Below are 144,179 nucleotides of genomic sequence, written 5' to 3' on the forward strand. Positions count from 1 at the left end.
TCAAATCGTTCTGTTCTTACTGCTTAGAAGACTACGGATAGAAGGAAAGATGTGTGGTCGGGCCACATGCTGTATAAAGGCTGGGCTGGCTGCAACAACACAACTAGGCGCGATAGGTTCGAGTCAAAAACATATACAAAAAACTCACATTGCTTCGGCACACAGGCTTCGACCTGCGTCACGTCCTAGCTTCAACACCCACAGGTTGGACCGGGTCAGGTCTTAATTTTCAGGCCCGTTGAGAACTCTAGTACGAATGAAGCAGCTTAGAAACTGCTCAAATGGGCGATCATGAGCTTTGGGAGGTTTTGTTCATTCACTAGACCTTGCAGAAAATAGAAATAGACCAGGCTTCTATTTGCGACTCGGCCTTTTACTGTATATTCATGCACCGAGGGCAATTTAGATCTACCCAGTGTGCATGTCTTTCTAACATTCCAGTAACCTGCAAATGTCGAGGGACAGAGCTGGTGGTTGCAGCACACACGCATGTGGTGGAAGCTTGGAGGTCAGTGGTGCAGTTGCCTCACACACAACAGAGGTGGTGCATTCTTGAAATAAGGCTATACTGTGGTAGGTTGAAGTCTAATATCCTGCAGTCAGACAAAATACCACAGAAAAAATAACTAAAGGTATGAATAATTTAAAGGTATAGCATGTAGGAATTCCCCCCATCTAGCTGTACAGTTGCATATCGGAACGTATTCTTGATGTTGCATTCACATGAAATGGGGCAGACGTCAGACAGACAACAGACGCTGCATGTAACAGGATAAACAAGCCTCTATGTAAACAAGTGGTCCACCAGCACGAGGCAAAACAATACAGGCGTGACAATATGTTGTCATGGTGATGTGGTATTGTTTACCTGACCCACGTTTTACCGTCTTTCTCTGGTGGAGTAAAATGACATCCGGTTGGTTTGCCAACGGCCGTCTGCCTGACTGCACCTGAATGCAACACCAGTGCCTCCGTCCTTCCTCACACTACACAGTGGTGACAGTTTTAACAGGCCGAGCCGACAGCTCCGCTGAGTTTCCGTGGTTACCTACGGTCACGCTTCCACTCAACGTAAAAAATGGCGATGCAACATGGCCGCCTCGGTTCGGTGCGTCGCCCACTTATGTATTTGTAACGACTTGTAACAACTCATTCTAAGGTACCAGAAAACTTTCATTTGTATGCGGGTGTGATTCCACTTCAGTGAAATACGTATTTATGAAAGACATATTTGATTTTTGCTAATAAAAAGCCAAATAAGTTACATACTGGGGCTTTAAGGATTAATTTAATTAAAATATTGTAGCCGTCACCGATTCGATCCACAGGAACAAAAAGACAAGTCTGAGAAGAGTGAAGTGTTGGGATAGTTGACAGTCCGCTCAGAGAACTTGACCGCAGTAACTGACTGAGGACATGAAACTGGATTACACTGTAAAGAGGTGAGAATTCCACATGGATGTTCATATCCTGAGGAAGTTCACATCACAAAGGACTGATTTCAGGGGCAAAGGACAGAACTACTCAGTATTAGTATGGTGTTCTGATATATAATAAATTGCTCAGTGCATCATCAGCTTCTACATCAACCATCCATTTCCCTTGAGAAGACAGAAGATTGCATTTGGGGAGGTGTCACATTGAGCTTCACTGTCTACAAACCGATCTCCCCCCCTCTCTGACCAGCCACAGTGAATGACCCAGGTGTTTTTTTTTTTTTTTGGGGGGGGGGGATCCCACCTGTCCCCGAACAGAGGACAAGACATAGCGATCTGACCCTCACACTCATTTCCCCCAAGGCCACAAATGTGTGTATCGTGTGTGTGTCTGTATGTTTGCGTTCTCGAGGGTAATCAGGCTGTGCGTTCAAAAGAATACAGGCTCTCGGGGGGTCAGAGGGGGGGCCCACCTGACGACCGCATTTATCATCAGCCGAGAAGTGGAGAGGAAAGGTCGTATGTAACCATCTCTGAGGTTGTTCAGAATCAATCACAGAGTCGGCTGCACACCGCCGACCAAAATAGAGACTGATTATTTGGTTTTGTTGTGCAGCTGTGTGTCATTCTGTGTATGACCGTTGATTTGTTTCACCATGAGATTGATATCTGAGAGCACTTTAGTGTGGCTGTGTAGTGGGAAATGCTATGTGGGTCAAAGTTTTAAATTTCTGGTTCAAAGCTCCATCAAGTTAATAGGCCCCCAAATAGGGATTTTAAAATAGTTACAAACCTGCAAGGAAAAGAGATTGAGTCCCAGTCACTCAAGCAAAAACAAACCAAAGAGAAGCAAAAGAAAAAAGAAAAAAAACTTTTTCCTGCCATTTCCTGTTGCAGGATCCTGTTCTTTAAATGCATCTTTACTAATCCTAATCTACTGGTATGAAAACATCTCTTCAATGCACAAAACAACACAAATAATTCCCAGTGTAATATTAATATGAAAACAGGGTTAATGTCCAAATGACACACTCTTGGTAACATTACATCTCATATAGTCTGACTTTTATTTTGTGGTGTGGTGTCTTAAATTTAATTCTTTAAAGTGAAAAATTAAGATGTAGTCACTGCATCATCAGATCATAATGACATCTTTCAATAGCATTTCAATCAGGTCAGACCATTTACGACAAGAGAGCCAGGTTTGAAGATGAAATTACATTTATTGTGCACAAAATAAACTTTGGCGCTTAGACCACGGGGTGTAGACCAGCTGAGTAAACTGATCTGGGGATGAGAAACTTGCATCTGAAGTAGTTATATCCCCCCCAGGCCTAGACACTGGTGGTGGTAGGGAAGCTTGAAGTCGCCTGATGAGGGAACTTCTCGGTTGAAGGTCCAGATTAAGACAGTGTGTATCTTGATGGAGGTGGTGCCAGGGTGGAGGTGGGCTGAGACTTTGCTGAAATGACGGCTGGAGAACTTTTAAATTTGACGCTAATGACTGATTGGTGGAAGGGAAAGAGGATGGCAGACTGTGATTGGCTGAATTATGAGAATAAGGGTGGAGCGAGAGGATAGCGGGAAAACAGGGAAAGGGCTTTGAGGCGTGCTTAAAGTCTTCCTGTCTGAACTTTCGCTAAGCTTCATTAAGTACATACATGATAATCAGCAACACATTTCATGGCACTCACCTGACTGATTAACATTTAGCTCCACAATTCTTCCACACCTTTTAAAGAAGCTACATTTAAGTCTTTTTTTTTTTTAAAGTTTTTTTATTGCTCCATAGCTCACTTTACTATTACAAGTTGTATATTTATCCAGAGAGAGTGCTGCAGGTTCAGAATCAAGCCATAATCTGATGTCTCTACTGGTAAAAGCTACGCCAATGTAGACTCTTGGGTATCTTCTAATTGCATCCTTGATTTTAACCCTAATCTAACATACTAACATCCCTATCTAACAAGCTATATATTATAAAATGGGGAAAAAAAAACAAAAAACATGTCAACACCTTAACACCTTACAGGTGTAATGATCCTTCACATGACTTGAACTGATAACAAATACTTTGACTGCATCAAAAGTTTGTGAGAATTTATTTTCCACCGGTGCTGATGTGTTTTCTGAAAGACATGGTGTCTTTGATGGTGGACTCTCTTAAGGGCTCCAATCAGTCAATTAGTGCTCCTGTGATCTGGCCTCCTGTACAGGCTGAGCCTCTTCACTGAGACCTCTGAAATAACCAGCTGTGTAATCTCATTTAGCTGCGCCTGGGCCACAGCAGGGCTGAGATGAAGTCATTATAGGTGCTCCTTCACCATGGCCAGAATATGCAAATTCAGAGATATATCAGCCTGCACCTGAAAATACTGTGTCTCAGGTAGAGCTGTACAGAAACTCCATGTAAGTGTATACATGTTTGAACAATTGATGATGATTTGATTAGATGAGAGTGAAAGAAAAAATGCATATGAGACATACAGTAAGAGTCTTACCTAAGTTATAATGACACACATAGGACTATGAGATGCAGATCGAAAAGCTATGTTTTTATATATTGTATATATATATATATATATATATATATATGTATGTATGTACACATATACACACTGTTGCCCATAAAGTTGGAATAATTTTGTTTTCAAAACCATTCTTCTTTGTATTCCTATTTATATACATTACTAATCACCATTGACCAAATGCAATGATTGCATGTATACTGCACTGCATTATATACCAGTTTTGAGAAGATATACAGTTTATCTATCTGTGTATGTATAGTTAAGATGTACTTTTGCCTATACAGTTGGAAAAAAAGATTTATTGTCCTTTGACATTAGTTGTTATGCATGGGACGTTCAAACTGATCATCCTATGCTTGCTGCTTGACTGCTGTATGCTAATTATCTAAATAGCATCTGTGTATGAATGTGTTGGTCTTAAAGCTGCAGATGACTGCATTGTGATCACTCCAGTCAGTTTCCTCTGTGCTAAAGATTTACTCCAACCCCATCAACGGAGAGATAATCAACACAGTGGCTCTTTCCCTCCTAAATATCCAATATGCATGTGGAGCATGCACCAAGCCTGTTTTTCACCAAAGTCATAAAAAATCCTGCAGATGGACTGCCAGGCTCACCACCATGCTGCACTGTTGTCTGCTGGGGAGGGAATTAGTGCTTAGACTCATGTCAGCGCCATTCATCCCGATGGCTCATCCGTCACTGGAAGCTAATGCTAACAGCAGGCAGGTCACTGTGCCCATCGTCCTCTAAATAACAGAGACGGCTGCACCCCGGTCATTAAAGTGATAGATTTGCTCTCTCCACCTCTCGTGGCTTTATTTCTCTCTCCTTTTTTTCTTTTTTTTACGCCCTCATCTGTCAATCTGTTGCACTCTGAGGAGACTGACAGATCCCCTCTCCCTTGCCATCCCTCTTTTCCACACGGTCTTCCGCAGCCGGCCGACCAGCCCCTCCTCTATGTGTCCTCCTGTCATTCTTCCTTTCACTATACGTCTTTGTTGGTGTCTTGTTTATGAGCTGGAGTAGCAGACAGCCAATGGCATTCCATCCTAATTATCTATCAGCTGGGATGAAGGCATTTATCATATGTATAATTGAAGCAAACAGAGCAGTGAGGCTTATCTGAGGTCCCGTGGGAGCCAAAGGTGACATCATTAGCCCACGTTCAGAGACCCGAGCCGGGGCGCGGAGGAGGGAGGGGGTGTCTCTAGTTGGACAGAGTCATTAAACTGGGCCTTCATTCATTATGAATGAGCTGTAAGGCCTCTCTTTGAAGTGGAAGAAAGGAGACAGAGTGAGATTAAAGACAGGGGGAGCCTGACAACTGGAGAAAGGAAAGAGAGAAAGAGATGAGGTATGAACCAGACTCAGACACCTTCTACCTCTTCTACAGACACCCTCCCCTCTCTCAGACTTATTGTGGTTCCTTGGTCTTTCAATCTTCCTCCTCTTCTCCTCAGCTTTTGTTATCCATACTCTCTGGATGGCATCATTAGTCAGTTGGCCCATTGCAATAGCCCAAATGTCAGACCAATTGTCAAAAACTGCTGTGCAGAGGAACTGTATTTCAGTCCCCTGTTCCTCTTTGAGAAACAGGATTACTTCCATGGGAAAGTTTGTGGCCTCCTGGGAATCTTCTGGTTTGTGGAAACACCCTAATAGTCACTTGCAAGTCCTTGAAGTTACAAAAGTAGTGGAACTGCTTGCACACATGGCCAATCAAAGGAAGTGGTTCAGTATTTACAAGATTAAAAGCTCAAACATGTTTGTTTTCCACAGCCGCGCTCTCTGTGGATTTTCTGACTCTGGAGCAGATTCATCTAAAAAGGGCAAATTTAAATAGCCCCCTTAAAGTGGGCACAAGCTCGTCTCGCCCCCTTTTCACCAACTTGTCGCCATAACGTCATTAAAGGGTATTTGCCATAATGGACGTGGCTGATATCAAAGTGGCTGCTCTCTAATGGAAGGATTACATCTCCGAGATGCATTCAGCGTTGCTTACCGTCATCTTGTGCAATAACAGAGGCCTGTTTAAATGTCTGCTTCTGTGGATGTGCTGTAAATACCTTTAATGCAGCAATTTTGAAACCATATTTTTTTATTGTGAAGCACTCTGTGTTGCTTTTCCTTTTTCTCTCTTCTCTCACTTTTCTTTTTCATTTTCCTCCCTTCATCTTTCCTGATTTTCCTTTTCCACTCATGGCGTCATGTTTTCAGGTTGTCATCTTTCCGTCCCATTCTAGTGAATGCAACATCTCAGTAATGTCTTCAAGGATTTCCTTCAGATTTGGTACAAACATCCATTAAGAATGAATGAACTGGTCGAGGTAACCTCACCGAATGAGGTTTTTTTTTCCCTGTGAACGCAATATTTCAGGAACTCCTCATGGGAGTCCCTTCAGATTGGACACAAGTGTCCCATGTGACTCAAGGGTAGAGTCATTGAATTTCCATGGTCAGAGTAAAAGCACAAACATTCATTTGGTGCTGCAAATTATGTACAAGGTTTTTGGTTTTAGTTTGGCAAAAGCTGAGGACATTCTTACACAACACAGAACATGTCAGGAAATACCCAAGCTCAAAGGTTTTTTTAAAAAATGTTTTTAAAAGTAAAAGGCTGGCTGCTTGTGATCTTCCAGTTTCAGTGGTGAAGATGGGACCATGTTGCAGCTGCTTAAAGGGATAGTTCAACATTTTGGTAAATTGGCCCATTGCCATAATCCCTATAGTCATAGCAGTAGGTTAATTACCTTTATTTGTCTGTGCAAGCTATTTTTAGAATGGCGGAGCAGAGCCATGAGCTGCTCAGAGCTACGCTACGGAGGCAAATGGGATTTCTTGGAAATTCATGCAAAACAGCTGATGCGCGTTGCCTTCAGGAGCAGTTTTTCAGCAAGCAGTCTCTGTATTTCCCTCTAAAACAACTCTGTCTGGTAACGTTCTGTTATTATCTCATAGCGTGGTGAATGTGCAGGTCACAACGTGTCCACCAGAGCGTTTTGGAGTTGTTGGATTGTGTATTTGATGAGGGAAACCAAGAAATCCCATGAGCCTCCGTAGTGTAGCTCTGAGCAGCTCACGGCTCTGCTCCACCGTTCTAAAAATAGCTTGCACAGACAATTAAAGGTAACGAACCTACTGCTATGACTATAGGGATTATGGCAATGGGCCAATTTGCCAAAATGTTGAACTAACAGCCAAACATCAGCCTCCCACCTCCGCTGATTATATTCAGGCTTAAAAATGAAAAGTTTGTGAAGATGATAATGTTGAACAAAACCTGTCTGCTGTCTGATCCAAAAAGACAATGGATTCTTTGGGGGGAGGGAACCAAGGTTAGCCCAGAAACATTTAAAAATCATCTCTGATGTACTCACAACACATGTTTTCAGCCATAATTCACAAATCCAGTCACTGATTATAGCACAAGTGAATATAAATATTTAGCTGGATGAAATAATGCAGTGATGACATTTTATTATCTGAGATCTGCTTCGTAAAAACAATGCATCAAAGCCAAGGCCACAGAGGGCGTCCGACCACAGGCTGGGGGTCGTAGTTTCTCTTTTGCTTTGTGTCATCGTGTCAGAGCGAGGGAAGGTGCTGAGGGAATTTCCCAGGTCCTAGAAACTAACACCAGCTTTGAATTACGGACACATCTTCTCACTTTAGAAAAGTTCATTGTGCACAGTGAATAAGGCTGGTGTACATTACACACAAATAAGAAAACAATGACAATCATTTATTTGTCCACACACACACACACACACACACACACACACACACACAATGCACAATATTAACCAGCATACCATTGTACCTTACCTTTTGACCTACGTACTGTGGATTTCAGTCCTTTTCCTTAATGAATACATGTGTTGCCAGTAAACAGTGAAAACAAGAATAATCCCATGAAACATGTTTTTCTCTGATGCAAAAATGTAATTAACAGAATTTAATTTAAACAAAGTCTTCAAAAGGTCTTCATTTCACTCTTTTTAGGTCTTTTATTTGAGGTGTTCATCCATACAGTATTTGTCTCTCAGGCTTCTCTGTAGAGCTTTCGTAATGAGGGGTCTGTGAGCCAATCAGAAGAGAGGAGGCCCTGAGCCTTAATTCTGATTGAATGTTGTGTGAGTGACCAATAAGTATAACAGATTTCAGGTGAACAGTCACAGGTGTTGGATTGGATGGTAATACTGTAATATAAAAGTTATAGAACTTTATTGTTAATAATATTGTTGATTGCTGTACAACTGAATGTCGGCACTGATGCGTTGTGGTACTGTTATTGTCTGTCTTGTTTCTATGTGTGATGCACTTTAAGGTTGTGCTGTTGTACAGTGACAAATAAACTCTGATTCTGATTCTGATATTTTATGTAATGCTCTAAAATCCAAGGATAATAATAGTAAATGCTGTTCATGTCTCTACCTTCCTTTCATCAATCTTTGTCTTTTTTCACCCTGTCTTTTCTGTGCTGGGACAAGCACAAAATAAATAAATAAATGCCAAAAAAAGAAGAAGAAAAAAACAGCCAACATGCCAGATGAGATGAACATAGAGGCAAAAAGAGGCGATCTCCATTAGGAGATGACACCATTTAAAGCCCAACACGCACATGGAACACCCAAATCTATCTGCTCTAATGAACCGACGGAGCGCTCCCAGCCCGAGCTTGCAATTATTCTCACTTTCCTCCTCTCATTAACGCTTTCCCTATATTTGCCTTTGTTTTGCACCACATTCAGCTGTTTGCTACCCATCTTCCTATTATCCAGCATAACCCCTGACCCCCTCTCCATGCTATGTGTTAACAAAACATGATTTATGCATTGTGGCATGCGGTTCAGAATAGAATGAGCTTTTGGATTCGGATTTCACAAGCGTTCACTATACCAGGAGGCTAATTATTGCAAATATGAAATGCTATGTCTTGGGTGATGCTGGCATATGCTCATATCTGACTTTTTGACTTTTCATTTAGTGAGCTGAGATTATAAAACTGCAGCCTCCCTGTGATGAACACAGAAGTTATCATAGCTTTCTACACTTGGTGAGCCATCACTGTGAGTGGGCTGTCTCACCTTCCTTTAATGTCTGTTTTCATATAATGGTGTGGTGTACACAAATGCTCATCCCAATGATAAGAAGGATTTCTCCTACTAAAATCCCCTAAATGAGCTTTCCTTACCTCCCTAGCTTCAGATTTTAGATACAATTCATTCTCAATATGCTCAACACACATCAACAGTATCTTGATATATGTGTCGCTCATTTCCTGTGTTTTTGTATTCGTTAAACTGGACATAAGTCAAGTCAAGTAAAGATGTAATTGACAGTATTGACCACAGTGCTGGGTACAGAGTGAATCTGATCTGATCTGCGCTGATCAGTTTATCAAAGTTGAATTTGAACATGACATAAAAGGAATTGATGGTCCAACCAGAGACCTAACACCTGGACTTCTGAACACAATGTCAGAACCCAGAGCTGTATACTTCCATAGTGTGTGATATTAGATAAAGTAGTACACTTGAAGCCTAGAATAACATATGACGCTTGCACTAATCAAAATGAACCGTGGTACAGCTCTTACAGGCTGACATTGTTGGTGAATACAAAGTGTACTGTCTTCTGTCAGATTATTGGATTGATAATGACAAATAGCTCACTCTCATTTCCCATCATCTGTATGGGAACTTATTTTGACCTATAGATCATTTATTCTCAAATTGATTTTTTATGAACTTTTTATGTAATCACTTCAGCTATCCACATTTTCCGAACGTCAAAAACGTAAGCCGGTTTTGCTCCTCTGGTGGAATTTTAGTTTACGTTTCCATGGTTTCGGTAGTCACGTTTTTTTTTTTTTTCAATGAAAATCTGTAAAGCGCATGGATCATCACACCAGCTTTTAATAATGGATATCACACAAATTGACATCCGTGTTAAAAGCCAGCGTTAATAGATCCATCCGTTTACCGCAAATATGACAACGACTGAAAATGACTCCAAAAACGTGAACGTACAATTCCACTGGAAATGGAAAAACCGGCCTACGGTTTTGACCATAGACGATGTTCAGAAACTTGTGGATACATGATCCTCAAGTAAAACAGAGCTTCCATAAGTCCAGTGATAGTACGTTCATATACGATGTAGACAATGTACTAACTGTGTGGGTTTGAGTTTATGTGAGTGTATTCCTTGTGTGCGTGCGTGTGTTCTTTCGACCTTGTCCTACACAATGAGCAGAGCCAACACTTCCTTCAGGATCAGGATGTTCCAGTCTGTTGGTCCATTCTGATGCGGCAAATCAATCCCAAACCCAACATCCGGCAAAGTGAATCGAATTGTTCCAAAGGTATGGGAACGTTCACTGTGAGCGACGCAGCTTTTCCTGTGATCGCGCACTGAGATCTCCGAACCCGTCTTTGAAAGGCTTCCCTCCGACAGATCTCTTTCCATCAGATTTACAGATTACCCATATCCTGGTTCAAACCTCTTGGCACCATCAACACGTGCTACCAAGGAACAGCTGTGGATAACTAGATTAGTGGCATCTGCCTGTTTATCGTGACAGTGTGGCTTTCATTTACTACAAGCTTTACACTGTTGCTCTCTTTAGTATTGTTTGTCACGCATCCTTACAGTGTCTGGGAGGGGGAAAAAAAGAAAAGAAAGATCATTGTTGGAGAGCTGACCATGTCTTACTTTAAAGTTGTTGTACACTTATACATATACACATATACCATTGTATGTGTATACAGTACAATGGTATATTTACTGGCGACTGGGCATGTTCGTTAACACTTAAAATTTATCCAATCAGGAACAAGTGCAGAATCACCTGACTGACACTATACAAGCTCAGATGTGTGACAGACACAAATTTGTCATGAAAATAATATGTTGTGGTTAGAAAGCAGTTTTTAATTATTATTTTTTTTAACATGTCACATGATACTAGTTAGTGTGACCCTTTGAATGGCATGTCATAACTGTTACAACCATATCTGGTCTCCTCAACTGTAACAAACAAATGTTATATCATAGACAGTCTTCTTTTGGCATAAACATACAGACTGTGTCATTACATCAGGTAGACATTAGTGAGAGTTTTCCTGCAGCCTTGGTGAACTTGGCTTAGCAGAACATGGGATGTTCTCCACCCAAATTAGAGCAAGAAGCCCTGGTACAAGGCAGTGGACAGACACTGGCATGGAAGTTAGCAGGGACTATGTAGTCAGCAAGCAACTGGACCTTCAAATCAAAATACTCTGAATAAAGAACAAAGGTGTCTGAATATAAAATATGTTAGTGAGATTAGTTGTGACACAATTTGTTAAAGGTATAATGTGTAGGAATTCCCCCCATCTAGCGGTGCGGTTGCATATCGGAATGTATTCTTGATGTTGCATTCACGTGAAATCGGGCAGACGTCAGACAGACAGACAGACAGTGCGTTTGGTGCGTCGCCCACTTATGTATTTGTAACGACTTGTAACAACTCATTCTAAGGTACGAGAAAGCTTTCATTTGTATGAGGGTGTGAATAGACTTCAGTGAAATACGTATTTATGAAAGCAATATTTGATTTCTGCTAATAAAAAGCCAAATAAGTTACATGATGGGGCTTTAACAGAAGACAGCATTGTTTGTGAAAAATAAGCCCATGTGAAGCATTCAAGTGGCAGACAAATACAGTGCTACAGTGCTAAATAAAAGCAGAAACATGGTGTTCAATGGTTGAGCGGTTAGAGGTTAAAATATGTCAAGTGAAGGTCAGTTCCCCGAAAATTCCCTGGTGCATGATGTCAATCTCTTTGGTTGATGTAGCTTTGGTCATGGATGATGTACAACAATGTATTTGCATTATTATTCAATATTCAATTGAATGCAATCTACTGTAATGATCATAATACACATTATCTAAAGGTACTTTACAGGTCAAGGTCATAGCCAACAGTTCTTTTTTCACATATACATTCATTATAGGATCTTTTTACCAAACCTGACTCTGAAACACATTAAGGCTTTGAGCAACATCTGCAAGGGCTCAGTTCAACACATATCCTCCCTCTCCATCTCTCTCTCTCTCTCTCTCTCTCACTCACACACACACAAACACATGCATGCATTAAATGTATTTATTTTGTCTCTGAAATGGACCTTTAATTGGAAGGGCACGGGGTGGTGATGCTCAATTAGCCTGGTTGGCGTGCATGTCAGGGTGAATTGAGTGATGAGCCACGGTGACCAGATCTCATCAGCGGAGTGATAAGTCATACAGCATCAATAGGAGCATGACCCTCAACCCCCCCACCTACCACCTGTCTCCCACCACATCACTGAGCTCTGGTCTGATACTCACATGCTCCAATGGGCCTCAGTTTGCAGCGGTGGCACAGGAAGAGATGACATTGGATATATTGCACATTGGCCAGCCTGAGAGTCTGTCAGCATAACTAAACCTAACCTAAATCATTATCTCCTTTAATTATACCAATTGGTGCTGTATTTTGTATTGTTGGAAGACCTGATCAGTCACCTTTACAATGGGGTACAACTTATAGGGATCATGCATCTGTGGAATGAGCAAAACAGCTAAATGAGTTGGTAGCGCCCAAAAATACCAAAATTTTCTCCAATATTCTCCTGTTGGTATTCACTCTTGTCCAACAGTTATGTGGGTGGAAACAAACAAACAAACAAACAAAAATATATTTTTACACTTTACACTGTGATGCTGGTCACCAGCCTGGTCACATTTTGCTGTGGGATGGCAACCCATTCCTCAACCGGGAGTTGTTGAAGATCAACCAGCGTGGTTTCGTTGGTCACTCTAGCACAGTGGTTCTCAAACTTTTTTCGTCATTCCCCACTTTGAACAAGTGGGGATTTTCAAGCCCCACTTCCCCCCGTCGCCCCAACAAAAATCTTGACAAATTACTCCAAATTTATTGAACTTACTAGCACCAAGTAGCCTATCAGTCATATTTCATAATGAGTCAAAATCAAAAACATGAAATAACACAAAGTTCAAAAAGAGAAAATAAAAGTGCAGATCAAAAACGAAAAGTAAAAGTAGTCAAATAATGAAACAGTGTTTCATTTGCAATCTGTGCAAAAAACAAAAACATAAACAAGTGGACTGTCCCTGTATTAGTGGCTGCAATGTGCCTGTTTTGCACTGCACATCCTCTCAAAACGGGGTTGCAGGCTTGAAACTGCCACTCTCAAGTCATGCTCAATGTTGAGCTGAGAAGTGTGTGTGTGTGTGTGTTTTCATCTCTCTCAAGTCTGACAAATATAAGCTATAAAACGCACACAAATATGATCGCATTTGTCAATCGCTGTATTTTATTTTGAAAAGTGCTTTATTTTGATAATTGACCGGATTCTCTCGTTTCATGTGTGACTTCCTGCCAAGATTGACGCGATTGCTCGCGTGTCGCTTCTGGTCTTTTTACAGTCTATGGTCTGAACTACACAACCGGTAGGCTACTTGAGCACAGAAGGGAAGCGGTCTCCGTTCTGCGCTATTCGCGGCCGGCAGCCTGCTACCAGAGCCAGTCTCTATAAGAAATTCTCAGCTGCGGCTACCTTGTTGGCCCGCTGCAATTAACATCCCAACGTCAATCATTGTTTTTGCACTTAAGTTCCAGGTTTGTTTCTCCCGGTCTCCTAATGCTTTTTAATAATTTTAGCTATCCATTATTACTTTGTTTGTGTGTGGGTGTTTTGTTTAGAGTGAATTATCTTTATTGTCAATAGCATTTACAGTAAGATAGGCATGAAATTGAAAATTTCCTCCCGTTTGTCGCGCCCCACCTGTCATGTCTCCGTTCCCCACCAGTGGGGCGCGCCCCACACTTTGAGAAGCACTGCTCTAGCAGGTACATCATGCCCAAGCTGATCCCACTAGTGTTCAGATGGGTTGAGGTCTGGACTCATGCCAGATTACTCCATCCACTCCACTCCCAGATTGTGAAAGGTACTCTGTGATGATCCTGGCTCTGTGGGGGAAAGTGTTGGCATCCTGGCAGATCCTGGAGATATCACTGACTCCAGAATCTCATTCTGATATCTCACTGCATTGTGATTGACTTCAGTGATGAGAAGTTCTGTTTTGGGGATTTTGGCACATTTGTTGGGGCACTATGTGTTGCTCATTCCATGAATGCACAATCCTTACAAGTTGTACCCCCTTGTAAAGGTGACTAATGAGGTTTTCCAACAATATAAAATATGACACCAAATGGGAGGAATGACTGACTGAAAAAAAATGATTACAATTTTTACGACAACATGCAGGAATGGTTATGTGATAATTAATTGCAAATATCTTAATGTTCTTGATGAACTCTTGTTTTAAAAATTCCCATTAGCTTTTGATATCCATACAAAGCTAGCCTTGTGGTTAGCTTTCAGAGGGTTTACTCAAGCCCCAAGAGCAGTGTTGAGCTGTGGGTTAGTTTGGTACTAGACACATTATGTATTCTGGTTGTTTTATATACATGACATGTACATTATACAAGGAGCACTTTGGCCCAAAAACATTTATGGTTTCCGTTTGCTTGTTATCCAGGTACATACTCCCAATGGAATAATGTTTATGTCTACAGGCCCAAAACTGAGCAATCAAAGGCAAACTCAGAGTCTTTTACAGCATGAGTCCAATGATGCTGTAATAAATCAGCATAGCTACTTATAAATAGGAAGCAAGCTAACCAAACCAGATGCCTATTCAACAGAGCACATCTTTTTGTATATCGTCTGAAGCTTAAACAGTCACCCCTGCAAAGAAAGAGCAACAGAAGAAGAAGGGAAAATAATACACAATGGTGTTTTTTTCAGGTTTGCCTTTCAGAGTGTACACCACTTTATTAATCCTTACCAAGTGTGCTGACACTGAAATCAGCCAATCCCAAAATCCACATTCAGGAAAATAAAAGAAAGCCTATGAACTCACCACAGGGTCCAGGGGCAGTATCTCTGTGTCTACATCCCTGAGAGGCCTAAACAAGCAACACCTGATGTTTACGAGAAGCTGGTCTGGCTTACTGTCCTTACATCCATTATCCATATCCTTTATCCATATTGGGTCACAGGTTTAGCTGGAGCCAATCCCAGCTGACATCGGGCACAGCCAGCCAGTGGGGTCAAACCCCCATAAGCTTTGTACTGTGAGGCGAAGCAGTGCTAACCTGAATAATGTTTGTTTTCACTCCTCTGCAATCATCATATTAGAGACAACAACCACAAGTTTCATTGTAACCGTTAACAGCTGACTGCTGAGAAGCTGCTACCTGGGAGTGTTCCACCTTTCTCTCTGATAATAAACAGAATGGAGTGGAGGGGAGATAAATGCTTCGATGGGAGAGCCATTAGTTTCAGAGTTTAATACATACAGGAGTGCTGCCAACTGGGAACTAGATCCAAAATGGAGCCAGCTTTGCTTGTTACCTGTGTGTGATTGGAGGCTCCTCCACTCAGAGCCCAATAAAGCCCTATAGCAGGTCAACAGTGGTAACGGTGCAGAGCATGAGCTGGTAATTCTCTGTTTCTAATTGAATTGATTGAAGTTCAGATGAGGATCTGGCAGCTCAAATAAAGGAGTCAGACAGACAGGCTATTAGCTCTCTCATTAACATTCATTTATCTGGCTCTTCTCAGTGTCTTGCGCTTTTGCCTTCAATGACACACACATGCAGAGCTGGGTGTGAGGGCCGTACGCATGCTTGTATATTTGCAGGTGTCATGCGGTATCATCATGATTTAGCATCGCACAACATTACATATGTATGAGAGCAGGGTTTTCCAATCACTTTTGTGTGTCTTTTAAATTACTTCTCTGTTATCACTGCGGATTACAACCCCGCTCTTCTTACTACAGTGTGGAATGAATTCAATTCTCTCGTGCTCAAGATATTACCTGCCTATTGTCAGCGGATGTCAATGTGCCTGGGGTTTTCTCTGATTTACAGTAGGTGTGTGTTGCCTTTCAAGTACAGCCACTGGCTGAGCTGCTGAATAAAATGGAATACAATTTTCCAAGATAACTAAGCCACATCTAGATCTGTACAGAGCTTCCATTCAAAGACTCAGGAGAAGTACGGTTCAATACACAGAAATAACATTAATAGTATGTTGAATCTATTGTTGTTGCTATAATCATTCTTTCTTTTCATACCAAATCCCTTTTCACAATGGTTCCATGTTTCACATGGAGGACAAAGTCAAGAATCCTCATTCTGTTCCACAAGATACAGGTGAAGCTGGAGTATAATAAGCTTTCAGTAACCTGAGTTAGCCAGTGGGTATTGTTACTGCACAATCTGAGCTTAGGTTGTGTTCTGGCAACACATCTACACATGAACACCAAAGTGTTCTTCTGTCACACCCATGGATCAACCTACATCCCTGGAAGATGAAATACCAACGACTGTTCCTCTAATGACCACTAGGTTCCAACAGTGGAGTCATCATGAGTTCCCCATAGAACGAATCGCCTTGTTGTTTTCACCTACTTCCGGGTAGAAAACCAGCATGAGAACAATTACAGATGAGAGTTTTGATATATCTAATTTGTCATGTCACTGTATCGCCGTTTAGACTGATCTGATGTTTGTAAAGTCTATAAAACCAATGATTGGACAAACAATATGTGTGCACATTTTTGTAATTAGTCATGGTTATCATAGATTAGCTGTTTAACTTTAATAACTCAGTGACTCAATAAACTGTCCATGAAAAAATATTTTCCAGCGGATATCTACAATATGACTGAGCTAACTGGAGTAGTTTCATGTCGTGTCCGACAACGGGAGGGTTTTAACAGCTGACGTCCTGATGTTAGCTTAGCTACTGCCGTTAGCTTAGCTACCGCCGTTAGCTGTCCCTGTCAGCTGAGCCACTGATGCTTTCTAGACACTTTGATTCCCCCAAACTGAATAAATACAACACATATATGTAGCAACACAAAACACACACACAGAAGTAGTAATGTTTCTTCAATCATTTCAGATTTGTCTAAATGGTGATAGGGCGTGAGAAATATGATATATATCTGAACTCTCGTTTGTTACTACTGTTCTCATTCAAATTACGTGCTGGTTTTCTACCCGGAAGTAGTTGTAAACAACAATGCGATTCGGTCTATACAGTATAACCCCCCTCCCAAAAAAACAACAACAACAACAAAATACAGCTAATTTTCCTCGTAGATTTGACAATTGTACACCAATTTACATTTGGGGTTATGCATAATTATGGCTGCCACTCTGTGTAGCTGCCTTTTGGATGATTTTTAAGACTGTGTGGTTGATTGTCAGAAAGTTGTTGATGTTGTTGTTGTTTACTTGAGTCAAACTCATATATTCGGCCTAATTTGTAGGTTTCAGTATTTGTACTCATCAGAACTTCCCCAATCAGCTTACCTGGTTTACTACCTAATTGACCAAATGAATTAGTTTAGGGGTAGCCAAGAGGCTAAGCTTAACAGGACCAAGGTCCCAGCTCCACACATGGCCTGACCTCTGTCCCCACTGTTGGATTAGTCAGAGGACACTCCTTAAAAACCTGTGGATGATGTCAGGGAGTCTATGTACATCTTTATTGATCATCTGTGGCAGATATTAGAAGAATAAACTCAGCACTTAAGCAGTTTGGTTACAACAGTTGCCGGCAGTGGCTCAGGTGGTAGAGCGGGTCGTCCAATGATCAGAAGGTTGGCGGTTTGAATCCTGCTCTGTCCCAGTTGCTGCCGTAGTGTCCTTGGGCAAGACACCTTAGCCACCTTGCTCCTGATGGGTCGTGGTTCGCGCCTTGCATGGCAGCTTCCGCCATCAGTGTGTGAATGTGTGTGTGAATGGGTGAATGTGATGTACTGTAAAGCGCTTTGGGTATCGTTCAGATGGAAAAGCGCTATATAAATACAGACCATTTACCATTACAATTTAACAATATCAGTAGAGTGACTATGCATGAACCGATATAAACATAAAACCCCTGGAAGGATTTTCTCATATTCTCAGCGCTAACGGATACGGCTCCTTCCCCCATGCGGGTCATTCCGTGGTTGAACTGATCATGGATCAGATAAATGTTACAAGCGCATTCAGAATGACTGTAATTTACGAGTTAAGATCCCTGGAGCAAAATTCTTGCTGTCACTTTAGATGTGACGGTAAGAAAAACTGCAATTTCAGTGTAATTTCAGCTGCTCTTACTACAGGGGACAGAACATGGAAGTAGTTATTTCCACTCTGATGTCTTTAGACTTGGGAAAAAGTGAAAATTTTGAGACAGATACATTTACTGCTCCTCAAGATCTGACTAGACTGTGCCTTAATCTCACTTGATTGCTTCTCGGTTGCATTTGTAGTTGGCCTTTAAGACACTGGACAGTTATTCTATTTGTCTAAGACTATTTAGTGGGCAAGTATACATGGAGGATTTAATATTTATTTGATTCCCATGTGGTCTGGTTGCACTATGATAGACTTCATATGGCTGGGAAGTACATGTGGCATTAAAGCTGAATGTGAATGTCACTCTGTGAGCATGCTTGAGAAACATAAACAACAAAAACAACACATAAACAGATGTATGCTGTCTAGACTTGTTGTGTCATTGTTTCGTCAATGCAGAACAAAGACTGGCTGATCACAATCACTATTGTGAACTGAACTGATTCAAGTGAATAGAAAGAGCATCTAGATATGAAAGGTGTGTGTGCGCCTAATGCCATGTTGTGTGTGAGCTTCAGCCTGAGTGTGGTTGTGTGTGTGTGTGTGTGTGTGCGTGTGCTGGTTCATGTCTTGCCTCCCTCGCTGTGTTTAATCAGCCATTTAATCAAACTGCAAGGTCAAACAGCAGAACGCACTGGAGGAAGCTGAGTGGCATCACTGGCTGAGGTTCAAGAGTCACTTTACTGGGTCTGTCACACATCAGTGGCATGTGGAGAGGGAGGGGGGGCACAATTACATCGATATGTGTGTCATAAGTGAAACTTCTGCTCTAGACACACACAAATAAGTTACAAATATGGTCATAATCACAATTTGTTCTTCCTGAGTACAACATTGAATAGTAGCCTGAAGTGTTTTTTTATGATGTCACAGTAAAGTTGATGTTTGATGACTTAGATTTTTTTTTTTAAGTATTCACATCATCATTTTGTCATTTTTATAATCATAAATAGTATATAAATTCACAAATTATGGCAAAAGCATATTTTATGGCCATGACTATGACCTTTGACCCCCCCAATTCTAATCATATCTGCAATTGGCCGTTTGTGCCTGATCACATTCAGGAGGTCACTTTATGTTTGTGAGGTTACAGTGAGCAGGACCTTTGAGAATATATTAAGGCCCTCCCCTGAACAGTACTCAATGTATTGTGATTGTGAAGCCAAAACTGTGTTTAGTCAAGTCACAGTTACTGTACCTTAAACTTTGACCTTTGAACACTGTATTCTAAGTGGTTCTTCCTTCCAAAAGTCAATGTTTGGGACAAATTAGAAGAAATGTCCTTGATTATGTTTTAAAGAAAATATTGATTGATGAACAACCGCTAAAATCACATGTAGCCATCCAATATCTGTCCTCAGTCTCTCTCTGAATCACCAGGCTTCTCCTTCACCGCCCCCTCCAGCTCTTTCAGAGGGGGGATCCCCAGGCCTGAAAGGAAGATTACATTATCCCATTTCTATGTAATCTTCCTCTTGGATTGTGGCTCTGCCCTGTGGTCTCTTCTCGTTTTCATTTGCTTTGAATAGCTGTACACAGAGGTTTCCAAGAGGCATCCTAATCCAATGGCAGAGCCACCTCACAGGGGCGGGCAACACTCTGCTAAAGGCTGTATGTAAAGGCATTACTTCATATTGGTTTTGATCCAGTCTAATACCAGGGCGGCTTAACAAAGCAGTTTAGTTGGATGTGGATGGATGGATTCTAGGTAAATTAACTCATTGAATCCAAAGCTTTAATCCTGGTGCCAGCAATTTAGACTATTGTTGACGATTTTTGTAGAGCCATAGTGTATTCTATATTATATGGACACATAGCTACTATGACTTGTTTCAAAGGTGAAACTTTCTGCTTCCAATGGGGACAATTTATTTCTACATGCCTCCGTTTCTGAGCAATCCCAAGCTCAACAGTGGCCAGTTTTCATCAAAACTCTGCTTGGTTTCTAGAAATAGAGCTGCAGTGTCTTTTATGAAATATGCACTGTTTGTGCCTGTCGCTGTACATTTCTGGGTCAAAGGACTTGTGTAAGATAAATATTGTTGTTCTATTCACAAAACCACCATGGGGGGTGCTACAAAACAACAATAACACATTTCTACTGTTAGGCGAGAGAAACACTGTCGTGCCACAGCCTCCCGTGGCAGAGTGTGATGGTCTGTCGGGCGAGGCAGGCTGTTTTATTCAGCAATGTTTGGTTGCGTGGAGGATTTCATGCACTACTGATTTGACCCAATGGGACAACATCAAAATTAAAGATATAATATGTAGGAATTCCCCCCATCTAGCTGTACGGTTGCATATCGGAACGTATTCTTGATGTTGCATTCACATGAAATCGGGCAGACGTCAGACAGACAACAGACGCTGCATGTAACAGGATAAACAAGCCTCTATGTAAACAAGTGGTCCGCCAGCACAAGGCAAAACAAAACAGGCGTGACGATATGTTGTCATGGTGATGTGGTATTGTTTACCTGACCCACGTTTTACCGTCTTTCTCTGGTGGAGTAAAATGACATCCGGTTGGTTTGCCGACGGCCGTCTACCTGACTGCACCTGAATGCAACACCAGTGCCTCCGTCCTTCCTCACACTACACAGTGGTGACAGTTTTAACAGGCCGAGCCGACAACTCCGCTGAGTGAGGTGTGACGATTGCATGTATAGTAATGTTTTTTAATTTTTCTACACCTACTGCAAACAAATTGCCCAAGCTGGGACAAATAAAATTACTTGACTTGACTTGACTTGACTTTCCATGGTTACCTACGGTCACGCTGCCACTCAACGTAAAAAATGGCTTACTTATGTATTTGTATAACGACTTGTAACAACTCATTCTAAGGTAGGAGAAAGCTTTCATTTGTATGCGGGTGTGATTCAGTGAAATACGTATTTATGAAAGACATATTTGATTTTTGCTAATAAAAAGCCAAATAAGTTACATACTGGGGTTATACGACTGCCCTCTTCATGACTATGTCAGCATGCCACATATTTCCCTGTTTTGTTGTTGCCTGATGTCACAGGTCAGAGCAGGTGTCAATGATTACCTTATTGCCATGGTAACAATGGTGTTCAACCTTAATTTACCGGGGGGTAAGTTATCCAATGTTTTGGGCTTAAAGCCAAGCCAGCTGCACAGAAACTAACCCTGACCCTAACAGCATGGACCACACTGACATATTTTTATGAAACCATCTTGATCTACTCACCATTCAAGATATATTTTCAGCAGAGATGAAAATAATTTGATTGTTTCCACAGTGTTACAGGTCATGTCCATGATCTACCATATCAAACACCAGGAAGAGGCCTTTCCACAGCCATGGTTGGTGATATTATGTCATGTTCCACCCACCCACTCCCAGGCGTGATAATCTCATTGGTGATAAATAGTCTCATAGCAGCAGCAGCAGCAGCAGCAACAGACACCCATAAAATACCTCCAATGTATTCAGCATGCATTCACCCATATCAAAGCAGATACAATGATTTTATGGTGTGGGCTTAAGAATGAAATCCACATTAGCCAAGAAGATTGACACACATGTGGTTTGTGCAGAGTAGCTTACAGGTTATTTCATGGTCTGTGCATGAACAAGTGCAACACTGATATCTTTGTTAGTGTTGCGATACAAATCAAATAAACAAATCATATACACACATTTTTTGTGACATGGAGAATTATCCTGCTGCATGGGAGCAGTAATACACGGTCAGCAGCAATACTCACAATGGCCTAAAACCATTTGTAAAATATATTATTATAAACTTGTGCAAAGAAAATTAAGAAAGTTAAATGATTGATATAGTCCATACAATTTAAAAATAAATAAATAGGAAAAGCTGCATAGCAGATGGATGGATGTCAAACATTTATGAAAGCTTTTCGATAGAAGCAGGTTTTATAAAGAGTTTTAACACTCCTGATGCAGTCTGTCTGGTCCAGTCACCTTGAGGCCTGGCAGTGATTAATAATGTAGATTTCTGGATGAAAATGTCAGAGGAAAAACAAAGGCCAAATTACATTTCATTACTGCCATTTACTTTAACAATTTTAATTTTTGAGTAAATCAGTTGCTGGTGTTATTTTATTCTCTGATTGACTATGAACCTAAAACAAATGAAAGTTGTTCAGTGAAATGTATGTATATTTCTTATTATTTAACTGACTCATTATTTTCAATATGTACAGGAATGAGGGTGTTTGACAACAACAAGGTGCTTATTATTATTTATTTGGGTATTTACCCACTTAGGTTATTTGTTGCTCTTCAGTTTGTCTTTGTATCTGTGTTTGTATATGTCTTATATGACTATATATTCGAGATATAAAGATTAGTGATAATATGTTAGAATAAATCTGTATATGCTTACATATTAGAGAGATAAGGATTAGTGACAATATATTAGAATAAATCCAGCGAGATAAACTCATTGTATAGATTATAATGACAAGAAAGCTTGATAGCTAATTTATGAATAAGGGGTGGGAGTAAATACGTTTTACTTCTTCCCACTCCTTCTCGGATATGAAAAAAAATCAATCAAACAAACAAACAAAAAAAAATCTATTTTCAATTTTTTTTTCATGTGTTGTCTTTGCAAAGTACTTATTTGTTATGTCTGTCCATTACTGTATCATGTTTTATTTATTTTAACATGTCCGAAATAAACTAAAACTAACTAACTAACTAACTAACTAACTAACTAACTAACTAACTAACTAACTAACTAACTAACATGGATGAATACTATGACACATCCTCAGTCCAATTCAGAAAATAAAGAAAGTCTCTGAGCAAAGCCTCATGTAGACTGTACAATTCTATCTTTATGTTATAACTAAACTGAGTATGAACTTGTGAGCAGCTGGTGCACTGAGCTCCAGCTCTACGTGATGTCAAATTAGATCACATCAACTCCAGAAGGACCAGGTGTCTCTCCACTTTTAGCCAGATCTCATCTTATCTCTATGAGGCGATGATCTACACAAATAAAGGTCAAAACAAATTATTATGTGGCTGCCATGTCTCTCATGTTGGACATGTGCTTCTCACTGTCGACAGGTAGCTACCATTTATATGATTGAAGAGAGTCATGACAACACTTGGCTGTAGCCAGATGTAAACACATCTGTCTTCTTGCAAACCAGAAATTATAAGGTGACACGTTAATGCGAGCTGACAGCCGTGGATCAAAGCCTGGGTTGCTTTTGATTGCATTTGTGTCCCCGACCACAATGTCCTATATACGCTGCTGGTCAGCTGATTTAGACCACACAAATTAAAAACAGAAGAAGCCAGACAAGGAAAGCTCAAATATCACAGTCACATTTAACATTACAAGGAACCAGCAGGAGTGAATGAATTGCTTAAATGAATCTGTGTAATGTGCTGCCAGGAAAAAATGGTGATGTAACAGATGCAAATACTTCCTGCTGACTTCAAAAAGCATCAAAGATCCATGACGTATTAGAAATAAACACTGCCAAAGGAGCGGCAGAGAGAGAAGTCGTGAGAGACATGGAGATGCATTTAAAGAGGACATTTAACAGAGAGCAAAGCCAAGAAGCCGTCTTACAAAGAAGAATGAAGATAACTAAGGCTGACACGCACTTGGAGGACAGAGGTGCTGCTGCTATACATGCATGCAAGACAAAAAGAAAAAAAAGAAAAGAAACGCAAGAATGTCCGCATCACACATATTAAATCTGTGAGCCGTTCCCTGCCTGCACCACATTCTTCAAGCAAACACATTTTCTCCTCAACCTTAAACTTCCTGCCGTCACGGTTGTGTCATGCATTGGTCAAATCAATAATGAAAATTTAAAAAAAAAACAGCAGAGCTGTGTACAGAAGAATCAGTATCTTGAGGGAGCAGGAAGTCAAACACAACACACATACATGCACACAGGTGGAATTACCGTAAATTCTCAAATAGAAGCCCAGGCTTCAACTGCTGAACTGATCCGGCTTATATAGAGACAGGTATCTATGGGACAGGCCTTTATTTAATTTTGAACAAATCTTATGGTCAGCAAAGATGGAAAACTCTGTTCTTACTGTTAAGAGTAAGAACAGAAGGAAAGAGCCGGATCCGAAGCACACATTATATAGAAGTTGGCACCAATTAAACTTCTTATAGATAAATGCCAAATATATATACAGCATATATATATATATATATATATATATATATATATATATATATAACTGTACATGCTTTTTCAGGTCATAAACATATACAAAACATATACAATAAAGCCGTTTTCCCACTAAAATTAGCGGGTCGACGCAGATTTTTTAAACGCGGGTCGACCCGCTAACAATCGGCATTTGGCCCCTTTCCCATTGACCAAAATAAGCCGAGTCTGACCCCCCGCGGGGGGATCAGACAGAGCAACCATGTTGCCCCGCTCTCATCCGCGGTGCGAGTCATGCCACAGCCGCCTGCCGCGGAGGTCTGTCGGCCGAGGCAGACGAGGCGTCTGGCCGACCTGCGGAGCACCAGGACCGCGGAGGACAGAGAGTCTGCCGCGGCCATATGACGGTTCGTCCGCGGCACAACACGTCAGTTAAACACACTGTCGTTTCTTTTCTTTTCTTTTTTTCAATCGTTTTCGGTCAGTGTTCTTTGATGTTTTGATCCCAGTCTCGAATGAGAGCGGAGCGGAGCAGAGCTTTGTTTTGGTACGTGATATGAGACCATAGACTGTAAGTATAAGACGCGACCTGCGCGATGATGTGGCGTCACGTAACGTTCAGTGTCATCACGTAAATTAGCGGGTTGACGCGGGTCTGGCGTTCCCACTGCAAGCCGATCAGAGCCGAGCCGATTAAAGGCGATTTTAACCCGCGTCGCTTGCCGAGTCGTTTGACCGCGTCGACGCAGCTCATTGCGCCTTTCCCACTGCCACCAAAAGCCGATTGTTAGCGGGTTTAAATGGGTTTTTTGGCCAGTGGGAAAGGGGTATAACTTCCTTTTTTTCCCCTTTTTTTTCTTTTTGGCTGAATTAATGCTCTTGAGTCTGGCTGCTTTGGGTCCGAGCTTTGAATTTTCAAGCCAGTTGAGAAACTGATCAAAAGGGCGATGATGGGCTTTGGGGGTTTCTTTTTTGAACTTGCAGAAAATAGAAATACTTCTGACTTCTAACTCAGACCTGGCCAGTACAGGACACCAGCGTCTATTTCAGACTCAGCTTTTATTTGAGAATTTTCATTACACACATTCAGTTCATTCAATAAATCATAACACTGTTGGTAATTGGTACCAAGGGTCCTCTACAACGTGGCCCTCTATGAAGGGTTAACGTGTCTTTATCATTTATTGTCAAACTGCAGTGATCTAGCTCTAGTGCGAACTGTCTAGGAGTGTCTGTCATCTAAGGTAACGTTAGTAGAGAGGAGCTGTTGTAGTTGACAGTCAAGCCTCTCTAACAGAGACACTCTGTATATATAAGAGCCAGATTATGCATGCAGTGCAATGCATGTAGCTGAGGTAGCATTATCTGAAGGGCTTCTTTTCATAGGCTAAGCTATCAGTGAAACAACCTCGACCTAACAAAGACAATTTCAAGGTGCAAGTTACAATTTAAAAATGAAAGAAATCGAAGAAAATATAAAAAAATATACACACAATCATGGGTGAATGAACAGCATGTGTTCTTTTAGTGCTGTTTGTTCTGTTAACGTTTATGTGCTCTTAGTGATTTAGTATCATTTTGAATGCACAGCTTTTGCCTGTATATCTTTTTGTGAAAATGTAAGGCACTCCAAAGTGACAACAATAACAGCTCCACACATTTACAGTCATTGATCAATGAATGGTAAATATGCTACACTTAAAGAGCATTTCTGTTCTTAATTACAACTCAAAGCACTTTACTGCCAGGCACATTAACCCATTCATGCAGTTCTTTTATATGACGATGCATCAGGGACAATTTGGTGGATATGAGAGCAAGGACGAATATGAAATAAAGGGAGATGACAGAGAGATGCTATCATTGTACAAAGGTAGAATTTGGTGTCTCTTGGTTATAAAGGAGGCCAAGTACAAGTTTCAAAGACTCAGTTCACAGACAGATGCACACAACCTGTATTCAGAAAAGTATTCAGGCTTAAATATCATTTTTATTTGATCACTTAGAGGCCAGCCAATCAGAGGAGAGGAGGCTGTCTCCCTCTCTTCTGTTTTTGGTTATTCAAGCCACAAATACAATGGATCAACGTCCCAAATAAAACACAGGGGAGGTTTGAAGTGAGGAATCTTTAAAAGTCATCCTAAAGTCAGTCCAGATTTTGTAACAACACAAAAATAAAGTGTGATGAATGATTTGAAACATTTCAAAATGTTTCAAAATGAGACACTAAGAAAAAAGCCAAAAAAAGAAGATAAAATCAATGAATATATCATACACTCTCTAAGATACAGAGATACTACACAAACCCATCATACAGTATTTGCACACAATAGTCTTTAAAGAAAATAATATTTCCAAGGACAAGATAAAACTATCCCAATAATAAATCCCAGTCACTGTGTCAACTTTGCTCTTCCTGATTCATATCCTAATAAGCCCCTTTTCTGCTCACAGCAGAGTACCTGGCAACATTTTAAGTCAAGGTCTTGTCCAGCTTTATTGAATAGGCTGTCGCATAAGAGAGGCTGCTCTGCCGTAGTGCTGAGCTTTAGGATATTAAAACCACATAAAGCCCGAGCCGCTTCAGGGCTATAGCAACCAGTCAGATACCCTTGTCTGGTTCTGTTTATGTCCGGTTTGCTTTAATGCTGAACATGTTCCCTGGTGTGTCTTTACCTCAGCAGCCTGCTCCCCATTAAAAAATTCATTTAGGTAATGCAGAACAGCTCTAATAGATTAAATGAATTTAATAATCGTCATGCCCTGCCAAAATCCCAGCACAACAGGTTCATCTTTCAAAGCAGAAGCCTTTGAAACCTAAGGGGGAAAAAGAAATGCTGGCCATTTTTCTTTGTATATTAATTTCATTGAATTTTGGAGCCACTCCCACCCTAAACTCATCAATTAAACATGGAGTTTCAGAGGGATAAAGAATTTTGGTGTACAACTTTAATACAGACCCGGAAGCATGAAATACTGTATTACTTCCACTGATTTATCTAATACAAACTGTAGCACTCTGTTCAGAGTAATTAGATCCTATCGTTATGCACCAAACCTGACAAGCAGTGACATCAGGAAGTTTCAGCTGTCTCTCCATGATTAAAACATCTCTTATTTAAATCCCTTTCAATAAATAATGGAGTGTTAAGCCTATCTGCTGTGACTCTTAGCGTCTCAGAGCCTCTTATATCCAATTGCCAAAAGCTCTCTTGGATGAAGAAGTCATGGGTCTCGACGCTAAGCCTTAAAATCACACTTGGTCACAGACTGTGAGAAAGTGTCACTGGTTCCATACCTCAAAAGCCTGCGCCCCAACAAAACATCTGCGCCACACTCGCACATTACCATGGCGACCGAGGTGAGAAAACACCACCTCCGACAGTACGCCGAGGCGCGCTGCTGCCGCTGCGGCTGCGGCTCATCAATACTGAATATGAAACCATAACACTCAGGCAAACACCAAGCCGAGGTGTCAATGGATTGGTGACCCATTTGTTTTCAGCAGGCTGAAGTGGCAAAATCATCATCTTTAAGAAGTCTGAGCTAAGAGGATAGGTAGAGCAGAGCTAACAATAGCTCGGTGACAAAAGCAGCCGGACCCAGCGGAGACCTCAGTGTCCGTCTGTGATTCTTTCACATATAATCATCTCAATGCAAACACAGGGGAACAAGTCTGAGTATGTGGCTGAATTTAATTAAGTTAGGTATGGAGCCACAGTATCTTAAATCCTTTGTAACCTGGGTTACATATCTTCTGATTATAGGGGTACTATAGCTACAGTATAGATTGCAAACCATTGCTTGCTTCACAGTGTGTGTAAATATAATTACTGTCCATAGGCTACATACATGCATTTCAACGTTTTCCAGGCCAAGGACCCCGAACCTATGGAGGGATGAAGCAGGGACCCCCTACTTTATATTATTATAAAATTGTGTATTAAATTAAACTGTGCCTAATACCATGTATAAACATACCCTATACTAAGCTATTCAAACAATACACAGGTTCATATCATGTTTTTTTTATTTTAAAGGTACAGTAGGGTATACCCGTACCACTGTCATTTATAAACATACCCTCTTCAACAATGTCTGTCACTTGCATGCTAATCATGCATACAAGCTATTCTAATTTATGTTTTCATTTAAGCAGAAATGTGGAAACAAAATTGTATAATCAACAAAAATGTCATGACCCCTCTGCAGTACCTCTGCGGACCCCCTAGGGGTCACGGACCCCCTGTCGAAGACCTCTGGTTTAGGACAATGTGTGTCTTCGTTTTTGAAATGATACATTTTCAAAAAAAATGATGTCCATTTTATTCTAGTCAAAAGGACCCTTCATTATCATTATGTTGAACCCACTGCCATCTGGTAAGCGGTACAGAAGGATCCTCTGACTGAGTGACTGAGTGATAGTTCAGTGGTCAGGTTACACCAATACTTGTCTGGCCCACTGTTGGAATTTCTCTCTTTGCTACTCTTTTCTTTCAGTTTATAATAGGCAGTTTTTACAGCCTCAAGGGTTGAGGTTTTTTTCTTTTTTTATCAAAATATGTCAGCACCAATAGGACGAGAGAAGATAAGATAAGCTTTCATTCATCCTTAAGTGGGGGAAGTTCCAAGATAAAGATCTGAAATGACACAATGACATCAGTTGTTTACAGTGGTTCATTGGTCATATCCGTCATTCTGTCCCACGGTGTCCACATGTCCAGGCATGAACTGGGTTTTTAAGATGGTTAACTTCATCTGAGACCAGGCTAACCTGACCTTTTTTTTTCTTTTTCTTTTTTTTTTTTTGGTGAGTTGCACAAACCACAATACCACATCTTTAACTGAGTTATTCAATTTTGTGCTACATGAGAATTAAACTGAATGTTGCATCTCAATCTTATCTCATCATACTGACTGACTGATGTGACACTGAACTGTTAATAATCCAAAGCACTGATTGGCTCCCTTGATTACATCTAATTGATCAGAAAGGAATATACAGTATATTGATCTATTGACATATTTCTCTGACTCATGATTCTAATTTTCCAGTGATTGATGATAATGACTCCACGTCATTTTATATTAGCATTATTCTTTCTGTGATTACTTTTGTTCATAGATCAATTTACCAGTTGTTAATTATTTAGATTAATTGATCAATTGCTTGGTGCCGATCTGTTAATTGGGCTTTTACACGGTTGTTCCGCGGATCATATATCATGCATACTGTATTGAGTAAATACATATTTTGTTTTGAGCTTCGTTGTGTGTGCTTATATTTAATTGAATTCATGTGAATTCCCTAAAGATGTTGTTTTGACTGCTTCTTTATCCACATTTAATCGTCAATAGAGATCCCCAGTCTGCTGTTGTGTACTGTGATCCCATTTGCTGTGTTCTCAAACAAAAAATCCATGAGGCTCCTGAGCTCAGCACCTCAGCCACGCTCCACTGTCTGTGTGAGTCCCTGGAACAGATGAAGTATCACCTCTGTTATCTGATGCCCTCGGAGGACACACTCACTTTTTCTAATGACCTAACATGTGGTGGATGTCATACAGCTTGTGGTGAAGGGGCAAGGCTCATTACTTTGCAATTACTTAACAGTGATAGAACAGGAGAAGTCATAGGTTGATGTGTCTGTCTGTGGCCAAAGGCAGAAGGGCTGAAAGGAGGAGAATACTACAACCACAGCCTTCATCGCTTCATGTAATTCACCTCTCTCCTGCATTTATATTAACAGTCTTTAAAATGCTGAAATCCTCACAACTTGTCTTTGGAAGTCCTGACACATGTCCATCCTGTCCCGTCTGTGGTATGGTTAAGTGTGCCAGAACAATAAATCAAATGCACTTTTCACAGATGCTGTTTGAAAAGTAATGATATGTACTCACTGATCATCACATACAATTTCTCTGAGCTGCTGTCTATCATGACACATCACAAGTTATTCTGCTGTACATTTTACTCATCAGGAGGTTTTGCAACAAACCTCTGCCTGTTAAACCCCTTAACACTCCAGCATGGATCACAACAATGGGCACTTCAGAAGCAATTCTGAATGGCTTAGAAGCAAATAATTATGGGACTACATGTTGACGTAACACACACCTTGGAATATGATAGGATTATAGAAAGATAAAAAAACTATATACGGAGTAAAGTGTATATGCATGGATTCTGGTGATTCAAACATTTGACGTATGTAAAACGAAATCCTGCCAAAACTGGTTAAGAAAGGGGTAACTCCTCAGAATGCAGTTCTGAGAAAAATGAGTTTAAAGTATTTTTGTTGTCCAGTCAACTGTATTGAACTTAGGATTCTGAAAATTGGTCAAATCCTTGCTTTTGCAAGTAACCTAGTAGTCTAAAAATATTTCAGAGTTACCTCTGTCTGTGCATTGAGGCAAAATCTAAGCTGGCCATACAACGCAAGAAAGGGGTTACTCCCATTGGTTTGTACAATGGTAGTAGTCTAGGGCGTGTTGTGCATTCTATACACAGACAGAATAAGGTAACTGATGTTACGGTGTCCTGTGAAAACCACCCACTAATGTAGTATATCCCAAATAAGATAACGTTGAGTCACGATATTTATCCACATGATTCAGCAGACCTTTAATGCCCCAAAATTGACAAAATCAATTTTTTGACAAAAAATGAATTACCCCCTTCTTGTGTTGTAGGGCAGAATTGTAGTTGGACATGTTTGTCTAACCTGCATGCCTCCACCAGCCATTTAAATTGCAATAAATATGGTCACAATGGCAATAAAGTTGTCAGCTCCAAATACTGTACATCAGTTCACACCTGGACTTCAAATGGGTCCAAGTCTTGTGATCAGATGTCACTTCCCTACTTTATATGCAAGTAAACAGGTCATGTGTTTTTGTTTTGAGCCAATCGGTGATCAGATGATGTTACAGTAATACTGGGTCTGAACAGGACTTTATCTCTGAAGATCATCATGATGTCATATTGACCTTTGACCTGTTGGACATAAAACATCATTCCCTTATTATTCCATCTAGTTAGACATGTCATATGTTGTCCCAAGTACCGTTACGTATGAACATTTTTGAGTTATGACCAAAACATGACCTTTGACCTTTGACCAATAAATTCTTCAGTGAGTCCAAGTGAATGTTTGTGCTAGATGTGATCAAATCCACTTGGGGGTCATTTCATGTTTTATTCTCCAGAGTGAGACGGAGGCAGACACATCTCATGCATGCATCCTCCTGCATGTGTCTATATGAACCTGAAAACCCCTGCACAGCAGATGCAGAGTTTTCTTCTCCACTTGTTATTCGCGACGTGCACTTCTCTGCATTGCACTGGATGCATGCCTGCGTCATGTTCAGACCCTTTCAACTGGCGTCTGTGTGAATTTGCATCCTTGAAAGAGTGGAGAAACAGTGCGGCTCCCTGCAGTGAGGCTGTCACCTCATTCTCGGGGTGTCAGGGGGGGGGATGACGCCGACATAAATAAGTGATGGGGATATTTTTAACCCCCCTCGTGAAATCAGAGATAAATTGATTTTATTTCTGCAAGGCCCGTCAGCGATGCACATCTTCCTTTGATTCAGGCTGGCAGCCGGTGAAGGTGATATGAATTTTTCATTGTTTCAAAAATGAAGCCCCACCCTATACCCCACCCCTCCCGGTTTGCCTCCTCTCCGTCTCCGTCTCCGTCTCTGTCTCTCTCTGCTCTCAGATCCTTTATGTCTGTTGTCGTATACCTCTCACACATTTTGTGCCTCTCACATCTTTGTTTCCTCCCTACCTGTTCCTTTCACTTACCCTGATACTATTGCTGCTTCACCTTTTTTTTTATTCCCCGGCATAATGGCATCTCATTGACTCTGACTTCTCCAAGCAGCTCAGAGTTAATGCTGATGCGTGTGAATGCCTCTCAAGTGCTTGTTTCCATAACATTGTAAACTCTTTGTCGCCATGGTTATCTTGTGGAGTTAAGTCGATGCGACTGGCAGTTTCAAGGAGAGCAGAGTCTACTTGTTGTCACATTGCTCCGTCACAAATAGAAAGCTAATCTTTTTTTTTTTTTTTTTCATTTCATGAAGAATGGGAAGTTGTTGAGTGTTGTTGTTTACAGGTTTATTATTTGGAATCCCCCCCCTTCAGAGACAAGAATGTCCATTGTGGTGTGAAAGACCAGGGTTTCCCCCAGAAAACTTGTTAAGCCCGGTGCTAGGGTGACATCGGTGGCCCATCGGTGGCCCATCGGTGGCCCATCGGTGGCCCATCGGCGGGCCACCGGTGCACAAGCGTGTTTTTTTGTGACAGGGGCCTGACCCTGACCATAACTGATGGCAGGGCCCTGTAGGTAACAGATTCATTAATGGAGCAGTAGCATTTAGAAGGGTTGATTCCATAAGGCCTTAAGATCAATGTCAAAAGTTGACTAGAAATTTGAAAATATTATCATAAACATCTGTTATTATAAGAATTTATGTAACATATGTGACCTGATCCAGCAAAATGAGTCGCAGTGACCCAAATTTCAAAATTGAGATTTTGGTATCAATGGAAAGAGGAGAAAATAAGCTTTAAAATGATACCCTAGTCAAAGTCATACATTGGATAGTTTTTAAGATATGGCGATTTTAATGATGGTCTTCCACTCACTGCTTTCGATTGAAAACCTGAGAAAAATGCGTTCAAACTATTTAGAACGTCTCTGGTTTAAAGCCCTCCGTGAATCTGGCGTCTGTTCCTTACCATGTGATTACACGTACCTTGTAGAGGCACCGTTCAATGACCCTCGGAAAGCAGAATGTATCTATTCAGATGCTGTTTACAGCTCGTCTCTATCATAAACGGTTCAGAAGATATTTCATGTTTAGTAAAACATCTGCAAGCGTTAGCATGCTACGTTCGGTTTAGCATCGATGCTAACGCTCGGTTTAGCATCGATGCTAACGCTCGGTTTAGCATCGCTGCTACCGCTCAGCTGAGCATCTGGCCCCGTACTACGTGATTTCACGTGGCTACCCTTGTTGTCATAAATGCACCATTCAAGGCCCCTCGGAAAGCGGAGAATCTGACGATTCAGATGCAGTTTACAGCTCGTCCCTATCAGGTTCAGAAGTTATTTAGCCTCATGTTGTGCTCCTCTCTAGAGGGTTAAAAGTTGTAAGTCAACTTTAATCGTCATTTACGTGCCTTTCCTCAATTATCTGGACTATGAAACTTTGGGAGATTGTTTTTGAATGTCATTTCTTTGAAATTAGCAAAAAAAAATTTTTTTGAGTTTTTATTGATTTTCCACGTTATCAGCTGATTATCTAAAAATAGAACGTTGCGACTTCCGACTCATTTCGCCAGAGCGGGTCACATATAAACACCAGGTATAGCTGAGTCTTACAGAAAGGCACTCTTGAAATACTGTTCAATCAACCACAAAAAATAATAATAGGCTAATTATAATTATAACAAAAATATTTAAATAAATAACATCAACTGTTTGCATTAAAGACTAAAAAACAACTGCCTGGTGTCTCCATTGTTGAAGTGTAGCGTTATTTCTCAGACCTTTTTTTTTTTCTCCGAGATTTTTTACATCTGGAGTCACGTTACATATGCTCTTTTTCCGGTCAGTCGACATTGAAACGTGACACTCACGGATCGACTGTTTGGACCAGAGAAGATCATGTGTGATCGCAAACTTTACGAGCTGAAAAATGAAACAATGGATCATTTCCACATCAGTCAAAGCCCCGCGGCTCACAGGAGTCCGGAGCTCTGACGCTGCTGGGGACGACGTGCTAACGGCTAACAGCTAACGTTGCCAGCTAACAGCCAACAGCAGCTGACTACCTCTAGAGCCGTGGCTCGGTTCACATTAACATGGACTCGGTGCGTTCCTCTCAGTCAGCTGGTGAAGCAGCGGTCTGAGGAGCATGATGTCCGTGACGTGTCCCGTTATGCGCGACGAAGTTGTGACGTTGTCAGGTGATGAAAAAGACACCTGATCACGTGTTTATGGAGTATAAAAACTGATTTTAAAAAATTAATAAACGATGCCTAGCCTGTCAAGTAAAGCCTGGCGGCCCGCCAGGCTTATAATACACTGGGGGAAACCCTGAAAGACACATATGGCTGTGACCCTGAGACTGTGAGTGTGATTCCAGCAGATTCCGGGAACTACATCTGAGATCTCCAGTCCTATAGCAACAGCTCAGACCCAGAAGCTCCAAGGACCCATAACAAGTAAATTATATTAATGGCCTAATTTATTGTAAGTATGGAATATAATTTCCATAAATACTCACAGCACATGTCAGCTTCTTAGACTGGCATCTTGGGCATCGCTGCTTCTGTAAATAATAAAAAAGCCCTTTCCATTTTTTTTCCAACCGCGTTCTGTGACTCACAGTTGGAACGCTTCAGTCTGTAAGATTAACAGCTGCATTAAAAAAGAAGCCCGTGGACATAGATTTCCAGGTAATGGCTTACAACTCCCAAGACGCATTTCAACCCGAATCATTCCATAAGCAAGCTTGAAATTCTGTTATATGCCCCTCTAATGGTGAGCGGGGGTGAAAGATGATGCTGAGAGAAGTGATTTGATGATCTATTCTACAGCGTAAATGAGCTGAGCATGGATTTCTGGGTCAGTTTTGAATGAATTCAGAAAATGAGGAGCTGGAATTTGTTTACAACTGTTACAGCAGCAAACAGACTGTGAATGTGTTACAGCTCTTACTACAACATGTCTAATCAGCTACTTCATATTAAAAGGCACCAAGGCTCATGGGTATTGTAGTATAAACTGGTAGCTTTTATAACATTCTATTATGAATGACGAACACAAACTAGGATCTTGATTTTCTGAATGGTGGCACCAAAGTTCTACATAAAAAATCTGCACTTGCTCCTGCACTCATGGAAGTTCTGAACTTTAAAGCCCCAGTATGTAACTTATTTGGATTTTTATTAGGAAAAATCAAATATTACTTTCATAAATATGTATTTAACTGAAGTCGAATCACACCCGCATACAAATGAATGCTTTCTCGTACCTTGGAATGAGTTAGTTAGCAGATGGATGGAGGCACTGATGTTGCATTCAGGTTCAGTCAGGCAGACGGCCGTCAGCAAACCAACCGGATGTCATTTTACTCGAGGAGAGAAAGACGGTAAAACGTGAGTCAGGTAAACAATACGACATCACCATGACAACATATTGTCACGCCTGTATTGTTTTGCCTCGTGCTGACGGACCACTTGTTTACATAGACGCTTGTTTATCCTGTTACATGCAGCGTCTGTTGTCTGTCTGACGTCTGCCCCATTTCACGTGAATGCAACATCAAGAATACGTTCAGATATGCAACCGCACTGCTAGATGGGGGGAATTCCTACACATTATACCTTTAAGCAACATCTGAACTCACCCTTGTTTATCACAAATAAATAAGAATAAGAACTAGAAAAAGCATTTCCAAAAATGGAAATGGTGTGAATGCTGAAAGCCATTGCTGAACCATGCTGAATTAGCAGAATAAATTGACAAAGACATGCGGAATGGCATACAAGAAACATGTCCAAGGAAGGAATTGAACCCACAACCTTCAGTACCTCAGCCCACTGATCTAACCACTTCACCATGTTACATTCAATGAGAGAAGAGTAAAAGAAATCCCTATATAAGAGGCTCACTGACTTCTGAAGAGAGGTTGAGACTTTGATGAATGTGAGATTTTTCAATGATGCTTAAAAAAAAGAAAGAAAAGAGTATAAATGAGCCATTAGAAGTTTCTCTACATATCAGAATTTGAATGAAGACTCTTGCAGAAAGTACAACATGAATGAGGCAGGATTCGAACCCATGACCTCATGATCAATAAACCTTTACTCTGCCACTTCGCCACAGAGAGCACACACATAAGCATGTTGTCATTGATTGTAATGTGATGATGTGCTGCAAACTGTGGCATTAGGAATGAATGAGTCTCTTAAGGAACACCTGTAACCAATTGAGGGTGGGGGAGGGGAGCAGAATTCAACATAACATAACAAGAGTGCTTCCCTTGGATTCGATCCAGTGACTTTGGGGTTGGCAAGCGGCCACCTTACCCCCTACACTACAGTGGAGTTGTGGAGAAGAGAGGTTGAGACTTTGATGAATGTGAGATTTTTCAATGATGCTTAAAAAAAAAGAAAAGAGTAGAAATGAGCCACAACAAGTAAGTAGAGGACCTTTTTCTGACTTGTGACTATTTTTTGATGAAATCAAACAAAGTATAATGCCCATTCCAGCGAATTAAAGGAGCTTGAGGCAAGATCAAGGAATAAAACTCATTAGCGATACAACGGCCGTAGCGCCCGTCAGGGTTACTGCAGCCATCAGCCAAGCTGGTGCGGGAGCGCGCATCAACTCTCCACAGCAGTGCAGCTGATGATGTGACAGTGACACTGTGGCTGAATTGGAAACGGCGTAACGTTACTATACCAGTGTTTTCCATTAATCAGCCGCCACAGTTTTGTTTGGGTCCGCCGCAGCAGTCTCTCACAGAAAAAAAGAACAGCTTTCACTATCTCTCATCTCTGCTAGTCAGCCCCTCTACCTGCTGTCTCTCTCACGACACACACACACACACACACGCATACTGGTTTTTGCCCTTCAGGAGGTCCACCAACTTTTTGCTCCTTTATGGGGTCCACCCTTTCCAGTGGTTCTACAATGCTGTAAAAAATCAGGTAAGCTAAAAAAAAATTCTCAATCACAATAATCACTTCAATTTAACAAAATTCTAAAGTTTTGTCAAAAAAGTTTTTTGGTCACTTGTGGGGTCCGTTTCTAACTTCCGTCTACTTGTGAGGTCCAGTGTTACACACACACACTTCTCTTGTTTTTGTATCTTTGCAGGGTATTAGGTTACTATCTGGGGCCCATTGACCACTTGCTAACCACTGTTAAATGTTTCCTGCACCAACAATAAATATCATTAAAAACATATGAAAATGTAAACATGTAAACATATGAGAAGGCTAGACACAAATAGGACACACGCTGGACTTTGGTTGAGTTCACTACTTCCTTCATTCCATCACTTTATCCTTTACACCTGCAAATCCACATGCCTTGTTAGCTCATTAACTAGACTACCTGCTATCATCTTGACAAAAGATCATCAATAGGAAGACAGGGTAGTAGCATGATAATCAAATAATGATCCTCAGAACCAGCAATTGACCATTTAAAATGAATGAACCCAAGATCTAATTTTGAGTCAACACTGTTTTTTTTTCTTCTTTTTATTCCACCCTGGAGTTAACTGTAAGCACTCTTCACGTTGCATAAAGTTAGCTGAATAGTGTTACCGGCGCCAGAGCTAGGGGTCTCTGGTCCGGCAGCATGAGCCACTCAGGCGGCGGGCACTGAGCGGCTGAGCTACGGTGTGGCTAACAACTGTGGATCCAAACACAAACATGACTGTTGTTAGCTCATGCTACTGCTGCTCAGCAGGTTTATTCTCTGCACATGCTCGTAATATTCACATTTCAGAATACAGAACACAGTAAATACCGTACCAGTTACTTCCAGAAAAGTCTTGATAAACAACAACTCTCAGTAATGTTTATGGTGTTAAATGGTGTTAAATGGTGTTTAATGGTACTGGTGTTAACTCATTGAGTGCCGCGCTCCTTTCCAAAGTTTTAGTCAAGTGTACCGGCAAATTAGACCATATTTGACTTTTTATTTTAGAGCCATAGTGTATTCTATATTATTGCCACCAACACATACTGTAGCTCATTTGAAAGGTTTAACTTTATCCTTCAAATGGCCACAAACCGTTTGTTTCTACGTGCCTCCGTTCCTGAGAAAAGTCAAGCTAAACATGGCTGGGTTTCACCAAAATCCCTCCTTTTTTTCTAGAAAAGGAGATAGAGCGTCTTTTATGAAAGGTGCTCTGTTTGTGTCTGTCGCTCTTCAGACACTCGCATTTCTGGATCAAAGGGCTCGTATAAGATAAATATACACAACAATTGTTGTTCTATTCACAAATCCACCATCGGGGGCGGGGGGGGCGCCACTAAACAGCAATAACACAGACGCACCGTGCCGTGTCACAGCCTCTCGCCGCGGAACGTGAGGCTCTGCCGGCCACAGCGGCTCGCGAACACCGGTCCCGCCGGTGGTCGCGGTCCGTCTGTGGTACGGGTCGGTGGTGCCGGTCTGCTTTGGCCCAGAGACCATCAGATTTTACCGCGGGAGGACTTTGGGGAGGACACGGTGTTGCTCCAGATGAAGACCGGGCGGGACAGTGGGCTGAGAGCTTCCTGGTTCAGCTCCCAGCTGCTGCAGCCTCGCGGGTGAGAGCGGAGCAGCAGCGGAGCAGCTGCACTGCATCTGCATGCAGAACTCCGTTTGCAGAAGCTGAGTTAATGATAAAAACTTCCAGATCATGAGCTGTCATGTGACTTTGATCGTCATCTATTTCAGTTCTCCTCGTCGTAGAGTCCCCAAATTTACATATAATGTGTATTAAAGTGTCTATTTTCATAATTTAAAAAAAAAGCAAAAAACGAAAAATTTCGTTTTTGGCACTCAACGCATGGGAACGAAAAACGAGAAATTACGTGGTTGGCACTCAATGAGTTAAAAGTTCACGTTAAAATGAAAAAGAGGGGGTGTCTGTTAACATCACTATATGTGGCTATTCCAGACCCACTACACTAGCATAATTGTCTATGTCTTATTTTGGCAAAATTGTGAAATCAAATCAGTGCTGATTCACCGTGCATTACAATGCAAATAAACAAACAACAAGAAGATATCCTGAAGGCCCATGTATTTATTTATCAAAACATGTCAGTGAACAGACTACATATTACACGTTGATAATGCGAGTACATGACACACAGTGTACTACATTAAAGATAACTTATAGTGTGTTATTTGGAAACTATAGTTTTAACATAAGTTTATAAACTTATGTTAAAACCCATTCACTTGAATCACAATTTTGAATCTAATTGAATAATCCTGACTGTACTAGCAATTTGGATCTTTGTCATGTAGCTACAGTATCTAGCTGGCTTCATGTTAACCATGGCAGCTCTGTGCAATGGCTGAAGTTGCCAGTCTGTCGGTACAGTCAGTATACCATTGGGTATACCCAATCATTTTACAGCTGCTATTTTAAAGGGATAGTTCACCCAAAATTCAAATTGCACTCATTATCTGCTCACCCTCATGTCAACTAAGGGCTGGCAGAAATGTCAGAGTTATCTGTGGCTTCTCTGAGTTAAAGGTGGTCTCAGTGCAGCAGTGTATGTCCATATAACAATTGCAAATGGATCCCACTTTTTTCATAACAAAAAGACACACGAAAAAACATCCAAATACCTCCATACAGCTCATATGTAATGTCCGTCTTGTATTGAAACCCTGAAACGAGAAATTCCGTTAAAAAAATTATGTAAAAAAATTAATAGGTCTATATTTCAAGCTCGTTTGTAGTGGAAGCTCCCAGCACTTCTCTTCCTGGTCCGTCCAAATCTCGTGAACCGACATCAGTGCAAATTATGCGCACATCTCGAAAGATTTGGACAGACCAGGAAGTGCTGGGAACTTCCACTACAAACAAGCTTGAAATATAGACTAGAAAAAATCTCATTTTGGGGCTTCAATAAGACGGACATTACATACGAGTAACATGGAGGTATTTGGATGGACATGCACTGCTACACCGAGACCCCCTGTAACTCAGAGAAGCCACGGATAACTCTGAAACTTCTCCCATCTCTTAGTGGACATGAGAGTGAGTAGATGAGTGCAATTTGAATTTTGGGTGAACTATCCCTTAAGGTGAATAGTTGGTTACCTAATCCCTTACTGGAAATGTTTAATTTGCAACATAATTTGCATTAGGAATATCAACTTTTATCTGACAACAGTATAACTGAGGTAAAGCATGTATTTGTTTAATGTGTTGTCAACTGCTAGAACCACAGCAGCTACTTCAACTTACAGCCTATTTCCGCTTTGAACAAAGAAGTGTTGGCATTAAACTTATGCCAAAAGAAAAGGAAAGTCAGCCAACTTACAATAAAACTAATGAATCAATTTTTCATTGAATTGAATTTTTCATTTTGAGTGATTTAGCCAAGACTTTGTAAACAGGCTGACAAGTCATATTTATGTGACATGAGTTGATATTACTGTACAACTCTGTTTTGAATTGGGCTTGTATGAAGATTCCTCCATAGAAGACAGACAGAGAGGGAAACGGAGGTGTCCATACTTCTGATCAGTCCACTGCTTTCATTCTAATTTTCTTCTCATGGCAGTTATTCTATTTTTGAGGAAATATTTGACTGCTTTCCAGTCTCTTTGTTGCAGCGCTTTAGGTTCTGCAGAAATGCAGCGCTCACAGTCGGCTTTACCTGGAACTTCTTGCCTCACCAAAAACCTCTTCAGGTGTTTTTCTACAGCAGAAATTTCCTCGGGTGTCCAACGTTTTACAGCAGCTTTTTTACCTAAGAAGGCAGAAAAAGATTACATTTTGATTAAACTGACAATTTCATAGCAGGAGCCCTGACTGCATAGCACATTACAGGACTCCCTGAACTGATAAACAGATAATCGATCCATCATTAAGTTCATGATTCAACCCTGAGCTTCACATTCATTCTGTAATTACTGGAGAATGCTGCATTCATGGACCACAGTACGTATGAAAAAATATTAAAATGTAAGAAAGTGATGTTATTTCTCTACTCGCTGCTCATATAACCAAGTAGTATTCGCTGCAAGACATCCACCCACAGCCGCTGGTAGCAAGCGGTGGAAAGCCAAGCCGTCGAGGACGTGTCATGCATGCAGTGTAATTTGACGTCTTTGACGAAATTTGGACCCAGAATTGCAGCGCATTTTGCAGCACACAGCCTGTTCAAGGCAACAGAGAGATATGCTAGATGGCTCATTCTTTTTGGTTTTGAATGCTTCATGTCCCATTATTATTAGAAAACTTAAAATGCATTTCTATTTTTTCATAAATCTTGCCTCATGATCCTTTACCCTGGCTAGATCACCATGGTAATTTATGCTTAGGTTATGTCTAGAGTTTCATCCTAAAATCGGCTGTAAAAGTGCAGCTGTTCCACTATTTAACTCATTTACAGCTGGCATCACGTTTACTTTGAAAGTCCAGTGATGTGATGCTGAACTTCGCCAGACTAGAGCCATAGACTGTTAGGTAGGCCTAAAAGAAGTAGGTGATCGTTGCAGCGCAGTTCAGTTCATGGTGGAAGATCAGACCTACAAACATACACAGACAGCGTGTATGACCTGCACCTAACAAGTAATAATGACTGCATCAAAGCAAAGTGGACATTGGCCCATTTTGGTGACAGAACAGCATCACATGCTAGTCACCACAGATTAGTTGTGATGACTGTCTACAATGTCGTCTTTTTTTTTTACCTGTGTGTTAGTCTCATCTGGCTTTGATTCCTCGTGGAACATCTGGGTTACAGGACAGGTCTCTGTCTCTACTGCTGCTGCAGGAGTCTGAGGGTCCACCACCTGAAATTTAGATGCCAGACAAGAAGACACTTAGAGCTGAATGAAGTCATAGCTGTATGTGGAGACATTCACAGCTAACAATGTTACCTAAAAGTAAAACAGATTCTCAAACAGCACAGAACTATAAGACTGAGGTCACAGCATCGTTTTTCTGAGATATCAGCAACTCTTATGAGCCATTACAAAGATTTGCAGTGCCTCACATTTGAAATATCACTTTAAAACACGCAAGAGCTCACACAGTGTACAATTATGACTGTTAAAATCAACGTTGAGATAATGCCAGTTGTTGTCACAGGAACATAAAAACACCAACAGTGAGAACCAAACGGAGGGGCCCCATATGGGTGAGACTAGAAACATACAAGTGTGTTAAGTTCCCCTCGCCCATCAAGAGTGTTTGTGACATGAAATGACCCCACAAGGACATGACTTGAAATGTGTGACATTAGCTGGCTGTTATCATACCATCCAATGAGTAATAACGACTATTTTAAAGCAATATGAACATTGATGGCCCATTTTGGCTTAGTCTTTCTGACTACAGCATCGTTTTTCTGAGGTATCAGCAACTCTTATGAGCCATTACAAAGATTTGCAGTGCCTCACATTTGAAATATAACTTTAAGACACGCAACAGCTCACACAGTGTACAATTATGACTGTTAAAATCAAACTTAAGATAATGCCAGGTGTTGTCACAGGAACATAAAAACACCAACAGTGAGAACCAAACGGAGGGGCCCCATATGGGTGAGACTAGAAACATACAAGTGTGTTAAGTTCCCCTCCCCCATCAAGAGTGTTTGTGACATGAAATGACCCCACAAGGACATGACTTGAAATGTGTGACATTAGCTGGCTGTTATCATACCACCTAACAAGTAATAATGACTGCATCAAAGCAAAGTTGACATTGGCCCATTTTGGTGACAGAACAGCATCACATGCTAGTCACCACAGATTAGTTGTGATGACTGTCTACAATGTCTTTTTTTTTTTTTTACCTGTGTGTTAGTCTCATCTGGCTTTGATTCCTCGTGGAACATCTGGGTTACAGGACAGGTCTCTGTCTCTACTGCTGCTGCAGGAGTCTGAGGGTCCACCACCTGAAATTTAGATGCCAGACAAGAAGACACTTAGAGCTGAATGAAGTCATAGCTGTATGTGGAGACATTCACAGCTAACAATGTTACCTAAAAGTAAAACAGATTCTCAAACAGCACAGAACTATAAGACTGAGGTCACAGCATCGTTTTTCTGAGATATCAGCAACTCTTATGAGCCATTACAAAGATTTGCAGTGCCTCACATTTGAAATATCACTTTAAAACACGCAAGAGCTCACACAGTGTACAATTATGACTGTTAAAATCAAACTTAAGATAATGCCAGTTGTTGTCACAGGAACATAAAAACACCAACAGTGAGAACCAAACGGAGGGGCCCCATATGGGTGAGACTAGAAACATACAAGTGTGTTAAGTTCCTCTCGCCCATCAAGAGTGTTTGTGACATGAAATGACCCCACAAGGACATGACTTGAAATGTGTGACATTAGCTGGCTGTTATCATACCATCCAATGAGTAATAACGACTACTTTAAAGCAATATGAACATTGATGGCCCATTTTGGCTTAGTCTTTCTGACTACAGCATCGTTTTTCTGAGGTATCAGCAACTCTTATGAGCCATTACAAAGATTTGCAGTGCCTCACATTTGAAATATAACTTTAAGACACGCAACAGCTCACACAGTGTACAATTATGACTGTTAAAATCAAACTTAAGATAATGCCAGGTGTTGTCACAGGAACATAAAAACACCAACAGTGAGAACCAAACGGAGGGGCCCCATATGGGTGAGACTAGAAACATACAAGTGTGTTAAGTTCCCCTCCCCCATCAAGAGTGTTTGTGACATGAAATGACCCCACAAGGACATGACTTGAAATGTGTGACATTAGCTGGCTGTTATCATACCACCTAACAAGTAATAATGACTGCATCAAAGCAAAGTTGACATTGGCCCATTTTGGTGACAGAACAGCATCACATGCTAGTCACCACAGATTAGTTGTGATGACTGTCTACAATGTCTTTTTTTTTTTTTTACCTGTGTGTTAGTCTCATCTGGCTTTGATTCCTCGTGGAACATCTGGGTTACAGGACAGGTCTCTGTCTCTACTGCTGCTGCAGGAGTCTGAGGGTCCACCACCTGAAATTTAGATGCCAGACAAGAAGACACTTAGAGCTGAATGAAGTCATAGCTGTATGTGGAGACATTCACAGCTAACAATGTTACCTAAAAGTAAAACAGATTCTCAAACAGCACAGAACTATAAGACTGAGGTCACAGCATCGTTTTTCTGAGATATCAGCAACTCTTATGAGCCATTACAAAGATTTGCAGTGCCTCACATTTGAAATATCACTTTAAAACACGCAAGAGCTCACACAGTGTACAATTATGACTGTTAAAATCAAACTTAAGATAATGCCAGTTGTTGTCACAGGAACATAAAAACACCAACAGTGAGAACCAAACGGAGGGGCCCCATATGGGTGAGACTAGAAACATACAAGTGTGTTAAGTTCCTCTCGCCCATCAAGAGTGTTTGTGACATGAAATGACCCCACAAGGACATGACTTGAAATGTGTGACATTAGCTGGCTGTTATCATACCATCCAATGAGTAATAACGACTACTTTAAAGCAATATGAACATTGATGGCCCATTTTGGCTTAGTCTTTCTGACTACAGCATCGTTTTTCTGAGGTATCAGCAACTCTTATGAGCCATTACAAAGATTTGCAGTGCCTCACATTTGAAATATAACTTTAAGACACGCAACAGCTCACACAGTGTACAATTATGACAGTTAAAATCAAACTTAAGATAATGCCAGGTGTTGTCACAGGAACATAAAAACACCAACAGTGAGAACCAAACGGAGGGGCCCCATATGGGTGAGACTAGAAACATACAAGTGTGTTAAGTTCCCCTCGCCCATCAAGAGTGTTTGTGACATGAAATGACCCCACAAGGACATGACTTGAAATGTGTGACATTAGCTGGCTGTTATCATACCACCTAACAAGTAATAATGACTGCATCAAAGCAAAGTGGACATTGGCCCATTTTGGTGACAGAACAGCATCACATGCTAGTCACCACAGATTAGTTGTGATGACTGTCTACAATGTATTTTTTACCTGTGTGTTAGTCTCATCTGGCTTTGATTCCTCGTGGAACATCTGGGTTACAGGACAGGTCTCTGTCTCTACTGCTGCTGCAGGAGTCTGAGGGTCGGCCACCTAAAATTCAATTAAACAATTAGTCATGTTAAACCACATCACACATATCAAACATCACATGCATTTCCTTAGATACACTCAGAATAATACTGGAAACATGATTAATATTGGAGAAATACGAACATTTTTTACACTTAAATATGTCTGCAAAAAGAGGGCTGCCGCTTCACCCGGCTGGTTCTTAGCTAAGGTGCTGGAGACATAAACAATGTCAAAAATGAAAAAGAGACTCTCCACACACTTAGATCGATGCAGTTTCACTTTATTAAAAGCTAAGCTTTCGGTCTCACATGACCTTCATCAGAGCATACACTGAGACAATGGGCAGGCAGGTAGAAAAAGACACACACTCCTAATTTCATCAGTGATACACCTGCGTGCACCCTGGTGGTGGAAGCTCCACCTCTTGGGAAATGTAGTTCTGGGGCATACAAATGGCAGCCATCTCATAGGGTCAAAGCACAGGGTGAAGCACAGTCAATTTGTTACTTTGAACAATCAAAGAGAAACACAAATACAATCATGAAACATCTCCTGATTAAATAACACACTCAAAACAGGAAAAATTGGCTCTGGGAGGTAAAGGTAAAGGTAAAGGTACTTTATTGGTCACATATACAGCTAGTACAGTGAAATTCTTTCTCTGCATTTAACCCATCCCTGAGGAGCAGTGGGCAGCCGCGGTGCAGCGCCCGGGGACCAACTCCAGATTATGAGCCAGTGCCTTTGGTCAGGGGCACTGGCTTGACCTTCATCAACAGAGATACCCAAATAGAAAAGAAGAGAGAAAACCAGTACATTAAATTGAATGAAGAGCTATGAATGGGTATCAGGCAAAAAACCATCATAAACCATAGTCTCTATATTCTAAATGAATGTCTAGGATTATAACAAAACATGCATATCGAAATCCTCATTCAGGCCCATTGGTTGAAGTGTGTCTAGAGTATCTATCAGAATAGCTCCCGTTGGCATAATCTTCTGTCCACATCTCCTCCTCTTGATAATACAATGTGCAATGGGCATTTTAATAAATAGATCACATTTTCTGTACTGCATGTGATAAAGCCTCTTACAGGAAAACTTTTGTGATCTATTTATTAAAATGCCCCTGTGATAAGACCTACATAGGTAAAACTACACGCAGTCTAAAACAGAGGATCAGCGAGCACAAGAGCTCCATCAGACGCAATGATGTGAACTACCCTGTAGCTCGCCACATTAGTGAATTCTTACATCCTATCTCCTCTCTGCAATTTCAGGGCATTGAGTACATTGTATTGTCAATAGGAGGAGATGTTGACAGAAGATTATGCCAACGGGAGCTATTCTGATAGATACTCTAGACACACTTCAACCAATGGGCCTGAATGAGGATTTCGATATGCATGTTTTGTTATAATCCTAGACATTCATTTAGAATATAGAGACTATGGTTTATGATGGTTTTTTGCCTGATACCCATTCATAGCTCTTCATTCAATTTAATGTACTGGTTTTCTCTCTTCTTTTCTATTTGGGTATCTCTGTTGATGAAGGTCAACACCTCCCAGAGCCAATTTGCCAATTGTTTTGAGTGTGTTATTTAATTAGGAGATGTTTCATGATTGTATTTGTGTTTCTCTTTGATTGTTCAAAGTAACAAATTGACTGTGCTTCACCCTGTGCTTTGACCCTATGAGATGGCTGCCATTTGTATGCCCCAGAACTACATTTCCCAAGAGGTGGAGCTTCCACCACCAGGGTGCACACAGGTGTATCACTGATGAAATTAGGAGTGTGTGTCTTTTTCTACCTGCCTGCCCATTGTCTCAGTGTATGCTCTGATGAAGGTCATGTGAGACCGAAAGCTTAGCTTTTAATAAAGTGAAACTGCATCGATCTAAGTGTGTGGAGAGTCTCTTTTTCATTTTTGACACTTAAATATGTCTTTAAAAAAAAAAAAGAGGGACGGTGCGTCCACATATCAGTACACAGACATTTGTGGGAGAACCAGCAAATATTACTACATGGTGAACATGAGTCTTGTGTGCACAGTACATTCACTTAACATGATGCTACACAGATGTGATAAGTTTAGCAGTACGGTTACTGAACGTGAATCAAGTCTTCTGGTCTGTGCATGCAGCTTGCTAGGCAGTGAGGGACACAGCGCCACATTCAGCACAGTACGTGAACCTGAATCACTCACATCTGGCCAATTTTTGTGACAGAACAGCATCACAAGCTAGTCACCACAGAGTAGTTGTGATGACTGTCTACAATGTATTTTTTACCTGTGTGTTAGTCTCATCTGGCTTTGATTCCTCGTGGAACATCTGGGTTACAGGACAGGTCTCTGTCTCTACTGCTGCTGCAGGAGTCTGAGGGTCCGCCACCTGAAATTTAGATGCCAGACAAGAAGACACTTAGAGCTGAATGAAGTCATAGCTGTATGTGGAGACATTCACAGCTAACAATGTTACCTAAAAGTAAAATAGATTCTCAAACATAAGGACATGACTGGAAACCTGTGTGACATTAACTGGCTATCACACCATTCATGACTGCATTAAAACAAAGTGAACATTGGCCCATGTTGGTAACAGAACTATATCATATACTAGTCACCGTAGTGATGGGATCAGCAGTTCGTTTGACTGTACTGAATCAGTAGAATCAGTCCATTAAAATGAGTCGTTCAAAAGATTTGTTCACTGAATCACTCTGTGCTTATGGAGCCCTGACTGCAAAGAGCATTATTCTCTAACTTCCTGAACTGATACACCGACAAACAATCCATCACTAGGTCATGATTCAGCCCTGAGGTTCAGATACACTCTGTAACACGTTCACTGCACTTAATGAGGGACATGATTGCAAAAAAAGAGAAAAAAAAGAGGGACGGTGCGTCCACATATCAGTACACAGACATTTGTGGGAGAACCAGCAAATATTACTACATGGTGAACATGAGTCTTGTGTGCACAGTACATTCACTTAACATGATGCTACACAGATGTGATAAGTTTAGCAGTACGGTTACTGAACGTGAATCAAGTCTTCTGGTCTGTGCATGCAGCTTGCTAGGCAGTGAGGGACACAGCGCCACATTCAGCACAGTACGTGAACCTGAATCACTCACATCTGGCCAATTTTTGTGACAGAGCAGCATCACAAGCTAGTCACCACAGAGTAGTTGTGATGACTGTCTACAATGTATTTTTTACCTGTGTGTTAGTCTCATCTGGCTTTGATTCCTCGTGGAACATCTGGGTTACAGGACAGGTCTCTGTCTCTACTGCTGCTGCAGGAGTCTGAGGGTCCGCCACCTGAAATTTAGATGCCAGACAAGAAGACACTTAGAGCTGAATGAAGTCATAGCTGTATGTGGAGACATTCACAGCTAACAATGTTACCTAAAAGTAAAATAGATTCTCAAACATAAGGACATGACTGGAAACCTGTGTGACATTAACTGGCTATCACACCATTCATGACTGCATTAAAACAAAGTGAACATTGGCCCATGTTGGTAACAGAACTATATCATATACTAGTCACCGTAGTGATGGGATCAGCAGTTCGTTTGACTGTACTGAATCAGTAGAATCAGTCCATTAAAATGAGTCGTTCAAAAGATTTGTTCACTGAATCACTCTGTGCTTATGGAGCCCTGACTGCAAAGAGCATTATTCTCTAACTTCCTGAACTGATACACCGACAAACAATCCATCACTAGGTCATGATTCAGCCCTGAGGTTCAGATACACTCTGTAACACGTTCACTGCACTTAATGAGGGACATGATTGCAAAAAAAGAGAAAAAAAAGAGGGACGGTGCGTCCACATATCAGTACACAGACATTTGTGGGAGAACCAGCAAATATTACTACATGGTGAACATGAGTCTTGTGTGCACAGTACATTCACTTAACATGATGCTACACAGATGTGATAAGTTTAGCAGTACGGTTACTGAACGTGAATCAAGTCTTCTGGTCTGTGCATGCAGCTTGCTAGGCAGTGAGGGACACAGCGCCACATTCAGCACAGTACGTGAACCTGAATCACTCACATCTGGCCAATTTTTGTGACAGAACAGCATCACATGCTAGTCACCACAGAGTAGTTGTGATGACTGTCTACAATGTATTTTTTACCTGTGTGTTAGTCTCATCTGGCTTTGATTCCTCGTGGAACATCTGGGTTACAGGACAGGTCTCTGTCTCTACTGCTGCTGCAGGAGTCTGAGGGTCCGCCACCTGAAATTCAATTTAACAATAAGTGATGTTAAATTACATCACACAGGTCAAACATCACATGCATTTCCTTATATACTCAGAATAATACTGAAAACATGATTAATATCGGAGAAATACACACATTTTTTACACTTAAATATTTAAAAAAAAAGCTCCATGCTTAATCCAACCAACTCACCTTGCTGCGCCATGGCCATTTTGAATCACCATAGTTGTACTCAATTTCAGATCCTATTTCTATTTTCTTCATCGCGAATAGGCACAAATGTGGCTTGTTGTTAACTATGATTTTTTTCATGACACAGTTTGGATTTTTGTGACTGTCATTGACTAATCTTCCAAGAGATTCATCTTCTTCAGATGCATCAAGGCTGAAAAGTATAAGAAAGATCATAGTAGTGTTTTAATCTTAAATAGTTTCATTGGAAGAAATATGTTTTAATGAATTTTCCAAGAGTATTTGCACTTTAGTTCATTCATCATCTATTAAAAGTTTGTTCTAGGGTTCATTTATCTAGCGGCTATACATCTATACAAAACATCTATCTTTACATGCTTACCAAAAGTGACAGTTCTGCCACTCAAAGTCAAAGAGGAATGTGCTTTCAGTGTCCGAGTAACATCGTGACTGGCATTCTTCCTGTGTGAGGAGTTTTCCCCTGTACTCCAAGACAAAGTCCCCTGGTTCAATGGGGTTCGTGGCAAACACTCCTCTTCCTACAAGAATATAATAAAGTAAAGGCATGTTACAGTTTGTTGTGAAGTGGGTTTGTGTGCTGTGTAGTCAATGTGCCTGCAGACAATGCTCAGCACTTCCCCAGTTTGATGGCGACAGCAATAAGAGTTATTTTAGTTTCTTAAAAGAGGTCCCTATTGTATGCATTGATATGCAAGTACAGTGAATATCACAGTCAGTCACATATAACCTACACTGAGTTGGCAACCAAGGAAATGTCACTTCCGGTCAGAGCCGTTACACAGTTGGGTAAGCTCAGAGCCGTTCAGATATAGAAGTTCAGGTTGTGGTTTTTCAACTTGGTAAACAACAATTCAGGCAATGTCTCAAAGTATCTAGAGCCGGCCGGCGAATGTTTAATGTTTACTTCACAGGACACTTCAGTAGAATATTTTAACAAAGCACACTGTCTTGCCTGGACTGTAAAATATCACACTAATTTCTATCAGTCTGTCTGATTGAAATTCTCTGTCAAAAGCAAAAAAGCCACATATGTATAACCTGAACCCTAAACTGTCCTTTGTATGCACTTTATGGGTTTGCTTTTGAAATGCATAAGTTGTGTCAAGGAAACTACTGCCACTTACCTTTGTCACTGTTGATAGGCTATGTCTTGCTAAAAGGCCAGGCTTGTCAGTGCCAGACAGGATATGTGTTTTTGCATCATCTGCAGGCCTGATCCTTCTTCTCCTGGACATGATGGCCCTGGGAAAACATTTTTTAATCGTTACTCCACATTCACCATAAGAGAATTGTTCAGTAAGCTATTGTTGACAGACAAAAAAAATACATCTGCACAAAATGATCAGAGATAAGTTAATATTGTGCATGTTCAGACTAGTTCAAGACCAGCTGCAAAATACTACCAGCAACAGCAGGTCAGACTAAACTAAGCAGCCACTGAGACAGTTTGCAGTTTATGTAGTCTAATAAAATAAAAGCCTGATATAAAATCGGCCCAGTACGTGATATAAAGCTGCCGCTTCAAGTGGAGATTTTTTTCCCCACATATAGCCCGTTCATTCATCATCCTCTGAATCAAACAGGTGGGGGACCTGAGAAATCCGCAGTACCTGTAGTTTGCTATCATTCTTTTATCACCGTGTCTCGTGCGGGAGACGAGATGAGGCGGCTCGAGCCAGCTTTGTGTTCATGTCAACAAAACCTGAAGCCCCGGTCCGGTTTCCTCCTGACGAGGCGAATGCAGCAATAACAACAACAACAGCAGCAACATCAACAGCTGATTCCGTCAGGTGAAGATGCTCAGAGAGAGAGAGAGAGAAAAGTAAGCTGCTCAGCGTGATCCCTCCGTAAACGCTGCGCTCTGATCCAACTCCACTGGACTTTCACCCCCACATGCACACACCCCAGCCCGGCTAACCCGGCCAGCCAGACTAGCAGTGATCACACCTGTACTGCGAAGGAGGCTAGAGCCAGCGTTGTGTTCATGTCAACAAAACCTGAAGCCCCGGTCCGGTTTCCTCCTGACGAGGCGAATGCAGCAATAACAACAACAACAGCAGCAACATCAACAGCTGATTCCGTCAGGTGAAGATGCTCAGAGAGAGAGAGAGAGAGAGAGAGAGAGAGAGAGAGAGAGAAAAGTAAGCTGCTCAGCGTGATCCCTCCGTATAAACGCTGCGCTCTGATCCAACTCCACTGACTTTCACCCCCACATGCACACACCCCAGCCCGGCTAACCCGGCCTGCCAGACTAGCAGTGATCACACCTGTACTGCGAAGGAGGCTAGAGCCAGCGTTGTTTCATTCATGTCAACAAAACCTGAAGCCCCGGTCCGAGTTAACACTACGACGCTGGTTGTCGACTCGGTTTATTTCCTCCTGACGCGAGTCGGATCAACAACAACAATCCCCCCGTACAAACGCTCCGCTATGACCCAGCTCCACTGACTTTCACCCCCCCACACACCCCACACCCCGGACGGCTAACCCGGCCAGCCTGTGAAAACACCTACCTTCGGTTAAAGAGCCAGACCGGCCGCCGCCTCCTCCTCTCCCCATACGGTTGTTTGGCGTTAGCAGCTACTGGGTTAATTAACCCTACCTGCCTTTTCTGCACTGTCTCGCTGCCACATTCACTTTCTAGGGTGGTTTTAAATAAAGAGTATCTTGCTTACGTTACACGGAATGCCGTTAAAGTGTTATTGAAGCTTGTTAATTGAATAGAGTGGAAGGTCGCGACCGGAAAGGGAGATCAAGTTACCTGCAGGCTTTAAAATCAACATCCTGTTTCAAACTAAGGTTAATGGTAATCTCCGTATAGTGGGGGTTTTAATTTGGAGGATATCCGGGAAGAAGTTCATTAATTCAGTACACTTTGTGCTATGAAATCCCAAACTTTGAATATTGACAGCTCTCCAACACTGCCGACTCCAGTTTTAATGACCCGGCTTCACAAACAATTAGCTGCATCACTCCCCCGTTACCCTCTCTCTCTCGTCCAGGTGACGTACTGCCAGCAGAGCAGCTGCGGTAACGTAGGTCTAGGTTAAAGTAATGGCCTTTTAGCCCGCAGGTAGCATTAGAGCTAACCACAAGTAGCTAAGTAGCCTAGCTAAAGTTAGTAGCTAATTGTTATTGTAATAAAGTAGCCTAATTTACGTCTCTAATATAAACGATACTATAAACCAAAAAACCATGCATATATCATTTTGCCACGGTAAATGTGGTTCAATATTTACAGATTCAACTTAACACTCAGCTTACCATCACATATAAGTCTTTTTCTTCTTCTTCTTCCTCTTCTTCTCTTGGATTCGCGGCAAATCCTACTCCCGGCCCCAAACCGGAAGTACGTCACCACCAAAGTACTTAAGTGTGTGCACACACTTCCGGTGTGTGTGGGGGTGCTACGCCACCTTACGGGCTCCAGGGGCGCTAGTGAGCAAAAAGCTCGCACACACTTGGACACACATTTCAAGTTTTTGTGACCATGTGGGACATGCAATAAAAAAGCAAGAGGGGCATCAGGGGGAGCTCCTGAGGCCCTTTTGATTGAAATCGATCTGGGGCCCGCGTTTTAGGGCCCCGCGTCGGTCTTGGGCCCCCCACTGTTGGTGGGCTCCCACCGCTCAGACCCCCTGAAGTGGTATTTACAAGTGCACACACACACACACACACACACACACGTCGCGCTTGGCTGTTAATAAACAGTAAATGCGCCATGCCGCGCTCATTGTACAGTGCTCAATTTACCGCGACACCGGGAGGTTGACCGCCCAGGCATCAGGTCAGCACACCGGCCGCCGCCGCCTCTGTGAGCCGCTGGTGCCGCTCGGCTGCTCTAGTGGCTCTGCACTCCTCCGAACACGTCGGACAATTTCCTTACAGGCGTTGTTTGGATAAACTGACCACGGATGAAACAATCGGCTCATTGTAAAACTATTTATTTATTTATTGAAGTAGCCTAAATATGGTGATTTTTGTACGTACAGAGCCCCAAGGCTGCGCTGCTCACACACACCTGAAGCTTCACTTTTCATTCAAATGAACTAATGCGACTGCGGCTGCCACAGTGCCACTGTTAGATTTCATCAATGAGACCAGCATTTATCTCCTAAAAACAATTCAACCAACCGGCAGAAAACCTCTAAAAACCTGTGGGGAAGTTACTCAGCTCGTTTTCTTTCCTGGGAGGAGGACAAAGTTTGCCCGGCCGATGAGCTCAGCTCCCCGGCTGCAGCCTCTGTGACGAGCCGCTGCTGCTGCTGCTGCGTGTGTGTCTCTGCACTCCTCCGAAAAATGTCGGAGCAAATCTAGTACTTATAGACGTTATTTGGATAAACTGACAACAGATTGGGAATCTAAACTGTCACTTTCTCGCATGAAAAAATATTAAAATTTAAGAAAGTGACGTTATTTCTCTACTCGCTGCTCACATAACTGTTCAGGCTGCAAGACATCCGCCGACTGCTGGTCACAAGCGGTGGAAAGCCGAAGCTGTCGAGGACGCGCATGCAGCGTCATTTGACGTCACATCCGCGGACAGCGCGGGAAATTCGGACCCAGAATTGCAGCGCATTATGCAGCACACAGCCTGTTCAAGGCAACGGAGATATAAGCAAGTGGGCTCATTCTTTTTGGTTTTGAACGCTTCATCGCCCATTAGCAGTAAAAAACTTAAAACGCATGTGCATTTCTTGCCTCATGAACCTTTAAAAAGTTGAGCTCCTGCTACTCTGCTGTGAAAAAAATTGCATTGGGCTGAATGGCAGAGAGAGAGCACCCAGGCTGCATTTAAAAAATATTTTAAATTATTCTCTGAGTCTCTGTGCATTTTTGACGGCATTGTGAGACAGAAGACCAGCGTGGCTACAAACTGCTTCCAAAATCATGAGTGTAGAGTGTCATTTGTAGCTTTGCTGACAGTTTCAGAAGAAAAGTTCCAGTCGCTTTTTTGGATCTCCTGCACTCTACGATGACGTCACCCACTCTGACCCAACCCCATACACACTCATTGAAAAGTGTGAAATTTGTCAGAAATCCTCATGTGCTTTTAAAGGATTTATCTCAAAAACGGTACAAGCTATGAAAAAGTTGTACACACAGGATGAATACATTAGAAGTTTGTCTACAGCTCAGAATTTGAATGAAGTCTCTAGCAGAAAGTATGGTGAAGCTTTAGTGGCTGAAAGAAGTAAGAAGATTTGAAGAGTTTGAAGACTGTTCCAATGCATTCTCTCTGGGGAAAAAAAAAATCAGAAAAAGTTAAATATTTGAAAAAGTATAAAAGGTATGAAAAATGTACATACATCCGATAAAGTCCAGAAAAAGCTGCACTTTTGATATATGAATTGTTGAAATAGCACAAAGTATGAAGGACTAGAAGAAGACCGTAAAAAGGCGGAAGAAAATGGCCGAACAGAAGAACAATAGTGTGAATGCTGAAAGCATTCACACTAATAATTATAAGAATAAGAATATGAATATGAATAATTATAAGAATACAAGTAAGAATACATATAATGCAGCCTAGCCAGTCTCTGTGACTGTGTTGTCAGCTGCTGCTCTGTCCATACAAGCATGTGAACATCATGTCCAGGTAGAACAACTGTTAAAGACCTGTAGCTGTAACAATCCACTGGATTTCAGAGAGAAAAGTAACACTGGCTCGACATGAGAACACACACAACTCCAGATAAAGATGTGTGTCACATCACTCAGTTATAACACAATCCACCCCCACCTCGACTCTGACACAGCATTATATGATATCAAGAACTGCCTTTGCCTCTAACAGTTTACCAGGCCATCATATGCAATTGCATTAGTCCTCAGCTCTTCTACAGAGGCCCTTTCCTGTTACGTGATCAGTACCAGTTTGTAAGAATATAAACATAATGAGGCTGTAAAGATGGACTGGTGAGAGGATCTGTCTTCATGTTCACTGTGATGATGTTTAAAGACCCTGACAACCTCTGTAGTCTCCTCATTTAGTGGGTTCTTAGCAACAGGCCTTAAATAAATCAGGAGTGGGCTGTTTACTGATGTATTTTCTGTGGAAGAATAAAACATGGAGTTGTTTAGTAGTCAGGCTAACACAAAAACACAGCTAAGTTTAGACTATTTACAGACTTGATTTTAACAGCACCAGCCAGCCTGCTGATAAATCACATGGCCCCCTTTTTCATACATTTGGCTTGAACCTTTTTTATTTTAATAGAAACTGTCCATGCAAATGCATTTCTATCCCTCATTTGAAAATCATTGAGTATCTTTAAAGGGATAGCTCGACATTTTGGCAAATTGGCCCATTGCCATAATCCCTATAGTCATAGCAGTAGGTTTGTTACCTGTCGGTGCAAGCTATTTTTAGAACGGCCGAACAGAGCTGCTGAGAGCTACGCTACAGAGGCTAATGAGATTTCTTGGTTTCTCTCATCAAACTCATCAAATACACAATCCAACAACTCCAAAACGCTCTGGTGGACAAGTTGTGACCTGCACATTCACCACGCTATGAGATAATAACGGAACGTTACGAAAAGGAGTTGTTTTCGAGTTAAATACAGAGACTGCTTGCTGAAAAACTGTCCCTCCAAAACTTGTCCACCAGAGCGTTTTAGAGTTGTTGAATTGTGTATTTGATGAGTTTGATGAGGGAAAACCAAGAAATCCCATTAGCCTCCGTAGCGTAGCTCTGAGCAGCTCGCCGCTCTGCTCCGCCGTTCTAAAAATAGCTTGCGCGACAATAAAAGGTAACGAACCTACTGCTATGACTATAGCGATTATGGCAATGGGCCAATTTGCCAAAATGCTGAACTATCCCTTTAAATGCATTAATGTAAATATAACTACTTGATCGGTTTTAATGTAGGTACTGATTCACTACATAAGACTTGAATTTATTTCTTAAGCAGGGGAATAAAAGACATTGAAGTAACACAAAGCTCAGGCTGAGACAGCTGATGAGCCCTGGATGATTTTCCTGTTGGACTTGGACTCTGTAGGTTTTCCAGTCTGATATTCAAACTTTCATGTGCAAAGGTACACACAGGAACTGAGTCATATCAGAAAGTACAGTCCCAAGATGTATGTGGATGCATATATCCATCTGTTTGGCACAAAATGGAATGTGGCCACAGTTGACATTGTTGAAGGTGTTTTATCTGGATGCAAACGGGTTATGTGAATGTTGTTCAGAGGATGGTTGCTATTGTCTGAGTTGTCACACAGTGTAGTGGTTGTGCTAACGCTATAGCTGTTGCTCTCTGTACCAACAGTGTTTTGGGTTTGTTTAGCCTTGCTGTCACAGGTTTATAGGGTTGATTTGTTGGGTGTGTGGTTTATGAAACCCTGAATCTGTTTGTTTTATGAGCCTGTCACTGGTTCACTGCAGTTCAAGGTAGAAACAGAATACAATAGATTATTTCACTTATCATTTGTCTTGTATTATCTGAAAAAAACAAAAAAACAAAAAAAAAACTATAATATGGACATTAACAAGGTTAAAAGTCTTGTTTTTCATCTGGGATGTTCTTTAAATTGAATATAATCCATTTAATTTAGTATTTGGGAAACTCGTAGGTTCAATTACAACCTGACAGCTTCTTGGCCGTCTCTCGGACCTCTAAACAAACACAGGCTCTTTAGTGCTAAACCAGACCCGGTTGCTCTGTTCTCTTCCTTGTGTCTGTTGTTCTCCATTAAACACAACAGCAGCCCCCAAAACAGTATAAAACTGATTTGTGGTGAGACTATTTGTAGTTAATGCTCATACCACACGCCTAATAATCAGCTAAACCCTGTATCACAACAATAAAAAAAGAAAAAAAAGAAAAACCATTAGCATCTTAATGGGCAGGTTTAATAGACAGGGGATACCGAGATGCTTCATCATGTTCTCATTACCTTTTATTATATCTGCGGTTTCTTCAAATGCTGCCATCTCTCTCGACACATTCAGTGGGCCAGTGAAAGGTGCGGGCCGTGAAAAAAAAAGCACCACTTGTATCTTATTAGCTGGAAATGGCAACATAATGAGACTCTCAGTAGCGTACAGAAACAGTGAGGGGAAGCACTTGCAAAAGGCCCAAGATGGTTTGCATTGTCATCATTCAGTCGGCTGCAAACAGCAGATAGTTCAATAAATACCCCCTGTCCTTGTTTATATCTACTTCTTGTTCTCACATTTGTTCCATGTGTATGAGTTATATAGAGAGGGCTTAGAGGGAGGAGAGGAAGACCAGCAGAGAGGAGGGCAGGGGAGCAGAAGGGCGGGCAACAGGGTGGGCAAACAGATGACATGATGAAAGGCAGCACAAGGAGAGAGAGGGGCAGGAAAAAAGAGCAGATGAGAGACGAGAGGGGCACGTGCTGAGAGAGCAAACATGCATCGAGGACAAGGTGAACACATCCCTGATGGTTTGGGGAGGAGGAGGGCTGGGGGGGCGTCCAGGACCAGGGCCTAGTGAGGTCTCCTGAGAGGAGCTGACAGATGGACAGCCAGGGAGGAGCCGGTGACTTTCAGGAGAAGGAGATAATGGGGAAGGAGGAGATACCCAAGCACAGGGAGGGATGTAGAGAGAGACCACGAGGTGATTAGCTAATCCTACAAACCAACACAAAAGCTGTGTTCGAAATCATCCACTCACTCCCTATCCCCATGTACTGTTTATGATCTAGTGCACTGCACAATGTAGGGAACGACGGGAGGAGAATTCGGACACAACACAGTCATTTTCTGAACGTGGTTGCGTCAGCAGATGCGCCAGGTGTTGCTGCAACGTCGTGCTTGTTTCTCTATTTCTCATTTGTGATGTTTTATTCTTGGAAAGGGGGGTTATGATAGCATCATAGCCTACCATTAGTTGTGGTTTTAATTGCAGTTATATAAGCAAAATGTTGTCTGGGAGAGGGGTACTTATATTAAATTTGGGGTACTCAAGCCAAACAAATATGGTGTCTATTGTATGATTATAAATATTTCTTAGATAGAAAATCGGTATCGGAAAAAACGGTTTTGGCAGGTCAGACCTCCTTAAAAACCGGAAATCGGTATCGGCCAAGAATTTTGCAATCGGTGCATCTCTAGTCAAATACTGTTGTGTGTCCCGACTGTGGACTGTAACAGTTCGCGTGTGAACTCTGGCTATTAGCTTATATTAGCTTGTAAACTACTTTATTAGATTGATTTAATGCTGCCTGTTATTGTTCGGATGCTGCTGCCCAACTCCTGCTCCTCGGGCAAACGTAGCGAAGGCAAATACGTCTGAGGAGTTTATTGGTAAATAACCTAAAGAAATCCTAGCTATCATGCTAATTATCTTGCTCTTCTTCTCTGGCAACTGCATTGCATTGTGGGATACGGGAGTGGAAAGTCGTGTGCACGCTATGCACTACATCTGCGATAGGGGGCGATTTCTAACACAGCTAAAGTGTCAAAGGCAACTTTACTTCCAGTTCTTGCTTCTGACAAGTTATTTCTCTCACATGAATTAGCCTACCAAAGAGGCTAAGATGGGCTTTTAGCTTGAAGATGTACAATCAATGAACACACATTCACATTTCATTATGTCTCGGCTGTTATTTTAAATTCTTTAACATCCATTGTCCCCTCATCAGTCTACTCTCAATACCCCATAATGACAAAGTAAAAGCACAGCTTTTGAAATGTTTGCATTTTCAAGAAAATCAAATTCCACATTGTATTTCAACACTTCACTCACTGAAGAACCTTTGTCAGTGAATATAGCCTTTTTTGGGGTTTAACACAAAGGTTAACACATCTGGATTTCTTGGGTCTTCTCAGAAGATCCAATAATGCTCTGTCACTTTTTTTTTCACTTAATGCACTTTGTTTTTAGTCACTCTGTAGCACCTTTCTAACCACCAGTATCAGCCTTAGCATTTAGATGTACTTTAGAGGTTTATCTATTTATTCTGTGAATTTGTTGCTATCTATCTATTGTTGTGTCGTTTAGAGTTAGATGTAGACGGTTGGGTAAATTCTCTCATACCCACAGTTCTTCTTGGGGAACCTTGAATGCAATCACATCTCCGAATTCTGGCAGCTCTTACCTGCTCATGGTTTCTGTTCTGATCTTCACCGTTCCCTTGGACAGGTAATAGTCCACTGAATAGACCGGTGAGTGGCCAGGTCCATAGTCAGACAACATTGTCTGGACTATGAAAGATGTTACAGCAGGAAAAAACCCATGTGCCGTGTTTGCATCAATGCCGATCGGAGCTGAGCCAATAAAAACCAACGTCTCCAGCAGTCATTGTCATTTGACCTGCGTATGAATGATGATTGAATCTTTCTCATAATCCCAAATGTTAGCAGGCCTGAACTTTGGGAAATTGCCTTTACTCCTCTGTACCATAGGGATGTCCAAAATTATACAAAAAACACATCACCTAAATAAAACTACATCTTGCCTCCATTAATGTTTACTGGAGCACAAAATAACAGACAGTCTCCAGTAAACTCACTATTTCCCTCTAACTGAGTCAGGTTTTCTAACAGAAAAATAAGGTCAAATAATGATCTTTTTTTAATAGATTTACTTCTTCAGTATAGGATTCAATGGGCTTCGAGCCACATACAAGACAACAAGACAGGGAAATCCAAATAACTCAGAGACCAGCTAGATGAAGACACAGACAATATCAGAAAGATCTCGGCAGGAGGAGGCCCCATCTGAGGTAAAGTGTTTCCTTTGTTTATAATAAAACATTCCATAAAGTAGTTAGAGGGATATTGCTTTACATCAGGGGACGACATTGAATCCAGTATAATCAGCTTTTAAGAAAACTGACAAAACCTTAACATCTTTAGCTGAAGCGGGTGAGATCGATGGGAGCTGCCCTGCCAATTTATTCACAGCGAGAGAGAATTTCTTACTCTCCCCTTGGGGACTGCTTAGAAACTTGGAGTACTTACTTATCTTTTCACTTCAAGTTTAGTGTTTGCTGTGATTGAAACTTGTGTGGATGTGTTCCTCCAGACATATCCAGAGGAAGAGAAGAGAGAGGTGGGAATTCTTGGCGAGGAGGGAACAAAGGTGAGGTTAAATCGTCCAATTCCCAGCTGACCTATCCCACTTCCCCCTTTGCCCCTCTATTAATAAACCAATCCTTTGCTGAGCAAGGAGAAGAGATATGCTTGGGTCCCTGGTTCCCCTTTTCCTTCCACCCACTCCTTCCTGTCTCCATCCGCCTGAGAGAGAGTTAGCTGGTGATGTCAGCATTGGCTGAGAGGTGATATGTCTAATCGGGTAATTATGCAGTTGCCTGGGTCAATGTTTCATGTCAGTGTGCTGTTTTAGGAAGAGGGAGGCTCAGTCTGAAATGCTTATACATTTTGTGAGTGTGATTTTTACATCATGTGTTATGAATTTGCCATGCTACATTAAAGTCAAGGTACGAAGGACGATACATCATGGCAAATGAATGAATGAATTAAAAGTCTAATTGTTGCTCTGGTGACACAAGTGTTGCCACCTTGAACTGACCTTTACAGCCAGAGATTTATACCTCACACACACAGGAGAGCTAGGATTAGCACAAAAGCTAACACTGTCCCAGTCACTGAGCTGGCAAAAAACTGATATCTCAAGTCACCAACTAAGCTAACTAGCTAGTTAGTGTTAGCTTATTGTAAACCTGAGGGCAGTGAAATCATGATGTCCATAAGCAACAGGACACAATAAGCAAGATAAGATAGTAAACTAATAAAAAAAAAAACAGTTAAAGGGACATTGTGTAGGAATTCCTTCCATGTAGCATTGTGGTTGTATAGCGCAAGCAACTCAATCGTATTTTTCATGCTGCATTCACGTGGAATTGGGCAGTAATGGCATAACGTAACGTAACGGCATAAACAAGCCTCTATGTAAACAAGTGGTCCGTCAGCACGAGGCAAAACAATACACGTGACAATATGTTGTCATGGCGATGTGGTATTGTTTTCCTGACCCACGTTTTACCGGCTTTCTCTCGACTTCTGTGACTAAAATGACATCTGGTTTGTTACCGACGGCCGTCTGCCCGACTGCAGGTGAATGCAGCATCAGTGTAACGCTCCATTCCTCCTCACTGCGTTACCGCGGTGACTTTTCACAGACGCCACCTCCACCTGAGCCGACAGCTCCGGTGTCTCCGCTGAGTTTCCGTGGTTTCCTACCGTCATGCTGCCACTGAACGTAAAAACATGGAGACACCACATGGCAGCCAGCACCGAGCTTACCCGCTCCATGTAGATATGAATGATATGAACGGCTAATTCAGAGCTGAAAGGAACACTTCACTTTGTTGATGGGGGGGATTACTGATTAATGAAAAACAGACTTTTGAATGAAATAATCGATATTCGTGAGTACATAATGTTAGGGTGAAAACTGTCTTAACACTGAATATTTACTTTTACTAACTGAAGTTGATATTGTGCCTTACTGATTAATAAATAAAACAGAACACCAATGTTTTACTGACTGCTGAACCTGTGTCTCTACACTGGAGATTGCCAAGCTGCACACACTTACCTTATCACCAGAACTAACACTGAGCATATTCTCCACTTTGACCTTACTGATCAACACTGAATATATCTCACTGATGATTGTTTTAGTAGATTGAGCACTTACTCATTTTACCCAATTAAAGTTAATCCTGCGTGGTGTGAAACATTTGCCTTTATGTATCTGTTTATGCATTCACTTCAAGTAGTAGTAAAGTTTAGTCTCATGTTTTAACTAACCTATTGTGTCTTATATTTTTGACTAACCCATTGAGTTATAATATAATGCAATGAGTACCAGTAACCTGTTTGATCATTCAGAGGCAAAGTTGAGAGCACACAGAGCCACAGTGAAAGCAAAACATCTCCAAGGCCGAAGGGAGGGGAGGATGAGAGGCCTGTGGCCCGCTGAATGAAGCATTGTGAGGAAGAGTTTTAATGGTCTGTATTATCTGCCCTGACCCCTCAGACACCTGGGATGGAGAGTTATGTCAGTGTAGGGAGGGTTTGTTGTGTTTCAGGCCCAGAGGTTCGTGTGCTGGGAAGATGGAACCAACCTGTGCCAGCCAGAGGGCACCAACGAAGGGAGGGCTAAGTCTAAACCACAGCCACTCCCCACCTGTTTTTGACCAATAAGAGTTAATTACACACACATAGTGCGAAATATTAAAAACCAATGTTACGCCTTTGTCTTGGCCAGATGCAAATTGCAGATGACAGAGAATTCTGGCTCTCTTGGGATGGTGGTTGCAGATAACTGCTTGCAGACTGCGATTCCTTTGATGATCCAATTTAATAAATAGTTAACCGGAACGTCGTTGTTTGTCCTCTCTTGGAATAAACGAACACGAATGTCAGCTTTCCTGTTTTTTCGTCCTGACAATAACAGGATAAGTTACACAATGTCCCTTTAAAGATCAGTAAATTTTCACGCGGTTATACAGTTTGTAAAGGTGTAATAAGACTAGACTATTATTAGCCTACTTTGTGAAATATGATGTGGCATTTCACTAAAACCAAGGAGTGGACACTTAGTCAGTACTGTCAGTAATAATATACTAAAGTAAATGGTAAATTGACGTGCAGTTATAGGCTACAGTATATCAGTGTCTTGCCCAAGGACACGTCGGCCTGCGGACCGGAGAAGCCAGGAATTGAACCACCGACCTTCGGGTTAATGGACGACCTGCAGCAGCGAGTCAAAGAGCCAACCTTGCACTAGCAACACGCGCAGCACAGGATGTCACAGGCGCTCTGACAGTGGACTCCACAGTTCACATCCTTCATCAGTGTGAACTGCCTCCCAGCTCTTTCTATTTGTTACCTGATGTCAGCCCGTCCTCTACGCCTCAGTGGTGACCTGAAGAGTTTGTGCCATATGATAAATCTATGCTGTTTGAATCTGTGATGTCCTCTATGATGTCAACACCATACTTTTTTTTTTTTTTTCAAATAAGAAACATCACAGATAATATTTTGTTTGTCATGCCATCATGAGCTCTTGTCCACAACAGTACCATCAGCACTAACACAGGTAGCGGTCACTCTTCACCAAGTTTAGTCAATATCCTCTGTCTGAGCGGATGCACTGATATCCATCAGGTGAAATGGATGGTGTTTGTCCCTCTTTATTCTCTGCAGCAAGCTTCACATTACAGGATGTTTCTCTTTCTTTTTTTCATCATATCCAAACCCTTTGGTCCAGACCTCCAGACCGACAATTAATTCACCATTATTTTTCCATTGCATGTAGTACTTAGAGGAACTACATGTGTACTATATAGAATAGAATAGAATAGAATAGAGAATACTTTATTCATCCCTAGCAGGGAAATTCACGTTAGTCCCGTAGCTCACACAACAATGACAAAAAAGATGAACACAAAAATACATTTTAACAAGTGTTATATAAAACGATTGCAGCAGGAACAAATGATCTCTTAAATCTTTCTGTTCTGCAGGTCAGGGAGATGAGCCTTTTGCTTCGGCTGCTCCTCTGACCTGAGAGGGTTTTGTGTAGAGGGTGTTGGGGGTCACCCAGGATGGTCTTCAACTTACACCCCATCCTCCACTTAACCACAGCCTCTACCAGCTCCGCTCCCTCCCCCATCACACAGCTACATTTTTTGATGAGCCTGTCTAGTCTGTTCCTGTCCCTGACCTTGATGTTGTTACCCCAGCAGACAATAGCAAAGAATGTAACACTTGCAATGACAGACTGATAAAACATACGCAGCATTACATTACATACATCAAAAGACCTGAGTCTTCTTAAAAAGAAGAGCCTGCTTTGTGTCTTTTTGTACACATCATTTGTGTGTACGGACCAGTCCAGCCTGTCATCAAGGTGTACTCCAAGGTACTTGTATGACTGAACCCTCTCAATGTCCACCCCATCCACAGTCACAGGCCGTAAGGATCTCTTGGACCTGCCAAAGTCAATAATCATTTCTTTGGTCTTTGATGTATTAAGCAACAAGTTGTTCTTGTTGCACCAGACTGTGAACGCCCCCACCAGGTCCCTGTATTCATCTTCCTGTCCCTTCTTCACACATGCCACTATGGCCGTGTCGTCAGAGTACTTCTGAACATGGCAAGATTCAGATGTGGATGTGAAATCTGCAGTGAAAAGTGTGAAGAGGTAAGGTGAGAGCACAGTACCTTGAGGTACTCCTACACTGCTCACCACTGTGTCTGACATGCAATTCCCCAGCCTCACATACTGTGGCCGCTCTGTAAGATAGTTATAGACCCACAAGATGATGGTTGGATCTACACCCATCTTCTCCAGCTTTCCTCTCAGAATACTAGGTTGAATTGTGTCAAAGGCACTGGAAAAGTCTAGAAACAGCAGTCTCACATATCGCCCAGGTTCATCCAGGTAAGAGTAAATCCGATGCAACATGTAGATGATTGCATCGTCCACCCCAATGTTCCCCGGTATGCAAACTGCAAGGGGTCCACAGAATGCTGTACTTGAGGTCGAAGGTGGCGAAGTAATAGTCTCTCCAGAGTCTTCATAATATGAGAAGTCAGGGCTACTGGTCTGTAGTCACTGATTCCTGCTGGCCTCGCCACTTTGGGAACCGGCACCAGGCACGAGGTCTTCCAGAGAAGAGGGATCCTACATGACTGCAGGCTCAGGTTGAAGATGGTACGGAGAGGCACAGCCAGCTGGGCAGCACAGTCCTTAAGGAGTCTAGCTGAAACACCATCAGGGCCAGCCGACTTGCCAGGACGCAGTCTCCTCAGTTCTGCCGACACTTCCTCCAGGGAGAGTAGAGTGTCACCGCCATATGGAGCAGGACCGCCAGGTGGAGCAGGACCGCCAGGAGGAGCAGGACCACCGGAAGCAGGACCGCCGGATGGAGCAGGACCGACAGGAGGAGCAGGACCGCCGGAAGCAGGACCGCCGGAAGCAGGACTGCCAGGTGGAGCAGGACCGCTGGCTGGAGCAGGACCACCGGATGGAGCAGGACCGCCAGGAGGAGCAGGACCACCGGAAGCAGGACCGCCAGGTAGAGCAGGACCGCCGGCTGGAGAAGGACCACCGGATGGAGCAGGACCGCCGGAAACAGGACCGCCAGGAGGAGCAGGACCGCCGACTGGAGCAGGACCACCGGATGGAGCAGGACCGCTGGAAGCAGGACCGCCGGAAACAGGACCGCCAGGAGGAGCAGGACCGCCGACTGGAGCAGGACCACCGGATGGAGCAGGACCTCCAGGAGGAGCAGGACCGCCGGCTGGAGAAGGACCACCGGATGGAGCAGGACCGCTGGAAGCAGGACCGCTGGAAACAGGACCGCCAGGAGGAGCAGGACCGCCGACTGGAGCAGGACCGCCAGGAGGAGCAGGACCGCCGACTGGAGCAGGACCACCGGATGGAGCAGGACCACCAGGAGGAGCAGGACCGCCGGATGGAGCAGGACCGCCAGGAGGAGCAGGACCGCCGGAAGCAGGACCGCCAGGAGGAGCAGGACCGCCAGGTAGAGCAGGACCGCCAGGTAGAGCAGGACCGCCAGGTAGAGCAGGACCGCCAGGTAGAGCAGGACCGCCAGGAGGAGCAGGACCGCCAGGAGGAGCAGAACCACCAGGTAGAGCAGGACCGCCAGGAGGAGCAGGACCGCCGGAAGCAGGACCGCCAGGAGGAGCAGGACTGCTGGAAGCAGGACCGCCAGGAGGAACAGGACCGCCGGAAGCAGGACCGCCTGATGGAGCAGGACCGCCAGGAGGAGCAGGACCGCCGGAAGCAGGACCGCCGGATGGAGCAGGACCGCCAGGTAGAGCAGGACCGCCGGAAACAGGACCGCCAGATGGAGCAGGACCGCCAAGTGGTGATGGTGAGGGAGAAGAGGCTATGTTAAACCTGTTGTTAAACTGGTTAAACTCATTTGCCAGGTCAACATCTCCCTCAGGCTGCCTATTTCTCTCCTTGTATCCAGTGATGGTCCTCATTCCTCTCCAGACCTCCCTGATGTTATTATTTTGTTATTTATAGCTATATATATGTTTATAATGTACCTTGGAGATAAATGCTACTAAGCAGAACTCATTGTTGTCTGGTTTAAATGCCAATAACAACCATCATGTCTGGTTTTAGTATAGACACCCAACTTTATGGAATTGCAGCCATCTTCTTAGAGACATGAGCGATAAATGTTTCCATTTAACTGTGATTTAGGCTGTTTTCGAAACTGCATACTACCGTACGGCCTACTGTACTGCGTTAGTATACTGTATACTGCATACTGACACCGTTCACACCGCAGTATACGGTATACAAGTTTCCCAGAATGCATTTTGCAGCAACCGGCAGTGGTAGCTGTAAAACAGGTGAAAAGCTGTTTTATTTCCTGCTTTAGCGCTGTTATTATGTCACTTCATTAAACCAACACTAAGGAACTTTTCAACCTTCATATAATATTTTCATAACTTTTGTGATGGTACATCGACTTACAACAGGTTGAATGACACCTCTGTCATGGCCTGAGGGGGTCTGTATCATTATGGTCTGTATCGCCTTCACTGGCACTAAGCAGCTTTGAGGAACATGGCAGGAACCCGGCTCTCACTTAAGTTTCACTTTCACTTTTGCGAGTCACGACGAGTATGTATGTGTGTTTACTGTGAAATGATCCACTGGTAACAGAAACTTAGTTTGGACGTCTTCTGTTAATTTCCATGCACCGGGAGATCAGGATGTTTACGGCGGTACGTGCTGGTGCTCATGGGAAATGGAGTCTTCCTTCAGGCAAAACACTACCGCTTTAGGCCACTGGCACCGCCAAACTCAACCAAAGTTGAAAGTTCTTAAGTACTGCTTTAAGTTTTAATATTTTTTCATGCGAGAAAGTAACTGTTTAGATCCCAAATATACAGCCAGTTTATCCAAATGACGGCTGTTTAGAAGTTTGCTCCGATGTTTTTACTTCACTACTCTAAACCGTCTTTGGTTACGGTTAGACGTCAGGAACACATTGCATTGTGGGATACAGTACGCAATGTAGACTGGTCAGATGCATACTGGAGATATTTTCCGAATCAGTACGACATCCGGTAATTTTACGCATACTGTAGATTTTGCTTTTGTTTGCATACTGCATACTGCATTTTAGCCACATCAGTACGTACTAGCAGTATAGTATGCAGTTTCAAATACAGTCTTAGTTGAGGTGAAATTTCACTGTACTGCAGATTCCTCTTTTTTCAGATACTTCCTGCAGTGACTCAGATCATCATCCATGATGGCCTAAAACTGACAAAGTGGTTAAATAATCAAGTGAGGTCTCTTTTTTTTGTCTAGATTTATATATTAATTTAATTAATCTGAAGAGAGCCTCTGAGCTTAATGAAAAAATCGAATTAGATCCAAACTTCGGAGACAGATAGAGTTGATGTTAGCCGCCAGCATACACAAAGCTTATTTGAAGATATAAAGTTGAACAATAAAAAAAGAAAAAGCAGGGGAAGTAACGGAGACAACAGTGCAGCGTGTCCTCCTGTGTGTTCCTGAACGCAGCTCTGAGGCTGAGCTGTTTGATTTGCTGTGCCTCTCCGGGCCTATCAGCAGCTCTCCTGCTCCTCGCCACAGGCGCCCAGCAGATGCTATGGAGAGGCGATAGTCAAGGTGCCGGATGTTGCCGTAAGAACCGATAATAACTGTTTAACTGCAATGTGCTATAGCTTAAGTTGAAAAGTTTGTGGTTCTGCTCTTGCTGAGCTCAGTAACATTCACACTGCAGTATCCAGTCTCCGTTAAAAGTTTGACGGGTCAGTGAATTCATGGGACTTGGAACTGACTCCATCAATGCTGCTATGAAAGTGATGCATTGCACAGGAACACAGGAAGCAGTGTATCCAGTGCCGGCCGTGTTTTATTAACCTTTACACCAAACAGAAGTAATAATTTATGAATGGGTAATGTGAGGTTATTATATAAATATGCAAATGCTAACAATAAAGAAATAAACTATCTCTCTCTTGAGCAGCTTTAAATCGAAACTCACACCACATACAGGAAATCATCAGGTGTTTCTCAACAATTTATTGGCTGTCCACTCATCAACATCACAGGTTTACAGGGCAAAGCTCATTTTCAGGTTGGCTTCATGGGGATTTTACAGGAACAAAATGGCATTTATTTTATGTTATTTCTTCTGCTCAGTGGAATTATAGCATTATATGATAAGGTCATAAACAGGTAGGTCTGGATCTGAACCCAGAGGCTGTTCTACCCAGACACAACCAGCATAACCAATACATTACTGTTGTTACAGTTGTTTTATTTATATATTTCTCTGTTTTGACTCTACAGGTAATGTGATGCTACTCAGCTAACAGTCAAAGAGATGGGAACACAGGATCCTGAGGTGATGAGTGTGGGAACCAGGATAGAAGATGGGAAGATGACTTGGACGCAAAGCAAGCCACTATCACTTCCTGGACTTCTTCAATAGAGACAATTAAGAACTTTTTGTGTCCCCAAACTGATCTCTAGTGTCTTGTATGTATGTGTGTGTTTCTCTGTTCTTTTTTTTTTACAACAACTTTTTTTTTCTTTTCTTTATTTTACTTTTTTCCTAATTATTACTCATTTACTATAATTAATGTTATTGTTACACTGTCCAATAGTCTGATGTTCTGAGCCTGTCCTGATGTGTCCTTGCTGCCTGGGGTGGGGTGGGAAATGGGATGTCTTTTTTTTTTTTGTCTTGTGCTTGTTTTGTTTTTTTTGCCTTTGCCGTTTTCTAATGAAAACTAATAAAAAGTTGAAGAGAAAAAAAAAGGAAGATAACTTGGAGCTGTTCAGAGACTCAATACTAAAGGTTGAGACTATGTACATACAGTATATGAATAATCTATTGATTTATGAGAGAAAAAATACTCTGATACTCTGATTACTTCCACTGATCTGAGGCATGTTTCAGAAAACAAAGTTGTTTTCAACAGGTGTCACAGGTGTGTCTGTCTAGCCGTCCTCTCAGCAGTCTAAGCAAACACCGCTCACTGACCCTCCACTTCTCCACTTTCACAAGGAACACTTTCCTGCGACATGAGTCACGCTTGCCTGACCGACTCCCTCGTCTCCATGCCCCCCCATCCCCAACCCCCTCCCCGTCTTGTGTTATTGGTCTGCAATGGAGCATGGCAGCAGATGAGGTCCTTTGACAAACAGACAGAAATACAAGAGGATCTGGCACAGATGAAAAACATTCCTTTGCTCTGGGCCTCTTTAACAACACTATCTTGCAGCGCGGGGCGCTCACAGATGAGTGTATGCACACGAGCACGCAGCTTTTTCCCCGGTCCGCCTATCTCGTGTCTGACCTGATATTTCTTCTTCCTTTTTTTTTTTTTTCTTTTTTCTTTTTTGTCCCCGGCTGCAGACTATAGTGTCTGAGCTCTCGGTAATGTGATCCAAAGCTCCACTCTTTGTGGTGCTAATGTATTTGAGCCCCCCCCCCCACCCCCCCCACCCTTGGGGCAGCAATTATTTTTTATCAGCCTGTGAAAGTTAGTTAAGTGCTACAGAGTGAGGGTGAACAGGGTAACGCAGGAGGGGATGTCGGAGTCACCCGCCCCTCCCTCTGCATGAAGCCATACACAGCAAACATCACATCAAGGAAGTAAGCACAATTATTTCTCAAATATTTTCCCAGAGTTAGAGAGCAACTGGGGTGGGGTGGGGTGGGGTGGGGGGGATTGGAAACAAATTAAGTCATAATGGAAAAGAGGGACAGGTGGGGAGGAGGAACAGGAAAGGGAAGAAGGGGTAATTGGGGGAGACACGATGATAAGATAACAGACATAGCTTCTTTATTTAATTAGCTGTTCTCTGAACTAGCACACGTAGCCACCCCCCCTGCTGTTTGCAACGTCTGGTGCGGTCGCTGCGAGCACATATGGCTGCGTGTCAGTAAACGCTTGATCAGTCATCCCCATTCACATATTTTAATAAGCTAATTGATCTAATGTATGCAGTTGTAAACACATTAAGCTAATTAATGTAACATTGGTTGGTTGAGCTGTCATAATATAAGGACCTTTGCACGTTCAAGTAAAACAAATGTGTCTATATATTATAATTATACTTAGATATAGATAACACTGAACAAAGGTGTTTAATTATATTAGTGTTCACATTTGGCAGCTTGACACAAAGATCAAGAAGTCACCAAAACTTATACAATATAAAAAATAACTGATTGTATGTATGTTATTATTCTGAAGTGCATTAACACATCTTATTTCCCTAGGGATATAGAGCTAATTTACATAGATGATGGTTATAAAGAAAAGAACAAATGTGAACAAAATGAACAAATACATAGGTCACCGATCATAAAGCAGGTCGAGATTTGTATATTAATACTGTAAGTATCAAAGACTCAGTCCACATAGAAATTCACACTCAGAATTGTATTCAGAGACTTACAGTAAAGGGATATTTCAACATTTCCACATTTTGGCAAATTAGCATATTGCCATAATCCCAATAGTTTCATTTCAGAGTGTAGTCAATGTGCAGGTCACACCTTGTCCACAAGTGCTTGGAGTTGTTGGATTGTGTATTTGATGAGTTTGATGAAAGGCAAAAGTGTCACATAGAGCTCACTTCTCTTAGCCTGATGCATCAGCCGCTTATTTCATTACATTTCATATAGCGTCTGAACACCAGCCATAGGGATTTGTTTGCTTCCGGGAGGCGGTTGCTTACATTTGCTTCAACTAATCGCTGCTGCTTGGTGGTCACGTTTGCTATACACCGGTTAACCCTTTGATGCACACCCCCTCTAATGCGCAACATGGGTCTAAAATGACCCGCATTCATTTTCCATGTGAATTCATGCTGGGTGAGTGTTTTTTTGTGGTATCTTTTAAAATCAATAAATTTTATGATTGAATCCTCCAAGTATCATTTGAATATCTTGTTTTTAATTAGTACAGGGTGTTATTTCCATTTTTACTTTCTTATTTTATGAACAAATAGACAAAAAGTCTCAGAGAGTGGACCAGTTAGCTAGCTAGCAGTTGACATTTCTACATTCTACTGTATTAGTTAACTACAGTAGAACATGTCAACAGCTAGCTAGGTAGGTAGCTGTTGACATGTTCTATCTAGCTGGTGTCTACAATAGAATATTATTCTATTGTTGTCACCAGCTAGAACATGTCATCATGTTAACAGTTAGCTAACTTGCTAATATTAAGGTATTTCCCTTTATGACAAGTAATGTAGCTACTTATTCAAGGTAACTAAAACCTTATCAATTATGCACAGTTATCTTTAATGAGTCATCAAATGTTTCTTTAGGTAAATTGGAATAATTGTAAAACAAGTAAATATGATTATATGTGCTTAAAAAAGAATATTTACTTAAGAAAATGATAAATACTGTGCAGTGATTTCAAAGATATAACATTGAAATAGCCAACTGAGATAGAATAAACTATGGCTAGCTGTTGACCACAGTAGAATATGTCAACAGAGCTATTAATGGGGGAAAAAGGACAAGTAATGACTAGTCATTATTGTAATCAAGGAAACAATTGTCTGTTGTTGGTATAGATAGTGAGGGAATACTAAAATTAAAGTATTCTTGCTATACTTGTTTTTTCAACTGGTCCACTCACTGAGACATTTTTGTTCATTTTTGTTCACAAGTAAGAAATGAAAATTGGAAATAATGACCCCACTAATAAAAAACAAGATATTAGATAATACTTGGAACATTCAATCATAAAATAGATAGATTTCAAAAGTTACAGCAAAGAAACTATCACTCAGCATGAAATCACACTGGAAATGAATGTGGGTCATTTTAGACCCATGTTGCGCATTAGAGGGATAGTGATACAAAATGTGTTTTTATTAAAAAAGTGAAAAAGTAAAAAATAAAATAAGGATGTATTATGATCAAAAACAAGTTAATTGAGGAATACCTGGAATTCTATATGATGAAATAAATTTTTCGCAAAGATATAGCACAAAAAAACTCACTCGGGTCTATTTAGACCCATGTTGTGCATCAAAGGGTTAAGCTCATAGGTTAATCTTGAGCGCTTGAGTTCAACGTCATCGCCTTCACTTACCCGTCTGATCGCTGATTGGTCCGCCAGAGCGGACGGAGCAAACCGAAACGCATTGCTAGTGTCCTGACTACATGGTTGAGGCAAATGAAATTTGCCGGAACCAGTAGGCGGCGCTAGCCTGGCTACACTTCTCTGCCCCGCTGATCTAAAAACAGCTTGCACCAACCATTGAAGGTAATGAACACACTCCTAAAACTATAGGGATTATGACAATACACAATAAATTTGCCAAAATGTTAAAACATCCCTTTAAATCACCAGGAGTTTTGTAACTTTATGATGTCACAACAAAGCAATCATCAAGCTTACTGAAGCCCTACCCACCTGGACACTACTATCCTAACCTGCGGGATTTATTTTAACATTTCTCTGAGCATTTACCTGCAATCTTCTGTTTCACTATATCAACTCAAATGGCCCACCTAAAAGCCCGGAACCCCACGAAGAGGTGCTTTTTGGTTCTTTAAACCACAGCTATGTTTATGTATATATCCTGTGCATGGCACAATTGTTAATGGCACCACAGTCACCAGCATTTTGCTCATTAGCACACGCAATGGCACTCAGGCTGATGGGTGGTTGGGCATCAAACCAATGAATCATCGTTTTGGAGGTTGTAGCCTGTGGTGCTGTTGAGTTTTATTGTGTTAAACAGGTGTTTGTATTATTATTATTTTTTTATATGGGCGCCATAAACTGCATCCAAAATGAGCATAAAGTTGAATCAGTGCCTCTCTTAAGCAGTTAAAACAACAACATGAGTCAGTATTGTGCACTGTTATAAGAGCCACCTCAGAGCTCAGTTCACACAGGTCCAAGTGGACTACGCACGATTTTGCATAGAACTTTCAAAGTGTAAAATAAAACAAATGAGGTTATTTTTTTTTCTTTTTAGATCTGTTCTTCTGAACATCCTCCAACACATTCGCCCCCAGCCCCCAGTCTCTGTCACATACTGCTATTACTATGTGACAAACAGCAGGGTAACTCCTAACAAATCAGTATGAAAATGTAAATCTGCTTGAATGGGAACAGATGTAGATAATATTCACTTTTTTTTCACTAAAAGTCTTTTCTTATATAACATAAACAGGCATTTAACCACAGATGTGTCACCTTTTCATTTATTATTAATGATAATGTAACCCTGGTTTCTGGATGGGTAGCGGGCCAGGACCGTGGGTGTTGCAGGTTACAAGGGGCTCAATACCTCTTCAATGAAAAGGCACTGTTACGGCAGGACAGGAAGACTTTATTTTACTTCACTTACAGGTTCAACGACGAGGCAACGCACGCGAGGGCAGAGCTAGAACTCTCTCTGGAGCGTCTGTATCATCGGTCCACACCAAAACAAGGGCACGCGGAACCAACATCATACAACACATACTTTCTCTCTATCTTCAAAACATCTCTGAAAACACTGAGAGTGATAATAAGATATTATAGACTAAATTAAATGATTAATTAAATCAATAATACCTCATAATTTAAACACAAAATAAAACCAAGGACAGTATGTAACATAATAAAAATAATGCTAGGGGTAACAACATAAAATGTATAATTAAAATAATAAACACATAATTAAGATTATATAAGATGCTTTATTGTCATTGTATATCATACAACAACATTTCCATTTGAGGCATTCCCAGATACCCATAGCAGCATTTAAAATAATGTTAATACTAATAATAATTCATCCTAAAAGCCTAAGCAATAAATACTAACAACAACAAAAATAACAAACAAAAAGAAAACATAATAATCTACACGGTTACAATAAAGTGTCAGTAAAAGCATATTGGTGATCAACTGGAAATTGTATTTGGCCTGTATGAATGAAAGGATGTAACGGTTCTGGGATCTGCTGTAAATACTCTCATTAAGAGAGGGTCTACAGTTCTCTTTTTATAGAGTGACTTGAGATAATGCTGTTGTGAATGTGAATAAAACTGACTGAAGAGTTAAAAAAGATATATAATAAATAGATAAATTAACAAATGCATAAATACATAAATAAAAGATGAGAAGCCGGTGCCGGCTCCAGTCCAGCCATTCATCAAGTCTGATCTTGTGAAATATTTCCCTGACCATGTGCATTCATATCATCATTGTTGAAAGTGGCCAACAGTGAATATTTGAAATGTGAACCCAGAGCCAAATGCACACCTGTAGAGTGAAGGCCCGCTGTTGTCTGTGTGTGTGTGTCTGTGTGTCTGTGTGTGTGAGAGACAGTGTGTGTCACAAAGAGAAGAAAAGAACTGAGAGACTAAGCAAAAGGCCAGGTGATAAGAATGCTATTGGAGATGGCGAGAGAGTTGTAACCGAGAGGCACTAAAAGCTCTGAGCTCCTTTGTGAGTGTGTGCGTGTGTGTGTGCGTGTTAGTGGAAGAGAAAGAGAAAGACAGTGTGTGCAGGGTTCGGAGCTCCATTATCGCACTGTCAGGGTGCACAGGTCTGGCGTCATGGGTCTAGAGGATCACACAAAGACACCACTGTGAGGACAGGTGAACCCAACACAAACAGTTATCTTTGTTATTCTGCTTGTGAAGACGTACTGTTCAGTCCAGCTCCGCTCAGTGTGGGGGGAAAAGGTTGAGAATCACATAAATTGGTCTTGGACTCTTTGCTCCGTTATCTTTGACTGACCAACATAACTTCTGGACTGTAATATTTACAAAACACCTTAAGACCCCATCAGGGCCGCCTGCTGGCATAAACACTATGGCTGTGTCCAAAATCACCCCCTACTCACTATATAGTTCACTAGTGACCACGCCATTTTGTAGTGGTGTCCGAATGTTTAGTGATTATTAATGTTCACTGTGTAGTGCACTGAATCTATCCCAATTTACCGCAAAATGTAGTGAACATCTGATGGTCACTAACCGGGCAAGATATCCCATCATGCATTGCGGTCACGGATCGCCGTTACCAAATATATTAAATATATGGAAAGATCCTCCATGAGAGGCTCCAATGATAGAAATGGTTACACTTCCTGTCTCTCTAAATGGGCATGGCCAACCGTCACCATCTCGTCTGTGATCGTGTGTGTGGATTTATACAATTTGTAGGTTTACTAATTTCTGTTAGCCCATCTATGGGGTTTTACATTATACGTTAGCATTAAGCTAGCAGACTTTATATGCTTAGTTGTGACACTGGCTGTGTGTGTTTTGAACGTTGTTTCAAACTATGTGGGTTTGAAAATCTTTGATGCTAAAATATTTATTGCAGCTTAATACATTGCTTTTACTCTTTTTATTTTGGTACCTACACCGACCGTTACGAACGTGGTCGGAACATTTTAATTACGCAACGTAATACGCAATTAACCCTTTGATGCACAACATGGGTCTAAATAGACCCGGGTGAGTTTTTTTGTGCTATATCTTTGCGAAAAATTTATTTCATCATATAGAATTCCAGGTATTCCTCAATTAACTTGTTTTTGATCATAATACATCCTTATTTTATTTTTTACTTTTTCACTTTTTTAATAAAAACACATTTTGTATCACTACCCCTCTAATGCGCAACATGGGTCTAAAATGACCCACATTCATTTCCAATGTGATTTCATGCTGAGTGATAGTTTCTTTGCTGTAACTTTTGAAATCTATCTATTTTATGATTGAATGTTCCAAGTATTATCTAATATCTTGTTTTTTATTAGTGGGGTCATTATTTCCATTTTTCATTTCTTACTTGTGAACAAAAATGAACAAAAATGTCTCAGTGAGTGGACCAGTTGAAAAAACAAGTATAGCAAGAATACTTTAATTTTAGCATTCCCTCACTATCTATACCAACAACAGACAATTGTTTCCTTGATTACAATAATGACTAGTCATTACTTGTCCTTTTTCCCCCATTAATAGCTCTGTTGACATATTCTACTGTGGTCAACAGCTAGCCATAGTTTATTCTATCTGAGTAGGCTATTTCAATGTTATATCTTTGAAATCACTGCACAGTATTTATCATTTTCTTAAGTAAATATTATTTTTTAAGCACATATAATCATATTTACTTGTTTTACAATTATTCCAATTTACCTAAAGAAACATTTGATGACTCATTAAAGATAACTGTGCATAATTGATAAGGTTTTAGTTACCTTGAATAAGTAGCTACATTACTTGTCATAAAGGGAAATACCTTAATATTAGCAAGTTAGCTAACTGTTAACATGATGACATGTTCTAGCTGGTGTCTACAATAGAATAATATTCTATTGTAGACACCAGCTAGAACATGTCAACAGCTACCTACCTAGCTAGCTGGTGACATGTTCTACTGTAGTTAACTAATACAGTAGAATGTAGAAATGTCAACAGCTAGCTAGCTAACTGGTCCACTCTCTGAGACTTTTTGTCTATTTGTTCATAAAATAAGAAAGTAAAAATGGAAATAACACCCTGTACTAATTAAAAACAAGATATTCAAATGATACTTGGAGGATTCAATCATAAAATTTATTGATTTTAAAAGATACCACAAAAAAACACTCACCCAGCATGAATTCACATGGAAAATGAATGCGGGTCATTTTAGACCCATGTTGCGCATTAGAGGGGGTGTGCATATGTTGTGCATCAAAGGGTTAACTGTGCAACTCCAATTACTACTGCAGCAATCAATCTAAGAGATTTGTCATTAATTCATTTGTCCATCTCTATACAGTGTGTATCTGTGTGTCTGTTCATTTGGTGATTGCACTTGGAGTGTTTTGGGGGCCACAAACAAAATCTTTAAGGCTGCCAAAATCCTAGGGCCGGCCCTGGACCCCATGGAATAAAAACATGTATCTTGCCAGTTTTAATCCTGTTTCTACAGGTTTATTCTTCATTTATACATTGATATTTCAAGAAGTTTGGTATCTAAGTATAACATTTTAATGTTACATTTGGTGATTGCTACTGCACTCAAGGGCGTACCTAATTTCACATGCAATTAAAATCTCAAAATGTCCCCTGAATTATAAGGTGGTGTGGTACCTCTAGGTGAGGGAGAGAGTGCACATGGCGGTGATGTACATTCAGTAAACCACAATCAATATCCAAGTCCCTCTGTAGCTTTGGGTTTCACTAGAGACACTTAAGCAGGTGGAACTGAACGCCAATGAAGTCTCTAAAAACATGGAAGTTTGCTTGAGCTGAAGTTCAATACTTGGTTTTTCAACTGTGCATAGTAGAATTAAGTTTGACTTGTGTTTCACTGGTGTTATTTTCAGTCTGGCATTGGTCTGCTTGAAAGTGAGGGAACACATGTAGCTAATCCACACTTTTTAAATATTATATAAAGTAACTAAACAGGCACTTATCCACAGATGTGTTACCCTTTCAGCTGCTTCAAATGTATCGTTTAAAATAAAAAATAAAACAAACTATTAAAAAAATAGGATAAAAAATAAAAAGATTCTTGGCTCTCCCTTTTAAGTTGGTACACATGATGTGTGTTTTAAGACATCCATCATGATTCATTGAAATCTCAGTCGGGGAGGTGAAATGTTTGTTTGTTTGGTGGTTTTAGGTGTGCTTTTTGAATACAATGATTCAGACAATGGCTAGAGACCTGAATGAAAGCAGATTACAGCTGTTACCTGGATGAAAACCACAAAAAAACAAGACTTCACACACCGACCTCAACCTGCAAAGGAGGAGGATCAGTGAGGATCAACACCTGGGCTGCAGATTTACTATGGGCCACAACTAAAACCTTTAGTTTGCAGCTGGAAAATAAAATGAAACCATCTGAGTCTTTGAACCTTTGGCTTATATTGTGAATTGTTGCCTTTACCCTCAGGTTAATCAACACTGAACAAAACATAGCGTTAACAGCATTTGGGTTGATCTGCTGACAGTGCTTGTTTTTCTAGTCATTTCCAGTTGGGCAAAGCCAATAATTTACAATAAGAATAAAAACTTAATGATCTGAGATTTTTTTTTTTTTTTTACATTTCACGTTCCTGCCTGCTTCACTGGCAGAGACATAAAGGTTTTAGTCAACATCAGGTTTTAGAGGATGACTTACTGTATTTTTTAATGGGTTAAAGGAGCCAACATAGTGTTTTCATTGGTGCCTCCCATTTAAAATGGAACTGGTGTGTGTCTGTCCTTTCTCTGTGATTATCATCTTTATTCTGTTATCCATGTAATTGTCCTTTTTGTATGTCTGGGCTCAAACCGGAGACATTGGGGACCACAAATTTGCTGTAAATTAGAAAAATCTGTTTCAAATCATCACATCATTTTTTTTTATTTTCTTTTTTAAAATGTGCTTTTCCTTCTGTAACTAAACAAAAACATAATTTTTGAATCCACATGTATTCTAAAATGTTCCCTTCCTACAGTACCTGTCACCTTTTATTTTTGCCCTCTAAATCTCTCCTCTTTTTTTCTTTCCACACTGTAACACACCTCTCTCTCTCTCTCTCTCCGTCGCTGCTGTCTCTGTCCTCTCATGCCATCACCCTCTCCTCTTTATCCCACAACAGCTCAATCCCTCTTTATCCCTCCTCAAGTCTATCTGCCAAGTCTGTCTGTCTATCTCTCCTCAGCTCATTGTGTTGTTTTCTTGTCTTCCATCTCATCCACCCGGTCCGTTTGTCAGTTTCTTTTTTCCCCCCGTCTCTCTCTCAGTAAATCCCGCTCCTTCACTCTCTACTGTACCTCTCACGCCCCCCCCCCCCCCCCCCTGTTCTTTGTGTACCTGACTCTGAGCCTGTTGAAACCCAGGGCCACGGTGGCTTAACTTTAATTGATGCATCGGATAAAGGAGAGGAAGAGGAGGGGAGAGAGGGATGGCTCTGGGCTGACAAGGTTAATTCTGTTTTTCCTAGCTTCTCGTCACCTGGCGGCAATTAAACTCATGACATCACTCCCAGGGGGAAAAGAGACACGGTTGGAAAGTGAACAAGAAGAAAGAAAGTGAGAGGGGGGGAAGACTGATTCCATGAAACACGTTCAAAGGCAATCAGACAAACATATGCAGTGGAAAAAGGAGGGGTGAGTCCGTTTGAAGCAAATGAGATAAATCAGTACGGTCTGGGTGCTGTGCAATAATGAAGTATTGAAATTCAAGAGGATTACACTCTTGTATTAATATTGACAGTTTCTTCAAGGGAAGCCTCCATCACCAGCTCCTCTAGCATTATTGTAATTGGGGATGAAGCTTGACAATGGTGATACATCAGCAGTTCTGCTCTGAATTAATGAACTTCACATTAAAAGAGCTGCAGGTGGGCCCACGACGGAAACGCTGAAAAAGTAGAATTGCTGCTTCACGGCCGCCTGACTCCGCCACTCAGACTCGTTTCAGGTTATATCCCTGTTTATACAGAGACGTGTAAAATATGAAGGATGTGTGTGAAACGCTGTAATAAATATTGTACAATTCTAGAGTTTTGGTTGAAAGAAAGTTCATCCTCCAGTGGAAATCTGTGCCAAATGTGAAGGAATTCATTTGAGGAGTTCAGGAGATAACACATTCACCAGGGATTCACCACTCAGGACGTTAATAATAATAATAATAATAATAGGCTACATAAGATTTGTATAGCGCTTTTCTAAGGCACTCAAATACGCTTTCCATAAAAGTGTTTGAACAAAAACAAGTACAGCTAACAGATTTTTTATGGTTTGGTGGATATTTTGAGAGAGGGAGGGAATTCCAGAGGGTTGGAGCAGCAGTTGTCCCCTAAGGTGTGCTGCTTGGTCATAATGGGTCAGAAGGTTTGAATGTGATGATCCTAGGTGGCGAGTGGGGCAGTGACGTTGAAGGAGATATTATGTCAGATATGTGTGAGGGGAGGTTGTTGAGAGCTTTGTAGGTGATGAGGAGAATCCTGGAGTGAATACTGGAGTACTGCACTGGAAGGGTTGGAAGGATCGGTGAGATGGTCTCTAAAGGAGTGGGTGAGCAACATGGCAGATGAGTTCTGTACTTGTTGTAGTTTTTGGTGATGGGTGGAGGGGAGGCCATGGAGTCCAGTCTGGCGGTTATGAAGGTGCTTACCTTAGCACTTGGCTCTCAACCACACATATAGTGGATGGGCAGTATTTAACAGAAAGTTGTATGTTCGACAAAGTCTTTTAAAGAGGAACTATGCAGGATTTTTAGCTTAAAGCCCCAGTATGTAATTGATTTGGCTTTTTATTAGCAAAAATCAAATATGTCTTTCATAAATACGTATTTCACTGAAGTGGAATCACACGGGTACAAATGAAAGCTTTCTCCTACCTTAGAATGAGTTGTTACAAGTTGTTACAAATACATAAGTGGGCGTGACCATAGGTAACCATAGAAACTCAGTGGAGCTGTCGGCTCGGCCTGTTAAAACTGTCACCACTGTGTAGTGTGAGGAAGGACGGAGGCACTGGTGTTGCATTCAGGTGCAGTCAGGCAGACGGCCGTCGGCAAACCAACCGGATGTCATTTTACTCCACCAGAGAAAGACGGTAAACGTGGGTCAGGTAAACAATACATCATCACCATGACAACATATTGTCATGCCTGTATTGTTTTGCCTCGTGCTGGCGGACCACTTGTTTACATAGACGCTTGTTTATCCTGTTACATGCAGCGTCTGTTGTCTGTCTGACATCTGCCCGATTTCACGTGAATGCAACATCAAGAATATGTTCTGATATGCAACCGCACCGCTAGATGGGGGGAATTACATTATACCTTTAATCAAACAGCTTCAGTACTAGTGCTGGTTAAATCAATAACTAGTTCCAGGGAGAATGGAGGCTCTCTGCCTTCCACCTAGTGTCTCTTGGCTGAAAACCAACATTGTAAGAACAGAGCCTTCGACCCGGTGTCCCACCGCCACACACACTCGCCCCGTAACCTGTAATCTATTGTTTATGACAGATAAGACTACACAAATATACACATCATATGATAAATAATGTTATCCACCACTCTATGTAACATGTAACAGAAGCACTATGTCTTCATTAAACTCAGTTTTTAATATTCTAACTTATTCAAGACAATTCCGCCATTTTAGCTCTAATGTGGATCTGCAGGAAACTCTAAACCCTTCACTGTCACGGTTGAGACCACATCACTGATGTTAATGAATGAAATCAAGCAGGCTTTAGTGAATTTATTGAAGCTAATGATCAAATTGTTGTTGTAACTGCAGGGAAGCATGTTTTTCTCAACACATCTGGTCATCATTTGTTTAGTTTTTGCAAACTAATAAACAGCACAGCTAAGATCTGGTTCATTTAGCCGTCAGAAAACACAAATCTTGAAGTTCTGCTCTCTGTGGTTTGTGGTGGGAGTTTAGCACTGGAACCACTTCTTGGCAACCGGTCGGGCTCAGTGGCTGTTGTGCAGCATGTGGAAGACTTGTCAAATTGAGGATGCCAGGTTTGGCAGCATGTTGTCTGTACACAGACCAAAACCAAACCCTCTGCTCACTGAGCACTTAGACAGATCAAATCAGCTCTTTTCCCCCCTAAAATCACAAATTCTGTCTTTTTTTCCCCCCTCCACACTGTTATTTCAGTTCACATTATGGAAATACAACTGATCAGATTGGTTTTACCAGTTTGCCCAGCGACCAGCAGCTCATTCTTCCTCCTCTGTGTCTCTGTCCTCAGTGAATGCATGCGATGACACTGGTCTTTGCGTCCTCAGTCTAAACAGAATGTAAAATTCAAAAAGCAAAGGAAAATGGGTTAATGAGCTCTGATTAGCAGGTTTACCTACTTTGAATAATGGCTCATGTGTGCTAATTACAGTGTCAAAAAACAAAGAAAAAAACAGAAATAAAGAATGAACTCACAACATCAGCAGCACGGCTCAGACGGAGTCGCATTCAAATGCAGCCAATCAGGAACCAGCTCCTACACTTACCCAGCATACATCACTCCTTGGCACTTTGGCACTGCTTTGTTTCCAACTGGACACAAATGGCACCGCAAACCATGTTGTTCTGTCCCCTGAAACAAAACAGAGCACCGCCCATGAGCAACGAGGGAAGAGAGGGGAGGGAGGGGAGGGGGGGAGGGGGGGGTAGATGAATGTGAGAGGGTGAGAGAGGGAGGGAGGGAGGGAGGGAGGGAAGGGAGATGTGGTATTGTTGGTGTAGATAAGGAATGATTAAAGAGCAAGCGGGAGAATCAGACATGCTGAGTTGATCCAGCTAACGGTTCACTCATCTGTCTCCTAATGGTCTGGGGGGGCGGAGGTGTGGGGGTAACACATTGTTTCAACATGGGTTCCCAGATGTTCCAATATGGCCAGCCTCCCTCCTATGCCTCATTCTTTCCCTTTTTTCTCAGCTCTGCTCACTTTCCTTTTTTTCCCCCAGTGATCCTTTCCTTTCTGTGAAGGGAGCAGCCGCCACAGCTACTGATCAACAGATATCAAGGAAGTGAACCTTCAATGTTTTGGGCATAATACATTTCGTCTAAGATTTTTTTTTTCTAGTTTTTTCTTTTTTTCATAGCTCATAGCCTTACTGATAAATAAACTGTTTGCTTGGTTTTGGATGTGATTGAAATGACTGTGATTATGGCAAAAATCAAAATCAGGATTAATTGAACTTTCTACCTTGATTACGATTAATGAACAATTATCTACTACATGTGTCATGTGTTTGGTTCATGTTGGGCACTGCAGTTTTGGGGAAAAAAAAAAAAAAATCTGTGTAAATCTCATCTTGAGGGTTTTAACGAGGGATTCAGTGGGAAATGGCTTCAGTTATTTCTTTACATCCTTTAGAGTCTGTTTCATTGTGTGGCATGTGTAAGTGCTTGTGTTTAGTGCTTTGAGGTGGCACTTGTCAGTCTCTCTCTTTGTTCACGTCACGCATCGTTCACATTCAGGAATGTGATCGTGCTCCAAGTGAAACAGGTTACCTTCCACAGTCTTTACACTTTGCTACTTTTTGGTGGTGTATTTTGTTTGTTTGTAGCTATTTTGGTAGAAGCTGCTCACTTGCCCAGGTGGCAGCTTGGTGTTTTAGTAGTCTGGGGCCGTTGACTCGCTGTTTTGGTAAGCAACCAGATCCAGGGCGAGAGAGACAGGCCTTTCCGTCAAAATAAAAGCACCAAGCTAATAAAATGCGGTGAAACTCTTTAATTTAAGGAATATAATTTACAAGAAAGTCCCAGAGCCACTAAGTTATCATTTTGCTTTTATTGCATTAGAGGTTAAGTTGTATGTTGGTGAACACTTTTACTTTGGTGAATTTGGTGATTTCCAGAACCAGAATGCAAAAACAAAATTTGGAGTTAACAGAAACACTCTTCTCCTCTCTCTGAAGAGCCTGGTGACGCGAGGCTAGTCTGTTAGAGGCTCTTAATGTTGTTTTTGCCCAGCCTTAAAGAATTCCAACCTCGGGCTATAATTTCCTAATATATACCCACACGGAAAAAACCTATAGGTTTTAATATAGGTTTGAATATATGTGACATACATAAAATTGGCCGTTTTCATATATACACATATATGCTAATATATATGCAGCATATATGCACAGATAAACTGCATATAGGTTTCATTATGCGCATATATCCTCATGAGGATATATAGGATATACATACTATATGCGCATATATGAAACATATATGCAGTTTTTCTGTGCATATGTGCACCATATATGCAGTTTATCTGTGCATATATGCACCATATATGCAGCATATATATTAGCATATGCGTATATATGAAAACGGCCAATTTTATGTATGTCACATTTATTCAAACCTATATTAAAACCTATAAGTTTTTTCTGTAGGTCTAAAAGAAAGAATTTCTTTTTAATGCCTCCTGTTTTGTAGTTGTAGCTGTTCTGTAGTTACTTGTCTGTCTGGCATTGTATAATGGAAAGCAGAACGATTTTACATTGTTTAGGCTGTTTACATCCCACAAAACCACTTTTTTTCCCACAGACAAGATGGCTTCAAACCTACACCGAGGTGTTTGTTTATCTCCAGAAAGCCAGCATACAAAGTCTCGCAAAGTCTCACACGAGAGTCGAGTTGACACGCTCAGTATATTTACAGGTAGAATAAACAACAGCCAGACTTCCTCTTACTGCTACGAAGACGTTGTGGCTCTGAGTTGATATTCCTTTGTTGATAAAACAAACAGGAGCTTCAGACGACCTGTAAACATAGTTAGCCGTCAACTTGACTCTCACGCGAGACTTTGTGAGTTTGCGCGAGACTTCGTGAAGCCATCTGACGCTGTCTGTCGAATAAAATACTGTTTTGAGGGATGTAAACAGCCTTAACAGCGTAAGATCGGTCTGTTCGCATTATTGGCTGCTGTGGCGATGCAGGGACAGACAGAGCTACTGCATAACAGGAGCAATTAAAAAGAAAATATGCAGAATCCTTCTTTTAGACCTAAAATATTAGGAAACTATAGCCCCAGGTTGAATTTGCCTGGAATTGTCCTTCCTATCATGTTCCTTATTGGACATGCTTTAAACACACCAAACACATCACACAACGTAGCCTAGTCATTCATGTTGTGACTAGAGCCTACATCATTTTCTGCTCTTTATTCAGACAAACTAGCCAGTTCAGAAGTGAATCTGACTGAACTCACTAAAAAGCCCAGAAGCATCTGCTCTGTCCAAGCAATGTGAGAGGAGCATGTGAAGTTTTTGATAAAATATTTGTGTGTGTGTGTGTGTGTGTGTGTGTGTGTGTGTGTGTGTGTGTGTGTGAAATGATGTTGTTACCCTATTCACTAATGAGCCAATTCCCTCAGTTTCTGCTTAGAAAACAGCTCATGTACCTTTTTTTTTGCCACAGTGATATTCAGCTTCCTTTCATCAGTACCACAATCATGCAGGCAGAGGTCTGGCTTCCAGTGCAGCCTCAATCAACCACAATGCAGTGCTGTTGTGCACCAGCAAGTTGCTCTGCCACATTTGTTTCTCCCAGTGAGCTAATACAGTTAATTCAGTTGAAATTCATGCACGCTTTCTGAGTGACGGAAGATCTAATCATCACAGTTCATGTCATGCAATACAGCCAGAATGGTTCTAGTTGTCTTCTGCATTGATTAATTCACATCAACTCAGGCATGGATGTTTACAGCACAGCTTCATTTGCTCTGCACACATTAGTAAATGGAATCATTCAAAACACAAACTACTTTGTGTTCATTCACCTGCTGCTTAATGCTGCACAGCTCCCACCATAAAAATGATGCTTTAGCTTTGAAAGACTGTGCACGTGCACATGCACATGTGTGTACATCATAACTGCTCGGAGTGGTATTAGAAAATATGCTAGCATTTAAAAAGTGTACATTTCAATAGTTCATTTAAAACCCTCTGGGCTCCACGCTGGTCATTTGCTTTCTTTACATTGTTTGACCGTTTTAGTTGTGTTGAGGAAATACATTTCCCAAGGGTCTAGATTATTTTTTTCCTTCCATTTTTTTTTTTTTTTTAATTTTCAATTTTACAACTTGGCTCCATCCACTTGTGGTCAGTTTGAAACCCATGAAAACTACTGCACACCAATGGAGCAAATGAATGACACAATTTTGACACAGGGAAAACCAGTGGCACTAAGAATATAGAAAATGGTCTATTGCCAAAAAGTGCAATCTGCAAACACACTGGCATTTGAAGGGTTAAAACATTGAAGTGATGCCAGGTAAAAACTTATGCGGTAAAAGTATAGCAAATAACATACAACTTCTAAAAAACAATGGCCATGAACAGATGATAGTTGATAGTGATTTTGAATAAAGCTACAATTAGTATATGTCACTGAAAGGTTGTCATTATTATTCCCATGGCAGAAAAGAGACTATAGAAGAGGCCAGAAAACCAGATGGTGTTCTTAAAGCAGAGGGCAGAGAAAGAGAGCATGAGAAAGAAAATAGGATGGAGGATGGAGAGTACAGGAAGTTGGAGATAAAAGGGGTCAGATTATGGACTAGGAGGAAAGAAAAGAGAAAAAGCGAGAACAGAGGAGAACAAACAAATCCCCTTCAAACGCAGCTGCAACCCCCGGCAAAAACCTTCAACTGTTGTTGCTCTGTTCCACTGAATCACCATATGTGGCAAATTGCTGTTGATTGAATAGGTAGGGTTTACAAACAGGCCAGCTGGTTCTGAGGGACTCCGGGTTTGAACCTGAACTTGGTTCCCAGCCTCCACTCTGAGAATGACTTTAACATTTGAGCTACTCAGCTAAATGTTAAAGTGAGTGCAGGTAAGAGGTCCAGTCTCTGTGGGCAGGAACACATGATTATTGTGGTTTGGACTGATGAAGCAGTGTTGTCTGATTTGATTGGACAGTCTCTCCAATCCATGCATGTCTGCACCGTGATTGTGTGACTTTGTCTTTTTGCCCTGTGTCCTGGGATGACTTTCCCTTGTGTCCCATTTGTTTTGGTGATGTCCACATTTGTTTTTGTTTTTTGTTTTTTTGTTGGGGGGGGGGGGGGATTACATGTGGTGTTTGTTGTCTTTTAAAGGGACATTGTGTAACTTCTCCTGTTATATTCATGAAAATGTATTATTTGGTTCAAAAGTTTGCCGTTCATATCATTCATATCTACATGGAGCGGGTAAGCTCGGTGCTGGCTGCCATGTGGTGTCTCCATGTTTTTACGTTCAGTGGCAGCGTGACGGTAGGAAACCACGGAAACTCAGCGGAGACACCGGAGCTGTCGGCTCAGGTGGAGGTGGCGTCTGTGAAAAGTCACCGCGGTAACGCAGTGAGGAGGAATGGAGCGCTACACTGATGTTGCATTCACCTGCAGTCGGGCTGACGGCCGTCGGTAACAAACCAGATGTCATTTTAGTCACAGAAGTCGAGAGAAAGCCGGTAAAACGTGAGTCAGGTAAACAATACTGCCCTGCTAAGCCAGACCGCAGTAACTACACGGAAATTTGAAATTGATTTTTTTGTGAAATTGAACTTGTCAATAGGCTAAATGTTTTATCTTGTGTAAAATTTTCAGCGGTCAATGTTGCTCAGTTTTAGAGATATGAGGTATGAAAAATTGCAGTAACTACAAAATCACTCTTGAAACTAAGCCAAACCGCAGTAACTACTGTTACTGCACTCTGTATCTGTTTCCCTGTACAAAATCACGCTCAAAACTGAGCCAAACCGCAGTAACTGCGCAGTTACTGCACTCTGCCTCTTTTCCCCTGTACTCCAGCTGCAGTTACTGCGCTCTATTACACACCGCTAGCCAGTTACGGTAGCTAGCTAACGTTAGCTTCGGCAGGTTAGCACCAGCACAGGGACGGTTCGGACCCCCCCCCCCCCCCCCACTCCGAAACACCGCTGTTCGGACCCCCCGCCCCCCCCAGCTATCCATGGTGCTGAACCGGTGACGTTGTTTACACTGTGCGCCTGTCTGTGAAACGTGCGCTGCTCAGGGACTGGGCAGATCTGTCCCACTTGCTTTCTCCCCCACTCCGTTATGATCTACCGTCCCACAGAGTAGAAGAAATACCGGTAGGCTACACTTTTTTTCCTTCCCCGCTCCGCTCAGCACGGCTGAACCCGGCTTGTATGAGGCTTGAGCCCACACGGGCGCGAGTCTGCTGCAGCCCCCGCTCCTGCTGACAGCAGACTGGGGGAGAAAAAAAGACATTTCTCTGCTCTGATGCTTTGGTTGAGTTTAGGCCATGAAGAAAGAAGTTTGTTAAGTTTAGTAAAAAGACCCAGTAGAGGCTAGACAGCGCTAGAAGCATGCTGGAATAAAACAACAACATTGTAGTTACTGCACTTTGCCGTAGCATTCATTACCTGTGTATTTATTTAAGGAAATCTAGCAGCAGAGCGCAGTATTTGCTTTTTAGGGGTCAAATATATAATCTGTGGTCATATATTTAATTGCATAAATATTATTTCATGAAAACCTGTCAAATCTGTGTATTTTCACTAATCTACCTACAACATATTTGGAAGGCAAATCAAAAAACTTTAAAGCCATTTTTCTCAGTTTCACTGTTCGCGTAGTTACCGCGGTCTGGCTTAGCAGGGCAGAATACCACATCGCCATGACAACACATTGTCACATGTATTGTTTTGCCTCGCGGCTGTCGTCCGTCTGCCGTCTGCCCAATTTCCTGTGAATGCAGTATGAAAAATACGATTGAGTTGCTCGTATACAACCGCAACGCTAGATGGGAGTAATTACTACACAATGTACCTTTAACTCTTTTGTTTTTGTGTTGCCTTTGTGAAGATCATTTCTAACACCATTTGTGTCTGTTCTGACAGCCTCCAACCACACCTCACCCAGTCTTCAGGACACGGCTACATTGTTCCACTGACTTGCATGCTGCTGATGGATGTCTCCTGTGCACATCTCATGTTACACTGTGCTCCATCAAAAGTTGCATTATTTGCCTATACAGCTGTTAATAAGCAGCTTTAGCTGCATCATATTTCATTTTATCCTCGTCGGTCATTTGCAAAAACTCCCAACATCTGCTACATTTCTCACTGTGTATAGAAGTGAATTCATCTGATATTCCACAGCTTTTTCCTTTAATCCCAACGCAACACAAAATCTCCTAAAGCATCTGATCCATCCTGGCCATGCTGATGGATTGAAGAATTCCAACGGCTCCGGGTGTGATATTTATACAGCTGCTGCTGACATTTTGTCTTTTCCCCTCGTTTTGCGTTCAGGAAAACTCGTCTGCCTCTGCTGTTCCTCCCGTGCTCTCCCTCTTGTGTGCATCTGGCCAGGCCTGCATTGTTCATCACTACTTTCTTCACTTTTTTTTTTTTTTTACGACAAAGCCTCACCCCAGGTGTTTATTCACTGAGGGGGAAACATCTGCAGTTTATAGAGCACAGAGTTTTACAGTAGGTTCTTTTTCATTCTCTGACACCATCTATAATGAAGGAAACTGAGTTTACTGAGTCACTCTAGAAATCCTGACTTTGCAGATTGGATGCTGGAGTCTCCAGGGAAGGAAAATGACAACAGGATCCATCTGCAGGCTGCAACATTCACACTTATACCTACTTCACATCACAGCTCTTTTCATCCTCTCAAAACAGCCCTGTTCAGAACAGTGCCTGTCCCTTATGCAAATGAAATGAATCCTAGTTACATCATCGGATGAAAAGCCGGTAAAACCACATGGATTTCAATCTAGGGAGACTGAAAATTACAAATTGTTTTTTTCAATTCTCACATTTTGGGGGCTGGCAGGCAAGACAAACACCCAGATATATGTTAAAGAGCCTTCAAAAAGTGATATTTCCATAATATGTCCCCTTTAAAGTGACATTGTGTAGGAATTACTTCCATCTAGCATTGCGGTTGTAGATCGCAAGCAACTTAATCTTATTTTTCATGCTGCATTCACGTGAAATTGGGCAGACGGCAGACAGCCTCTGCACGTAATGGCATAAACAAGCCTCTATGTAAACAAGTGGTCCGTCAGCACGAGGCAAAACAATACACGTGACAATATGTTGTCATGGCGATGTCATATTGTTTACCTGACCCACATTTTACCGGCTTTCTCTGGACTTCTGTGACTAAAATGACATCTGGTTTGTTACCGACGGCCGTCTGCCCGACTGCAGGTGGATAGATAGAATAGATAACAGGAGAAGTTACACAATGTCCCTTTAAAAACATGCTTTCCGACTGAATCCTCTCACCTCTTCACTGTTTTGGGGATTAGAGGAGTCAGACAATGCCAATATGGCAACAAGCTATGTCTGTTCATATTACAGCAACAAATCATTAAAGACATTACTTTGAGTCTGCCTCGATTTTGGCTCATTACGCAAAACAATGATTGACCGACGCAGAGCAGGAGAAAGAGGAATGTGTCATCTGACACATGACGTGACTGTGACATTTAAGGAGGCACCTTTAAATATCAATAATGAAAGCATAAACCTCCTGTACAGAGGATAAAGGTGGGACATTGTCCAAGTACTCTTTTACCGTATCCAAAGTATTTCCTGTGTTTTCACTTTCTCCTCATACCTCAACAATATGTTTTACATTAAAGTCGTTAGTAAAGGAATGTAATCGTATGTGTACGTGTGTGTAGACAAGGAGCTGTAAAGTAAAAGAGGACAGGTCGGGGTCTGGGATGTGTCTTTTCCAGGAAACAGTCAAACTGCACCGTAAGGTTGAATGGGAGGTGTGTGGTTTCTAAATCCCAGCTGGAGATGACAGTGTAACTACATGATGAATGTGCTAGGTGTACGCTCAGGAAGGTGTGTAGTAGTTGTCATCAGACAAGTGTTTATTTGTCTACGACCTCGTCTCATCCAACTCTGGAAGTATCAGTGTTTTTTTGTTTTTTTTTGTTTTTTTTACAAGGACAGAACCTGAGGAATTCTGCTTTCCTTGCATGTTTCTGATGATGCAGTGTCACAACACACAGCTGGCACGCTTGTTTCCTGCATCAAGCACGGACTGTTTTTAACATTAGCTCTTTTTTTCTGGGTGACTGTGTGTCTGGTTGTGTTTCACAGTCTGATGTGTTGGTATAGTCACTCACTTTGTTTTTATGGAGCCTTGCCCTGTTGATGTCTTCCTCAGTCAGAGGAGCCAGACGCTTCTCAGCAAGAACTGTCACCTTGAGGAGAAAGTTCAAGGAGTTTTTAACTTCACAAGTTCACTGCATGCTTTACAGACTGGAGACCAGTTGTGTTTCTTTTAAATTAGGGCTGAACAACGGAACTATTGAACTATTATCAGAACCATAAGAGGGTCTTTTATTTTCTTTTTTTTTCAATCATACTCCCCAGATGTAGAGGAGCATGTGTGTTTGGTATAACATCCTAGCCTTTTTTTTTTTTTCTTTTGCCACCATAAAGAAATTGTAACAATCCTAAAGTGAACGAAAGTCTTAGAATAAAAATTTGTCTTTTTCAGTGTGGGGAGATTGTTGTTGTACAGTCAGATTAGAAATGCTGCCAGCTGCAGTCCAGTTTCTGCTGTTGAATTTCTTAATCTTCAGGGACGGAATAGGAATTAAAATTATGGCTATGTATGAAAAGGTGTCCAAATAGAAAAGTCCAGTGCTTGTGTCCCACTGTGTCCAAAAGAACTCAAATGATTCTTGCTCATACATTCCTAGCTGAGTTCATTACTTCACATGCCGCAGCCCGTGAATCCAATAATTTTCATAACCAGCTTCTTGAGCTTTTACTGCCCACCAGACAGTGAAGTACAGCATTACTTGTCAGTCAGCTGAATAAATTAGCTAAATTCTCCCTCCTAGGAACTCATGCCATGAAAATGTCCCCATCCTTTGACAGAAATTACACCCGATTTCTGTCGTCACGCCCACGAGAGACCCTGCAATCAATACAGTGTAAAATGGTTATAAATCAGAGCAGTAAAATCCAATGGAATTGATCGTAAATACAGTAATTAGGTGAGAAGTCAGACACTGTGACAGGGCGCCATGACAACTGCATAACTGTTATATGTGGATGTATGGAGTTATTGAATGTGAGAGACAGCTAGACACAAACAATCATGTCTGTCTCCAGACAGTCTCATGTGTTGTGTTAGTCTTGGTCTCTCTCTCTCTCTCTCTCTCTCTCTCTCTCTCTCTCTCTCTCTCTCTCTCTCTCTCTCACACACACACACACACACACACACACACACACACACACACACACAAAGCCTACAAAAATAAAGACGCGTCCTAATATGTGTGCACACATCACTGTTGCCAAGGCGGTTAAAATGTATTAGCATGAGGTATTAGCATCATGTACAAGTTTATGTAAAAACTGGAATCAAATGCTCTTAATCTGCCTGGATGTGTTAAGTGCAGTACAAATTTGACTTGGATTGGTGCTGACAAGTACAAGCCAGTTACAGAATACCAGATTAACACACAAGTGCAGGGAAATAATGAGAGGAGAGAAGGGCTGAAAACAAAACATAAATTCAAAGCTCAAAGGGGTGGTTTAGTTTTGCGCTCCCATAAAGTAAAGGGAATTGCGGGAGACAGATAAAATAATGATCATGATGTTCAAAACGGAAACAGCAGAGATGAGCCCTGAGTGTCGGCTGTGAGTCAGACTCAAAAAGAAATGGTGGAACCTGCGTTTAACATCCTGTTTTTCACATAGGTGGACTGTCCAAGGTCAAGCTGAGATAACACTGATGACATCAGTTACATGAGGGACTGTTTTCTCAAACTTTACAAAGTTCCTCCAGACCTGCGGCAGACGTTATACAATATCCGTGTCCCAGTTCAGGGGCTGGGTCCTTCCCAGAACCGGCCTACGGCTTCGGAAGCACCGACGACGGCGGCGTCGGCGTCAACCGTTGGTAAAAGGGACGGTCAAGCATTTCCTGATTAACATCCATACGTCACACATTTGAAATCATGCTAGGTGGCTAATATTAAAGGTATAGTATGTAGGAATTCCCCCCATCTAGCGGTGCGGTTGGTTACACCCCGCCTTTCCGAAGCCCCGCCTTTCCGACAATAGACTTCCATTCATCGTAATAGCGGGGTTTTCTATTTTTTCTAAAGACCCCGCTATTCCGAAAAGGCTATTGGGGGAAACCCCCCCACTCCGAACGGACAGACGGACCTAATCAGAAAGGAAACGGAGGCTGTGCAGTGCACAGTGCGCATTGATCCTTTTTTCCTTTTTGGGGTCAAACAGATCATGTGCATAATTAACTGCAAAACAAGCAAATACTTCATATTAATGACATAATGTTCATTATGCTTCTAGCCTGTCTAGCCTCTACCTGGTCTTTTTACTAAACTTAACCAACTCCTTTCTTCATTGCCTAAGCCCAACCAAAGCATCTCCCTCAGTCAGCTGTCAGCACGAGCGGCGGCTGCAGCAGCCTCGCGCCCCTGTGAGCTCAAGCCGGGTTCAGCCGCGCTCGAGCGGAGCGGGGGGGGGGAGTGTATTTCTATTATTGTGTGGAGATCTCCAACAACGGAGTCTGGGAGAAAGCAAGTGGGACAGATCTGCCCAGTCCCTGAGCAGCGCACGTTTCACAGACAAGCCACAAAGCAGAATGTAAACAACGTCACGCGGTTCAGCACCTTGGACATTGGACAGCTGGGGGCCTGTGTCGGAACAGCGGTGTTTCGAAGTGGGGGTATTTCGGAACAGCGGGGTGTCGAAGTGAAGGTGTGTCGGAATGGAGAGCTGTCCCCGGTGCGGTTGCATATCTGAACGTATTCTTGATGTTGCATTCACATGAAATGGGGCAGACGTCAGACAGACAACAGACGCTGCATGTAACAGGATAAACAAGCGTCTATGTAAACAAGTGGTCCGCCAGCACGAGGCAAAACAATACAGGTGTGACAATATGTTTTCATGGTGATGTTGTATTGTTTACCTGACCCACGTTTTACCGTCTTTCTCTGGTGGAGTAAAATGACATCCGGTTGGTTTGCCGATGGCCGTCTGCCTGACTGCATCTGAATGCAACACCAGTGCCTCCGTCCTTCCTCACACTACACAGTGGTGACAGTTTTAACAGGCCGAGCCGACAGCTCCGCAATCTTGGGTTATAGGAGGCCATGAAGGATCGGTGCGGTGTGTCCTCCTAGAAGAGGCAAGAGAAGGCCAGATTTCACGACATTGTAATGTAATTGATCTTCAAACACGTCCTCTGAAAGATGCAGCCACTGAATTGAGACACAGCTATTGTTTCATGTTAATTAGCATCCTCACAACTGGTAAACTGTGGTGGTCCTGAACAGCAACAGAAACTTAAATATACACTCTACAGTAAGTCCTCTTCCTCTCTCAATCAGAATAATAACAAAAGACAGTGTTGGGTGATATGACAGCATTAATATAAGATCCCTCTGGTTTGGATTTCTCCAGTGTCAGTGGTTCAGGAGGTTTTTACCTCTACAGGACCCTGCAGAGGATATAAATGAGAAACTGCTTTGTTTAGGTTTCTGAGTTCTTTTCTGCAATAACTTAAGTTGAATGTAATTGATGTTTGTGTCTTAGAATTAGATAAAAGAAACCAGACAAACAACCAACATCTGTGGTAATGTAATAACACAACATGTAGACCGTAGGTCGAGTTGTGCTAGGACATTTTAATGTGGTAGAAGTTACAGATTAAACTGTACTTTTCAAAGGGAAGTTTTTTTCTGTAGGATTCAAACAGGCAGACAGCAGACATGTTAGAGGGGATAAACAAATTGCAACTTTAATAATTGTTAACAAATGCAAACCAACTAAAAACAGCTGGAGAACTCACCAAAGGAAACCAAGAGGCAGCTGGAAAACACGAAAGCTAACACAGAGAGGAAAGTAAGAACCAACTAATTATGAAAAATAACATAACATAATGAACCAACAGAGGGCAATGGGAAAACACCGACGGTAAAATCCACAGGAAGAAATGAGACACAGGTGGATGAAACCACACACAGGTGAGACACAGGAGCACAGGAAGACAAGATACAGGGGATTTCAAAATTAAACAGGATGTAAACTGAAAAGTAAAGTTGAGAAAACAAATGCAAACAGACAAAACAAAACCAGCTAATTCATATGTCTTCAGGGGACGATGCAGGTGATGAAACTGACAGGGACACACTTGTTGTGTTTTGTGACTTCTGAAATCAAACACAGTATGTCATTTCAGCTGCCAGGGCTCTGCTAATCAAAACTATAGCAAAAATATGTATCTTGTGAAAAAGTATTGCATCATGTCAGTTGTCTTCTCCGTCATAGCTGCTGACAAACAATCTCTAATAATCACTAAAGTAATTTCCATGGACAAGGGAGTGTATTCAAGTTCTATACGTTCTCTTCTATCACATATTTCACTCAACAAACACACTCACACAGTTTCTCGTTAAAAAGGAGTTTCTCAAACAGACACAGGAAGTGAGGAGGGAAAGAGGAGCCGGTCATTTGGCTGTTGGCCGGCACTCAGGGAAAACCCTGGTAATGACTGCTCCTGATCCATAACAATGGTGAAATTCCATCATAAAATAAATGATTTATCTAGATACTCTAAAATAATGAGGGTAAGGACACGAGTAAAAAAAGAAAAAGAAAAGGTATATCTTTATTGAATAACAATCACAGATACAAAAGTAGCTGTCCATCAAGAGATTTTTTGTTGTTGTTCGTTTTACACAAGTCTCTCGCATCCTAACACATTCATCTGTCCAAGACAAAGTTTAATTCCAAGTGTCACACTCACACTCGCCCGCTCTCGGTCCAACCTTCAATTGACCTATGGCTAAGCCACGCCCCCAAACGCGATGAGCCAATCACAGTGCGCATAGCTAGCCCATACACTCGGACATTCTCTGCTTCCACGTCCATTGAAATGCATTGCAGTTAGTCAGTTTTCATATGTTTTTATATGTTTTTTCTTGATATTTTAAGTTTAAAATGGTCAAACGGTGTGCATGGGGTACATGCAACTCCGACACTAGGTATCCCGAGAGGCTGGGCGACGGGGTGTATTTTTTTTTACCTTTTCCCAAGCCACATCTCAACCGAGAGAAGTGTCTGCTCTGGATAAAGTTATGCAGTAGACCACAACACCAACTAAACGTGGATAAAATTAACAAAGATGTCTACATCTGTTCTAAGTTAAGTCAACAACATATTTGAGGCAACATATAGTCAGAGATGTTAGGTGTTAGCCAGTATCACAACTAAAGCCAGGGACACACCGAGCCGACCGTCGGGCGTCGTGCCTCGTCGGACGGCGTCGGGAGCTCGTCTGTTTGGTGTGTTCCTCTCCGTCGGGGAGCTTCGGGTCTTGTCGGGTCTCGTCGGGGCCGATTGAACATGCTCAGTCGGGACTCGTCGGCCGTCGGGAGAGTAGACTCGTCGGGTACTCTGATTGGCTGTGTGCTAGCTATGGCGATTCTGATTGGCGGTGCCCTAAGCGAATCAGCGCAGTGTGTGGGAGGGACGGAAGTGACCACAGTAAACAAACAGTGTCCTAGCCTGTCCTACAGTAAAAATGGTATATAAGATAAAAAGAGGAGTAAAGCAATATATTAAGCGGCAATATATATATTTAAACATCAAAGATGTTCAATCAAACCCACATAGTTTGAAACAACGTTCAAAACACACACAGCTCACAACTAAGCATATAAAGCCCGCTAGCTTAATGCTAACGTGTAATGTAAAACACCATAGACGGGCTAACAGAAATTAGCATCGGCTATCGCCAATTCGCGGCAACCGAGCCACAACAGTAAGCTGCTAAAAACTGTTTTAATTTCGGCTTTAGCGCTGTTAAAACGTGGCTGGTTAAATTTTTTGGGGAGATTAATGTTGGTCTCATTGATGAAATTAACTGTGGCAGTGGCATTAGTTTGTTTGAATGAAAAGTGAGCAGGGCTGCCTCTGGTCTGTATTGGTCTGTATTTCTATGGGGGAATCCTCGCCACTCAGTGGCTCTGGTCGGCAGTCGGGGCAGTGTGTTTCACTTTTTCCTTTCTCCCGACGAGAGGCGACAGACTCGTCGGCCAAAGCCGTCGGCGTCGGGACGCGTCGGAAAGCGTTGTGGCGGTGTGTTCCTGGCTTAAGCATAAAGTCCGCTAGCTTAATGCTAACGTATAATGGAAAACTCCATAGACAGGCTAACAGAAATTAGCCTGTCGCTATCGCCGATTCGTGGCAACCGACAGCCTTAACAGTAAAGCTAAGTGAAGTTTTGGTGACTTCGAGATGATATTTAATCTTTCTGTCTCCAAAAACCATCAATTGCCTCCTGTGAAATGTCTCCTACTGTGACAGCTGCCATAGCGCCTGTCACCGAATGTTGACTGTTTGTCCGAGTGAGTGGAGGGGGCGGGGCTTAGCCATAGGTCAATTGTCCTGTTTGCCAGGTACACCGACGGAGCCTAAGTGGAAGCAGGAAGTAACGTCGCCATGGGTCCTCAATTCGGAAAAAGTCTCAATGTAAGTGAACGAGAGTCAAAGTTTTATTTCTTGATCCGTTTGAATTGTGCCATGCAGAAATAAATATGACCTCTACTTGTTTAAAACATCACGTTTCATGCCGAGAAATCAGCAGTTTGTTGTAAAACTATTGTAAAATAAAATTAAGAAGAGTCCGTAACCAGAAAGACTACAGGTGGCGTAGGTGACGTCACCACATGCCGCCCTTTCCCGTGTCAGTTGGTGACGTATTTTTTTGTGGGACACCAGATCTGTAGTCTGTAGAGCGTCTTCACACTAAATACATTCTTTTATTCTACACCCCTCTAGATGTTCTGTGCATGTATTATTTTTGAGAAATTAAACGTTTTGATGAAAAAGTTGTAGCTATAACCTTTAATGTACTTTTCTCTAGATTCAAACAGGTCATAATGTCCCTGATCCACCTTGAGTCTTTCCACAATAGTACAATAACTCATCAAACGAGTAGAGAAATAAAAGCTAACATGGTTTGTAAAGCTCGAGGCAGATCCAAGCCAGGAGCAGTGCCAAAAAAGGCAATCAAGGGATTTGGTTCAAGACTGATGTCTAAAATTTGAATAAAATGGGACATGATGAAGTTGTTTATTTGTGTTTTCTAGTTTTGAGCTCTCCAGGTCACAGATGGACTTTGACATATCAAATCAGTGTAGCCACGCTTGAAGAATATTCATTGCAGCAGCATCTGACAAAAGCTACGGATATCATAGATTCCTACACTGAAACACACATTCCTCTCTCTGGTTGGTTCTAATGAGAGTCCACCTCCAGACACAGAGTAATTAGAGAATTATGAAAGGCCAAGGTGACAGTGACCTCATTACAGTGAGGACGATCAAACTAACGACCCATAACTGATGAAGGCTTCTGTGTCTGCCCGCCAAGAGGTTCAGGGGCTGATGCAGGGAGATGGCAAAAGAAAAAAAGAAAAATGGCCACAGCCAGCCGCCTACACGTGGCATTATCCACGCTTTATAAATAAAACACTGCATGTTTTAGGTTTAACATGGTGTAGACCTGTCGCATCCTGCAGCCAGGACTGAACCATGGAACATCTCCACTTTGCCACATTCAAAAGAACAAAATGCAGCACATACAAAGACACACCTGGAAGCTGAAATAAATCACTGATATGGTTCAGTTTTTCCTGACACTTTCATATTGGATCCGTGGAATGAGAGAAATCGCTATTTAGCGAGATGACTCTGAAGGTGAATGACAAGAAAAGTCTCTCCTCAAAGAACAGTTGAACACACGGCGTCACAGTTCACAGAGTTGGAAAACATGATTTAAATGAGGAATAAAGCTGCGCTCGCTGATAGTTCAGTCAGGAGAGACGTTACAAATTGACATCATTTCAAAATGAGTAACAGAAGAGAAGAAAAGGGGGAGAGATGGCAGAGTCCCCATCATGATGTCATCACATCAGGAGGAGGAGGAGGAGGAGGAGGAGGACGGGAAGGAGAGGAAACTGGAGATCTGGATGTGATGAGGATCCTGATGAGCTGGATGTGAGGCCTGGAGATGACGGACAACAGCTGGAGAGAGGACAGATTTTAAGTTCAAACAGCGACAACGTGATTGGCTGGTTGACATTGTTGCAAAATCAGAAGAAAAAACACCTGAAATCACTGGAATACAGGAGGGTAAGAGGGTTTTCAAATGAATGCATTCACTTTTTTTTCCTTTTTTTTTCTAACTTATTGTTGTGTGATGTTTATTCTTCTTGTCTTATTCTGTTTCTCTTTTTATACTGTTGCTATTTGCTGCTGCACAAATGTAAATTTCCCCACTGCGGGACGAATGAAGGAATCTGAACTAACTTAATTTAACTTAACTTAACTTAACTTAACTTAACTTAACTTAACTTAACTTAACTTAATCCTATGAATATAACAAAAAACTCTATCACAACTATTACATACAAGCTCCTCAAAAGATTCAAATTCAAAAGTCTGCAAATGACACTGTGCACTGAGGCCAGAACCATAGGGAACCTCAACCTGTGAGGTGTCAAAGTGAGACATTTGAAAAAACTCTCCAAACTGGAGCATTTGCAGCAGTTCAGATCTCCTAAAACTGCCCTTGGGGATTACTTCAACACACCCCTACCTCATGATACAACACTTCTAAAGCAAGTATCCAACTTTTTAAACATAATGATATGTCTGAAAAGCCAGAAAAGCATAATAGGTCCCCTTTAGAGCAATCTGTAGGGCTAAAGCCATCTTTGTTTACAGTCTTCACTCTTTTTTTTGCTTTAATATAACTGTTTACAGGGAGTGAGATACAATGTAAAGGATCAAAAGATAAAAAAGAAGTCAGTTTTAAGAAAAGGAGAAGAGGAAATAACTGTAAGATGAAGAGAAGGGGTAAAGTAAAGAGAGCAGAAGAGGTATGGTAATAAAGACAAAAGGAGAACCTTCCAACAGTCTGCACAACACAAATGTCAAGGCACAAAACAAGCAGAAACAACACACCTCATCACGCTCAAGTCAGAGGATAAAATCGAGACTGAGAGAAAAAAGGTTCCAGGTGGGTAATATTGTACAGAAGAGAACTCAGAGCACAAAGACTCGCTCATGCAGAGAACAGCAATGGAGAACAGGTGATCTGTCAAATGTAAACAGAAGAGTGGAGGCCTACAATCTGAACAAGAGGAATGGGAGTATAGAAACCTCAAGTATGAGCAATTTCTGGGACTCCAGAGATGATTATATGAAACACTCACACACACGCACACACACACACGGTCTGAGAGCCAAAAACAGCAGACGGGATAGGGAAAGTATTGAGGGCATAATGTTCCTGCACTTACTCTAAAGGCAATATGCACTTGTGTTAAGTGTGGCTGTTGGATTGTGTGTCATGCGTGTGCACTTTCCCCCCCCCCTTTTTTGATAGTTTTGTATTTCCTGTCAGATGGCTGTGGAATTTTAGCCATGTATTCCATATAAATATGATAGTGCTGATCCTTTAATTAATCCGTCCAGTGGGAATAAAGGGGGTCTTGTGGAAAATCTGCACTTGTAATGAAATGTATGTGAAGGAGCACATCTCCCTGTCTTGTGGTTGTGACCTGCTGAGTTTAAGGATATGGAGACATATTTTCAGGATCTCTTTAAAAATGTTACTGCCAAAAAAGTGTGAGCTCAGCAAGTATTTTTTTTTTTCCTGTGAGGAACGAAAACCATTTTATTTTATTTTGTTTTATTCTTTTAGCAAGACAGAACAGAAACCAAACAACCTAAGCACAGCAAACCAATGAACACAAGACAAACTCACAATCATCGTTCTGCTAATATAAAGACAGCTGGGCAGCTGAGACATTTTAATTTAATCTAACTTTGATTCTGATTTTCTAATGGCTATTATAAAACTGTTATTGGAGGTTGTATAACTGAGCTCTGGAAGCAGGAGTGAAAAAAAGCAGTCAGTTATTGCCCGATCATCAAAAACGAAAGCTGTGTTAGCACACAGTTGTGGCCTCCCTTCACTGATTACCTACAAAATAGAGGACTGATTTTAAAGGGACATTGTGTAAGTTCTCCTGTTATCTATTCACGAAAATCGATTATTTGGTTCAAAAGTCTGTTTTTCATTAATCAGTAATCCCCCCCATCAACAAAGTGAAGTGTTCCTTTCAGCTCTGAATTAGCCGTTCATATCATTCATATCTACATGGAGCGGGTAAGCTCGGTGCTGGCTGCCATGTGGTGTCTCCATGTTTTTACGTTCAGTGGCAGCGTGACGGTAGGAAACCACAGAAACTCAGCGGAGACACCGGAGCTGTCGGCTCACGTGGAGGTGGCGTCTGTGAAAACTCACCGCGGTAACGCAGTGAGGAGGAATGGAGCGTTACACTGATGCTGCATTCACCTGCAGTCGGGCAGACGGCCGTCGCTAACAAACCAGATGTCATTTTAGTCACAGAAGTCCAGAGAAAGCCGGTAAAACGTGGGTCAGGTAAACAATACCACATCGCCATGACAACATATTGTCATGTGTATTGTTTTGCCTCGTGCTGACGGACCACTTGTTTATATAGAGGCTTGTTTATGCCGTTACACTGTCGTCTGCCGTCTGCCCAATTTCATGTGAATGCAGCATACGATTGAGTTACTTGCGATATACAACCGCAACGCTAGATGGGAGTAATTCCTACACACCTTGTACCTTTTAAGATTATTTTATTTTTACTAGCACCAGGTTATATTACAGAACTATTCACTCCCTGTAAAATGAAAGGTCAGTGGTGACGGAGCTTTTTCAGTTTCAGTTGCCACAAACAGTTTAATCATCACCTTCCATAGATATATTAAAAACCCGGCTAAAAGCCCAACTCTTTGCCAAAGCACAAACTTCAGCATCATGACAACACTCCACCGTCCTCTGTTCCTCGTGATTTATCCTTTATTATTTGTTGTTGTTTTTTACGTTCTCTCCCTCTCTCTCATTTATATTATCCTGTTTAGGTATTAAAGTTTTTCTTGTAAAGCACATTGCTGTTTTTAAATGTGCTGTATAAATAAAACTGACTTGACTTGATTTGACTTTTTAGTCCGGGCTGAACTAGAAAGGGCATGAACACACACCAACACAGTCCTAAGTAGAAAGCAGTCAGCCATGACTTTTCCAGTGACAGAGAGGTGAGCTGTGGCACAGTGGTTAATGAGCTGGCTGCACTGTTTTCTAACCAGAATGATATCCTAGAGGCTCTGATGAAGCTCCTCCATCATATTCACCTCCATTTCATTTTCTCCTCCTACATTAGATGTACCTGTTGGTTGTGATACAGCAAACAGGTCGTGTGGGGAAGTCACATCAACACATTATCTCTCAATCCTTTTCCCTATGGCTTTCCTATGTTGATGTCTCTCTCTCTCTCTCTCTCAGGAGAATAAGTCTTAACCACAGAAAAGAATACAACTGTCCTGGGGGCCCATTGTTTGCTTAATGAGAAAACTGAAAATAAAACAGAGCCTCGTCAAAAAATAAATTACAAATACAGGCGGCATTTCCTCTCCAACTGTAAACAAAACTAAATAACACAATTATCTTAATCATGGTTAGAATGGGAAAGGACACAGGGACAAAGTGATTTTTAATAAAGGGTAGGATGCTGATTAAACAGAAAATGATTTATGGGAAGAAAAAAAAATATTAATGAAATCACTAAAATGTTAATATAATTTAGATTCATCAGTAAACAATATGAAATAAAGCTGTTCTATTCTTGTTATATATTTTTTGTAAAACCACATTAGAATGAACATGAGCTCGCCAGTGGTTTGTCTTGGTAAGCTTTAAGGCAGCATGACTCTCATTCATCTCATTCAGTTTCCTTTTTTTCTTAAATATTTCAGATGGTTAAAACTGACATTTCATAACATCTATGTAAAAACAGATCACGCACACAGAGAATCTGCTCTGCTAAACTTACTTGTTCAGGTCATAAATCTACCACTGTGGTTCACTCTCACAGCTGTCATAGCAGATTTTAGCAGCGACAGCTCCCAATTAAAAAACTCTAAAAACTCTCACATTAACCCTTAGATACAAAGGTGGGCCAAACATGACTTGTTGAGTAATTATCATTTCTTATTCATGTCATTGTTCTCATGCCATTAAAAAATGTAACTTACCCCTTATACAATTTAGGAAATTGCAGTTTTTTTTTAGTACTATGTGTATGTACTACCGCAAGCCTCTATAAGTGGGTCAAAAATAACCCACATTCATTTCCTATGGAATTTCATGGGAATCTTTGATTCTTATCAGCTGTGACTGTCAGGAATATATATTTTGTGGACCACACATACTTTAGTGTTACCTCTTTAAAGAAGATTATTTTGCACAGCAAGATCTGACACATGGGAGTATTATCTTCACTTTTTACCTCAGAAAATATTTGATGTCATCAAAATTTGTGTGGAAGCATGTGTGTATGCGTGTGTGCACCTATGCTGATTGATTTGCTTATCATTCAAAACATTCTCTTCCTTTTATGTTTCCTCATCAAACTTCATCATGTCTGCTACACACATGACTGCTACACACACCTGCACGCACGCACAACACACAAAATGGATGTTTGTTCTTTTGCGATTCTGTAATTTTCTTTTTCAATTTTCAAAATGTTTTAAAACTGTGACTATAAAGTGAATATATACTTTGTCTTACACACATCATTATTGACCCACTTATGGAAGAGTGTAGGGTCCAGTCACTTGCTTTAAAACAGCAGCACACAGTTAGCAACTAGCTGGTGGACACACATGTCTGTTTAGCAGCCGCTTTCAATTCACCACGCTATGAGATAATAAGAGAACGTTATGAGACAGAGTTGTTTTAGAGGTAAATGCAGAGGCTGCTTGCTGAAAAACTGTCCCTGAAGGCAACGCGCATCAGCGGTTTTGCATGAATTTCCCTCTAAAACAACTCTGTCTGGTAACGTTCTGTTATTATCTCATAGCGTGGTGAATGTGCAGGTCACAACTTGTCCACCAGAGCGTTTTGGAGTTGTTGGATTGTGTATTTGATGAGTTTGATGAGGGAAACCAAGGAATCCCATTAGCCTCCGTAGCGTAGCTCTGAGCAGCTCGCGGCTCTGCTCCGCCGTTGTAAAAATAGCTTGCACTGACAAATAAAGGTAACAAACCTACTGCTATGACTATTAGCGATTATGGCAATGGGCCAAGTTGCAAAAATTTTGAACTATCCCTTTAACCACATTTGAAAAAGTACTTTATGCTCTGCGTGTGATAAAACAAAACTTCCTAATGTGTTGGCTCGTGCATATTCTTATATGAACATCGCTGCAGGTGCACATGTAGCTCTGGATTATGGTCTGTGTTCACCTGTGTGTCAGCTCCTCTCTATGCATTAATAATCACCTTCCTCCAGCCCTGTCTGGCACACAGAGCCTGTGATCCTAACACACCTGCAGTGGGATTTGAATGTGGGAAAGCCAAGCACTTGGGTGAACTCTGTGACTGACTCCTACACAGGGAGGTACTGTAAAGCCTGAACAGATGTCGAAACAGGCAGTTATTATTGATGAATGGGGCATTGAAGAAAAGCAGGTCATCATCTAGGAGAGAAGGGCGATGGATGTAAAAGAAGTGATGAGGGGCGATGTGCGTTTAAGAGGTGAAAATGTGTGACAGTAAAACAGTAACCTGAGACTCTAGTCCTATTGTCTAATCACCACGGTAACTGGAGGATTACACTCACCAAGCACTGCATCATATCACTTCTGCAGATTTGTTAGCTGCACAAATTTCCAGTTCTACCACATCCCAAAGATTTTAGTGGATTCACATCTGGAGACCACCATGATCACTTGTATCATGGTTTGGAAAGTTTCCTTCAAGAGCAGAAATTCCTTGAAACTGATTGTTAAATGGTCCAGTAAGTTGATTGGTGAGTCACAGCTGAATGTGGAGGTCAGTTAACAGCGATTGTCCAACTCCATTACAAATGATGATTGCCATCCCATATAGTACAGTGAATTTCAGCTCTGGACAGAGGTTCAGTTCCTTAACAAAATGATATAAAAGTAGCTTTGCCCAATCAGCCATCATCTACACAAATAAGATGTTGCAGTGTCAATTATTGTAAGTTTTTTGTTTTGGATGCCACCTTATTTTTAACTGTAAACCAAACGTACACACAGGTACTAATACATCAACCTGAACCTGGACTTGTTGATGGAACCAGTTTGAAGCAACTTCTAGCTGTGGTATTCACACTATCACACAATAACACCACAACCAGCAGAAGTCTGGACTGATAACACAAGCCAGGTTGCCTTCTAACATCTGAAAACCAGATACAGATCCATCAGACCACAACTTCAACTTAGTTGGCAAAGTCTGAAGTCATCCTTTTTTCTTTTTTTGGTTCATTGCATTGAGGTTGGCAACACAAAGCTGCTGCTCACTGGGTGCTGTTGTGTTTGTCATTGAGTAATAACTCTGGAGAGTTGTGTGTGAAATGAAAACGCAGGTCTAATGGCGTTCCTAACAAAGTAACACAGTACTAACTGTCTCTGGATCAGCTACTTCTGTGCAGTGGGTACTGAGGGAAGTGACTATGACAACAACAGTTACAGATGTTGAAATGACAACAGCTGGACAGCCATTGTGTCAGATATGGGGTGGAAAGAGATCAAATCTAAATGACTCAGAACAACCAAGGGCTGTTTTTTTTTTTTTTGCAGAGCATTGTGTTCTCTATGTAAATATTAATGCTGCCTTCATGATTTACTGAGTGACTGAATGTGATATAAGTGTGTGAGCTGATAAACTGTGTAACCTCTGAGTTGAAACGGAACCTGACATGTGTGCAATTTCCCTATTACAGGTCAAATACAATTACAGCACAATAATACTTAAAGCAGAAGTAAGTGATATATTTGTGTTAATATAAGTCTTAAATAGTTATATCTTCCGACAGCAATCACTTACATAGAGTGTTTGGACCGAAACACGGGTCTGTCAGTCACTCTGCTCTGCTCTGAGCCGAGGAGAAAACATTTATCGTATCCTACAGTTTTTATCCAATGAGGAGAGAGAACGGCATGCAGGGCTGTGTGTGCAGCCAAGGAACGCCGTGAATGTGGTGACGTAGGGACGAGGACTGTTATGGTGCGTTCAAGGAAACTCGTATTTTTCCCACTGTGAAGTGGTACCAGTTCGATCTGGTACGAGTTCACCGGTCGGAAGTTACGAGTGGCCGTTATAGTGACTTTCACCGGTAAAACAGGTCGGAAAAACACGAGTGGGTTGCCTGGAACGCTACAAAGTCGTAAGTTGTGACTTGAAGCTGTAATTTACGATTCCAAAAGCCTGCCTGGAACGCAGCATTAGCGAAAACGACCGGACCACTTACTTCTGCTTTAATAAGACATATTTACAACACTGTGTAATCTTAAACAGCATCATTTCAAAAATATCAGTCATGAGCGTGCTCATTGGTGGGGTGGAACTGTAATAGAGAGGTTCAGGTGTGTGTGCAGTCTCTCACATGTTGTGTCCGTATACAGACAGACTGTAAGAACCATGACACAAACACACACACTCACTCTGTTAACATGCAAATCAAGTCTGCAGTATTGATGCAAGTGTGCAGGCTCTATACAAAGTGCTTAACTCTGATTACTCTTTACTCCACCGCTGCCATACACTTCTGCCCCTGCTCTCCCCTGGGGGCTCAGAGGTCATTTACACATCACAGGGTATTTACAAAAACTTATGTTTCCCCCTCTATGTTTTCAAGAACGACATAGTTCATACCAGATCATTTAAGAAAAAGAAAAGAAACTAATTTGCACAAACTCCCATAAAAATGCCATTAAGAGCTACTGTGAGCACACCAGACCTATAGATGGCATTGTAACGAGAAGCATTAAGACATGTTAGCCAATCAGAAACCTGGAAAAAACACAATAACAACAACGAATGACAAAGGTTGACATGTTCCTTCCAAGGTGGCACGAGGCACGGCAAGGCAAGTTTATTTGTATAGCCCATTTTTACCAACAGTTTGTCTCAAGGGGCTTTACACAGCATCATAACAACATCCTCTGACCTTAGACCCTCACATCCACTGAGGAAAAACTACCAAGAAAAAAAAAAAAAAACAGGCAAAAGCTCAGGGTGAAAAACAGAGGAGGGATCCCTCACCCAGGATGGGTAGACATTCTATTAATGTACAGACAAGAAAACAGTTTACAACATGGAATAATGGAAAACACGGAAATTGAATCAGTCAATTAACAGGAGCTGATGGAGGCAGCTTCTGGTGGGCAGGCTGGGTCATCTACAGGTGGTATACAATGTTTGTTTGCTTGCAAACAGGTCTCACACATGATGCTCAAGCATTTTCTGTGAAGTTCTGAAGCCTAAAATTATATTTCTTCCTGTCTACATGCAAACATCAAAACTAAGTTTTTTTCTAATTTATAATAATGAATAATAATGGTTTTCAGTGGCTTAAAGCTCCTTTTTTCGTGTAAATGAAAGGACGGAACACATGGTAATATCATAGTTTTTCCTATATGTAAACAGGGCCTGACAGACTTAGTTTCCCATCTATAAGTTTTATGGTCATTCCCTCCTCCTGAAGTCGTCCTCAAGGACACAGCAAAGTCCAAACATGAACACATGTCACACATTCTCCCAACTAAACACATGTACTGAGTCCATAACATGTCAAATATCTCAGACATGTTTTGCTACTATGTCCATGCCCATTATTTTAAGACCTGTGGAATGTATGTTGGAAAAATGTGTTAAATTATACTAATTTATATACAATTATAATTATATATATTTGAGTGCAACCCGTACATTAAAATACTATACCGTACATTAATTTCCCCATAGATATATAGATGGAAGGATCTTCTTTACTCATGTCTGAGCCACGCTGTGTAAAACATTGTCATAATTTTAGGTTTAAGGAACATTCTGTCTAATCTCAGCCCATATGGTTTGTCAAAATTAACTCACCATCAACCAAACATCCACATGACACAATCAGGACACACGTACAGTACAATCTCCATGGTGCCATATCACGACGGATTCAGAGCGTCTCTGATTGTATCCTTTGGGTACACACCATCAATATTTTACATTGCATGAGGTTGGCTATTGCATCTCTGAGGCTGTGGGATGTACGGAGGACTCCATGATCCAAGGGATGAGAGGCAGTGATCTCCTCTCAATCCCAGGTAGATAATGATGTGTCGTGGGGGTCTAAGAAAGGAATCCAGCAGTTCAACAGGAAGCCTGGAGCTGAATTTAAATTGTTGGACAGCCTGAAGGTCATTACTGCTGGATGGTTACTGCCCGAGACAGAGAGGGGCTGGCTGGCGGCATGGAGCGTGTTTTAAGAAAGAGAAATAGTAATGACAAGGAATAAAATAGAGGGATCTGGGTCACAAGAAGGGATCATTTGGATTTGGATGGCGTCTTCCAACTGTGATGTATTTTCCAAAACTGTAGGATGTGGTCACAAACAGGGCAGTGTTGGGACGTTTTGGGCGAAGAGGAGGCTCTCATGTCTGAACCTCCATAAAATCTTCCAATGCTAATAACACATCTCCACCATAAGGATCTTACGTACGTGTTAATAGATTATTCTTTGTAAACCAACCCAAGAGGATTTAGGCTAAAGTCTTCATCTTAGTTCATTTCTGAGCTACGCCTTAAACAAAACAGCAATTATCATTTACTAATGGAAATCCTTGATCCAGATCACTTCCAAATTCCAAGACAATTACTCCATTGCCTGAGGCCTCTCTGTCCACCAAATTTAATAAAGAAACCACTGTAAGTCTTTGAGCCATCTTAGACAGTCAATCTGGCTAATGAATTTCCTTTGCGAATGTAATAAATCTCAGATACTGGACAGTGGCTTAAGGAAAGGAGACAGGGGTTTTAAGGTTGGACACCAGCACTCATGTTGCTTTGACAGCTGGAAGATTTGCAGTAAAAGCCACGTCACCTCCACACACCCTATCCCATGACCCACAAATACTGACAACTTGATATAACTGGCCAACATTCCTCTACTGTTTAAAGGGATAGTTCACCCAAAATTGAAATCATTATCTACTCACCCTTATGTGGACTAAGGGCTGGGAGAAGTTTCAGAGTCCTCCGTGGCTTCTCTGAGTTACAGGGGGTCTCGGCGTAGCAGTGCATGTCCATATAACGGTTGCAAATGGATACCAACTGTCTTCGTAACAAAAAGACACACCAAAAAACATCCAAATACCTCCATGCTGCTCGTATGTAATGTCCGTCTTGTATTGAAGCCCCGAAATGCGAAACTGTCCCGAAAAAAATTAAATAAGTCTATATTTCAAGCTTGTTTTGTAGCGGAAGCTTCTCGAAGCTCCTCTTTCCGGTTCGTCAAATTTGGACGAACTGGGAAGAGGAGCTTCCGCTACAAACAAGCTTGAAATATAGACTTATTTAATTTTTTTCGGGACAATTTCAATTTTGGGTGAACTATCCCTTTAACAGGACAAATGTGTCTTGTTTAAGCTCTGAAGCCATGGGTAACAGGCCAAACAGCAGTTGGTGTTTTCTCAATGTTATTTTATATACACTACTCAGGCTTATATCTGATCGGTGTAGAAACAAAGGACTTTCTCAGAATTTCATTTTTCTTCGTAAAACACACTTTTATAAACTTGCTTTTATGTGATATCATCCTTTTTTGTTGTTGTTTCCTATCATTTTTATTCCCTGTATTACCCTTGCCCCCTTAGTTGGTTTAGTTCCTCATCCTTTTCCCACACCGTCTTTCCTCATCTTATCATATCTCATCTTATCTGGCTTTATCATGTATACCTGCCACCAATCTACATCACAAATCAACTTTGTCAATGGTGATTTGCAAAAAAAACTTGTATTGGATGATGCTCCGAATCCACATGCTACTTTGCAATGTATGTGCATGGAAGCTGATGGTGATGATATCAGCCAAACTGATTGTATTCCCAGCAACAACAAAAAAATTTACCAACAAGAATAAGTTGTCAAACTTGAATCAGGAGCTTGACTGCAAAGATACATTCATGCAATATCCAAGTAAACATAAACACCTCAGGTCAAACCTTTTGCGAATTTTAGAGGTTTATGGGAAAGTGCAATTGAACACCTGAGACCCGACTTAGAAATATGTGAGGCTCTAAATCTCAACTGCATGTCTCAGCATTGCTATAGTAACACATTTCATGGAGCCGTGAGGGATGTGGCTCAGTGTAACAAACAACCCTGGAGCTAAGGAAAGCAGCAGAGCTCACCCACCAACAACCCAACTGCAGATCATCAATCAAATAAGAATGGAGGTTTGTTGACACTGGTTTGTTTTACAACCGTATATACCTGAAGCTACTCAAAGGTGGAGATTGAAGAGTAAAATCCTCCTCACCTAACAGTCCCATTGAGTGATACTACCATAATGAGCCATCTTGCTTTTCATGCAGTGGTAGGACTCTGTTTGTCCAAGCTTCACCTGATCCAAGAGAAGGTGGTGGAGTTGCTAGAAAAAGATCTAGTTCTCCTTATCTGGTACCAGTTCTTTGACCCTTGAAATATTAAAGGGATAGTTAAACATTTTGGCATATTGGCCCATTGCCACAATCCCTATAATCAGCAGTAGTAGGTTTGTTCCCTTTAATTGTCGGTGCAAGCTGTTTTTAGAACGGCAGAGCCGAGCCGTGAGCTGCTCAGAGCTACGCTACGGAGGCTGAGTTGTTTTCCAGGTAAATTCATGCAAAGCCGCTGATGCGCATTGCTGTCGGGGGCAGTTTTTCAGCAAGCAGTCTCTACGTTGGCCTCAAAAATAACTCTGTCCCGTAACGTTGCATTGTTATCTCATAGCGTGGTGAATGTGCAGGTCACAACTTGTCCACCAGAGCGTTTTGGAGTTGTTGAATTGTGTATTTGATGAGTTTGATGAGGGAAACCAAGAAATCCCATTAGCCTCGATAGCGTAGCTCTGAGCAGCTCGTGGCTCTGCTCCGCCGTTCTAAAAATAGCTTGCACCGACAATTAAAGGTAACAAACCTACTCATAAGACTATAGGGACTGTGGCAATGGGCCAATTTGCCAAAATGTTGAACTATCCCTTTAACTGTTGTCTCTACAACTTCTTCACTAGCAGTTAGCATTCTAACCAGCCCATCACATTCTAATAATGGCTCACTGTAATATCCAGTCTGCCCTGATAGCATAGCTGCTCAGAGGACATGTTAACGTCTCGTCTTTTTATTTCCATGGAGACACAACATTTAACAGCAGAGAGAACTTTTTTTTAACATCATTTCTATCACTGCTGATCTCGCAAGTGCATTCAGTCACCATTTAGGGGAACTTCAATTCTCAAAGCAACTGAAACAGTTTCAGCTTGAATTTGGAACTGGATTATTTTAGCGATGTGTTCAACATCTTGATTTATGAGTTGTTACACTAGACCACATGCTGTGACCTACATCTGTAGTACAATCCTCAGTCCTCCAGTTCCCTTTAATTTCTGGTTTCATTGTTTCCCTCCTGCTACGTGGAGGTGTGTAGACTCAATGGCCTGAGCAGCATCGACCATTTGAAACTCAATGGGGTGTATCTTTAAGACAGTTCTGTAATAGTGTTCTTGGCAAAGCGTGATGCCATATTCTATGCTGTATTTAGGTAGGTAACACATTAGCAAACCCACAGTCCCCCAAGAATGTCAAATTAAGTTTACAGAGACAAGAGAACATGGTTAATGCAGTTCTAATCTCTTTAAAGGCAGCTAAGCCTTCATCCTTTATTCAGATGCAGTGTACTTAAATACACATGACTTCAACATCTCAGCATCTTCTGCTACATGACCAGCAACACCACCTCTGCATTAACCCTTGGAGCTGATCCCTGTTGGCTCAATTATTTTTCTGCAACACTTTGTTTGATGCTTCACTTACCAGGAGGCTTTTGCTTTTGATTGTACTGGAAGCTGCAGCAGAAAAGTCCCACAATGAATGCATAACTAAGATCACAAGGATTGTTGTTGGACTTTGTGTGTGTCTCAGCTTTGAAACTTTGAAGCTTTTAAGTCATATTGGAGCAGACTCGGTTGAATATAGAAGAGTAATTGATTATGATGAGTGTTTCTTATATAAAAGATTGACATATTTACAGGTAGATGATATGAATTAATTCATAATTTTCTGACACTGGCATTTAAAATCAGTTTTCGTGCCTTCGTACCTCCTAACCTTAGAACTTACAAACTCAACATCACATTCAACTAATATTAAAACCATCCCCAGCAGCTGTTAATTGCTTTATGATTGAACATATTTTATCATAGACAGTCTGGCACTTGATGATACTTTTGGTTTCATCCAGTTTGTGTGTGAATCAAGTCAGTGCAGTGGTAAAAGCCTCGAGGTGATTGTATCCGGAGTGTCTCCCCTCTATCACATCCATTATGTCAGGGCACCACCTTATGAATTCTTAAGTGATATTAGCCTCTACTCACAACTTTAACTGCCCTTGCTGACTGGTTACTGGTGGGTCATTGCTCCTTTCACCACAATGACAGACTTGATTGAAAACTCTACCATGATGGACCTAAAGCTCTGTGTACATCCCGAAGAAACACATTCCCCTTAAGCAGCTGCATTCCCTTGTGTCTGGATCAAACACAGTTTCCTCTGGAGTCTCCCAGGGCATTTTTCCAGGTGTGCTGTCCCAAGGCAACACTGAATGAAACCAAACAGGTTTTATGTTTTATATATGTCCCTCTTCATGCCTCTATGGCACAGCAATAGAAGACTAATCTTCTGTGAAATTGATGATATTCCATCCTGGAGAATCCTGTTGACGCACCTGCTTCTCAACTATGGTTAGATACATCTCTTTCCTCACTTACCAAGGTTTTATTACGGTATTTGTTAACTTTAATTTGTTTTTGTTTTTTTTTTGCCTCATGGCTCTCTTTCTGTCTTGATTCACCAGCTTCATTAACTTTCTCTCAGGTACACTCATTTCTCCTTTACTGCAACAATATGTTTACTTGTAGTTATTAATATGTGTTCCAGCTATCCTGCTGTCTGTCCAAACTCTTCATGGCCTTAACAATTAAAACATAAAACACCTCCACACACACAAAACAACAACAACAAAAAAATCTAAGCCCACCTTTTTTGGTTTCTTCTTTTCTCTCTGTTTGCCTATTTTGTGTCTTGTTTGTTCTGTGCTGTTGTTTGTTGATCACCTATGTTGCACCCTCATATAATTTGACTGTGTTCTCACCCTGTAATGCACTATATAAATAAAAAAAACAAGACAAAACATCAAAAACCTCACTTGAATATTGCTAGTTGTACCAATTACGATGATTTCCAACCATACAAACAATATGTTACAATGCACAGACAATTTATTATTATTTACCTAGGATCTTAGAGCGTAGGTTCTCCATATTTATGAACTCTAAATTCCATACATGGTAAATTAAAACACAGATTATGTATTGAAAAGGTTTTCAAAACAAAACTCACTCACTTGTCTACTCAACCCGAATGTCAATCATGAGAAACACACAGAAAAACCCTCCACCCAAAATATGCACCTGAACAGCTTTGCTGCTGGAAAGCTTCACCGAACCTCCATCCATCCATCTCCCCCCACCTCACCCGGAACTGGGTCACGGGGGCAGCAGTCTACGCAGAGATACCCGGACTCTCACTGGACCTCCTTACTGCAAATTGAATGTTTCTAATGTGGCCTCATGTGCTCAAAGTGATGCATTTGAGTAGTTTCATAAACTATGACATTACAGTATTATAGTGAAATGACATTATTATAGTTTTTTAACTACAGTTTTTATTTATTGTACTTATTTATTTTTATTTATCTTAGTGGGCTGGCACGGGACCAGGGCATCGCAATTTCGTTCATCCCATTTTTTTAACATGTGTTGTATGTCAATAAAGAGACCTTTGACCTTTGACCTATGAAACTATACTGCAGGCGGGAACTAGTAAAGAAAACAGTACAACATCTCTACATGTGAGAGACAAGAATATAATAGACAAGGTCCCAGTGAAGACCACAGGCAGATGATTGTTTCCAGCTCAGATTTACAACTACATAGCAAGAAGTGCAAATAGAAGCTGCATGTAACTGGAGCACATTAACAATGTACACGACTGTATGATTTATTCAGTAATTTTTGAGTTAGAACTACACATGGTCTGTGTATATGCAGTAATGGGTCTACATTCACATGTTTATACAGTACAGTACACACCTGCAGCACACAATGCTGTTGTAATGTGCCTGTGTGCTGTGAGCCAATGGTGAATACATTTCTGTCTAAATCTGCTCTTTGCCAAATAGTAAATACTATGTGACAGATGCCAAACTGCGAGAGGCCGCACATTCTGGGCCTCTCACATACGTTTTCACATATGTGTGTATTGTCACTCCCACACATTTATATACTTTCTTCAAATGTGATTTTTTTTTCTCATCTTTGTGTGTGATTTGGCACACAACCCTCCTCTGTAACCAGGTGACTGTACTTGTGGATATTTTGAAATATGTAATAAGAATCATAGATTTTGAGGCTGAGGACAACGATGAGAGCGTTCTCTAAACTTCATATGGAGGTGATTGGAAGCCCAAGGCCACATCTGTTTCATCTGGGGTGATAATCCACAAACAGAAGATAAAACAAAATAATTTGATAGCTGGTTTGTTAAATGAATTATCAAGGTTGAACAGCTTGTGAATAATAGGTAGCAGTAATAATAATAAAGCCCTGCTGAAGATGTTTCCTGATTAGTTTAAACACCTCTGGGATTACCACTCTCTTAAAAACTGCAGATAATACAACAGGGTGTTGTATACAAACTCTGAAAGGTAAAATATGTTCAATTGATTTCAAGAAATGATCTACATTCCCCACTCACAGTAGGCCTATAGTTTCTCTCAAAACTATGTAATGGAATTATTGTAAGTAGCAAGTATAAGCAGGAAATCTGTGGTACCTACAGCTTTATCAAGTGCAACACTGATAAACATAATAAACCTATTATTTGGCCTCTGACCTTGACTGTAGTTATTATTTTAGTTCCACAATTCTCATTATCATATACAATTTTTGGGCCTAACCTTTATTCTTTTTTATGCATCAGTGATGAGGCTGTTTGTGTGATGATTGATGTGTGGTCTCTCTTTATGATGTTTTATTATTTAGTTCACCCCCCTCATGTGTCTTATCTTAAAATAAAAAAAGTCTTTGAAGCTCCCAATAATCCAGTTTTCTGAAAAGGGGAACAATTCATAACATATTTGATTTGTTATGGATATCATGAAAAACACAGAGATCATGATGCAATTTCTCCTCAGAGTCTGCCAAGCTTAATGCAGGAAGATGCCAGAATATTCCAACTAATAAACCAGGTTTTATTATGAAAAATTTAATTAAGGTACTTTACGAGAACATTTGCAGTTATGTGTTATTGCCTTCTGACACAACATCACAACAACACATTTTACAGTATGATGTGTGTTTCATGGTTTTAAGATATTTATTCATCTGGGCTGCAAAAAGCTTTGGCAATTCAATTAATGAACTGATTTATGTGGGAACACAAATAATAGTCAGGCAACAGGCGGACAACACAATGAAATAAATCAAAAAACATCATCAGGAGGGGATTTTTATTAGCAGGTTGTTTTGCCAGGACCACTTAATTCTGGGACCAATAATCATAAACTACATCTTTATTTTCTTGTTACTACTCCAGCTGAAACACATGGTTACCTCCATCTTTACATATGGCCTCCCAAGCTATTTGAGGTGAGAAACTACAGGTAAAAACACTGTTTTTTCATGCACTGATCAATTTTGAGATTTTGAGCTATTTTTCTTCCTTAAAGCAGAAGTAAGTGATATATTTGTGTTAATATAAGTCTTAAATAGTTATATCTTCCGACAGCAATCACTTCTATAGAGTGTTTGGTCTGAAACACGGGTCTGTCAGTCCCTCTGCTCTGCTGTGAGCCGAGGAGAAAACATTTCTCGTATCCTACAGTTTTTATCCAATGAGGAGAGAGAACGGCATGCAGGGCTGTGTGTGCAGCCAAGGGACGCCGTGAATGTGGCGGCGTAGGGACGAGGACTGTTATGGTGCGTTCAAAGAAACTCGTATTTTTCCGACCGTGAAGTCGTACCAGTTCGATCTGGTACGACTTCACCGGTCGGAAGTTACGAGTGGCCGTTATAGTGACTTTCACCGGTAAAACAGGTCGGAAAAACACGAGTGGGTTGCCTGGAACGCTACAAAGTCGTAAGTTGTGACTTGAAGCTGTAATGTACGATTTCAAAAGCCTGCCTGGAACGCAGCATTAGCGAAAACGACCGGACCACTTACTTCTGCTTTAACATGTATTATTTCATAAAAGTTGGAAAGAAATGGTAGAAAATCCAAGGTGGTTATTTTACTTCATTGTGTCTCTTTTGTCAGTAGATTTCTCCTAAATTCACCAAAAGTTAAAGCAGAAGTAAGCGATCCGGTCGTTTTGCCTAATGCTGCGTTCCAGGCAGGCTTTTGAAACCGTAAATTACAGCTTCATTAACAACTTACGATTTTGTAGCGTTCCAGGCAACCCACTCGTGTTTTTCCGACTTGTTTTACCTGTGAAAGTCACTATAACGGCCACTCGTAACTTCCGACCCGTGAACTCGTACCAGATTGAACTGGTATGACTTCACAGGTTGGAAAAACACGAGTTACGGGCTGCCTTGAACGCACCATAACAGTCCTCGTCCCTACGTCACCACATTCACGCGCATCCCTTGGCTGCACACACAGCCCTGCATGCCGTTCTCTCTCCTCATTGGATAAAAACTGTAGGATACGAGAAATGTTTTCTCCTCGGCTCAGAGCAGAGCAGAGTGACTGACAGACCCGTGTTTCGGTCCAAACACTCTATGTAAGTGATTGCTGTCGGAAGATATAACTATTTAAGACTTATATTAACACAAATATATCGCTTACTTCTGCTTTAACATGCTACTGTGACATACTCTACTTAGAGATACCAACCCTTCCAGTTTCATTCCTGTCTATATTCTGACGGTTTTTAGAGGGGGGGTTGTTGATATATCATTCACAGCCTGATTTATACAACATTGTATCCCTAAAAACATGGCGAAATTGGATTTTTGTTCTGTTGACAGTATTTTCTCATTTACAAAGTGATAAAAAGAGATATCCAAAATCCCCTCTGTAAAAACTTCTGACTCTAATATGTCAACAAAATAAAACAGGAATTTTGAAAGGGGCTTTATCCATTATTCAGATTTTGGTTCTGGAAATAGCGCATATTTCATTAGATATTGCCTCATTTACATATTTAAACATACAATTTGACAAAACTTGTAATACAAAAAATATTTGTCTTTATGTAAGTGATCAACTTGGAAAGTTTCATGGTGATATCTGTTAGTTAAACTTTTTACCCTATTCACCTGTAGTGTGGATTTTACATTTTTCTTAGAGTTTTCATGAATGCAGGTTTTAGCTTCAGGTCTATGTCCTCGTATACAGCCGGTCCAGGCTCTACATTCACACTGTGGAAGCATCAGAGCCTTTTTATTGTCTACACAGAGACACACACAGCTTGTGTTCTAAAACTGAGCCTTAAAACCAGCTGTCAGGACTTCTGTGCGTGTTTTGTTGTGACATCACAACAAAGCACGTACTTGCATGTATGAAAAAAGAAAAACTCCAATCTGTAAAAAGTTCAAATAAACAACCTGTGAGAGGAGAATGCATTAGAGAGAGAGAGAGGCCCAGAAGGAATTCATACCATGCCAATACGTGCTTAAACTCCAACTTCCAACTAATTTGTTCCTAAAACAATTCCTCCACACCGACTGTCTGCCCTCATCATTGCTACATTCTCTTGTAATCCCTCCACATTTTGGCTGTGGGTCTACAACAACAGCCCCAATCAGGCTCTGGTTTATCCAGCGAAGGACTCATTAGCTTTAGTCTTGTTTGAGTGGGCTTCAAACGAGAAAGTGCCCTTTCACCGCTTCCAACAATTTCCAGCCACAAGGGTGACAAGGTTTGCCGACTTTGCTCCAGTGTGCATGCTCATGGTCTGTCAGCGGTTCCTGCGTTCTGTTTAGAGTGTGAAATTATCTGAGGCGCCTTCTGGCAAACTTCCTCTGGCGCTTCTAGCCCTGCTACTCTGTTTGTTGCAAACTATTTGTGTGTCCATGTGTATGTGTGGGAGCAAGTTTTCTTTTCTTTTTTTTTCTCCCCTTTCCTGTCTTCATTGAGAGACTGGCTGAATGAGACATAATCTGAATATTTTCACTGAAAGAACCAGACCAAAGGCATCTCCATTCATATGTTTAGATGCAAATATGCCCACATAAACACACACACACGCTTTGTATTCAGCATTCCACATGTCTGGCAAAAAACAGACAGCCCAGACACTTGACCTTTTTCGAGAGACAGCCGTGACCCCAAAGGCTCCGTCTTTGCCAAGGGGGGGAGATGTGGGTTCTACAAGTGAATACCACTTCCACGTTCAAAAAGCTGCAGTTCTCCGGCTGCCACTGGGGGCTGGGACCAGAAGTGAGCAATTCTCCATTGACCCCCATGTTAAAATAGCTGAGTTTACAGCTTAAAGCCCCAGTGTGTAACTTATTAGGCTTTTTATGAGCAAAAATCAAATATTGCTTTCATAAATACGTATTTCACTGAAGTGGAATCACACCCGCATACAAATGAAAGCTTTCTCGTACCTTAACGAGTTGTTACAAGTCGTTACAATTACATAAGTGGGCGACGCACCGAACCGAGGCGGCCATGTTGCATCGCCATTTTTTACGTTGAGTGGCAGCGTGACAGTAGGTAACCACGGAAACTCAGCGGAGCTGTGGGCTCGGCCTGTTAAAACTGCCACCACTGTGTAGTGTGAGGAAGGACGGAGGCACTGGTGTTGCATTCAGGTGCAGTCAGGCAGACGACCGTCGGCAAACCAACCAGATGTTATTTTACTCCACCAGAGAAAGACGGTAAAACAATACCACATCACCATGACAACATATTGTCACGCCTGTATTGTTTTGCCTCGTGCTGGTGGACCACTTGTTTACATAGACGCTTGTTTATCCTGTTACATGCAGCGTCTGTTGTCTGTCTGACGTCTGCCCGATTTCACGTGAATGCAACTTCAAGAATATGCAACCACAGCGCTAGATGCGGGGAATTCCTACATATTATACCTTTAAAAAAACATATACAGCCTGGTACATTTTATCTTTTTGGTCTCTATCGATAGTTTCCACCTCTGTGAACAATGGGGGTGTGGTTACGTTGAGTGACAGGTTCACAGACAGTTACTGGGCGTTAACTGGTTGCTTCGAGTTCAGTGGGCGGGTTCTCGGCCGGCAAACCGCTGCACCTTTCCAAATATGGGACTCCCACTAAAATCCAAGATGGTGCAGTTCAAATGCCCATAGTAGGATCACAAAACAGACTCCCCCAAACCAATGGGTGACATCACAGGTGCTACTTCCATTCTTTTTACAGTCTATGGTCTTTTCTGATGTTCCCCTGTGTGCGTGGGTACATTTGTGTGTGTGTTTGTGGCGAGAGGGTGTTCACATGCCAAAAGTGCTCATGTTAAAATACGAGGATATCCAATGCAAGAAAAGAAACACTCCAGTGTCTGGCACTGAAACTAAATGTGTAGTGTGTGTATGGCTCTGGCACAATGCTGCTGATCTGGATGCTGTAATCAGTTATGAGATCAAGACGGCCGGCTCATCAGCGGACACCGCTTTGTTTTCGATGTTTAGTGTCAGTAGCCTTCAAGCTAACTCTTCCCCCCGAGCGCCTTGTTCCCCTTCTTTTATAAGACATCTGCATTCAGTGGGGAAGTAAAACACTGAATTGAACCGTGCGAGGAAAGCGCCAGCCCATCTTCTTAACCACCAGACCCCTGAAAGCTTTCACACTTACACAAAGGAAGGGGGGGTATAATTGCCAGAGCTGGGCTAAACCATGCAATTAGCTTCAAATGACAAGACGGTCGGCAAGCTGAAATTAGCCAGTTTCCAGAGCGTCTCCTAGAGAGAGAATGTGGCGTGTCTTCCAACCTTTCACAGAGGAAGAAGAAAAGAGGCAAAAAGAGACAGGAAAAGGGGAAGGGTAAAGAAGAGGCCCCCGCTTAAATGCTTTACATAAAGTGCAATTAAAAAAGGTTGATGTAGCCGGTGGGATAATGACAGCTGAAGGGAGCAGGGATCAGATGAAACAATAGAGCACATGTCAAAACCTGGGCTTTATTTAGCCGTGTTTATAATTTTAATTATTCTGTCATTTGTTACACACACAACTGGATTTTAGAAATCATAATGCTTTTTTTTATTATTATTCAAATAATATTGTCTATTTTTTTGCTACATTGATTTTTGTGTGGCATTAATTGGAATTTCCTGTTCCATGTGATGTTGGCCCATCACTTGAATTCAATCACAAAGACCAGATGTCTGTTTATTGCTAGATTTCTTTCAGCCAACTGTCAACCCTGCACTTCAGCCGGCCCTGCAATTAAAACGCAATGTGTACTTCAGCTGCTTGCAGACTGCGGGAGCAGTAACCTACTATTTAAAATAGAGAGCGTAGAAAAATTTCATTTTGCTGTCTTCAAAGGGCAGAGAACACAATGCCTGTGACTTATAAAGACAAATATCAAAGGCTAGAGCAGCCAATTACAGCAGGAAGAGTTATCTTAACTTTAACTTTCTTCTAAGTCATTTACACTAATGTGGACCAAAAGCTCAGCTTTTTGGAGTTTACAGGAATGTTCACATGAAATATGGATGTTGAAAGACTTGATCATTAAACATTCCTTCTGTTCGGAGTGAGATGTCTGGAACAAAACTGAAGTTCAGCTGAAGTTTCTACAAGAGCAGAACTAAAACGTGCTGATCCACAGGTTAAGCACTTCCATTGGCCCTGAGTAAGGTGGTGGGTCTGATGGTGGAACTGCTGGGTCTAAATGGAGACTAGCATCGGTTCAAACACCCCAATCTGCATAAACAGGCTGAAACAGAATGCAATTTTGTTGCTTTCACAGGGGTTGAATATTCCTTCTCCCAAACTGGTCAAAAGTAAAACAATATCATGTAAACAGGGAGAAAGAAAGTTGTCTAAGTCGTGCTCCTTCTGTGCATGACGTACTGTAATGTGTATTGATGTTTCTTCACTTGCAAATGCTTGAATAAAAGTCTCAAAACAATAACAACCACTGTGCTGAAGATCTCCATCTTTGATCAGCCATGTGATGTTTTGATTAATCTGCACTAGAGTTGTCAATGGGGCTGAAAATTAAAACCCAACCCGGCTGGACACGCAGTTGTTTGTAAAGTCTGGACTCGATGAGGCCGACTCCCTAGCATTAAAACTCAAGACGAAAAAATAACATTGACATGTCATTTAATTTCAGCCCAAACTGGAACCAGCGTGTCCCGTTGGGTTGGTCGGCCTGGCCCGTTGAAAACTCTCTAACATCTGTTCTGAATAAATACAGTGACACATGTTAACACCGGATCGAAATAGATCACGTCACATGTAAACAGTTGACATGAAATCCCCGTTCATTCAGAATGAAGAAGTCAGCATGTGAGCCTGGCTACTGTCTGCTCCACATCTGTCAGTGTGTCTGCTCCAGACCAGACGCTGCCACTTCAAACATAACGGTACAAACTACATATTGATTTTGCAAATAGTGGTTTACTGGCTACAGTAAATCACCCTCATTTATAACTAGCAGGACGATAATGCAGCCTATAAATCTGGACTGGGGTGGGGTGGGGGTGCTTCCCAGGCCATAGTGAGTATGCACAAATTACTATTTTAAGGGTGTAGGTTTGATTCCAATATTGGGAACTTCATTTGCACACATACAAACACATTTTTAAGAAGTAGCTTCAGTTTACCAACGTTTCTTTATTTGTAAATAACTTAAAGCCCCAGTATGTAATTTATTTGACTTTTTATTGGCAAAAATCAAATATTGCTTTATACGTATTTCACTGAATCACACCAAATGAAAGCTTTCTCGTACCTTAGAATGAGTTGTTACAAGTCGTAAGTCCAGGTAGCGCCTGTTAAAACTGTCACCACTGTGTAGTGTGAGGAAGGACGGTGGCACTGATGTTGCATTCAGGTGCAGTCAGGCAGATGGCCGTCTGCAAACCAACCGGATGTCATTTTACTAGACGAGAGAAAGACGGTAAAACGTGGGTCAGGTAAACAATACGGCATCACCATGACAACATATTGTCACGCCTGTATTGTTTTGCCTCGTGCTGGTGGACCACTTGTTTACATAGATGCTTGTTTATCCTGTTACATGCAGCGTCTGTTGTCTGTCTGACGTCTGCCCCATTTCACGTGAATGCAACATCAAGAATACGTTCCGATATGCAACCGCACCGCTAGATGGGGGGAATTCCTACACATTATACCTTTAATTATAATGATTGTATCTGCAAAAACATCCAGCTAAACTTATAATATAATCTACAACACTGCAGTATCACATCCTGTTGGCATAATAGGTGGATGGGGACACTGAAGTGGTCTGGGCATGCACATCTCAAGAGAGACTTATGCTACTGTCAGCTATATTCACATATGCAACCGCACCACTAGATGGGGGGAATTCCTACACATTATACCTTTAAAAAGTAGCTTCAGCTTACGAAAGTTTCTTTATTTGCAAATAACTTAAACGTGACATCCAAGAAGGATAATATAAACCTGTGATTCAGCTCTGTTGTGAGCAAGTCCTCAAAGATCAAATGTTAAACTTTAAACCTTCACAAACACTTCAAATGTCTTTTTAAGATCATCATTTGAACTATGTTCGAGCGAGACTTTTCACCATGTACTCCAAGGTCTCCTACTGCTGCTCTCAAGTTCCCACTCTTATAAGTCACTTTGAATAAAAGCCTCCGCCAAACGAGTTAATGTAAATGTAAATGTAATGCACCTGAACACCTGCAGCTCACTCATCTGTGTCCCTGAGCTGCTCGGGCTGCTGCTCCTAGAATTTCACTCTTCAATAATTCCTGATATTCCTAAAATGAATGACTGAGAGAATAGCTGTTGATATTTACCATATGCAGTGTCAGTCATCACTCAGTGACTCAGGTCTTGAATGTCAATAAGATATTTCCAAAATCAAAGATGGTAAATGTTAGGAAATTTTAGGAACAGTTTAGCTATATTTAGTTTTTGACAAAGGATTGGGACTCCATTTGCTTTAGGGTGCCTCCAGTCTGTCACTCATTCTACCACCTTTCATCTAAATAGCTCTGTTTTTGCTAAAACGAAACACAAACCTGGCAACCCTGCATAGATCTTTCTTCTAATGGCAACCATCCATACTGAGCAATAAACATCTGAGCATCTGTATAAAAGCACATGAGGAAATCGGAATGTCTTTACCTTTATGTTTGACACATTTTCACCATTATTCACAAATATCATATGGGTTTAATCCCAGACGATGGAGATCCATATTTCACCAGCAGACATGTGTGTCCTTTGATGGCCATTCCAGACAGAGGTTTGTCAGTGTGTGGTTTTTTTTCTTGTTCTTTGTGATAATATCCAGAAGAACCAAATGTCAAACAAAACAATTATCTCTATTCCATCTCAGTCTTGCTTATACAGGCACAACCTGCTAATTTTGAAATAATGCCATCTCTTGCCTTTCTATTTTAGTTCTCTCTCTTTTTTATGTCTTGCAGTGTGGTGGGCTGAGATGTCTGCAAAATGTACAATTGCCTGTCCAGTGTCTACTGTAGCCTTGAGTTCTCTTATTAGTGCTGGGCTGGAAAGGCTTGGCTCACTTAAATAAGCCCAGTGAGATGGTCATTACACGGCTCCTCTCTGCAGCTATTATTGCATTAGCTAAACTGACCATTAAATGAGCAAGCGGCTCTCCCCATCTGGACTGCGGCTTCCAAGGAGCTGACACTAAGCAAGAGTTATGATTCTCAGTGCATCTGCTCACAGCACTTGGTTTTGGTTTACCAATACGACTCTGATATTTCTCCAACTTTCAGCTCACCATGCTGTAACAAAAAAAAAAAAACATTTCTTACTGTAGGTAGAAGTGTGGGATATGAGGTGTTTTTCTTAATTACACACAGATGTATTTCAACATTGTTCAGTTACCCAATAAGTCTTCAATTCCAGAGTGAAAACAAAGAAAGTGTCTTTTAAGCTAATATTATAAAGGTAAAATACTACACCTAATAAAATAAAAACTGTATCAACATAAGCTACAGTGACATCGGTATGGTGATGTGTTGTAATATTTATGTAGAACAGTTAATCACTGCCGTAACATTAGTAAGCTGCACTGATAAAAAATAAAATAGGTACCAGCTCTAATTAAAACAAATCTGCAACTTTGTGTATCTTTTATTTTTGTAGATAAAGCGAAATTAATCTCTGTAAACTACTCATGAAAAAAAATAAATAATAATAATTTAATTGTATTATTTTGACTCAACAGTTAGTCTTTGTATGGATTGATTTATTTTTTATAAGTTTCAAATGAATAAGAAATGAGACAAACAACACACACATTCAAGCTCTACAGGCAATTTTAGAGTGGCTAGTCAACCTAGTTAGCAAAAAACAGTTTTTCATTTGTCTCTAACAAAGACAGATTGATTCAAAGTTAGACATATTTGTATAAACTTACAAACTTGAAATGTTATTGTTTATATCGCAAATTCAAATTATGATGAATTTACTTCACCCCGGAACTTTTTTTTTTTTCCTAGTCACCTATTTCAGAAGTGGTGTGTTATGAAGATCATTATTTATCATACCTGTAATTGCTGTTCACGGCAATATGGTTGCTGTTACAAAGGGCTGGTGTAATAAGGTGTTGCTGTTACAGAGGGTAAATACGATATCACGTTGCCGTTACAAAGGGTTAACATGATCTCATGTCGGGGGTCTACATTAAATGTTCTGACAATGTGAAGCCAATTAAGGCTAAATGAGCAAACGAGACACTGAAAGCAGCTTGAGGTAATGTTAATGTCAAAGTGGACGGGCTGTTTTGTTGCAGTTTCAGATGAATTAGTCACCATGTATTTGAATAGTACTAGATGTGGAGGCTTCAAATTAGCATGACATTTCGAAGCTAAATTGCTTCAGAAGCTCTGACATTTGTGTGTTTGTCAGTGGCTAATTAAACTGAACTTGACAGTGTTGTCTCAGTAATGTGAAGATAAAGTGAGGATGCTACAGGTGTTTGCTGACACACTCGTTCTGTTTGTGAGAGAGATGAGTACAGGGACCACAAATGGGCCCCAGGGCTCAGTTAGAGCTCGTAGTACTGATAAGCTTATTGGTACTTATAACTAGACAGTTGTACTGGCCTGCCTGGCTGCTTCTACTAGACCTAAGACTGGCCTGCTGCCAGGGACAAAAAAAAAAACACTTTATGTTTTGTTTTAATTAACTTTTGTGCTGCGGTTGTGCTCACACACACATAGAACAATGTTAGCTGTCAAGGAGACAGTAAAGTGAAGATAACTTTAAACATTTGGAGTGGAGACAACCACCTATCGTACTGTTAAGTGCAGTAAACTGGACTCGGGAGAGCTATAATGAAATTGCATAGCATAAATATTGTATACAGACACACACAAGTGATGTGTGTGTGTACTCTCTATTCTCTTGTTGCAAGCTAGCTGTGTCTATTTTCCATTTTCATCCTTTGAATATATGTTGACTTTTTCTATATTGTTTCTGAGATTTTTTTTTTTTTTGGTGCTATGCTCCACTGATGGTTCCTAATTTTTTAGTTGAGCTGACAGTAGCATAAGTCTCTCTTGAGATGTGCATGCCCAGACCACTTCAGTTTCCCCATCCACCTATTATGCCAACAGGATGTAATACTGCAGTGTTGTAGATTATATTATAAGTTTAGCTGGATGTTTTTGCAGATACAATCAGTATAATTAAAGGTATAATGTGTAGGAATTCCCCCCATCTAGCGGTGCGGTTGCATATCGGAACGTATTCTTGATGTTGCATTCACGTGAAATGGGGCAGACGTCAGACAGACAACAGACGCTGCATGTAACAGGATAAACAAGCGTCTATGTAAACAAGTGGTCCGCCAGCACGAGGCAAAACAATACAGGTGTGACAATATGTTGTCATGGTGATGTGGTATTGTTTTACCGTCTTTCTCTGGTGGAGTAAAATGACATCCGGTTGGTTTGCCGACGGCCGTCTGCCTGACTGCACCTGAATGCAACATCAGTGCCTCCATCCTTCCTCACACTACACAGTGGTGACAGTACAGTGGTGACAGTTTTAACAGGCCGAGCCGACAGCTCCGCTGAGTTTCCGTGGTTACCTACGGTCACGCTGCCACTCAACGTAAAAAATGGTGATGCAACATGGCCGCCTCGGTTCGGTGCGTCGCCCACTTATGTATTTGTAACCATTTGTAACAACTCAGTCTAAGGTACGAGAAAACTTTCATTTGTATGCGGGTCTGATTCGACTTCAGTGAAATACGTATTTATGAAAGACATATTTGATTTTTGCTAATAAAAAGCCAAATAAGCTACATACTGGGGCTTTAAAACCAAAATCAAAAATTAAAAGAAATATGTGAAGGAATGAATGTTGAATCCTTGAATTCTGGCAAGCTATAGTCACCATGACACAGTCAGTCACACACCACTATAAAAACAAAAGGAGAGCGAGTGTGTGAGTATGTCCTCTCCCTGTCTCTCCCTTTCTGGCGAGGGACCTTATATGGACATCTCTGGGCATCAGCAATTACGGTCTGTGAAATATGGACTCTAACCAAGGTTGAACTGAACATGTGTTGGCTACTGTTAAAATTAACTCTTTAGTGGTATATTAACATTGTATTAAAGTTTCATAGGGTTATGTTGTAGCAGCCACAACAAACAAAAACAGGTTAAGAAAACAGTGCAAAATGGATAGTATAGAAATATAGAATGTAAATATAAAGAGGACACTATTATTAACATTAACAGTAATATTCACACATTATTCTCAGTGAGCAGTGGAGATGGGTTTTTAAGTGGTATTTTTAAATGTGGCAGTGAGCAGATTAGAGAGGATGCAGTAATGTTACTGTGACGTGGTTGATGACTGATGAGGTCAGACAAAGAAGCTAAAGCAGGGTGGTGGTCCATCACAGACTGGAATGGAATTATGGGCCTGATATGGAAATGTGATAGAACAATTATGTTTAGTTCTCCATTCAAACATAGTGTGTAATGATTGATATGGATAGAATACCATCCAATTTGAATATTGACATTAAAATGGCAAGATATACACAAACAATCATATGAGATATGAATATAGGAAATGAAGAGCATGGTATGTGTATGGTTAAGGTCTAAGTAATAAAGCATGATAAGAATTTAATGTGCTCACTATATATAATAATAATAATAATAATATAACCGATAAACAATAGAAAGTAGTACAAATATGGATATAGGCCTACTGTAACATCACGATGAATCAGCAGTATGCATGTGTACACTGAGGGTCTGATAAGATCACAGTGGTGCAGAGAGGTGCAGAGTGGAGCAGGGTGAGAGCTGAGGGGGAAGATCCTGAACCTGCTGGTTCTGGATCAAAGGGTCCAGTTTCAAACAGACTCTTTGTCTCATGTGTAAAAGTTAATGATTGAATTTTCATCACTTGGCTGTGTCTATCCGCTGTCTGCTGTGGGTGTGGGTGTGGGTGGGACAGGTGGGGGCAGAGTCTGGACTGTCTCATCTCCTGATAAAGACACAGGTGAAGCTAGTAGTTAACTTCCAGGCATGAGCTTGTAACTATATGTATTGTGATTAGGGATGGGTACCTTTTGCATTTGAATCGATACGGTATCGATACTCGGTACCTGGGAACCGATGTCGGTACCAATAGGTACCTGTTTTCGGTACTATTTGTGTGTGTGGTAATTTAAAAAAAAAAATCAAAATGTCTTAAATTTTAATATTGACTTCTTAAAAACATCACAACTCCTCAGCCTTTAAGAGTATTTTATGTTTTAGGGATGGGCAATGATTTTCATATAATGGAATAGTCATTCGATTACTGTGGGAAAAGGAGAAACATGGAGAGACTCCTACAGCCATCAGAAAGCTCTGTGTGAAACTTTGTCAAATAATAAATAAATAAAAACAAAACTGAAACTGCAGTGCAAACTCTGCAACATGTGGACTTGACGTTTTGACGAGAGGAGAGTGGGAGACTTCATCCTCGTTTAGATGTGCTCTCATTACATGACGAGGACTTGAATGGCGCCGCTGTGATGAGAAGCGGGACTCCGTTCTTCATGTTAAATGACGGACAGCTGTTTTTCAGGTAGTGATTTAAAACGACGGGCTGGCGCTACCGCTTCTCCGCGTCTCATTTCAGAGAGAGAGAGAGGGATAGAGAGAGAGAGAGCGTGTGAGTGTGCGGTGCTCATGCAGACTGCACTCTCTCTCGCTGACGCACGACGAAGGTGCGTTCAGGTACCGAAATGTGGTACCGATTGACTTTTTGTGAATCGATACTCGGTACTTTGGTGGGAATTCGGTCAGTACCAAAAAAGTACCGAATTTCGGTACCCATCCCTAATTGGGATATCATATTGCAAGGTGATAAACATCCTATTTAATTTAATTCAATGTATCTGCACTTAAAGGGATACGCCAACATTTTTTTTGTGTCTTGGCTCACTCCCGAGTCCATTACCAGCAGATAGACACCATCCTTTCGACTGTGGGTACAGTAACAAGGGAGATAGAGCCGTATCGCCCGTAATTAGCTTAGCTCAAACACTGGAAGTTTAGATCAGCAGTGTGTCGTTAATTTGTCTAAATACCAGCTGTTTACAATTTTGTTCAGACGAATTCGGCACTACTCAAGCTAGCCGTTGTGACCAACGCACTTCCGCTTACTTTCACAAAATAAAACACCTGTTGCCCTGTTCCCACTACATGCCCTTTACATACAGAAAACCATGACGATAGAATTTGTGCTTTTACTTTGAAACAGGAAGCTAAGCTACCCTCGATGTAGCTAGCTTGAACCAAAATAAACCGTCTTTGCTTGACCGATCCCGTCCCGTTACCGGCATCTGACCGCTCAAGATGCCTTACCGGCAGAGATGGCAAAAGTACCCAGATTCTTTACTCGAGTAGAAGTAAAAGTACCTGTGTAAAAAACGACTTAAGTAAAAGTGAAAGTACTGATCCAAATATCTACTCAAGTAAAAGTAAAAAGTACAGGCTCTGAAATTTACTCAAAAGTATTATTAAAAGTAAAAAGTATTTCCATTGCACGATTCACTGCAAAGCAAATAACCACACGATAATTCATCTTGAATCCATTTCATCAATGTTATTGTTCACATAGCCTAAGTTTACCTGCCGGACACAAAATGTATCCTAATGTACTTCACTATGGTGAATCGTAGGCATTTGTATTGTACACAGAGGTGGCAAAAGTACTCATATTCTGTACTTAAAGCAGAAGTAAGCGATCCGGTCGTTTTGGCTAATGCTGCGTTCCAGGCAGGCTTTTGAAACAACACTTACGACTTTGTAGCGTTCCAGGCAACCCACTCATGTTTTTCCGACCTGTTTACCTGTGAAAGTCACTATAACGGCCACTCGTAACTTCTGACCCGTGAACTCGTACCAGATCGAACTGGTACGACTTCACAGGTCGGAAAAACACGAGTTACGAGTTGCCTTGAACGCACCATAACGTCTTGTCAGCCGATGGAGTTAGCAGCCCCCGCCCTCGTCATGGATCTATTGGTCCTCGTCCCTACGTCACCACATTCAGGCGCATCCCTTGGCTGCACACACAGCCCTGCATGCCGTTCTCTCTCCTCATTGGATAAAACTTGTAGGATACGAGAAAAGTTTTCTCCTCGGCTCAGAGCAGAGCAGAGTGACTGAGAGACCCGTGTTTCGATCCAAACACTCTATGTAAGTGATTGCTGTCGGAAGATACAACTATTTAAGACTTATATTAACACAAAAATATCGCTTACTTCTGCTTTAAGTAAAAGTAAGAAAGTACAGGCCGTTAATGAAACCTACATCATTTGATAATTTTGTTAAACAAAAAAAGTTCAGACAGAATTATCAAGATTGAACTGACCAGAGACAGTGTTTCCCAACGTTTGGGCCGCCACAGACTCTCACAAAATAATAACAATAAGAATTTTTAAACAGCGTTTCACCACCTCTCATCTCTGCCAGTCAGTCCACCTGCCGTCTCTCTCGCACCACACGTACACGTACGCGCACACACGCGCGCACACGTACACACAGACACGGGCGCATGGACAGGTTGCGCTTTGCCGCTCGTAAACGATAAATGCGCTATATTGCGCAGATTGTACAGTGTTCAACCCCCCCGTCGGATAGTCCGACCACCATCGCTTCCTTCCTCCATGCTGCTGCCTCCATGTCGCTGCTACAGTACAAGTTGGTAACTCGGTTCTCTCTCTACCGCCCCCCCTCCCTCCTCCCTCTTCTTCTCCCTCTTTCCCTCTCTAGTTCGTCACGTCTTTTACCGGTGCTTTTACGTCGTGTCAAAAAAAAAAAGTAACGAGCCTGTTTTTACAATGTAAGGAGTAGAAAGTACATATTTTTGCGTATAAATGTAGGGAGTAAAAGTAAAAAGTCGTCAGAAAAATAAATACTCAAGTAAAGTACAGATACCTGAAAAATCTACTTAAGTACAGTAACAAAGTATTTGTACTTCGTTACTTGCCACCTCTGCTTACCGGAGAGTTTTGTCAGCTCTGAGACGAAGATCGGCCCGCCGGTTTCCGTGCTGAAGAGATTCTCTGATGACTTTAGGTGGAGACAGGCTAACACTACCTATACACTTCCTGACTTGAGCTAAGCTAATTACGGGCGATACGGCTCTATCTCCTTTGTTACTGCACGCTCAGTCGAAAGGATGGTGTCTATTTGCTTGTCATGGACTCGGGAGTGAGGCAAGACACGTAAAAAAAAAATGTTGGTGTATCCCTTTAAGGTGAGACACTACAAGCTAATAGGGTAAAAATTTTAGATATCACCATGAAACATCCCAAGTTTTTTACTTACATTAAGACAACATTTTTTTGTAATTTTATGTTTAAATATGTAAATTATGCTATATCTAATTAAGTATGCACAGATTTGCATACTTTTCCAGAACAGAAATATGAACATTGGATCAAGCGGCTTTCCAAATTCTTGTTTTATTTTGTTGACATATTTGAGTCACAAGTGTTTTATGGAGGGGATTTCTGGAAGCTTTGGTGTCTATAAGTGCTACTGATTTGAGAAAATGGCCTTTCAAGATTTGTACTGTAAAATTACATAGATTGTTATTGCTGATTGTACCTTTACGATTTGTTGTTGATACAGAGGAAATGACCATTGAGAGACAACTTTACAGTGATACCTGACATGACATGGGTCAGACAACAGACAAGGCACAGTTTGCCAAAGCAGCATGTTAACGTTTGGTGAATTTAGGAGAAATCTACCTTCAAAAGAAAACAAAATCAAGTAAAATAACCACCTTAATGTGGATTATCTGCCATTTATTTCCTCTAGTCTAAAAGAATACATGTTAAGGAAGCAAAATAGCCCCAAATCTCAAGATTGATCACTGCATGAAAAAACAATGGGTTACTACAGTAAGTTGAGAACAGCTGACAGGAAGTGGCTAAATTCTACTAAATCACTAAGGGAAAGCCTGTTGAAAACATGAACATCTCATATTTGAAATGTTTGTCAGTATAGTTTATCATTAGTTGCACATGGCATTTTTCACTTGGCAACAAACTGCATCTCTCTACTTGCCAAGAGCCGTCCCCAGCAGTGGAAAGGAAAGGCGCAGCAAGATTTTACCACTGAACATGATTTATGGTGGGAGTAGTCACACTGAAACTACACTGACTCACAACATGGGACAGGTTGGACATGGCTAATTCCAGTAGGGTACAAATGAAAGACAATTGACGGGAGTCTTGGCCCTGACATCAACTACTGTACCATGACTACCTCACAGAGTTTTATTTAAATTTGTGAACATTTTAAAACTTCTCTTACACGTCGCTGCACTGAGCCACAAGTGGGTCGTCTAGGTCGGTGGTTCAATTCCCTCCAATCGCACGACAAAGAGTTCCAGAACCCATGCTTGCTGTATCATGTGTGTGAATGTGTAGAAGTGCAACATGTGTAGCTAAAGAGCTCTGTATGAATGTGTGTCAATGGGTGGTAAGTGTAAAGCGCTCTGAATGATCCTAGACACTAAGCACTATATGCTGTAAGTGCAAGTCCATTTCAAGATATAGAAATATACTGTATTATGTACAATTGCAGGTGAGAAGATTTTACATTTAAATCCTCACAAATGGTCATTTTACCTCTTTTGAGAGAGTTCATGTCTTTATCAGGGGGGTCAGACCTTCACAAATCCCCCTGTAATTTCAATCTCAGGCCCCATTATGTTACCATGACACTTATTCAGACCACAGCAACAACAAAAATGGCATAGTCAACAATATGGGCCGGATTTACTAAGATCTCAGATAGCGGACGCTATATTGTTTGCGCCCGCTATAATATTGCGAGTTTGGTTAGTGCACGCAAAACAGGTGATCTACTAAGAGTAACCCGCTAAATGAAAACACGTGCAAACCGCAATATGTAAATGAGGGTTTTGCGCGTGTAATCGTTTCCGCCATAGAGAGTGTGGACAGAGAGCTGGATGGACGAAGGGACAGAATGACATTTGATCCGATGCGTACAATGACAGCATGTGTGTTCATCTCTCTCGCGCTCTGTTTAGATAAATAAACACAAATCGCTACAGGGCCCAACTCGTCATATAGTGACGAACAGGCAGCAGCTGCAGCGACAATCACACACCTGTAATATGTGTGTGTGTGTGTGTGTGTGTGCCGCCCATGATCGAGTGGATTAATAGAGAGCTCAGGTGGGACACACGGATCTAAACTCTCTGACCACTGACCAGAGGGATTAAAGACTGGTGAAGGCAGCGGTGACGTGTCTCAGTCCGGGACCGGGACCGAGAGACGGAGCTGAGCAGCCAGGTGAGAGGAGAGGAAAGGAAAGGAGAGGAGAGGAGAGGAGAGGAGCGCACTGCAGGACAGACGTGCCCCGTGCGTAACGGCGCGTAAAAGACTTTTAACACGGCTGAAAAACTGTTACAGAATTACCCAGACGTGAGGAAATGCAGAGATGTAAGATCACGGGGCTCTGACAGGTATCAAATCAATAAACGCATACGTTTTCACAAAGTTAGTACATGGTTTTCAGACGTGGTGAATAAAGACGCAAAAACAGCCACCGCAATCTCTTCCTGGTTTGGTAAATCACATTGCACGCGCTAAATAAATCTATTTGCATCTACTCCTCCCAGTATTTAGCACGTTCTGGCTGAAACGCCCATATTTACATATGCATCAAGGCAAACACGCTAAATGGATCGCACGTGCTATTCTGCCCGTGTGAGGGACGCAATCCTCGGTGCGTCCGGTTAGTAGATCAGGTTCCACATGTGTTTGCGCGTGCAATCACGTTTGCACACGTTTTAATACACGCAAACCTTTAGTAAATCCGGCCCTAAGTCTCTGATTAGCAGACCAGTATAAAATAATCTTCTCAGGATGATAATCACCGCTCAGGCAAAACATTATAGTGAAGTGAATAACAGTGAATAACACTTCATCATGGTCACCTGTTAGTGGGTGGGTGGGATATATTCGCACGGCAGACACAGAGGAGAGCTGTCCATAATAATAACAATAATAATAGTAGTCAAAAAAAACGGTTCCACCACTTCTGCCCTGTTCTCATCTTCTCATCTTTATCTTGATGTACTGTCAGATATTACATTAATATATGAAAGGAGGCTTACACACACACACACACACACACACACACCTGTTGCTGTGCTGTCTCTCTCTTCTCTACTCTCTGGACTGAGCTGCCTGGCTGTACTTTTGGGCTACCAAGTCTGCATGGACCTCCATGGGCTTTAATGTTTTGGTCTCAACGGACTGGACTGGCCCAACCAGCCCGACCGGATGTGCCAGTTCGAGCCGCATTCGGTCCGAAAACATAACTCGGTCAGGTCAGGTAGTGTCTCAGGCTTCGCTCTCTCTTTCTCTCTCTTTTTTTTTTTTTTTTTTTGGCCACCGTAGGATTCGGACCAAGTGAGTTGGTCCGCATCGGGTCCGGCCTTCAACACCCACTGGTCGGGCTCCAGCTTGATGCCAGGAGCAGGACTCAGTGACCAACAGTAACGTCACTGATGTAATGACGGTAAATGTTTTCAGCGAATCAACAATCAGAGAAAAGTGTAAATAACATATTAGACACTGGAGTGGTTTAGAGTCGATGTAAAACCAGAGCTGGTTTATAGTCATTCGGAAATGAGTAGCCTACACATGATGAGTGGAAAAATTTACAACATAAAATAAGTCAGATTTGGCGTGAGATTTCTCTCTTGAGCGTGAGAGCGTGAGATTGAGGCTGAATGCGTGACTTTGTTTGACCAGCTACTGTTGCTCAAACTGCTGAACTAGTTGATGCTGGTTCTGATAGAAAGATGTCAGAACACACTGCAACACAGCAGGCCAACACTATGTGGTCATAATGTTATGCCTGGCCAGTGGTGTTCGGCGTGGTGGAGAAGTGATTGAACCTCCTTTAAGCCATTAGCATCATCATGCATTCAGAGGGTGTGGAGGTTTGTGGGGATGGACCTTAAAGCTTTTCCTGACAGTGCTTTAATGCATAATGGATGACAGTGGGACAGAGAGAAATGGGAGGGGAGTTTATTGAGACCGAGGGCGAGGGACGGGACTGGAGAGACGCTCACAGAGAGACAATAAAGGCACAGAGTTTGGTTGAAGTTGTGCAGCTGCTCCACCTGCCAGCAGATATTTTTAGAGCTATAGCCAGAACAATGGTGATTTTACACTGATAATTAGCGTCCCATTAAGTCTGAGCTATTACCCCCCACCCCCCCCCTCCACCTGACCACACCACACCAACCACCAACCACTTCTAATGATGAAGATGAGGGTGTAAATGAGCGGCTACCGTCGGAGCAATTTACCACAGATTTCTGGCTGTCATTATACCGCATGGATGTTCAGGGATGAGACAAATGGGATTCAATTAGGTGTGTATATCTGTGTGCATGTGTGAGTTCAGTCCATTGTCTGCCTACTTATCCTTCTCCCAAGGGACAGAGACCGAACTGATTGAATCCATATCTGGCGCCTCTCAGCAGGGGATGAGATGGAGGTAATCCCCGCTGTCGAGCGTCCATGCTGGGAAGGACTCGCTTTACTTGAGCCCCCCTCCCGAAGGCATGTGTGCCCAGACTAAGACTACTTGAGCTCTCACAGCAAACACCTGAGCAACAGATAAAAAAATGGTCTGAGTATCTTTGACAACATTTGGTAAAAGTCATCCTACTAACCAGAGTATGGAAGACATATGTTGTGCAAGGTAACAGGTAGACTCTGAAAGCTTTTCCTAAAAAAAATTAAATATAGAAATCCTGTGTAGCGCTGTCCTCAATAAATATTAATAAGGGCAGGCTTCTGGGTTCTTTTATTATATTTATTAATTGTATTTTAACCCTACTTTTTTAATAAAATGTTTTTAACAAAAGGTGTCTGTCCCTTTAAACATGAAATGACTCTCTTCAACTAGATAAGTGGAAATGAAACACACAACTCAGTTTTTTAGCAAACTAAATGTCAATTATTTATCTTGTGAAAGAATGAATTTAGCTTCAGCAATAAAAATAAAATAATATATGTACCCTTTAAATTTTCAAAATGAAATTCACCTGTTGCACAGGAAAATATCCTTGAGCACGACTGTGCAGTAATATTTCCATGGAGCATTTTTCATTTCAGGTCATCTATAAGTGATCCAGCTGTCAACATCTTTGCTGTATATGATCACCATGGTTACAGGTGTCACTCTCATTTATTATAAGGGTTTAGTGCAAAAGGCCAGTTCCCCTTGCATGGTGACCACTCTGCAAATCCAGTTATCTTTGTTTGAACAGAGCTGCTCGCTCTCTGCTGTTCCTGCTCAGCTAGCTCTACCACAGCTGTACCTGTTGTTGGGATGGGCTCACTCACCACATCGCTAAAATGATCTGCACTGGTCTGGTCTGGTTTGGCTCGAGAAAAGAAACAGAAAGGTCAGATAAGTAAAATTATTTAGTGAAGAGATTTTGGTGGTTGTCAACATTAATCCTGGAATGTGCTCTTTTCTTCTAATATCAAAGTTAAAGAAATCTGACTTTTACTTTGTTTTTTTTTATATTTTAATCAGTGAGTGGCCTGTGCTTTTATGATTTGTCCGCACTGTTTGTTGTTTAACTGTATTACATCCTGACTAATTCTCAGTGGATTGCAGATTGATTTAATCCATCAATCTGGTTCCTTGAAGCAATCCTAATGTCAGTTGACCTGACAGACATCATGGCTACCATTCAATAGTTGTATTAAATACAAATGCAGCAAATCAGTGAGTCAAACATAGCTGGAAATGAGTGTGCTTGTGTGTATATAGTTCAATGGTTGGGAAAATGTAGTGCCAAAGGGAAGGGGTACCTGACAGGAAGTGTAGAAATGCACATTTCCACCATTTTCGTTGAATTTTATATATTTATTTTTATTGCTTTTTTATTTCTTTCTTTTTTTGCCTGAGAATTTTTCATAGCGGTTAAAACCAGGTTTTGCATCACCCACAGTAGCACATCGCTCACACATCAAATAACCTGAATTATCACTTCAAGCTGTTCCGTTCGGGTCAAAGCGTTAAATCATCCTCTGAACAAGAGCTTTTCTCTTTTTTTAGTTCTTTTGTGTGTGTGTGTATATAGAAAATACACACAAACCATTCATCCATAAGGCTGCCTATTCACATCGTGGTGTAGTTTTTTAGTTTAAATGTAATATGTAATATGTAATATATATATATGTAATATGTATATACACATACACACACATACACATATATATATATACATATATAAAGGCATGGCCTCTCACACAGGCCCTATGAATTGAAAATGTTGCATTTCATGTTATTGTATGCATCTAAATTAGATCAAGAGTGATAGTGATAGCAGAGTAGTGATTTCAAAAATTATAAAATTTACAGGCAAATGATCCAGTGTGGCTTGTTGTGTTATTACTGCAACAAGTGTTCATTCTGAATCTGAATCCACTTTCCAATGCCTCATCAAATCAGAATTGAAATGTGAGCATTTGTAACATGGTTAAAAGGAGGAACACATTAAGTATTGATGCAAATGAAACTAGAGGTTCTGAAATTGAATTTGATAAGAAGCAGGTAGATCATCTAAATGGAAAATACTCAGCAATGAGTTTACCTTAACCAGATTGTGATTGCCTGAGGTGTCATCTGTTGTCTGTTTGCCTGTTGCCTCAACTTTCTGTTGGGACAATTACATTTTAGCTCTGGCAGTCACAGCCTGCCAATAATGTTGGCTACCCTGTTGTTGCCATAGGCTGCGGTGAGATTTTGTATAAATAACAGACTTAGTGACCATAGTGAACATGTTCTATAAAAAGCATATCAGCATGTTTATGTTAGCATGTTACCAAGTACAACCTCCACGATCTGTCAAACTCTTTGTATACCGTAAAGTCTCAAATAAAAGCTGGACCCTTGTACTGGCAAATAAAAGCCAGTCTCAATTAGAAGCTGGGTCTAAGTTCTTGTGAATGTACAAAACCTCTCAAAGCCCACTAGATCGCCTGTTTGAACAGTTTCTAGAATGCTTCTTTCATGCATACAATAGTTTGACAGCACTACTGAAAGGGGAACTGTCATAAACGAGATTACGGGTTAGGTGTCTTGGTGCCACCGAGACAAGATCTGGGCCACCGGGTTGAAGGTGCTGATCTTGCAAGGTTGTATTTGGCCAAGAGACGCTAGGTGGAAGGCAGCAAGCCTCTATTCTCTCTGTAACAAGTCATTTCCGAAGCTGTTTTTTTGTATATTTTGCCTTATTGACATGTTAGTTGAGAGAGATAGGAAATGGGGAGGTGGAGAGAGGGGGAATGACACGCAGCAAAGAGCTAGAGTAACCACTGCAGTAGCGGCGCCAGGATTTTGATTGTTGGTGGGCCTTCAGAAAACTGGATGGGCCAGTTAAAATAAGACTAAAAAAAAAAAAAAATCTGCGTCATTATCATCTCCGTTTCAGCGCTTTTCTGTGGCGCTGAGGACAGCACTCCATAGGACTCCGTTGTAAAAAAAAAAAAAGATGACTGACCGAATTCGGGGTTATTTCTCCCGTGGCGCTGGACCACGTCTGTTTATGGCTGCACAGCAGGGAAACTCCTGAGCTAAGTTGATGAAGCTACCGACCAATTTTGAGTCATTAAGTGGCAATCATCTTTGCTATGTGCAGTAACCATGTTACTTAACAAAATACAATTTATTGTAGGTCCATTGTAAAACATTTAGCCTATTTATTTACATAAATGTGGTGATTTCAGTACGTAGCCCCTCCTCACTTTTCATTGAAACAAACTAATCCAACTGCCACAGTTGTTAGAGATTTCATCAATTAGACCAACATTAATCTCCTAAAAAAAATTAACCAGCCAGCGGTAAACCTCTGAAAGCGTGCGTTTACGTTACTTGGCTCGTTTTCTCCCTGGGATGAGGACGGAGCTGCCGGCCCCCCGGCAGATCAGCTGAGTAGAGCGGCTGCTGCAGCTGTGACAGTTGCTGCCCTGATCCGCCACAGACATCCTAACAGTTATAAACTGACCACAGACTCTGGATTAAACTGTGACTTTCTCGCATGAAAAAATATTAAACTGTGACGTGTTAACAGGGCTGGTGACACCAAAGACGGTTTATAAACATTTACTGAATATCTCTGGTGACACTGGCTGTGTTTTGAACAGAGGTGGGTAGTAACGCGCTACATTTACTCCGTTACATTTACTTGAGTAACTTTTTGGATAAATTGTACTTCTAAGAGTAGTTTCAATGCAGCATACTTGTTACTTTTACTTGAGTATATTTCTTCAGAAAAAGCGGTACTTTTACTCCGTTACAGTGAGCTTCATTCCGGTCGCTACTTTTTCTTATTGATCCAATGTGCGATATGTTTGTTTATGTTTTAATGGAGATACTTCCGAGCCTCTGTCACATGACTGCGTTTCACCAATCAGATGTAGCCACTCGCGACGTTTGCCTCCGTTTAACCAATCAGATAGAGCCAGGCAGTCACATGACCGCACACAAAATCTCTGCGGTAAAGAGGACGGCCACTCCGCCTCAAATTTGAGAAACTGCGGCTAGTAAATGATTAGGATGACGTCAGCCCTGGTATGTCGTGGATGATAGTGGATAATGTCCGTGAAGGTTCTCAATCATCCAGGTCGTCTTATTCTTCTTCCTCCCTAGGAAGTTTAAACCCCATACACACCTGGAGACATGTGACTCCTAGTCACATGACCACCGCTCCAGTTTCGGGGGTGTAGTCATGTGACTTTGGTTTCACTAGAAACCAATCATAGGACCCCCCCCCCCCACACACACACACACACACACACACACAGTCACAGATAGACACACAGATGCCACACCCACACAAAGATCTTATGGACAGTTCATAGATCTTTCATAGATAGGCCTATGTAAGTTATTGTGGCTGATTTTGTCTTCATTTATGTTACTTTGTAAAAAATGTAATTTTGGCTTTTGTCTTAGTTGTTAAATGTGGTTCTTTGGCAATATCTGGACTTTTTCATTTCTATTATATTTCTGTGTATTTGATTAGGCCTACATTTACGCACTGATCATTAAACAAACAAATCAGAGGTTATTCAGCAGTTACTCAGTACTTGAGTAGCTTTTTCACCAAGTACTTTCTACTCTTACTCAAGTAAATGTTTGAATGGCTACTTTTTACTTTTACTTGAGTAACATTATTCTAAAGTAACTATACTCTTACTTGAGTACAATTTTTGGCTACTCTACCCACCTCTGGTTTTGAACATCCGCCACACGTGGGGTAGAAGCCGCTGATTGGCTGAGAAGCTTTCACTCAAAGTTTTCCTCAGGATGCTTATTGGATGAACAGCTATGGGTGGGCCCATCCTAAAATGGGTGGGCCCAGGCCCACCCGGGCCCAATAGTAGCGCTGCGGCAGAACCACTGTCGAATTCGAGCTGTGACCAGTTGCAGAGATGACTGTAGCCTCTGCACATGGCGTTCTACCTACTGAGCTAAACTGTGCACCACTAGCTAAAAATATTGCATATTTCCTTTTTCAGTCGTTTTTATTCCACCTGGTGCCACTGTTCAAACTTTTGTCAACATGTTCTTAGAGTTCTTAGACTCTCCACCAGTCAGTCATTCAGTTCAGTGTAAAGAAACATACTGGTCCTTTCTGAAGACCCTTCAGTGAAGTCATGCATGCTCCGACTCTTTCCTTGGGTCAGTCGGTTGAAGTCGCACCAAAAGACCAGAGCACACATTTTGTTAAATTAAATTTAGGAGGTGATATTCTCACTCAAAACAGTCAATTTGAGAGTACATCCCCATTTTTGCTTATAGCAAAAGATTTCTGCAAAATGAATTACTGTACAAAGCCTGTCCATTATGGTTCAGTTCGGCAGTTGGAGCATTTACAAGCCTGGGCTTTTATTTGCAAATTTAGGGTAGTTAATTTCAGTGGTGTGTATAAAATGAATCAAGTCAAAATGAAATGGTATGAAATTAGGTAAGAAATCTTGTGCATTGCAAGTGTGAGCAAAACTAAGGCATTTCCCACTGTAAGGTGAACAAGATGACATTTAACAGTGAGTTTGGCAGATGCAGGCCAGAGCATTATCCCTTTACAATACAATCTGTGATGTGGGCCAACTTTACCTGATTACCAGATCAACAACATTACATACTCCATGCATAATTCCATGAGGGGAATACATAACAGACTTTCATAAGTTTGCTAAACACCCGCAGCATATGCTTCTTTGAAAGCACCTGGGCCAAAAGACTGCTGTTCTCACACCGGCTGCATTGATCAGACGTAATCTAATGAAACAACATGGTTTTGCAGGAACAAAGCCAGCTCACTGCAGAACACAGAGGTCTGTTGACTTCACTGAGAGCGGTTGGTAGTGTTAGGGATGTGTTTATCTAAAATGTCATTGGATAAAGAAAAGTATTTTATTGGGGGTTTCTATGGTTTCTGTCATGTTTGGCCAAATTAGTTATCCATATGGGGCAATAACTACCACACTTGAGCTGAAGTTGGAATATCTAATAATAATACTTACATGATACTTGGATTGATCCTAAATAGTTAGAGAGCAGCTATTGAGTGATTGAGTGATTGATTTTAGTTTAGTTTACAGCACAGAACTCCTTTTTTGATGACTAAGATATTTTTTACCCATCATGTCGTGTTACATTATAACACCTCTAGAGGATTTACTCGGAATAAAGCCAAGAACAAACAGTGAGCAGCAGCTCAGTTGATAAAAACTCCCTGTTGACCAGAGTGGTTAGAGCTGACAGAAGGCCACAGGCGTCAATCACTCAAATAACCACTGTGACAAGGGCGACAAGCAGAAAGTATCAAATATAATCAAGGACTTGGGATGGAAGGATAAAAAGAGCAACGTTAGATTTCACTCCAGTCACCAAGAACAGAGGACAGACTCACAGACCTGCTCTGATGGAGTTTGAATCCATACATCTTGTCTTGTCACAATCCAGGAGTTTGGTAGTAATCAAATAATCAAGCAGATCCAGCTCCATTGCCCCATCCCTCAAAGCTAATGTCCACTCTGCCCTACAAAGGCAAAGTAAATTTTTTGAACAATCAAAAGTGTGGCATATTCTCTTCAATCTGGTGGAATTTGATATTGGCACTGCTAAAATTTCCAGAGTTGCTGTCCATCCAAAAAAGCAGTGTGAAACCAAGGCAAAGTGCAGTATCTGCAAAGAGTACTGTACTCCCTACATTTTATAATTTACTCTATAATTCCATTGGAGTAAAACCAAGGCAAAGTGCCGTATCTGTAGCTAATACCAAGCCAAAGTGCAGTATCTGCACCAAAACCAAGGCAAAGTGCCGTATCTGCCATAAAACGGTCAAAATTGGTCAGAAAGACAAACTACAAAATACATTTAAATCAGTTCACCTTTATCTAATCAATTATAGACTTGGTAGTTATTCATAATTTGATGCTTGAACCTGACAATGAAAAATACAACAAGCTGTTTTTCTCAGTTTGCCATTTTTACAGATACTGCACTTTGCCTTTGTAGGGCAGAACTGTATTGTATTGTATTGTAGTTCACTGTAAATACAACCGATCTCTGCGGGTGTCCCACCGGACCATATCCATGTATGTATGTTGGCCTCATACCTATCTTATTTAATTGTTTAAAGCAACTACAAATAACTTTAATTTTATGTTGATTTTGGCAACCCCTGTGAACAAACACGGTAGTGTTTTGGCGCAATGAAGACTGCATTTCCCATGAGCTCTAGTGCTTATTGTGGTAAAGACTGTCTGTCTGACTATCTGTCATCATCTGTTGGAGCGACCAGACCACTGCCTCCTGAAGGTCAGGAGTTAGACTATTTAGAAATAGCGTATCTTCCCACTGATGGCCTCATTTGCTGTTGTAGGTCACACAGAGACATCAGCATAAATGAGAGACTTTTGCATATCCAGTTAAAAGCTCTCTGTATTTTCTTTCATTCATTTATTCAGTTCCCATGCATCTTTGGAGAAGGTGAACATGTGCCAGGATTCCTATGGTCCTGCCCTGATTTCCAGTTTGAGTGGGTGGCTGGAGGATGTCACCTTCAGCAGAGCTCCCCGTGGGAATGCCCCGGCTCCACTCGTACAGTACATTAGCACGGCTGTGACCGTGCATGGCCACTATCAAAAGGCTTCCACTATCTGTCTCCTCAGCTGTCCGCCTCACTGACCAAGACACCTGTCTATAATCAGAGGCAGCATGTCTCCTTTGGCACGCCAAGCCTCCGTCTGGTCACCGTCCAACCATATATGTGACAGATTGGTTGGGACTCGTTGCCAATAGCAGCGTGGCCTCATCCCACTCCACTTCCACAAGAGCTGGACTGCTCTCCCTGCAAAAACACACGGGACGAAAACATCACCGATCAAAGCCCTGCCCTACCATCTATGTTTTCATTCCCCTTGGGGCTAACATCTGTCAATGCACATATTCATTCCATTTGTTCCTGGTCGGATATTTAAACACCTTGAGGCCACTTCCACTGGGAAGGTTGCTATTGGATAGGGATGACTGCCAAGGCTTATGAAGGCGAATTTGAACTCTGACCCTTAAGTCACAACTCTGTCTTCACAACATATTGATGTTCTTCATCAAAAAGTAAGGTGAGCCTGAGATTTCATCTTTAACTTTAGAAACAATGACCAGTTTTCTCAAATGTACAGATTCCAATTGGTCCAGACATTCTATGTATCTGCATGCCGAAAGCAAGACTTTAGACTTTCGTGAACGTTATTGTCAATCACACTATGTAACAGTTAATTACACCGGGGATAGAAATTGTGTTTCCCCAAAACTCCAAATGTGCAAATTAACATTCAACATACGTTTACCACATACATATAACAAAAAGTGGACACAGACATCAACAATAATTAAATAAACACA

The sequence above is a fragment of the Trachurus japonicus genome, chromosome 21 (genome assembly GCF_045865225.1).
Source record: "Trachurus japonicus isolate A0001 chromosome 21, Traja_1.0".
Classification (NCBI taxonomy): Eukaryota; Metazoa; Chordata; class Actinopteri; order Carangiformes; family Carangidae; genus Trachurus; species Trachurus japonicus.